Raw genomic sequence first — 115296 nt, 5'->3', positions numbered from 1 at the left:
CTCCTCGATGTTTTGGTAACACTCCCCGTATTGAAAATTTCCATTTTTTTGGGTGTGAAAGAGCCACAAAGGAAAATAAATTACAAATGGAAATGAGGAGAATCGAACCTGAGACCCAATTTTTGTACACAAACCCTCACTCTTAATCACTAGGTCAAGATAGAGCTGCCAAAAGCTGATCCGACCCGAGAAATCGACCTGAACCGACCTGTAATTTTAAGGACCCGCACTCGATCCGAGACCTGAAATGTATTTAAAATAGGAAACCTGTAACCCGACCGTATCCAACCCGTTAAAACCGATGACCGATTTCGACCCGTTAATGCATGACCCGGACCCGAACCTGGCACCCAACCGAAACATAACTGGTAACAGAAATGAGTCAATCGATCCGACCAAAAAATGACCCGAACCCGATTCAACACCCGACCCGATGTCAACCCGGAATCGATTATAATCCAATGAAACATGTTATTGACCCAACTCGTGACAACGAGTTACCTGATTTTACGTGACCTGTTGACAACCCGATTTGTCATTGACGACCTAACTAAATAATAACTTAAATCAAGTTAATATTATTTTTCATAATTACCTAACCTAGAACAAGTAAAAAACGTTAAACCAAATTTATAAAAGTTAATTAAAGGTTAAAAGTTGACTAGACCCGACAGTTATCAGACTCGGTTAACTCGTATCCGATAGGGAACTCGACCTGAATTTTAACCGACCCAATAATTATCCGATCCTAACTTGACAGCTACAAGTCTGACTCAAACCCGACTCGTTAAGACCCGAACCCGAAATTGTACCCGAATAGAAAATGACCCGACCAAACCCGACCCGAGTCTATACCGAAATGAAAAAATAACCCGACATGACTCGACAAATAATCAACCTGACCGAACCCAGCCTGAACCCGACCTGCACCCGGGTGATAAAAGACCTGATACGACCCGACCTGATCATGGCCCGAGACCCGAGATGACCAGACCCGGACACGACTCGAGTAACCGTTTTGACAGCTCTAGGTGAAGACATTGAAAATTCTGAATACTATAACAAGACATACAAAATAATGTTATACTTTGTAGGGTACTTCCTCTGTTTTCTTAGATGACACAATTGGATTTTGGCACTATTCATATAATCAACATTGACTATTAAACTGTGATTCACACTTAAGAAAAAATATAGTCATGTAAAATTTTATTCTAACCGCCTCCTTGTACTGATTTACGATATCAACTTTTTATAATTTTATCCCATTAGTAATTAACGAACATAATTAAAATATTACATTGATAAACGTGACAAAAAATGGTGGCAGTATAAAAAAGAACGGAGGAATATAAAAACAAGGCAAAACAAAGTAATTAATGGGTGCAAAATAGGTTAATTTTGATTAGTGTACATTCGAGTTTCGGATCCTAACAACAGTCACATTGACTCACACACAACTCACAAGAGAAGAAACAAAGAGCCAGCCAGCCATGGAAGCAGTCAAGCAGGTATATTCGAATCTCTAATCTCATCTCGCTATGTTTCATTTACTCTTCCAAATCATTCTCTCTCTTGCCTAATTGATTATTTTTAGGCCAAAATTCTTCAAAATTTTGTTCTTGATTCACCTTTACAACCCATGAGTTCCCCCATAATTGCAGCCATGTTGGTGTAGGAAAAATAACTGTTGATACCAGAAATAATAATAGATAAGGAGAGGATATTACTTGATTGTAGATCTCATAAGAATAGCGTTGCATCGTGGTATGGAGGCCACTGCCTTAGAAGCGAATTTCGCCACCCTACCGGTGCAGGCTTATAGTGACGAACGCCTCCCCAAGGTTAACGCAACACCTCTGAATCCTACACCCTGAACTCAAAGGTTGGAATTGCTCAAGAACTGCTCAGGTCTCTAATGGAGATATTAGGGTTTGTATTTAGGGTTTTTGTCTCTCCACAAATCTGAATATTATAATGTGACATCCCAGGAAAAGAATAATAGGGAGTATTTATATGTTTTACAAGAAAAGGAAACAAACCAAGGTGGGTTCAAGTCCTACCGGTCCACTAGGCCATTTAACCCGACCGGGCCCAAACTTGAAAAACTCCGAATGCATTATTATTTCCTACAATCCCCCACTAATGCATACGGACATGAGACCTAGAAACCTGAGCAGTAAATGAATAGCTTGGTACTTAAATGTTAGTATCCTAAAGGTTTGAACTAACACATAGTGGAGTGGGGTGTTCAACGATCTAGAGAGTGTCCAAAGGATTGAACTCCTAGATAATAGAAGGAACCCGACAACACATACCTTGCTATAGGAGCTTGAGCAATTCCGCGATATACATGATATTTCATTGAAGGCAAATTATACAGTCACTCAATGAAATCCATACACGACATGACAATCGTACACGAAAGACATGGTCTTTCGTACATGGCCCAGAATACCTTGGGATTCTAGTGAGCGCTCTAGTAAGACATATACACAGTCTTTCATAGAAGGAGGTCATCCCTTCACACTCACGTAGGTGTTCCGCACGAACATTAAGAACATTTAAGTTCATCCTTCCATCTATACAACTCACCGGTCATCTCACGACACCACTAACTCGAATGGCCTATGTCTGTGAGGCTAGTTATATAGATCTTCTCATGACACCATTAACTCTAATTAATGGCTTTGATCAATGAGGTTAAGCGAGAACAACCGTATCTACAAGTGCATCTCATGACATCACTTAGGCAAGTGACCTCGGTCTATGAGGCTAGATACAAGAAAACCAACCAGAACATCTCATGATATCACCAACATGATCAAGTGACCTCGGTCTATGAGGCAATCATAGATATCAATGTTCATACAAACCATCTCACGATCAGTCCAGCTGGAAAGCCAACAAGTCTATGAAGCTAACACATTAAACAATGTATCCACCAGAACTTCTCACGACGCCATCCAGCATGTCAAGAGCCTAGGTCTGTGAGGCTAAGCATATGTAGTACCTTAATCTCAACTCGTTATCATCCCCTGAGGATGGATCAACACATGGATTTTAAGACCCACTCTCCTCAGCGCGTAAAGCAAGAACCATGCTTCATTCTTTATATAAGGATCTGGATAAGTATTTTTCTCACATACTCCGATGGTGTATCTCTTTCACAAAAATGCTTCATTAGCTCATGTCTCACACACGAATGTGTCTCATATTTCCACCAAACACATAGATCTTGGTAAAATACACATATAAACTTGTGAATCAAAATGTAGAGAAGTGGAGATCGCATTACCCCCACAATTAACCATCTTCCATTAGATGATGTGTTCAATTATCTTCTTGACATATAAGATCCAATGCAATGAACTCAACTTCATAGTTGATCTATGTAGTGAAACACACTTCTGCTATGCATCTTCACAAAACGTTACACTACCACCTAGTGAAAAATAAATTCACTAGTAGTGTTGTGAGAGTACCAGCAAACACTGCAAAGCAACATCAAGTCAAGAGAAATTATCACCACAATAGACTTAACAACAAATTAGCATATTATTTTGAGATTACTTTCTCAATAATTATCAACAATAATATACTAGAACCATAATAAGTCTATACTCGTTGTCTAACATGATAATTAAGCTTATCAAATATATTACTCTACATAATGAGCATGAGATTTGTGTACCTTTACCCTTAATTGGCCCTATTATAAGAAACACAAATTTCTTAATGCATCTCAAACCTCCATCTTAGCTTAAGATAAGAAAACACTTAGTTTTATCAAAGTTGAGCCACGACTAACCTATTAGTCAGTCTCAAACGTTAATTCACCCCCACATTGCATAATAATTCACCAAGATATTATAATGCATAAAAGAGGGCACATAATAAACATATTATGTAGATTTAAAGTTTGACCATAAATAAAGTGAGAATGAATTTCCCTGACATCAAGCATGGTGGACATACTACCATTAATTCGCGTGCTCGCCAAAGTAGTAGATGATCATCCTCGTTTCTATTACTAGCTTCGCAAATAAGTATTCGCATAAATTGTAAGTACGCCCAACTTTAATGAACCTCCACAACCTTACTAATGACCAACTTTTATCGCATGAACTTATTGGAATGCTAAGGTCGTATATACGAACTTGATCATTCCCAACCAATGGTTTTAACTCATGCTTGTAAAGTGTCTCTTGCTTGTATTGACGTACAAATTCATCATGTGACATCCTACTCCACGGTTTGGGTGTGGCTTATCTTCCTTGTCGCGGCTCAACCGTGAAGTATACTGATCTTGTTCAAAATATAATTTGCTCCACCAACTGATTACCATTAGAACGACAAATGCAGGGAGTCCTTCACAAATATCTAATTGCTTATAGACCAAGAGCGTCCCGTTGTCCCACTAAACTGCTCCCCCTTTCAAATTGTTCAACTTCCAAAATTCAAACCCCCTGAATCTCCATCTGAAACAAATCTCCAGCAAAATCTATTGCTCCTTGTCCAACCCAATCATAATCGTCTAGCATATAATTTGCACGGCCTTTAACCCATTTCAGAATCAAAAAACAGTAAAACAACAAATATAGAACTGACAACAGGGCGATACTCAGCTTACAAATCTTTCCAGAACCCCAACTGAGTCAACTCGGGTAATATACCAAACCACACCTCCGTCATTTATAGGGCAAGGAGAGCTCGAAAGTAGGACCCACTCGCCGGTTTTCGGGTTTGACACGATACACGCATCTTCTTCTGTCTCAGGTATTGAAATAAATCGACAACTTGGGTCTCGGTAGAAAGCAACCAATCCTAATAAAAGTCAAAATACTCCTTTCATTCATTTTTAACAATGCATGCCAATACATATACTCTGTAATTGTTATTAAATATTAAGCATACCGATTCTTGGCATATTCAAATCCCAAATCAACGACTAATTCGATGACAAACAAAATACATTAAGCTTTTGCACCAAATTAATTAGTGTGAATCTTACCCTACCCCAAACAATTGAGTAATACGTCGTTTTCAATTGAAACCCGCAACAAGATCTTCCTCTCAATACAAATTGTATATCGGCACAATTTCACCCATCAACAGTAATAAAATTCGCTTCTAAATTGTAGGAAAAATAACTGTTGATACCAGAAATAATAATAGATAAGGAGAGGATATTACTTGATTGTAGATCTCATAAGAATAGAGTTGCATCGTGGTATGGAGGCCACTGCCTTAGAAGCGAATTTCGTCACCCTACCGGTGCAGGCTTATAGTGACGAACGCCCCCCAAGGTTAACGCAACACCTCTGAATCCTACACCCTGAACTCAAAGGTTGGAATTGCTCAAGAACTGCTCAGGTATCTAATGGAGATATTAGGGTTTGTATTTAGGGTTTTTGTCTCTCCACAAATCTGAATATTATAATGTGACATCCCAGGAAAAGAATAATAGGGAGTATTTATATGTTTTACAAGAAAAGGAAACAAACCAAGGTGGGTTCAAGTCCTACCGGTCCACTAGGCCATTTAACCCGACCGGGCCCAAACTTGAAAAACTCCGAATGCATTATTATTTCCTACAGTTGGTCCCAAAACACCGCAAAAATGATTGGATGTTCGCCACAGAATCTGGGCATCTACAGCTTTTGTTGGGTTCTCCTGGAATATCCAGGTTAATTTTGATTGGTAATGTTCCAAATAATGATATAAATGTTGGAAATTTGTATAAAAGATCCATAGAAATGTGCCCAATTTATAGGGAGAAATTAAAGAGAAGTTTGTACCCTTTGTTGATGGCTTTATTACCCAAGGAAATAGCTCAAATGGGCAATTTTGAAGTACCCTTTTTGAGTTATGAGGATAGTATGATTAGTAATTTAGTAGTGTTGTATTAGAAAGGTGCGTTGGGTCTTTCTGAGAAGGGAATTCTAGTTTTGAATGTAATTCCTTGGAGTAAGTCATTCCGTGGTACAATGATACATGAATTGAAAGAAGTTTTTGTGGATTTTGCATGAGATAGATTGTGGAAATGTAGAGAATTTGTTCTTATAGCATCAAACACATCTACTGCTTTAAATTTTGGTGAAACTGAAAATGCATTTCTGAGAAAGCTGAAGTCTGTTATTTCAGAATCATTTGTGGGTGCGATTAGGAAAATGTGAAGATTATAATAGATTGTTATTTTGTAGGATTCTAACTTCTGATACTGTCTCAAGGAGCTATGACTTGATTGAGAAACTCCAGTAGCTTTTGCCACGCTGCAATTCTTGGTACTTTTTTTGGGTAGTTTTGAAATCAGACTGTTATATGTATTCTATATTCAATTGTTGATATACTGAGTTGGGGTACATTGAGGATACAATATAGCAGACGTAGAGATCATGCAGCAGAATTGGGCTTGTTCCCCTGCCTCGTACTTCTAGAAATCAGGGATCTGCGGGGGATGTCAGTGGGGCGGGTTTCGCGGGAGACCCGCACCACATCCGCCCCAAGTAGGCGGGGATAGAGGTAGGTTTGACGGATGATGGGGCGGGGACGGGTATAAAAATTGTACCCGCCATGGGTGATGGGGCGGGTGTGGATTTTGTGTTGTCCCCGCCCCCGCCCCATCCCTGCCCGCCCCGCCCCATCCCAACTCACCCCGCTTCATATCCGCCATAGGTGATAGGGTGAGTTTGGATTTATTTGCATGTTTAGGTGATAATATGAATTTAGGTGAAATTTTTAAGTTTTGTTTGGATTTTTTTGTTATGACGAGTATTTTTTTCGATTATATAGGTTACTTTAGTCATAAGGAATTTTTTTTCTAAAGTTAACTTTCGTTACTCCGTATATATGAAAAATGTTTGCTAAATAAGAAAAATTAGGCGGGTATTAGCGAGTGTATGGGGCGGGGAAAGACGTGAATGGATACCCAGTTGGGTGGTGGGACGGGGGATGGATTTTAGTTTACACCCGTTGGGGCGGGTATGGGGATGAATTTTGCACCCGCCTTGGGTGATGGGGCGGGTATGGGGATGAATTTTGCACCCCGCCATGGGTGATGGGGCGGGTATGGGGATGAATTTTGCACCCGCCATGGGTGATGGGGCGGGGATGGGATGAAAATTTTAGGTGGGGATGGGGATGGAGGGACCTATATCCGCATCCGCACCGTCCCATTGACATTCCTAGATCTGCCTAAGTTTAAAGGATGGTGGAGTTGGTAGGTGATCAGGTTGTTGATAGCAGCAACAGCTCAAAAGTTAACCATCATTTTCATGTATTTTTTGTTTTGTCCATTGCGAATTGTCATTGTTTCCAATCATGGAACATATTTGTTTAATGTGTTTGAATAGATCGAGCACATCATATAAGAACGGGTGAGGATGATATAGGGTATCCAATTCTACGTCCGTCGTTGTTGTTAGATACTGGAATGAAGTTCACATCCGAAATTGAGGCATGTCACATTAATTAGATGACATGCGATATTTTAATGTGATTCCTATGGAACGTCTTACTAGCATCTGCATCAAATTTGCTAGGGAGCTGGAGAATTAATTCTCTGGAATTAAATCAGATGATGTGCTGAGAATTTCTCCAACACCCTAAAATTATTAGTTGTGAGCATTTGAAGGCCATACCAGAAAGAATAATTAAGTTGCCTATCATCTCTTTAATCCCTAATATGATCCTAAATGGTTGCAGTCTTCTCAACTCACTTCCCAATGCAATAAGGATACTCAACTCTCTCCAACGACTTAAAATAAAGCGTTGTTCAGAGCTTCTACGTACTCTACTCAAAAGATGTCAAAATCCGAAAACAGCATTTTTCGTTCAATCCTTTAACACATAGGCATACCACTGTTTTATCGGTTTTGAATCAAGTCTTATATGTGACCAGCCACACCATCAACTTGATGATGTGGCATGTTCACACTTATAATATGAAATTGAAGAAAATGTAATAAAACAAGAAAAGTAACACCGAATACAATGTATAAGTAACATCAGCATAGAAAGTCAAGTAACACTCGTCAATAACTTTCTCCATATTTGTTGCGCGCGTCACACCATCAAGTTGATGGTGTGGCTGGTCACACATAAGACGCGTTGGACATGTGTCAGTCTAACATAAGACTAGCCTTAGAGAGAGTAATCATTGGTTAATGTACAATGATTACTAAGCCAGATTAGATTAATTTTCCTCACAAGTAGTTATTTCAAAGGATTTGACTCGATAATTGTACGCCAACAAAATTCTATAATACTCCCTACATTATTCCTACAACAGAAAAAAGTAAAAGTCTAACAGAGAAGTTGAATATGTAAAGAATGATGAATCTCCAACACTTAGCTGATTTTTCTATCAAAAAAGAGGTTGCAGGGTGTAACTCTGAATCACCATACTTGATAAACTGGCCTGACCTCATGCTCGTCAGTCTACAAGTGTAGGATCCCATACAAGTTTTGTTTACGTGACTGTGTAACTATAACAAGTCAGTCTGCAAGGGAGTTGTGGGTCTAGCTTAGAAACAATAATCATAGGTAATGTACAAGAATTACTAACGTAGAAAAATAGGGAACTACAGAGCAAAAAATCAAGCAAAAGAATCTCACATTGCATTATTAATCACTTTAATTGACTATGCAAAGCCAGATTACACACAAAGAAAATGACTTAGAATCCCTCAGAACTACTTATTATTCGACTCAGTAAAAATGTCAACAAAATTCTATAATAGTCCCTACATTATTATTCCTAGCTACAACAGAGAGAAGTAATAGTCTAACAGAGAAGCTGAATCTGTAAAGAATGATGAATCTCCAACACTTTGCTGATTTTTCTACCCCAAAAAAGAGGTTGTGGGAATATTGTTACTCTGAATCACCATACTTGATAAACTGGTATGACATCATGCTCGTCACTCAATATCTCAAGTACTTTCCTCTAGCCTGAACCAAGAAGTAATTTCAGTGCCGCTTTTCAGTTTTGTCATTAGCAAATTAACCTGTCCAACTTCTCGAGTTAACAAACCATTTCTCTTGCAATATCCCTGATAACATCAAATGTTGCATCATGTTCATATTGTCGGATAGAGAACGACATCTGTTTAGGTTCACCATCAATCCACAAAGTCATGGCTACCAAATAATCATCCTTCTCCTGCTCAATAATCATCTTTAGACCCAGTTTAACACCTCATGTGTTTCCATTGGTATAGATGCTTCCGCACTTAACATCACGGTGAATAATCGGCGAACTGCGATTGTGAAGATAATGCAGTCCATTCAGAATCTGTCTACACCATTCATTCACTGGTACCACATGTTTCTCGAAGAACAACTCAACCCAATTCCCAGTAGTAAAACGCACATGGTCCAATGACTTCAATACACTAACTTCTGAACGTCAACTCTCAGGATCATTAAGGTTCTTGATTATTTCCCTCGATAATCGATTCATAATCCAAGAAACTTGGAAACAATTAACCCTATCAAACCCCTTGTAGTAAACTGATTTCGCACGTATGATCTTATAGTATCGCCCTGTCACAGATGGTCTCCCACACCATCGCATGCAACAACATGCAAGGCATCAAGCATCGCAAGGCAAGACAACGCAGTGCACTGCCAAGGGTGGCGGAAAGGTCGTTGGGCACCACCGGGCAACGTGGTGTTCCATCGAAAGTCGGGTCGTTGAGGCATCAAGGGTGCATCATGGGACATGGTCGTGGGCGCTGACACTGAGCGCAAGGTAGCATTGTGGGCAGCAGGGGCGTGCCTGGGCGCTGGCAGCAAGAGGAACACCCACCCCCTATAGAGGTTTATTTTGAATAGGGGGTAAATTTCTAGTGAACACCCACATGACAGTAACGTAATAATGGGCCGTTTGGGGACCAAACGATATCCAAATGGGATGAAACTTGGGGGTCCCATGTATTTTAGCCCAATGAATATGATGGTTGGGTCAAATTTTGGGTTTGAGGCTCAGAAGGCCCAGTTTTGCAGCAGGTCATCCGTTTGTGCACCGGAAGGTTTTAGAGTGCTCCAAATGGGTCTTGAGCATTCTAGCTTGGTTGTTTCTTGAAGGTTCTAGATAGGATGAGTGTAGGACCTTTCTGTACAGATACATATAGATATCTCCTTTTATAGAGGGTTCCCTTGAAGGTGGGAACATTCTAGAATCGTGTAGGACTTTCTTTGTAGGAGTAGTAAGGAATGTTCCAGAGTAGAAGGCTCTAGGGACTTGAGTGCCTATAAATAGGCTGCCCCATTCATTTATACATTCAGACAACACAATGTAATCATACTCAAGAAATACAAAACCCTTCCTGCTGGAAGGTTATTCATCGAGTGTTACCCACAAAAATCAACCTGAGAAAAAGAGGGGTAGCAGTTGATGATAAATGTCCACTTTGCGATAATGCAGCAGAATCTGAAGAACACCTCTTTAGACTTTACCCCATAGCTCAAATGGTGTGGAGAGCAAGCAACCTGGGTATCTTCTCAGAGGCCCAACACACAGTACACATGAGTGAGTGGATCATTATCTTCCTCAATTACTTCTACAATCAAGATGGAAAAGACAACACACGAATAGTCCAGTTAATATCAATTATGTGGGCAATATGGCTACATAGAAATGAAATCCTTTTTAGGGGCGTGAGTGTAAACCCGAATAATATTCTGGACCTTGCACAGTCACACGTCCAACGGTGGAATCGGATGAAAGAGGTGAAAGAGGCCCTCATCTCCCAACAATCGCAATCTCAGAAGCCCGACTCAAGAGGTCAAGTCACCATGTGGAGAACAGGTACATGCCACACTCGGGATTTTTTTTCAATTGTGGTTGATGCGGCTTGGAATAGGAAGAAGAAGGTGAAAAACAAACAGTGGGAAGCTTCCATAGGATGGGCGGAGGACGTGAATCAAGTGGCCATATGCTCAGGTGCGAAGCGAATTTTTGCTCAAGATGCTCTACAGGCAGAGTGTTACGCAATCTTGGAAGGTATCAAGATGGCTAGTGAAATCTCACAAAACGTGGTAGTCAAAACTGACTGCAAACAAGCAGTGGAGGCTTTGATCAATGTTCAGAAAGCACCTTCCAATATTATCACCTTAGTAGAAGACATTCAGTTAGAAGCTAGAAAGTTGGATTATCTTGTATGCATGAAAGTAAGTAGAGATGTAGTGGCTAAAGCCCATACTCTTGCTCAACAAGAGAGAAAAGGCTTTAGTGGGTAACTGTTGTTTTGTTTAGCTGCCAAAAAAAAAAAAATACAAAAACCTTTCCAAACACTCTTGCTTACAAGTTTCCTTAGCCAATTTCGTAGCACATTTATCATAGCTAGAACATCGGATAGCCTTGACTAGTGATCCGAGGGACTGTGACGCTAGTGGGCAGCGTGCATAAGGCTTGAAAATAATCAGCACGTGACAGCCCGCTCTCATCTTTGTCGACAACTGTATGAATACCACTCTTCCCTTCCGCTGAACCTGATGTGACAGAAACGCCATGTAGCCGATTATAACTTCCCAGAAGCCTTGATTTCAGATCAATCAAGAAACGTGTCTCTGCCTGCTTCAAGTTTCTTTGCGACACATAAAACCCTAACATGACTAATTCTGATACCGCCAGACCTATTAACTTTCAGGATTTTCCTCTTCCCTCATCCCTTCTCCTTGTCTCCCCCTTACATTTCCCTTTTTCTTCCTTGTTTTGATCACTTTCGTATATGTCGATTAAGTTCGTCCTCGTGTATCACAGTCAATCCTATTCTATATCCACCAACCAAGATAATTGAATACTAAATCCTTTACTCAACTTTTTGTCACCAACAACAAACTTACGAAAATAACCCATTAAGAAACACTTGTCATCATGATAATTGTATCGGTCGCCATAGCCCGTAAATTAAATTGCTTTGTTTGAGTTTGTGGAGTAATACTATATGTATGGAGGAGTGCCTGATGCTATGTGGAGAAAGCATCTTGGAATTTTTTTTGGAACAGGGTGTTGTCTATTACAAGTCGGGTTAGTGAAGACTTCGTTTCCAAGGTAACAATGTATGGTTTAGGGCGCAAGGGATTCAGACATATCTGAAAACACAGTTTGAAAACTAAAGAACCCTATATGAAAAAGAGGAGAGAAGACATATCTGAAAGAGAGAAGAGAATTGAAGACTAATTGAATGATTGTTAGTAAGGCCGGGGAGAGGAGAGAATACTTTTATATAGTAGCTAAACTAGTATAGTACCCGTGCGATGCACGGTTTATAATCTAAATATTAATATTGCATGAAATCAAAACTATAGTTATATACAATTGTCTTCTAAATAGATCTTAAGATATTCTGCTAATTAAAATCCAAATCTACCACATTTGAAGAAAATTTGTGGGATACTCTCCTATTCCACACAAAGATTATTTTGACCCCCGTTCATCACCATGTGTCAAACATAATTAAAGTTATTTTCATCCACCTTTACTTTGATAATCATATCATCTAATACTGGATGCACCACCTACCCATTACCCGATTAATTAACACCTACCCACACCATCTACTTTATTAAGGTAGGGATAACTCCAAAGCGGGGCGCGTGCGGAAGATGTTCCCTCCCCTTCCATACCCGCTTAAAAAGTCATCTTCATCCCCACTACCCACGATAGTACATGGTACTCATTCCCATCCCAATCTCAATCATTGCCTCGCGCAGTACAAAATAAAAGTCATCCCCGCTCCTTCACCACCCAGATATTCACACCCGTCTCAAACTCACCCCTGGATCCAACAAATTTATTTTGTTTCGTAAGAAAGTTTTGAATTTTAAAACACTGTTCTTTTATATGATTTAATCGGTTGTCTGATTCGAGTGGTTGAGTAAATAAACAGAATATATAATATGCAGGTTAGTAGTGAAAAGATGTAGATATATTCATAATTAATTAGATGAAAGATAAGCTAGGCAGAAGTTTCCATACCAAGGCTTTGTTTTGTTCACCTTATTCCATTTATTTTTAAAAATAAGTTCAGATAAGTTCACATAAGGTATGTCAAAAAAAGAGTTCACATAAGGTATGTCAAAAAAAAAGTTCACATAAGTTTAGATAATTTCAAACAATATAAGTTCTGGAAAAATAAGGGTTGACCAATTATAATTTATAACTAAAATAAGTTTGATAAGTTCTAATAACTTTAGGTAAGTTCAAATAATATAATTTCACGAAAAAATAAGTGAAAATCAGGTGAATAGAACGCAGTACCCCTAAAATCCATCATCGCTTGACATATACATTTTTGTCTCCATAATCCACCAAGGCGAGACACACGAACATTTTGTACAAAATTTTATACATAAAGTAATATTGCATTCGTTACATTTATCTATTATTCTATAATTAAAAAAATATTAATAAAAATGACATAAAAAAACTTTAATACTAAGAGTGTTTTTTTCTTTTTCGTAAGCTATGTATAATATTCAATATTACATTATAGTTTTTTCTTGTAATATTAAAATATATATTTTTTTATTACCATTCTCATATTTTTATTTTGAAAATGATTTTTTTTTAAAATATATAAAAAAATATATATTTTTATTTAGAAATATCAAAAGATACTTTTCATAAAGTATTTATACTATATATTATTTGGTATAAAGTATAATCAATAATTTATAGAAATGAGACGATTTTTAGAAATGAGTATATTATTCATATAATCTTAATGCATTATTTAAGTAATGTTATAATATTATAAGATATGGAGTACGAAGTAGTATCCATTTTTGAAAATGTAATTTTTTTCAAAAATTTAACGTACTTTTTGAAAAAAAAATATTAGAGAGCACGATGTGTTAGTTGTGAATGCATCAACTTGCTTGTTTAATACGAAGTACGTAGTTAAATACTTCGTAATATATACGTTACATTATAGTTTTATTTAAGTAATTTTATATCAAATATGACCAGTGATTCATCTTAAACCCCGCCTTATACTAACCCTTATATTTTTGAGTATATATTTATTGATATTAATTCGTTATTTAAAAATAATTCTTAAATTTCTCCCTCCGTCCCAATTCAAAGTGTTCACATATCATGACACATAATTTTAGTATAATTTTTGAAGTGTGGTTGTCAAATATTATTTTATTGAGAAAGTAGGTAGAAAGAAAGATAGTGAATTTTTTTAATTGAGTGTGACCCTCAATTTTAGTAGTGGAAAAAAGAAGTACTCCATAATAATATAATTGTGGGCCATTTTCAAAAATACTAACGTCTCAAACTAAATTGGGCTTCATTACTATAATGCATATATATGACTATATATAAACCTTAGTCCACCAATTGTAGAATTTGGTTTTTGTTCTATTTTTCATAGTCTTTGAAGAAGCACATACCAAATTTATACACTCAATAATATATATTTCGTTTTGTGGATAAATCGATAATGTTATAAGTACAATTTAGTAATAGTCATATTTTAATTTCACCAATATTATTATTTGTGAAATTGCATGTTTAAATATGTTTAAAATGCTATCAATTTTTCTTGTAATATTTTTTTTTTATTACCATACTCATATTTTACTTTTGAAAATGATTTTTATAAAATAATATTTTAATTTCACCAATGTTATTATTTGTGAAACTGCATATAATATGTTCAAAATGCTATCAATTTTTCTTGTAATATTAAAATATATATATTTTTTTATTTTTTATTTAGAAATATCAAAAGATACTTTTCATAAAGTATTTGTACTATATATTATTTAGTATAAAGTATATTCAATAATTTATAGCAATGAGACGATTTTTAGAAATGAGTATATTATTCATATAATCTTAATGCATTATTTAAGTAATGTTATAATATAAGGATATATTATATAGATATATAGATATATAAATAGATAGATATATTAAGTTTATCAATTATTCCGTGCTAAAGTTTAGTTCTTATTCACAATATAATCTTTTTCTTAGTTGAATTCAAGTACTCCGTATTCAATTGCCTATGTATTAAATTGATCTTAATTCGACAACTGCTCGATATCTCTTTTCCTCTCTCCTCGTTGTTTACATAAGCACGGAATAAAATCTAAATATTAATATTGAATATTGACGATCTATATGTCAAAAGAAATATTAACAATTTAATATATACGAAGTACGTAGTAGTATATAGGTAGTTTAACATAAACACTCTTATTACAATACAATTTAATTAGATTATAAGTTTTGTTTACGTACATAACGTTTACATAAGCGCGGGAATATAATATTTACTTAACTATATTTTTACTTTTTCTATTTTTATTTAGTATTTTTAGGATTTTAATAGAATCTTTAAGATTTATATTGGCAAACAATAATATTTTATCTGGTACATATTTTTCCTTAAATAAGACAATTTAGTTTAGATTATTAATTTTAATTATTTTTTAATTTAAAAGAGAGACCAATCAATGAGTATTTTTCAAATAGATTTTTACCAAACTAGCTATTTTACAAATTTTATTTACCAAAATGACTAATTTTCAATAGTATTTCCCAAATTAGCTACTATTTTGACTTAAAAATAAAAACCAATGAATCTGATTGAGTTTTTTTTTTTTTTTTATAAACACCAATGAACCGTTTTTTTTTTTCTATAGTGAACCAGTTTGATTTTTTTTAATAGTGAAATGATTGGCAATTTGCTTATACTTTTAGCCTCTTAGGAACTCGAAAAGCTTTTTATATGGACTTGCTTGCAAATATTACAAATATAAAATAAATTAGCTGAACTGTTGTGTTAAACGAATACGTTATGTAAAATGAATTTGTTAGGAAAACTCGACCAACCAAGAATTTAACATACTCTAAAATCGTGTTTGTGTGAAGTGACATGAAGGAGAAGAGTAGCGCGTGCAATAAAGGCGCCCAACGTGCAAATTTTTGCGTCTTTTATCCCTGCACATATGACCACTATCTTACTATAGCCAATTGTATTTTTTTTAAATTACTGTAATTTTTCATTATTAAGTATGAAACTATGAATTGAATAAAAATTAATTAAAATAATTAATTAATAATTAGCTTATCGTTGGAGCAAGAAATAGCTAGCAATGGTGTAACTTGAGAAGATGATGTGTCATAACAAGCATAATATACAAAATTTCCAACCATTTGAGTTTAGGTTGCCAAAAAATAAACGTAATTAAAATATTAAAATGGGTAAATAAACAAACTTAAATTATTACTATGGTGTATCGTGTATGTATCTAAATTACAACATCATGAGCAACATTTTAAACTATTTTTGGGCAATAAAGGAAAATCAATTCGGAGTATAAAGTATACAAAAATAAAAGATAAATAAAAAACGGTTCACTATATAAAAAAATGAACCAAACCAAACCAGTTTAATTGTTTTTGCCACAAAATGAACATAGTCATTTGATAAACAAATTTTAGCTACTTTGGTAAATAGATTTTAAAAGTAATCATTTTGGTAAATAAAATTGTAAAAGTAGCTAGTTTGATAAAAGATCCGAATTTAGGGCAGTGATGAAGAAAGAGAAAATACCCTTTCTTGATTTGTTTGACTAAGATAATTTCAACTACACTAAGACCAATCTTAAGTAAGGTAATTAGTACTCTTCAATCCAGTTTCATTTCTTCAGAAATTTGGCTATTTTCGGCCCTTTTGGTTTAATTATTCATGTGTTTGTCTTCAGATTCAATAAAACTACATCGTTTGAGTGTAGTAAGTTCCCCTATGGTGGGATTAGTGAGTGTAATAAGTTCCCCTATGGTGAGATTAGTTGAGTATTTGGGTTTTAGTATTAGTATAGTTTTGGTGGAGTATTGTCGTGAATTCGGTTCGTTGATAAAGAATTATACGAGATTGAACCAGTTATCAAAATTTCAAATTGACTTAGATGAATCGGGTGGAAACCGTCGTCGCGGCTATAACAAATCGTAAGACCGTCTCTCCGAAAAGGCTGTATGTTCCAGCGATATGTGCGAGAGATGTCCCACAGTGCAAGATCTTCCCAACGATGGTAGTTTTGATGAAGGAATACCTCTTTTTGATTCAATTTGTTATGTATTTGTTAAATTCGATTTCTGTTGTAGATGTCGTATGACTCTTTATTAATGAATTGATTTTACATTCAAAAAAAAAAAGTCCAGTTTCATTAAAGACAGAGGTTTGACGACAACGTTAATGTTGTAAAGGAAGTAGCCCATGTATTCCATAAGAGTAGAAAAAGGAGGAGAATTATGGCCCTAAAATTGGATCTCACGAAGGCTTACGATAGTTTAGAGCGGGGATTTATTCGGGATACTCTTCTAAGTTTCACTTTCCCTATAAGCTTTATTCGACTAGTTATGTGTTGTATCACGACTCCACGAATTTCATTTTTATGGAACGGAAAATAACTTCGAAATTTAGCCCATCTAGAGGAATTATAGAGTATATTACATGTACCCGTGTACACCGTACATTTTATGTCTAGATAGACTATCCACTTTATTTGAGCAGAGAGTTGGAGAGGGTTTATGGAAGCTTTTAAAATTAAATCCGAATATAAATTAATCTCATGTTTTTTATGCGGATGACATTTTCTTATATGATCATGCTTCTAGTGACAATATGTCAAACATTATGGACATTTAAAAGCTTTCTCCGACATGTCTGGACATAAAATTAATATGATCAAATCCTAAATTATTTCCCCCACTCGTATGAATCATGTTCTTCGTGAATCTATTGCTTCGTCTGATGGTTTACGTACCAGCACGAGTTTTGGAAAATACTTATGTGTGGATATTAGACCGATTAAATTGAAAATTATTAATTTTGTAGGACTTTTAGACAAAACTTTGGAAAGGGTTAGGGGTTGGTAGTCTAAATTGCTTAACATGGTCAAGACTCAGGAGATGTACCTTGATTAAATTCGTCCTTAATACTTATCCACTATATTCTATGCAAACTTAAAACCACCTTATTTCCAGCATCTATTACTGACGCAATAGAGAAGGGATGTAGGAAGTTTTTATGGAATTGAGTAGATAGGTATATATAGCACGGACCTCGTGGCAAAAGGTCATTGTTCCAATGAAAGAGGGCGGGTTAGGCATGACTAAAAAAACACGGGTGATAGTGACGCTTTTCCGGTCAAAAATTGGCGCCAAAAAGCGCCACAATTTCTATTGTGACATTAAGCGTCATTATTTTTAAGCCACTATATAGTAACGCTTTTACTTGTCATAATTTTCTGCCTTTGTGACGTTTTTTATAGCCACTCCTTCAAATATAGGCACTCTTTGTGGTGGGTTTTTGTCAAGATACATTTAGCAAAAAGTCCCGCCAAACCTGTTTTGATGCAACAAAGCGTCACAATTCACCTCTCCATTATTATCACACCAAAATGCTTTTGATGCAAGAAAGCGTCACAATTTATCTCCCCATCATTTTATTTTTGTTTAATGCCTGATTAATAATTAGGTTGAAACCAAGATGAATCAAATATATGAAATTAAATATGTAACTTATCATAATCATACTTGTTGTAATCAATCACAAGTCGATATACATAACTATAAATTAAAGTAACTGCATAGTTTGCAATATATGTCCATATTTGCACTGTCCAATAATCAAACTAGTCAACAAAATACCAAAATAAATAATAGAATCCTATATTATATATCCATACATCAGACTTTTGCATCAGGGTAAATTACAGTAGAAAAAAAAAATTAACTCTTAGGACTATAATCTGCATAATTTAATTGCAACTTAAGTTCAACATCCCAAGTTTCAAAGCAATAAACAAGATGATTACCTAAAGTTTTGAAGACTTAGGAACTGGCTCCTTAGGCATCAAGCAATCAAGCATCTAATGGAGGCAACTACATTTAAAAAGGAAACCCCTCCAGGTTCCACAAGCATATCCACTACATAAGTGTAACAGCTTGAGCAAGACAGTAACTTGGAAATTGGAATGAGAACCCAAAAAGCAGTATCCGAAAGTAAGTGCTATGAAGACATTGAGTAGATGAAAACCTGATATCATTTATTAATGAAGAAATAAAGCCCATTACTGTACCAATTACCAATATACGCTTGCCCACATAGGTATACTAGGAAGTAGGGGTGTAAATTGGATGGACTGGATTGGACTTTGCCAAGTCCAAATCCAATCCAAAAAATTTTGGACTTGGATATTTGAGTCCGAGTCCGATCCAAACTTTTTTCGAGTCCGATCCAGTCCGATCCATAAAAAATTTCTTCAGTCCGAATCCAGTCCAATCCGATCCGAATTTTTATTAGAAAAGAAACTTCATTTTAATTCTTTTTTATAAAAAAAGTTAAAGTCAAATATTTCGATCATAATGCAAATAATATTGTTACCGGCTAACATTTCTGACACATAAAATAAAATATACGAGTACTAAATATTGGTTATGAAATGTTTTAACACCTACAACTACAAGTTACTCTTCCATAAAGCGTAAATAAATAGCCATTAACCAATAGATATAATTATAAATAACAATATGTCTTACAAATCAACACCTTAGCAAAAAGGTTATAGTTCTTAAAAAAAGTATGTATAACAAAGATCAACAATCAACTATCACAGCCGACGGGAGAAAGAGGTTGATATGGGTTTTATATGGAGTGTGATATTTTGTTGTTTTTTTGTTGCACATAGTTATTAAAGGCCCAAATATCACATATTTTACAATAGTTTTTAAATTACATATGCTTCTCTATAAATAAAATCATAAAACTTTGGACTTGATTGGATTTTTGGACTCCAAAAGGTCGAGTCCAAGTCCAAGTCCAGTCCAAAAATAGTTGGACTTGGTAATTTGAGTCTGAGTCCGAGTCCGATCCAAAAATTTTCAAGTCCGACAAGTTTGGACTGGATTGGATTGGACTTTGGACTTTTCTCAATCCACTTACACCCCTACTAGGAAGGGCATATTGCAGAATAAAATGCAGAGAGCTCTATAAACTCTTGCTAGTATGTAGTAATATAAATGTCTAATGTCAAATGCCAAATAGCAGGTAGCCGCATAAACATAACTAATACAGAATTTCAAGTGAGCAGGATAAGATGTACTTGAATTGAGCAGGTGGGTGAAGCCCTTGGTAAATTTTGCAATGTGCTCTCGAGCGTCATCTGATCTGCAACTGAATGCGTTACTGAAGTGACCAGTGACCATAACCTCAATTCCTCCAAAACAAATGCATGTCTCAGCAAAAACTGGATCAAACCTACTTCCCTTTCCGTCCCATAGTAACATTTAATCACAATTCTTTTAAGGTAAGATCTGCAACATGAAGGAACAATTGCTAGAGTTTTTTGGAAAAACTCTTGTTCCGACTCCTCATCAGAACCGATATCATCAAAAGGATGCAGAGTCGATCCCTGCAAACTAACATTTTTACAATATTGTCTAAATTTATTCAATGAATACCAAAGTGTAGTAACCACATAAAAGACTTACGCAGCTTACCGCTTACGCTTGGAAAAACAAGTGTTTCAAGTAGGGGGCAGCTTGAAATTAGCCTTGGCAAAAATCTGGAGAGATACCGAGGCTCGTATGCATGGAGGATAGTATCGACAAAAGTTACAAAAGCAGGAAAACGTTGGATTGCATAGGGATGTTCCAGACAATGGGATATAGGTGAATGGCTGAAGTCTAGGCTTGTAATCTCCGGAAAAGCACGACTAATTCTTCTAGACAACAAGCAAGTAGCAACGGCATCCTTGGTAGGAAGCAAAGAACGTATCTGAATCAGCAATTCAATAGGCAAACTGGATAGCCTATCTAATACTAGGCTACCATCTGGTGAGGAAGTACATGGTTTCAACCTGAAATCCATACAAGCTAGTGGTTCCTGAAATAAAAATAAAAATAAAAATAAAAATATCACTGCTTATCAAAGGATTAATAAAAGAGATCACTGCGATTCTGCACATCCGGTAAGGATCCAAGAGTACATGGTTTGAAAGGCTTAGGCCACCACATGACATTCTACAATCAAAGTACAACAAACAAAACTAACAGGATGTCAATTCAAATATTTCATGTTGGTATGATAGATTATGATGGTTTCAAATTGTTAAACGTATTCTGTTGATTAGTTATTCAAATATTTCATGACCTGTTCAACGGGCCGGGTTAGGGCTGGGCCAGAATTAAACGGGTCGACCGGGCCTATGATTTTCCAGGGCCGGGTATTAAACAGGCTGTAGTGGGCTTGGCTTTCTTGAGTCTGTATGTATTCAAATGAATAACATCCCATAATACAACTACATTTAAGAACAACCCGTATAGGGACTGCAGTTTCACTATTTATGATCACTGGAATCAAAATTAAAGCCAAAATGAGATAATAAATACATATCTGCAACAGAATTTCCAGAATTATATAAGCTAGAGCAGAGCATTGCTAGACTTTCCATTACATAAATAGAGCTTAATGATTCATATACATAAACAAATAACGCATTTAAGATACTCCTACATTATGAAATTGCCAACGAATTGGAATTGCTAACTACCCACAAGGAAATTAAAGCCACAGACAATGGAACCAGCAACTATACTGATAGTGATACTTAAATGCAAACTTCCACACCTACACTTCTCCAATTCCGTAACATTCAAATACATTCCAATCAACCAATACAATTTTCACCTAAAATTCAACTCAAATAACTACAAATGCACGATTTCAGTTAAAAAATTGCTAAAATTACCACATTAAAACACTAACATTGACCTATAATATCAAATTCGAACACAACTCAATTACAATTCAGATTCAAAGAAACAGAATTATATACCAATATAACCGAAGTTTTACTCACATGAATTATTGCATGAGTTCAGTATCAAATTCCTAAAAAGGGGTTTGGAAACCAAAACAATTCCAGAACCCAAATTAATATAGACACTGTTGCCAATTACCGGGAAAACAAGGCCAAAAAAACACAGAAACGAGTAACGAATTGAAAACGAATTATTATAGTTATTTGTACAATGCCGTTCTAAAAATCTAGCAAGTGTGCACCGAGTAAAAAATTGCAGAAAAAGTGGACGGATTTGATGATTTAGGGAAGCTAAGAATAAGGAATTAAAATTTAGTGGTCTTCATTTTGGGGGGAAAATGTCGAGGTGAGGAGAGATTTAGGATTTGAAATTAGGGTTCAATTATGTGAGGAGACTCAAGAGGAAGAAAATAAACGTGTATGATTACCAAGGTGGTTAGTATCGGGATCCCACTTTGAATCGGTGAGGGGAAGATCCTACAAACTTGAGAAATTGAGAATGTGACTAACGTTTTTCCTCTGTGCATACAAACAACTAGCTCAACAATCCAGGGGATGCTATGATTCAATTTGAGAACAGGATAAATCTTCAATTTGAGCTTCCAATTGAGCGTTTAATCGAGCAGAGGAGAAGATGATTCGAGGGCATAAAGAAGGCTGGTAAGGGTGACTGAGAAAAGCACGTGGTTTTGTTTTGTACTGATTTTAGCCCGTGCGATGCATGGATTCTACTAAATTGTTATGTTTAAATAGAACTCATATATACCAAATTTATATATTATATTAGATTAGTTTTTTATTTTGCATTGAACTTTATTTTAGATTTATTTTTATTAATTATGAGAGTGTTTGTTTTGAATGAAATTGTATATGCGTAATATTAATAAATAACTAGATTTAAGCCCGTGCGATGCACGGGTTAATTTTTGTTTGTGTTAAATTATACTTCTATGATTCTTTATTTTTTGTAACATATTAAATAGGCTGGTCTTGTGCGTACCCGCACAACCGCACCCGATCGCTTAAGTATAAGCCCGTACAAATTAATTAAGAATATGTTTATATAAAGGTTTACTCTTATATTTTTGTAATATCATCACGTTAAATGGAGTATTGTTATTTTTATTATCTTCCAATAAATTATGTAGGTACGAATCTAAAGTTTAATAATTTTCTATTTTCAATTTGATTAACTAAAATAATACTCCATAAAATTTAATAGTCTTAATATTTATCTTTAAAAAGTTAAATATTTTTCTTTTAAAAAAAAAGAACGGGCAAGTTTTTTATACTGTTTTGTATTATCCAAAGATTAAACAAAATAAACAAACTATTCATAATATTAATTGCTCTTTACATTAAAAAAAAAAAAAAACTATACCCAGTATGAGAAAGAACAAATAATAAATATATGGGAAAAAAATCTGAATTATCAAGCCACAATATTACAATGAAAATTATTATCATAATCCAATTTTACGTGCATAATATGTTGGATAAATCATGATGAATAAAATGTTATTTGTAACACATAAAATCACTATATGAGAAATCTAATGCATATGATTAATTAATTAAGGAATCAATTGATAAAAAAAATTAAAAAATAAACGCATTGATGTAATCTAAAGGGCTTACAATAGCTAGCCACCAGAAAATCTACATCACCAATCCAATAACCCAAAGTACTCCTAAAAGAGAGTAAAGGTTCTTGGTGTTTAGTAGAAGAGATTAATGGTTTCCTCCACCATCACGGAAGCTTCCCCGAACCAAACATAAGCAAACTTAGGAGTAGAAAGTGGTATGGGATTTGCTATATATATGTGCCAAAGATAAAAAAAGAATACGCAAAACTGAATGTGAACTAATGAATACCAAGTTAAAAAAAGTTTAACATCTATCCAGTTGGAAGCATCAAAGGTTCAGCACTATTTTCCACAGCATTCATCTCAAACTGATCGAGGCTTTACGCTTTACAGAGAACACAAACATCTTGGATTTATACAATATAAATTGTATGGTACTCCTCATTGACGTAGTCCATTGCGATTCTATCTTTTACGTTAGTGATTATCTTTTAAGTTGTTTATAATGGATTGTAATTTTATCATTTCTAAATGTTTTATCATTATTTATCATTTAAAAATAAAATTAATATCTGATTATGTGACTGGACAATCCTATGTGGACGCTCCAGAATCTCTTGAAAAAACTCCCCTTTATATATATATATTAGATTAATAAAAATATCTACGTGACACTCAATTATATATGCGTTGCACGGGCCCTAAACTAGTTTTGGATAATAGGATCGTACGATTCTACGATTAGGATCGTGATTCGAACAACATTAACATGTTAAGAGCCCCAGAAACAGAAGAAAGAAAAATAAATTTGAACCAATTAAATAAGTTGATTAAATGTAATTCTTTAAGGGTTTAGCCCAGCCCTTTAAGATCCAATTATCAGTAACCTTTTAAGAGTTCTACCCACTTAAGGGTTGAGCCTGTTTAAAAAAGGGATGGATTCGAGCTTTTAAAAGGCTCTCATCCCATTGAACAGGTCTCCTCGATACCAATAAAATATACCAAGCTCAATGACACATCTATATTATTAAGGCAGAATGGTGAGGAATGTGAGAGCTCCAAAACCTCAATCCTAAACTCTCATGATTCGTTATTTAAGGAAACTTAGGAAATAAAAAAAAATTAATAAATCAACAAAATCACCCCCACACACAATTAATGAGGAGACTAAATTGGAAATAACAATAATAAAGGGTAATTAATGGGCTGAAGAATAAGGAATTAATTTAGAACAATTATTAACTTTCAAATTTCAAGACAAATCTATGGTACAAAATAAAAACGTTAGATATTTTAGCTTCTATATATAAAAAAAAATCAACATATTTTTGCCATGGAAGATCGAATTCTACATAGTTACATAATACGAAAATAAAAATAAAAATAAAAATAAAAATATTACTTCGTATAACTTTTGCAGAATTATACACTGAAAATCAAATTACACAAAATTACTTCTAAACCTACATGCACAATTGTACATGTTATCAACAGCTCTGCATTTTCCACTTGCCACTACATTTTAATTTCCCTACTATTGTAATATGCATGTCTATATTCTACCAAATCTCATTCCATTCTAATCAAATTAATCGCAAACTCCAACAAAAGGGAAAAAAAATTAACACATAAGAATATGAAGTTGGATTTCTCTCCGCTCATTTGTACGCCCCCACAAGCTATTATGTGCGCACGCACATACCCTCAAATGCGCCTCCATGAGATTTTTGTGCGTGCGCACAACAATCCGGAAGTCACTTATGTTGTAATTAATTTTATATTTTGGAGGAAGCATATACGTAGCTAGGGTTGTTCTCTTTTGAGGGGAACCATTTTTTATTACCATGTACATAATTAGCCTAATATTCTAGGGTTTTAGTTAGTTTTTGAAAGAGAAAGTGGGAGAAACAATGGGTTGGAGATGCATTTTGAAAAATCAAAGATAAGAATTGATGATTTGGAGATACAATGGGTTGGAAATACAATATAAGCATGCTATTTTATAAATGCTTAATATATTTTACATAATCATGAAAAATTCAACTACATTTTACAAAACCTTGAAAAATTCAAATAATTTTTTAACAATTTTCTCCTTTTGGTCATTATTCTTTCAGATTCATCATGGTATCAGAGGCCTAAAAAGATTCTTGACACTCTAAACCACAAATCCATGAAAGAATTGAAGTGCAAGACTACTCCAAACAAGCATCATAAGGAACAACCAAGTGACTCATTAAAAAGAAGAATATTGTTTCTTAATGATATTTTCAATGATATTATTAGCTCCAAAATATTCTCACCATTTGTACAATTGTAAATGTAACCAACCAACATCGGAGAAATACAAGAAATATAAAATCTTTAGGTACATATAGAATAAAAGAATGAATGGCTACAAGTTAAGTTTCTCTATGCCAACAAAAAATTTGAATGGAAAAATGGCCTTAAGCCATTCCCATGACACATGCTCCAATTCTCATCTACCTAAAGATCATTATGTATGTCATGATTTCCTAAAATTCTACCAAAATGCACTGAGTCCTATGACATCAAACAAGAGTTTTAAAGCAATTTAAAGGGATGCGGCGCTGGCATTGCTTTCCTCATCACTAGGTGGTGGTGGCGGTGGAGCTAATGGTTTAGTGACTTGTGACGGAGTAGCAGATGATGTTTTTCGCGCATTGCTTGGTGGTGGCGGTGGTGGTGGTTTATATGTTTGATAAACCCTCTCTCTGTTTACCTTCCACCATTCCTCAGCTTGTGACTCAGAGTACGACCGTTTGCTGCAAAATTTGATTTAAAGAAAGGAGGATAAATGAGATGATGGTAAAAAGAACTAAAATCTCATGTGTAAGGTAAGCTATTCATATTTCAATTATGCATACTAGGTGAATGTAAAAAAGCTAATTGATTCCATTCTATCAATAAGTGAAAATTATAAAAAAAAAATATAGATATTTGAAAATATATAGTGAGACAAATCTAACGAGATCTCACATCACCATATTTTTTCTTAAGAATCACAAAACATAGTTAAGGTAGAGTATGTAAATAATGTCAAAAGTCAAAACGTGTCAACTAAAAAAAGCAGAGGAAGGACATAGTATTTGAAAATATCATCTTTTTCTTTAAATTATCGGTGTTTTCGGGTCAATGCATTCAGAAACCTACATGACTAATTCGAAACTTTTCAAAGAAGTGAATAAAATGTAGAACTTTTGAAGAAGAGTTACCTAAATTTGACGCGCTTGAAGACTTTAATACCGCTATGAAGTTGAATGAAAGTTACGAAAACCCCTCGTTCAAATTGCTCGCTATTTTCCTTCGAACTCTCACCTCTTGACGAGGGTAACCTTGTTATCCCATTTTCCTGCCTATGACAAGGTGTTGGCTCCATATTAGGCGAAGATGATGGAGTAGGCTCTTGAACTCCTCCATTTTCTTCTAAGCTTCCATTACTTGAAGATTCTACTTTATTAGATACAGAAGAATGTTCACTAGATTCGTGTACCCCGTCTTCTGAATCATGCCTAGTAGTTGTATCAGTTGCATCAGACGGCAAATGTGTATGATTAAAATCCTGGACCCCGTCTTTTGAATCATGTATAGGAGTTGCTTCAGTTGTAGCACATGACAAAGGTGTTTGATTAGAATCTTGGACCCCGTCTTTTGAATCATGTAATGGAGTTGCTTCAGTTGTACCACATGACAAAGATGTTTGATTCGGATCAACTTCTGAATCGTGTCTAGCAGGTGTTACGGTTGTATCAGATGACGAAAGTGTTTGATGAAAATCTTGGCCACTGATAGAGAGTCTTGATGGGTCACTCGATGATGGAGGAGTTTGATTAGAATCATGGATTAAACTCACACTTCCACTTTTGTCGTCCACCTGATTGCTTTCGTTCTGTTTATGTTTTAGTTCTACTGGCAAGATAGTTTGAGAAGTGGATGCTTCATCATCTTCTATAAAAGCTAAAATTTGGGTCTGCATCTTTTTTAGATTCTCGCATTGTCTGGCTTCACTAGGCAACTTCATGATAATATCCTTCAACTGAAAGCAAAGTCACTTTAATACTTTGGCAAATGCTAAATATAATTCGCACTTATTAAAGATTTAACACATCGCCTTTACACCCTCCTCGTATGACTTAAAGAAAAAAAATTCCCTGAAAATCTTTGACTATTATGAAAGGTAAAACAATATTTACATCTTACTCAATGGGTTCGACATGTTCAGAAATAAACAAAGCTTGTAAAAACTGATGTTTACTCTTTCAGGGAAAAGTCATGATCATGGAAAAATGAGATAAACAAGTTTTCTTTTCTATTTAGAACTTAGAAGATGAAGTTATATAAGCCAATCTTTTGGGATACAAGTCATTTAAGCATATCTGCAGTAAACACAGTACGATAAGCTGATAATTCGAAGCCATTGTGATTTGAAGATTGTGGAAAACCAGCATTATAATTATTAAATAGAGGACACTAGTGAAAAGTATTTTCCAGTAGAATGAAAGACATTGACAACCTTACTCTTCTAAATTCCACAAGTAATTGCATGTTCTTATGGTAGAATATGTGCACGAAACAAGAACAAATACCTGAACAGAAATGGCTTTAACAGCTTCCTTTGCAAATTTACACTTGGAAGATTGGTCAGCAGCAAATAAAGAAGCTTCTCTAGCGCTCCTCTGTAATTTTGAAATCTCCTCGTCTTGGAAGTCACACTTTTGCTTTAGAGTTTTAAGCTGATAAAAGAAAACAAAGCAAGTTAATTAACGTTATCACAGATAAAAACATAAGTTTAATAATCAGGTCTGAATTTTAACAGAGTAATACATGGTTTTGAAGCTTTGAAACTTCTTGGCTTAGAAGTTCATTAGACTTCTTGAGACTATCAAGTACGCCTCTAGAAAACACAGGAGCAACAGACCGAGGAGGACTAGGTCTCCTTGCATACGGTGAAGATGGCCGTGCAGGTATGCTGCTAGGAATCGGAGGTGCAGGAGGAGGAGAAGGTGAAGCAGGTCTCAACGCACTTTGAATAGCACTTAAAGAACTAGGAAAAGCAACGTCTTTAAGTTGCTGAAATGTCGGCACTTGTGAGGCTCGAACCATAGAGAAAGAATCAAGTTTTCCTCCGTACCTTTGACTACTTTTGACCTCGAGGTATTTAACTGGCTCTGTGGTCGGGGTCAACAAAAGCCTCGAAGAACGTGTTTCAACCCTATCAGTCCTTTCCTTAGTGCTGCTATCAATTGACCGCCGAGGAGTAGAAGTAGGCCTCTTACTGAAAAATGTGGCATTTCCAGTGGCTGCAGTCTTAAGTTTGCTGTAACAAGCATCACAAACACGGTGTGGTTTGCTTGGTGTAGGAGCAAGTGCTGCTCTAATGGCCTTTTTAGAGCTACATGCATGGCAATGAACCAGACCACAGTTATAGCAGTTGTGCCTTTTTCTAGTAAAACCAAACGCCTGTCTACACCCTGAACAAACAGACTGATCAGCACCAGAAACCCACTTATGGATGCAGATTACTGCAGTCATATCTGAACCACATGCTACACTTTTCACAAGCCTCTCTTTTAGTGCTTCCACCATTGTTGGGGACTTACGGTCTTCTAAATCGCCATGTCCAAGTCTTCCGTTTGCACCTTTTCCCCACGTGTATACCTCACTTCTTGAAGTCAGGACTGCAACATGATGTGCACCACAAGAAATTTCTTCCACATACTCACCTACTAATTTGTCTTGAACTAAACAAGGGCTTTTCCCTTCTGCTTGTGGATTTCCAAGTTGACCGTGTAACGAACTTCCCATGGTGAAGACATGACCTGATATAGTTAGAGCAACTGTAAAATCATGTCCACATGCTATCTGGCTAAAGTTGTATTCAATGAGTGCGGATACACACGTTGGAAGCAAATACGGTTCTTTATTTCCATGACCTAAACGATATTTATCACCGTCTCCCCAAGTGAACAATTTTCTAGAAGAAATGCTACTACCAGAAGTAGAAGGGCTCATAACCTCAACAATAGCTGCAGTATGCCAAACTCCACATGACACCTTAATTGTTTTTAACCCGTTTAATTGTTGAACTTCTTTTGGGTAAGAAACACTTTCTCGATCTCCATGTCCTAAAACTCCATAACTTCCATCCCCAAATGTGAATAGCTTCCCATTAGAAGTTGTCAATGCTGAATGCCAAGTGCCGCAAGCAATGGAGAGTACCTGAAGACCTTCTAAAGGACCGGAAACTCTTTTCGGAATCCAATGACAAGCATCAGTGCCATGCCCTAGAAGTCCAACATGATGAACACCGTCACCCCATGTAAATAAATCGCCTGATGTTGACACTGCACACGAGTGGTACTCTCCACACGCGACAAAGTCAACATTAGTGATGGCAAGAAATTCAACGAGTTGTGGTCGAGTGAAATCTCTTTCCATTCCATGACCGAGCCTTCCACCGGATTCTTCACCCCAGGTGAACACCTCACCTTGCCTAGTTACAAGAGCGATGTGACAGACCCCACAAGCAATTTGATGAACATCGAGAACTACATTGGATTCTAAAGGTTTTGGTGTTAAAACATCAATCTTTGTCGAGTTTGGGTTCCCTGATCCATCTAGACCTCCATCAAACCATAGTTTTCCCCATACATAAACATCACCTAATGACTCAATATCATCTGGTCCTGAACCTTGACTTGAACAACTAGGAGTGCTTGAAACACTAAGTCTAAAACCATCTGAACTAAGGCGAAATCCTTCTGCTGTGCTTCCTCTCAGTTGCATATTTGCTTGCTCAGTCCCAACATCTGGGCTTAAAGAAGGCCAATCAAGAGATGTTCTACCACGTACACTTGTAGTAAACTCTAAAGCAGGACGACTATTTTGAGCACATTCACCACCATGCAACTGAAAAACATAGCAAAGTGATCAGATTTCTGTAAACTAATACTCAATGCCATGATTGGAAAAAACAAGGAAGAAAACAATTTGAAGGTGTTCATAGTGCATGAAAACAAAACAAGGTCGCATAACCTTTTACTACATGTCTACGTACTAACTCCGATTCAGAATGATCTTTACAGTTAATATTTACACAAATTTTAAGATAAAAGAGGGAGAGTGTGTAAGAAAGTGTGTGAATATAATAAAATATGGATAAAGTAAGAGAAATGTGCAAAAAAGTGGGTGGGTGTAAGAAAAAAGTAAAAGTAAGAGAAAATGAGTGGAAAGATGTAAATGTTGTGGGGTAATAGGGGTAAGATAATAAATTTTCATGTCTAAAAATAGTATAAAACACAATATAAAGAATACTCCCTCCGTCCCTTAATACTTGCACCGCTTTCCTTTTCGGGCCGTCCCTTAATACTTGCACCGCTTCTATAAATGGAAATCTTTACCAATATTATATTATTTCTCACACTTACCTACTACCCCACCTACACCCCTATTCCCTACAAAAAATCATTTAAAAATCAACACCCCTCACTCACCACTCCCCACCCCTTACACATTTCCCACTAACTATATTAAAAAAATACCACACTATCAACAAACACCCATTAAATTAATAAGTCAATTCAAATGTCTTAAACTCCGCACCGGTCAAACCGGTGCGAGTATTAAGGGACGGAGGGAGTATTATAAAGTGGACTAAAACATAAAGTGTAAATATCATTTTGAAACAGAGATAGTACTATATCATAAGGCCATCTTGTGATAAGTTTTCCCCCCTTGTTTACCAAATATAATCAGTCAAAAACAGGGCTACAACCAATGAGAATTTCTCTAAACAATTTGGTGCACGGAAGGCAACTCACATCAGGTATCTCACTTCTTGTACGTCTATTTCGTCGTTGCCGACCAATTAAAGCCTTAAGACCTGCGAGCCAAACTTCTGCCTCTGCTTTGTCTTTACAAATCTAGCATGGAATAGTAGAGAACAGTATGAGAGTTCCAGGCAACAATATGTCATTTAGGTACAAGTAAAAGAAGGGAAAAGAAAACTACAGAGTACAAATTTAAGTGTAACGAACCAAGTCAAGAGATCTATCACCGTGATTATAAATAAGTGAAAATGACAAGTAATCCTTTTCCGGGCGCAAGAATCTGCGGAACACAGCCTACAACACAAATAACGGAAACCAATTTGAGGAATATATAATTACATACTTCACAAGATCAACTAGGCCTTCATAAAATGGATGAAAAGTTTACAAAATTGAAAGAAGAAATGGACAAGAAGCCCTTTGGTGGTTTATCTCACAGTTCTTTGTCCTGGGATGATTTTTGAGACTATAGATAACTTCAAAGTCCTTTCTTCTCCATGTGATAACCAAATAAGAGTCTTCTCATCCTGCGAATTTTCGCAACAATAATTAGCTTATTAGCTATAGTTTCACTAACAATGAATTAGTCCTTTCTTGTACATATAATTTCTTAAGAATTCTTGCTTTTAATGAACTGAGTATTATGAATTGTAAATTAACAATTTTCTGTTTTGTAGTAACTTGTTAAAAAGAATGTATTGAAATAAATTAGTGACTGAAACTTTTGAGGAAACCGGGAGAAAGAAGAACATGCACCACAGATAGTCTGAACGGGCAAAACTTGGGTTTCCCCTTCCTGCTGTACTTGATCAATTGACTGCCTTTTTTCAAAATAACGAGTGCCTACACATTTTGAAACAACTAGACATAAGCACAAATACAATACGTAGATCATATTTGCAGTAAAGCCGATACAAAATCATAGTTCGGTCTAGTTGTGGGAGCTCCACTTGGCGGCTTTTAGAGCCCGAATTCAAGTTACCCCGTTAACGCCAACACCAAGACTATGGACACGGCAAGCAGGGGCCGGGCGCACGTGTATATACACCAACATACTCCCTCTGTTCTTTTATGTTTTACTCTCACTTTTTTCGTGGTCTCCATGCACATTTATACCATTTATATCTCAAACTATGTAGTTGCAAAAAATATGAAATTTTGATATTTTGATACAGGAAAAATACACGTTTTTTGGTGTGATTGAACCACAAACACAATACAATCTAAACAAATAATCTGTGAACATATAACCTATCATACACAAACCTTAAATTTAACCACTAGAGTAAGACCTCGTTGGTTTGATAATTGATATCCTCATTTTAACCATTAGGCTAAGATCTCGTTGGTTTGATAATGCATATGGTGTGAATCTAACAAACTCCACACCATAATGTTTTTTCTTATATACGAAATAAGTCAAAAAAATACGGTCAAACTTTGTTTATATACTACGATACATGCATCATTTCTCATTTGCGCACTATTCATCAATCAACTTTGACAATATTTCTTCCACCATTTTGTAAGAAAAACATAGTCAAGTGATATTTTGTTAAATTCGTATGAATGCGAGTATTCCAAATCAACTTTTTAACTTTTTCTTATACGCATTTAGAGATATTAATCTCCAAAGAACCATGTTGGAATACGAGCAAAAAGAAATGTTGCATGTATTGTGGGACAGAGGAGTAGAACATAAAAGAACACATGGTTATAGAACGAAGTAATGATTTATTCACTTCTATAATCCGAAAGAATGAGTTAGGTTGGTCTTACGTCATGTGAAACCTAGTTTTTTTTTTAACACATGGAGTATATGTTTGGTTATTAAGTATCATAGTATCATCTATCATTCAATCATTTGCACCCAAAAGAAATACAAGTATGATTCATAATCATATCAATTTCATATGTTCTATTGTCATAATGTCATGTCATACAAATTTGGGCACGAATGCAAATGGAAAATGAAAACTTCGTTACGAAAAAGATAGGGAGTAATAACCTGGTCAATGTCACGGTCCGAATGGCCATAACTAACAAGATCTGCCATTCCATCTGAAATATTTTCTGGAGAAACGGCAACCCAGCTTTTGCTTCTCTAACTGCATCTGACTACCCTGCTCCCTCTTTATCTTCATAGATGATGTAATTTTGTTTCCTTCTTTCCGCCTCTCATCAAAATTATTAACAAAATCTAATAAATTATGTTAGATCAAATTCTGCAGAATTCGAACTCAATGGATGGATTCCAAGTTAATTTTATGGAGGATTTTATGATGATTAATTTGAAGAAAATTCCCAAAGGTGGGAATAAATATCGAATTTGAAGAGGAAGAAATTGAAAGAATTGGAGAAAGAGGAGAGAGAGAATGTGTATATGAGACATGAATTTAGACCCCATTTTTGTAGCTTCAGCGATTTTGGCGCAATTGCATCAGTTGCATGCCTCTTTTTTTATTTGGACTTCCACACAACCTCAACAAACTTCTTTCATAAAATTTGTGAGCAATTTTAAGGTTTGAAATTTTCAAAACAAGGTAGAGCCGTAGGGGACCTAGGGGCAAGGATCCCACGTATTGTACTATTGTACGTGAATTATGTGCTTTATGCTTTTTAGAAGAAAAAAGACATATTATACGAAAAAAATAAAACATTTATGAAATCTTTTTTAGGTTCTCTCTTTACATACTAGAATTAAAATCTACTCTATTCTGTATAGGTAAAACAAGATTATTGATGGCCAAAGTTCTCATAAATCATAAAAGTCCAAATGTTACGATAAAGTCGAAGTAGCACATATGCAACACAACTTTACGGTAATCAAGCTAAATACCTAGTGCAAATGACTCCACCTTTCAACCTCAAAGGAGTGAATTTTGGGGGGAGGGATCACCTTAGCCTTCACTCTACTCCCAAGTTACTTAACCCGCTAACATGTGTTGAGTTGACCCGAGAGGAGTGCTTAGGTCAACCTAGCCTGGTATGGCCCTTTATCTTTACCTACCTAAACAATAAAAAGAATATTACCTATGCACAACAGCTTTATTTTATTTTCATCACAATCCAAAATCACATGCTTACATTTTTCTCCCTGTTCTTACCTACTTGGTACAACAAATTTTGTATCCACAAAGGTAACTTTTGAGAGATAGTTAACCTAAGCATGTTACAAATGAATATAAGGATGTTCAATCAAAATGAGACTCGGTGACTCGGGGGAGGGGGAAAGTATTGCTACACCCGTGTCATGGGTTCGATTACTTCGATATTGACCAGGCTCATGAGGTTCCCCCGCTCTCTTAACGTCTATAATAACACAGCACCATACCTCGGATGAAAATACTTAATCAATAGCTGGGTCCTTGTTCCTCTTGAAAATGTATTCAATATCTTGCATTATTTCTTGAGTCAATGGCCGCTCGGCTGTCAAAAATGCATCAATGTCTTCTCTAAGTTGATCAACTGAAGTTGCACCGATGATTGAACTAGTCACGAAAGGACGATCTCTGACAAAGGCAAGTGCTAGCTGCACTGGAGACAGACCATATTTGTCGGCCAGCTCAACATACTTGGCAGTTACTATCTGAAATGGGAAATGCAACATAAGATCTTATTATTGCTTGGCATATTCAACAAGGACATGTATCCAAATATAAATGCATATAAGCATGAGTGGATTTGTTTCTTTAAAAAAACATACTTACCTTTGCATAGGAGCTAATATATCTTTCCATATAACCAGGGAAAAGATTCAGCCTTCCTTTCTTAGCAGCTTCAGAACTGGGATCCAAATATTTTCCAGTGAGATTTCCACCACCCAGAGGAGAATAGGCAAGCAGACCAATATTGTAATTGTTTGGATGACAAACTTCAACCAGGTCAACTGCAAGAATTTCAAGTGCACTCAGTTAGCTTAAGGATGATCTGAACTACATTATCGTCACTCTTCATTTTGTAGAAAGTATACGAGGCTGACACTCAATACTCTGATTTGAATGTAAAATCTGTATCTGACCAGTGACCACTTCATTCTTTTAAACCACACAATGTTTGAGAAAAAAAGTACGAAGTACATGGTATTAGATGTTGATGCTCAGCGTCTCAGACTTCAAAATTATGTCAAAACAGCAAACAAGAGCAAAGCACCCCACGGATCAATAATGATGTTCTGCTTTCGTATTCTACTGATACAACAACAACAAAGCCTTAGTCAAATGATTTGGGGTCGGCTAACATGAATCGACATAGGAGATCCGAGATCGTCAATGTGACCAATCAAACAAGACAAAAACGGGAAGTTAAAAGAATAAACAAGGAAGGGCAGGAAAGTGAGAGTAAAGTAAGAGGTAAATAAATATATTACAGAGAAAAAAATATTATAAGGGATAGTAAAAATAAGTAAAGTTTAAAATGAGAAAATTAAAAATAAATACAATAAGTATATTTGAAAATAGCATATAAAAGTGAGCAAAAAAAAAAAGTGATAGGACAAAAAAACAAAGTGAAGACTTCAAAATGTGACGGACACATACAAACCACATCACAACGTGCATGGACTGGAACTGGAAGAAAGCAAGAGTGAGCTCATACTTCGTATTTAACATCACTTCTACAACATAATAACTAGAGCATACTTAGATAACGTGCTCTGATGCAAAAGCTAGAGTGCAGGAAAAAAATTCCAGAACATGAAAACAGAATAGGTACACTTGCCTTCAAACCGACAACGAGTGAGTAGATTGTAGCAGTTCTGAATGCTAACAATCTTCGGAAGGCCTCCGAGTTTTGCTGCATGGACAAACTCCATAACCCCATAAGAACTTTCATTTGAGACACCAATGTATCTTACCTACATATGTAGGTGATAGTGTGTTAATACAGCAAAAGAACAAGGGAATTCCACACAACTAATTTTGTGTACAAGTTAATAACAGACCTGCGATATAAATGGGAATATTAAAATAGTAATCCTAGAAGTTACTGAAGGAGTCAAAAGGAAGCAAGTAAGCACAACTAAGACAGGAGAAAGTCCACTTGAGAATATGGATGACCGGTGAGCAGAGTACTATGTGGTTCAAATGATATCAATGATAAACCCAATGGTTGACTACTTGAACTTTCTTTGCTGGTTTTGCGAAAATGTATTCATGGATATACTTTCTAGTTTCCTAGCAGATACCATGTACAAGATTCACACATCATAGTACAAGTGTGGAAACTGTAGAGTACTAGAGTGTAGGCGTGTAGCATATTCACTTGACAGGTTGAGCCCAAGTGATTGGTATGATCTGTTTAGTTGGGTCTTGGTGTACTAGAGAGTCATTCCAGTCCCAATTCAACCATTCTATGCATAATGTTGAGCTGAATAACCTAAATACACACAGCCTTTCGGCCTTTCCTCTAACCAGCGGAGACCGGAAGTCCGGAACAGCGTTTGCTTCTAGAAGGCAAGCAGTGTGATTAGAGCATTAAAGATTGATTTTTATCCTATTTTGATGTTTTACATGTGTTCTTGTTAATAATTACTCCCCCCCATTTGTCCGTTAACAAAAGATGTAAGTGCTACCAATTAGGTCGTGGCTAGTGAGAGATATTAAGGGTCTGTGTATGATAGGTCACAGGTTCAAATCCGACCTGTCATTCGAACCAAAAAAAAAAAGATCTTTCTGTTTGGAGTCTTTTCCCTTTTGGCAAATATAGTTCCCCAATTTACCCATATAAAAATAGTTTAATTTCCCAATGTATCCATATATGTCCCATTCATGGGTGAATGGGTGATAGGACCATTATGATCCTTTCATTAGAACGGGGTCACTTGTTCTAACACTTCTAGGACTCAAAGAGCTCTCTCTCTCTCTCTTTGAGATATCAATAAGAAAAAGTAGCAAATGTTCCTTGCATTGGTTTCTCCTCATATTTGAAACAAAAGCATCTTTCTAAAACGGAAGGAGTATTATTCTTGTAGATGCAACTTCTTCTTAAAATATACCCCATGAGATGAATCATTACTTTAGAAGTTACTCTGTAGAACTCAAGCAATAGCTGCTAGTTTAGTCGAATTACCTGCGACCAATAGCCAATTCTGCAAACTTGTTCCTCAATGTTTGACAAGATACATAATCTCGTCACTACAAAATTTCATGTTTTTAACTTTTAAGCGGTTATCCAACACTCACACTACTCAAAGGAGGTCATACTGTACTATGTAGCCAACAGCCAACATAAAACTTGTTCAAAGTCATATTCTAGAGTCTACTTGTTTGTATCTGACCAAAGAATCCACAATTGGAATTGGTTGGCTGTGAATTGGTTTTATGCAACAGAACAATAACGCAGTTAAAAGTCGAAAACTATTGTCAACTACATACTAATCATGAGAAAAAAGAATACATATGGTGCATGCATTTTAAACCTTTGACAGCATACATACATGCATTTTTTCCAACCAAGCCTTTTGTTTACCCTTTTTTTCTTTTTTATCTCTAGACCCGGTTAGACCCCAATGAAAATTAGCATGTCTTGCATACCTTTCCTTCATCAACAACTTCTTGCAAGGCCTTAAGTTGTTCCTCAAATGGCACACCTTCCCTCCATTTGTTGTAATCGTAAGTAAATTCTCCAAATAACGCAACATAGCGATCTGGCCTGACCAAAAAAAATCCCCTTTTCAATTTCTAAGCAACAAGGCAAAGTCAAGATTCAAAGCAGCAGACACAGAAAAACTGTTGCTACTTGGTGCTTGAGAAAAAAATTGCACAAAGTATTTTCTCACCAATGAATTTGTAGTAAATCAATATAGTCAGTGTTGAGCCGCTTAAGGCTTTTCTCCACGCTTTCCTTTATATTAGAAGCATCAACACGCAATACCTCTGCGTTGTCACGGATATAACCGGAACGCTCCGAATAACCACATACTTTTGTTGCTATAATAACCTGAAGAAGCAGATGAATCAATGAAAAAGAGTCTCGAGTCCAACATAAACAACCCAAATGATTACACCAACCGTAGAAAAGAAAACTTTGCAATAGAAAGGGAACTCAAAAAAAGAATATAGCTAAAGATTATTTTTTGGAGATTAGATTCTCAAGATGCATTTGACAGAACTTGAAATATTTAAGATTGGCTATCTCCAGTCAGCCATGTAACTGTAACTCTCTAAGCATACCTTATCACGGGGCTGAGACTTCAACCAGCTACCTATATAAAGATCTGTTTTTCCTTGTGTTTCCTTCTTCATTGGGATCGGATACTGTAAAACAACAACTAAAAATTCAAACAGCTAAACAGTAACATTATTAACATAGGTGAAACTGCACTTATGCAGAAGACTAGAAGAAGAATGTCACATGTCTATGAGACTGAGACAAAACAATAAACTTAAAAACTTTATCTCATTCTTTCCCACAGTAGAGTCCGATATCCAGAAACAGCGCTAATTCAAAAGTATTACGAGAAAGAAAAATTGATGGCATTCCTCAAAAGAATAGAATTTAGTGAACCGTCTTGCTTGCTGGTGAACCTTCCACCTTGATGTTTATGGTATTTTCTTTTAAAGACGAAACAAAACAAGACAGATAAAAAAAGGACAATAATGCTTACAGCTTCTGCAGTGTCAAAGATGTTGATGCCCTGATCAAATGCATAACTCAGAATATCGTGAGCTTCTTTCTCCGTATTTTGTTCTCCAAATGTCATCTGACAGTTGCAAGAATGAATTTTGGTGTTACAAGAAAAGGCAAATAAGGAAAAGGGACGTTTATGAAAATGATTAGCGTTGATTGCAGCTCATGTACAAGATTGTTCAGCAAGTACGATATTATGGTCTCTACATCCAAATGCTGAATAACAAATCAAGTGTAATAATACTAAGTTATCTTCAACAAAATTGTTCACTTTCTTCTAAAGTCACCTGCACTTCACCCAAGTTGTTTCATAAACAAGAGGAGTAGACAACAGGTTGTAAGAGGAATTATTATCTCCCTTGATTCAATTTAAGTTGAATATAATACACTTAACTCTTTTTAGTCGATAAGGAAGGCACAGATGTCAATAAAAAATAGGAGCTGGACCTAGGTCCTGAGAACAACCTCCCAGGGGCTTTACCAACTAAAGGCATTATTACGGCAATAGCAATGGGAGGTTTGATGAAGAAGAACCCCCATGAATAAAACCTCGATCTCATTTGATAGACCATTAACCTGATAGATGCGCATAAACCTACTTCATAGACTTCATAAAAAGATGGGAACAAATATTTCAAGATGGTTTATTTTAGAGAGAGGGGTTTATAACAGATAGGCTAATGAGCCAATGTGGTGATGATATGGTATGGAGCAGAAAAGTCTTTGAGAGGTATACCATCAGAATGCCCTAACTTTGGCTACCATTAATCACTTAAAATTCAATAGAACTCACTTTGTGCGACGAATATTGACAATGGTAATGTTAAGCACTCTGCATCTACTTTGAAATAATTGCAATTCACAGCTTTGCATGCACAACCTTTACCTCAGAGAAGGCCAATCTAATGCAACCGTTATGCTTAAATTGAACAACCAAATAGATTACAACCAATCATAAATTTTGACTGACAAGGATCAAGCTTCCGATCTTGACTGAGATTCCACTTGGGATTGCTTTTGGCATTAAAAACACAAAAATTAGTCCACCGGTTTCCAAACACCCTTTTACCCCCTCTGCAATACCCCTCACAACACTAGTACACTACCATTCCGACCAGACCACCAAGTTAAACCACTGCCACCCTACACCAACGCCATCGCCATGACCAATAAGACTACACCATAAGCACCCCCTCAATTCTCCTGTAGAGCTTACTGCACCAACCGGAGCACCACCTGAGTGGCACCTGCACCTCCTCACACCCCTAAATACAATTTGCGGGTTTAGCAGAGAAGGCTGAGGATAAAAGTGGGTCCGAGAGCGAGAACGAAAAAGGCATTGATCTAACATAGTTAATCATGGTTTCAATTCATTTTTAATTCCCATATCCCATACCCATATACCAAAAACAAACCAAGGATTTGCCATGTCAAAAACCAATTCCCATTCACCATAAAGTCACTTGTGTTTCCACACTCCCATTAGCACAAATTAATTAACATGCCAAATGAGCTATAATATTCCACAAGTAATCTGATGGAACTTGAGTATGACTCTTCCAATTACCTGACATAGTTTTCTGTTACGGCTTATCTCCGGGCCTACTCTTTAATGTCTTAACCTAGCCTAGTTTTGTACCCGGGACCTTTTAAGATCAATAAACTTCATCTCATTTGCCTCATAGCTACTCCGTATTAGCGAACACATTCTCAGTAAACCACGATAATCTGTGTGTTATTATTTGTTGATTTCCGTGTATCTTTCTTGCATGCCTAAACATAATCAACTAATCATGAGATAAATTCGTCATCACAGATAAGAATTGCACATTTTCGAACAAGAGCGCATAGAAATTCAATTGAATTTTGACTGAACACTTGACATTCAATTTTCGAATTCATAAAAAGTTAGAGAGGGATAGAGAGAGTACAGTGCCGAGGGTGATTTCGCTGATAAGAAGATCCGAGTCGCCGAGCTTTCTGTACTGCAATGGAGTTTTCTGGTTTTGTCCAAGACTAGCTTGAACGGCGTAATTCGCAGCGGTGTTTCTCCGCGGCTGAAAGGAGCGGCGCGTGAAGTTGAAGCGGGTGAAACAGGCATTGTTTCTGAGGAGAGATGGTGTTGTGTGGGAGGAGGAGCTGCTGCCGGTAAGAGTGACAGACGCCATAACTTATCCGAATGAGGACAGAATGACTGAATGTTTCCGAACAAGCTCTATGTGGCAGCTTTTAACCGTTTCATTTTCTTTCAATTTTAAAATATTAAAGGAAAAGGAAAAGGAAAAGGAACGTTTTTTTTGGGGTGGACGGGTCGTTCGTTTCAGGTTCGGGTCTGGTTAGATTTAGGGGTTGTTTATGGGAAATGCTTATATAGTTATATGGATTGTTGTTTTGACTTTTGATGGACCAAAATTAGAGATAACTTCGGAAAATGAAAATTTCTTAGGAGTTGAAAATTAGGAGTCAATAACCCAAATACCCAACCCCCCAAGATGGTTCCCCATTTACTGAGATTAAGTAGGAGACTATTAAAATATACTCCATTATTCGAGGTATCCACATTTTAGGGAATCTCATTGCAACAAGAATGACATGGATAAAGTCTCATCTCACTCTATCATAGGTCTTATTCAGGTCAACTTTTAATATTGCTGCAAAATGTTTCCCCTTCCTTTTCTTCCGAACGTGCGCATTCAGTTCCAAGGCCTTATAACAGTTGTCCACCATCGATCGTCCAGGAACATACACATTATGGTAATCGTCTACCAGGTCCGGCATAACCTTTTTGAGTCTGTTCACCATACACTTTGAGATTATCTTGTACGTAGAGTTGCAAAGACTAATGGTCTGAACTTACTAATCTGCTCAGGTTTGTCTTCCTTATGAATGAGCGTAATGGAGGTTTGGTTCACTTCCTTTAACAGATACCCCGTTGCAAAAAAGAATGGACAGCTTCACAGATATTTGGTCCCACGAGGTGCCAGTACTTTTGGAGGAAAGCTGGTTGAACTCCATCCGGCCCAAGAGATTTTAGGGATTTCAAGCTAAACGTTGCCTTCTTTATTTCTGCATCAGAGAAAGGTGTTAGTAAAAACGATGACTGCTCCTCCGTCACCTGGGCTAACCCGAGCATCCAGTTAAGGTCTATGGGCGGATAAGAACTTTTTCCCTTCAGAATCGTCTCAAAGTGCTCTTTGAAAGCTTTCAATTAATCTAATCCTATTAGAATTAGACATTAATTAAAACTAATAAGTTATTGTTTAATTAAACAACTAACTCTAGTAACTTTAGGTAAATTAATATTTATTCTAATCCTAATTGCTTAAGGATTCGACGCATGCACGAACTCAACGCACACACGCACGCACATCCCACGAGGGGTGCTGGACGCGCGCGCGCACGGGTTCACGAATTTTCGGTGGTGACTTGATCCATTCTCCATCGTTTCCTTTCACTCCCCTTATTTCATTCCTCAGTGCACGGGTTTTAACACTTTTATAGAAGAATTTGGAGGATTGGTCCCCGAAAGTATCCCATTTGCACTTGGAACGTTGTTTCTAGTACATCCACTGGTCTTGAGCAGCGATAGCTACTTCCTTAGTTTTGGAGAGCATGATGCCACCATCTTCAATGCTGGAAACTGCAACTTGTAGCTTTGTGAGATCATTTTCAAACATTCTCCAACTTAATCCTTGTGTCTTTTTGGAGTCAAGACACCATTTTAGAGAATTCATCAAGGTAGGCTTTTAGAGAATTACCTTCCTAAAGTCGAAAATCATGAAGCCTACTTTTGAGTAAGAGCTGGTTTGTGACACTCTTTGTCATGTACAATTGCTCCAATCTCAACCATAGACCTTGTGTCGTCCCCTCCTTTGCAACTTCTCGCAAGACCTCATTTGAGAGGCATAGTTGCATAGCCGAGAAAGCTTTGAGATCAATCTCTTCCCATTTATTTCCCGTCATGGATTCAAGTTTCTTTGCCTTCCCTTCAAGGGCTTTGTGGACTCCACAAACTTCTCTATGTCTAACTTCATAGTTGACATAATCTTCAATCAAGAAACCACCAAAACAAATCCAAACACAACCTTGCTCTTGATACCATTTGTTATGAATTAATGTCGAATTAATTCAATAAAGATCTAACGATTTTGATTTGTGGTTTCTAGCTAGTTGGGCAATAAATGAAGAACATTGAGTGCTAAAATAAAGAACACCAAATTTATAGTGGTTCACTCATAAATGAGCTACATCCACTTTTGGGGAGGGGGATTAATGCTTGTATTAATCACTTCAAACTTTGACGGGGTATTAAAAGTAGAAATGGTGTGAGAATGAGTTTTGATCTACTTTCTATCTCCAACTCTCTTGTGTTTATGTGTTTCTCTCACTATAAACTCACCACCAAAATTAGAAATAGGTTTAGTTGGTATATATAGTACCAAAGAAGAAATAAGATCAATGGAGTAGAAAAGGCCATGTATCCCAAACAAAAGGAAAGAGAAGATCCCGCTCAGTTGTGTGCCCGCACAGAAATTTTGTGCATGCGCACGACCCTGTTGTGTGCACGCACATAAATTTTTTGTGCCGCACAGAAATTTTGTGCACGCGCACAAGCCATTTTTGTGCGTGCACACAAGTTGCCTAAAAACTTGCAGGAGCCACTGTGAAATTCGTGCGTGCGCACAGTACAAAAGAAGCAAATTGCTTCATTTCTTTTCTTCCTTCAATTCTTCTTTGCAAAATTAGCAAACCCAACTATATTAATCCTCCATTAAAGATTTACTTCGTCTATTCACAACAGTTCATTCAACAAATCGAAATTATGGCTTTAAACAAGAATATATTTTTGCTAATTTGTGGCTTTAAACATGAATATATTTGCGCTTTTAAAATAGTTAGTTTGTAATTTTTAGACGAAAGTAGTGGATTCTATTTAATATGTGGTCGATAAACGGTAATGGTAAAAGATCGACGGTCTAAAAAATCATGGATCCGTCATTAAATCCAACAATTAACCTATGTAGTAGTAGTAAAAGGTTAGCATATAAACACATTGCACCAAGAAATGCCTTGACCAATTAAACAAGATTTCACCTTTCAATTCCAATCAAAATGTTGGGGGTTCAATCCCATTAGGGACACTTTAAGAGAGGGTTCCCTTTACCATCCCCTCACTCTCTAAATGTAACCTCACTAGGGGTACTTTAAGAGAGGATTCCCCATAACATTCCCTCAATCTCAAAATATCTAGCCCACTAACCCGAATCGAATTCTCATACAAAATTCTAGCCTCACATAGCACTTCATCTAACCTTTTAAAAAATAAACATACTCCGTAAATTTTCTACATCCAAGTGTAGAAAATAAAACAAGGATGGTTAGAATCCCACTGTCTGTAACCCCAATACATCCCTTTGCCTTTCCCCATTCTCTATTTCATTTAATGTTTTTTTTAACACTTTTCCTTTTACTCTTCATTTTTATTTATTTTTTTTCAAAAAAAAAAAATTATGTTCATTCGATTCAACAAATCAAAATTGTGGCTTAAACAAGAATATATTTGTGCTGATTTTGTTGCTTTAAACATGAATGCGCTATTAAAAAAAACATCTAGTTTGTAATTTAGACAAATGTATTGGATTCTATTTAATGTGTGGTCGATAAATGGTAATGATAACAGATCGGCCATCTAAAAAATCATGGATCCGACAATAAATACAACAATTAACGTATGTAGTAGAGTAAAAGGTTAACATAACTATGGGCACTTTGAGAGAGGTCCTCTTATGAGGTCTTTTTGTCGGATATCAGATATATATTAGCTAAAAGATAAATAGGTAAAAGACAAAAAAGGAAGTACCATTTTATAAAAAAAGTTCGTTCTGAACCCAAACCCAAAATTGAACCCGACCAAACATGAATCGACTCGAACCCGACTTGTACCCGAAATGGAAAAAAAACCCGACATGACCATACCGAAAATCAACCCGGCCGAACCGGACCTGCACCCGAGTGATAAAGTTGTTGGAAATAATGCAAAGAAAGAGTATTACCATATTGTGAAAATGTCCCACATTGGTAGAAATGAAAAGGAGGCTTTTCAAGTGGAGTATTTAAAGAAAATGACTTTGTCCCACATGGAAAGAAAACAAGCTTTTCCCTTTGTTTAAATATAGGGAAGTAATGTTTATACTTTGAAGTACTTCCCCAAGTGTTGTGGGCTAGAAGGGGGAATCCCCACGCGCGTCGCCGCCGCCCGTCCGGCCGGTTCGGTTCGTGGCACGTGCGCGGTGGGGCCTCCTTTTTGGGCCAAGTCGTAGCTGACGGTCCAGTCTTTATGAGGCCGGTCAGTTACGTAGCTCACTCCACAATCGTAACGGTCGTATTTATTACGTCCCTTGATTTTCGCTTCCGTTTTAATTACTCAAATCAATTATGATTTTCAGTTATCAAAAGTTTTATTACATGATCAATTCTGATCAGCGGTTACAGGTGCTTTAATTACCCAATTAAATGTTAATTTTCGGTTACAAAATTTTAGTGGCTTTATAATCAGTTTGGGGATCAGTTTTGAAAACACATCGAAAATAAAACTCTCTCTACTCCTATTCTGAGCATTATTGTGAGTTCCATGTTTCTCCTTAGTTGAGTGCACATTTTGGAGAGACGCTGTGTAAAATCTTGGGGGGCAACGCCTTTTCCGATTGCACCATAGTCGGGGCGAATTTTGCTTCTAAGACAGTGTTTCGTAACACGTCACAACTTTATTTACATCAAATATTCGGCCCACATTTTATTAACATTTTCGGATTTTACAGTCTTATTTCCTACAAAAGTGACCCGACCTGATCATCACCCGAGACCCGAGATGACCCGATCCGATGACCTATTTTAACAGCTCTACTTCAAAGGAGGATTCCCCTTAACATTCCCTCACTTTTTTTAAAGTGTCCAACCCACTAACACTGACCGAATACTCATACGAAATTCCAGCCCGATAGAACACTTATCTTACCTTTTAACACACACACACGGAAAAAAAAAAAAAAAAAACCATTACATCCAAGTGTAGAAAAACACAAGGATTGAGCGTTAGCTTGTCAAGCATGCACAGAAAGCAAATGACCCCTTACATGCTCACCATTAACGTGTCATTTGCATCACACTCCACACTAATCATTATAAGTACCCTTAATAATCCCTCAATTTTCCTTTCATTTTTCTCTAATTCTTAAGCTTTTTCCATGGCTTCAACCACCACTAATGCTCTGCTTTTCTTAGCATGTCTATGCCTTGTTGCTCTCTTTCCTCCCACCTTAGCTCAGACACCATTGCAACAACCGCAGCAGCCACTACGAGTAAGGGGACAGCAATTGCAACATGAGTGCGATATCCAGCAGCTGACCGCGGCCGAGCCCACTCGCCGGGTTAGGGCGGAGGCTGGGGTGATTGAGGTTTGGGAATCGAATACTGAGGAGTTCCGATGCACCGGGGTGGCGGCTGTTCGATATGTCATTGAGCCTAAAGGGCTTCTCTTGCCTTCCTACACCAATGCTCCATATGTGACTTATGTAATGCAAGGTGGACTTGATAACTTTTTACTCCCTCCGTTTTCTTTTAATTTACACACTTTGCTTTTGGCACTATATATTACCTATTCTATTTTGATTAATGTTGTCATTTATTCATAAGGAAAAACACAGTCACGTAAGATCTTGTTAGATTTATTTATCGCAATGTATAGTTTTCAAAAAATCAAATTTTACTCCTTGATAACTAAGGATATTAGTGGTTAAAGATCAGTATTGACAAGCGTGAAAGTCAAATTGTGTGGATTACTTAAAAAAACGGATGTAGTTTTGGATGTTTTATCGTAAATTTGTGTGTAAATGGCCATGTTTAAGATAAATTTTCTTGATGTTCGATCTTGTGAGTAAACTTGTGTTAGACCATGTTATCACATTAACATGAGTTTTGGGTGTATTGTTATTTGTTTTGACATGCTAGTTCCTAGTTTATGTAAATGTGACATTTTTAATATGGTGTTTTGGGACACTTTGAATTGATTTCAGGGAAGGGAATACAAGGAGTGATACTCCCAGGGTGCCCTGAGACGTTCGAGTCACCGGTACGAGGTGGTTCAGAAGGGTCTAAGGGAGTAGAAAGAGACCAATACCAGAGAGTTCTCCGAGTGCACGAAGGTGATGTGATCGGATCACTCGCCGGTGGAGTTCAGTGGACTTACAATGATGGGGATACTCCCATTGTTAGTATAACCTTGCTCGACCTTAGCAATCCTCAAAATCAGCTTGATCTCAATTTCAGGGTATGTCTTAGTCTTGTACATAAATTGCTTCTATTCATCACTAATTTTACCACATTCTAAAATAGTGTATGTGGCTATTAACTCCGATTACAAGAAAGTAGCTAGTACGTTACTCTAATTAAAAAATAAATGGAAGAAGTGCATATGTTGGTTGTACGTACGTGTGCTATGAAATTTCCTTAGTAACGCTCTTTTTTTTTTCCACCTAGTCTATTCTGGTTTGATTTTTCTAATTCCTAGTATGATGTAGTGATGTGGCTGGATTCTTTCTAATCTGGTTTGTATTTTTTTGATTTGTTCTGATGGTCTTGTTTGTATTTAGTTTTCTTGTCTGATCTAATGTGATCTGGATGTTTGTGGTGAGTGATTTTTGCTTTATCTGTTCTAGTATGGATTTTTTAATCTGGTTTGGTCTGGTTTAAACAAAATTAAGTAATACTACCTCCGTTTTAAAATAATTTTTACATTTTTCGTTTTAGTCTGTTTTATAATGTTTTATACACTTTGCTTTATTCCACTTTTGGACATAAAAATTTATTATCTTACCTTTCGTACCCTATTTAAAACTTTTCAATCCATATTTAATTATATTTACCCATCTTTTAACAAACTCTTACTATTTGTGCAAATAGTAACAAAAATAAGGTGAAGAGAACAATGCCTTAGATTTATATAGCTAGTACTAATTTATATCTTCTTTCATGCATACAGAGTTTCTACCTAGCTGGAAATCCCCAAGGCCAAGGAGGTCAAGAACAAGGCCCTAAAGAAGTTGTAGGAAAGAACATCTTCAATGGCTTCGACGATGAGTTGCTAGCTGATGCTTTCAATGTAGACACCGAGACAATAAGGAGCATTAAGGGCGAGAACGACGAGAGGGGCAGCATCATTCGAGTTGAACGTGATCTCGAGCTATTAAGCCCTGAATGGGATGATATGGAAGAGGAACGAATGAGGAGACTCAATGGCCTTGAACAAGTCTTATGCACCATAAGCTTCAAACAAAACATTGATCAACCGTCGCGTGCTGACGTTTATACCGAGCACGGTGGTCGGATCAACACCCTTAATAGCCACAAGCTCCCCCTCTTGCAACATCTACAACTCAGTGTTGAGAGGGGTGTGCTCTACAAGGTAAGATTTCGGCTCTGTTTGTTTTAGGCCGAAAATATTTTCCATGAAGAATCATGTAAAACTTTTTTTTTTTTAAGGAAAACCACAATTTCAAATTACCCCCATTCCTGATTATTTGCGATATGTTGACTGGTACATTTTTTAAAGCTCTAGTTTGACCCTAATTATACGCAATATATTAGTAAAAGTTTTAAAAAATTAATATTTTAAAAAAATATATATATATTAAGATTAATCTAACAACATAATACACAATAATATTTGATTTTTATATATTTAAGAAAAAACTGGTCAAAGTTAATGTATAAATAGTATAAATAGTATAAAAGTCAAAGTATTGCGAGTATTATGTAACGGAGGGAGTAAATTTGACCAAAAATTTCACAAAGAAAAGGAAAATGAGAGTAGATAGGTGGGAACTGGCCAAAACAAACAATGTTAATGGAAAATGAAAAAGTTGTTTTCTTTCTTTCCAAATGAAAAACGTTTTCTCCTTTAGAGAGTTATTGAAAAATATTTTCTTTTTCCTTGCCAAAACAAACAACGTAAAATAAATAAAAAGTGAAAATTATTTTTCATGAAAACGTTTTACACCAACCAAAAACACTTTTAATAGTGACAACCTCTTTTGTGCACTCAATATACGAAGTACATATAACCAGGGGCCTGTCAAAAAAAAAAAAAAAAAACCAGGGCGTTATTTTTTTTTGCTTATTTGCTCTTTTTTTTTAGTTTAAAAATATATGATTGCACATGATTATAGATGTTGCTCGTGTGCTCTGAGAAAAATTATGTTAAAGGAATAATTTAAATGTTTCAAATTGATTGTGTACAGAATGCAATGATGACACCCCACTGGAACATAAACGCCCACAGCATAATCTACATAACACGGGGAACGGGTCGGATCCAAGTAGCCCGAGAAAACGGGTTAGTATTCGATGGTAGAGTCCAAGAAGGGCAGCTCTTGGTAGTCCCACAGAACTTTGTAGTGCTGAAGAAGGCGGAACAAGAAGGGCTAGAATGGGTGTCGTTTAAGACGAATGACAACGCGATGATTAGTCCTTTAGCCGGGAAGCTCTCGGCCATCCGAGGCATGCCGGAGGAGGTGCTGATGAACTCTTATGGCTTGTCTAGGGATGAAGTGAGGAGGCTTAAGTATGGAAGGGAACAGTTAAGTTTGTTTAGTCCTAGGTTAGATTAAATCATTCTAACTAAACTAGGTGATCGAGTTGAATAAAAGAAAGAAACTTAACTAGACCTCTGTTTTTAGCTCTGTTTTGGCTTGTCAAATGAGATTAATAAAAAATTAGTTAGCTCTTTTTTATCGTATTGATGTTTTGTTAAGTCGGTCGTATATAATGTACTGAACTCCTTTTGTTACACTAGCTCCGTTTACTATTTACACAAATCCATTATAGTGACTTTGAAAGAGTAATTGAAATTTTTTATCATTAAAAGTAGATAACTTTTACATATCGGGATAACTTTGAGTTCATGCCTCTAAAAGTCTAAATTGAACTAAATGGAAATGTTAGAGACATAGACATGAATTGATATACTATCACAATAAGATTAGTTAATATTGTCAATATATTGTTGCAAAGTGACCAACACTTTAGCCCTTGTTAGTGTTGAAATCTCGTAAATAACCCTAATAGAAGCTGAAATATTATCCCAAATTGAAGACTGAGATATAAAGCATTTCATAAACTTAAGATGTATTTCTGTTGTCAATTAGTTTTAGTATCATAGTTTGTAACCCCTTGGAGTTGGCCTTATGCATCCAAGCTGAAGATTAAGATTAGGTAAGCCCATTTTCTTTTTATCAATCAAGGTGCGAACGTGACCAAGTGCAATTAAATCATATTAGGAAATCAAACAAATTTATTTACCTATCAAAGAAAGGCTATCCCATACAAAGAATGTATATATACTTTGAATAGAATTCCGCCTAGATCATTTATCTTCTACGAAGTACTACTTTCTTTATGGAAAAAAAAAAGACAATAGAGTATGTGGTGTCGTGTAGACTATCTTCAGCAATCTTGACAAGTGTAAATGTGGCAACAAGTAACAGTAGGTCTTAAGCATACGCAGTATAATGTTATACTTGTACTTCCTCCGTCTTTTAATACTCGCAACGTTTGTTAGTTTCACGCATGCCGATACACAACTTTGATCATTTATATCTTAAATTCTCTTTATGTAAAAATTATAAAAAGTTGGTATTTTGAAAATACACATTGAGACGAATCTAACAAGATCCCACATGACTATGTTTTATCTTATATAAAAAACACTACGAATAGTCAAAGTAGATTATATGAATAGTGGCAAAAGTCCAAACGTTGCGAGTATTAAAAGACGGAGGAAGTATATTTTTATATATAGCATCTAACATGATGTTAATTAATTAATGTCACTATGTCAGTATTATGTGCTTGAGATATGAGGCCTTGATACATCCGCCTAACTCTGTCGTCATGCATTCTACCATTTTGCATTGTCAGTACTCAGTAGTACGTGTTTGCAGTTTGCTACCCTCCGAATTCCACCGCGGCAAATTTTCGCATATACTCCCTATGTCCGTATCATCAGTCCTCATACATTCTTACATTGAACTAGCTTTCACAAGGTGGTCCAGTTCATCTAATGCATGGGATTTTGCTGAGCAGTTATTATACTACTCTCTCCGTCCCTTAATACTCGGCCTGTTTTGATCGGATACACTTGTCAATGCACAACTTTGACCACCAATTTCTTTAACTACATATTATAAAAACTTATAAAAATATTAATATTTTGAAAATATATAGTAAGATGAAGCCAATAATATATTATATACTAACATTTGTTTTCATATACTATAAGTAAAATAGAGTCAAAGTGAATTATGTAAATATTGCAAAAAGTTAAAACAGGTCGAGTATTAAGGGACGGAGAGAGTATATACATATGAGTCACAATTATAATACAAACGCTCAGTTTAAATTGAAAGAGGGAACTTGAATATGTGACTAATTCAGTAATTTTACACAAGCTCTCAATTTCAATTGTTATACCAATACCTCATGATGTTTGTAGATGCTTAATAGTAAAATACTCCAATTAACCTTTTTTATAATATATATTCGAACATAAGTTCTTTTAAGTTTAATATTTTAGAAATTAAACTTATGTCACTGATACTCTAGCCTAATTTATAACACAAATATATTGTCGTGTGCATTTGGTGCACAATATAAAATAGGTAATCGGTCGACTAAACTATTTGACACGAACACATGGAATATATAACGAAGCCAATTGTATAGACTAATCAATACACAAAAACCACAATTACCAATCTTACATAAATCTAAATCTAAGACATAAACCTAAGAAGCTTCGATAAGTACACAAAAACCACCATTACCAATCTTACATGTTTCTTGCATGTGTGTGAGAATGAATTACAAGGACCATTCAAAATTACAAATAGAAAAGTGAATTTAAATCTGTGATCTAATATTTATCATAAATATGTCCTTAGTCTTCTGGCAAATTTGTAAAAAACTACCTTATAAATTTGAATTTTTGCGAAAAACTACCTTATAAAAAAAATATTGTAATTAACTACCTTATAAAAAATTTACGTACGTTGCAGGATACTACCTTAGGTCGGATTATAAGCATCGATTTCACATTTCGGGGTCGACTTTACTAGGTGCATCTCATGTGGCATGTCATGGAAAATGGGTAATTAAATAACTCGTGAGATACATATGATAAAGTCAATCCCCAAATTATGATTCAACGTTCAAAATTCGGAAAAAGGTAGTATCTTAAAACATAATTATTTTATAAGGTAGTTAATTACAACATTTTTTTTATAAGGTAATTTTTCACAAAAAATCAAATTTATAAGATAGTTTTTGACAAATTTGCCTAGTCTTAACTAATAGGCCGGCTAACACATATCACTAGTATAATAAACCCTGCATGTAGTTTGTCCCAAAAAGATTGAATTTGACGCCAAATGTTGGAATTGTTGCATGCACCATGGTCGCCACATAGCCTAAACCACAATTACTACGTGTTCACACAAAACATATAACATCCTTTCTTTCATGCAACACTACTTCAACGTGTCCAACATCTTTCATTCCCATCTCTTCCTTAGCTTGTACTATAAATTTCAAGCACACATTCAGCAATTTTCATTCAGTAAATTCATTAACAAAGCTTTCAATCAAACACTAATAATATATTCGATCACAATAATCATGGCTAAAGTGTTTATTCTTCCTCTTGCTCTAACTCTACTCGTACTCTCTTCTACTTCTTTTGCTCAGAATTGGGGCCTCCAACAAGGCCTTCCCTTCCTCCCTACAGGCCAGTCCTCCGCCCAACCGAGGCGGTTGCAGCGAGGCCAACAGGCTCTCAGTGACTGCCAGATTAACCAGCTTAGCGCCAACGAGCCATCCATCCGAATCCAAGCCGAGGCCGGTCTCATCGAGGTCTGGAACCCTCAAGAGCAGCAGGAATTCCAATGTGCTGGTGTCACTGTGGTTCGTCATGAGATTGAGCCTAAGGGTCTTTTCTTGCCTCATTACAACAATGCTCCTTCTCTCTCCTATATCATTCGAGGTAACTTATTCATACTTCTGTTAGCCTCAGTTCTATTCACCTTATTTTGACTTATTTTAGAAAAAATAAGTTCAGATAATGTTCATGAAAATAAGGGTTATTCAATTACACTTTATAACTAAAATAAATTTTGATGTAGGCCGAGGATTCTTAGGTCTTAGCGGCCTAGGCTGCGCTGACACCTACGAGTCAGGCTCTCCCGATCAGTCTTTCTCGGAGGAGTCTAGGAGGTCCGAGCGTGGGTCTGAGAACATAAGAGACCAGCACCAGAAGGTCAGACGTTTCCACAAGGGTCATGTCGTCGCCGTACCCGCCGGTGTGTCCAAATGGATCTACAACGATGGAGAGGACCGTCTCACTATTGTTACATTGTTTGACACTAACAACTTCCAAAACCAGCTCGATGAGACTTTGAGGGTGAGTTCCTTCACACTTCCTCCCATTTTATGATTTATACGGAAGATAAAACACAGTCACGTGAGATCTTGTTAGATTCATTTTAATGTGTATTTTTAAATATTAACTTTTTTATAATTTTACTTATAGAATTTAAGATAATAATGATCAAAGTTGTGGATTGAATTTAAGATAATAATGATCAAAGTTCTGGATTGACATACAGAAAAGTGACAAATATTTCGAGTAAAATGAACGAATAAAATATAAGTTTGACACTAAATAAAGTTGCTTTTCTCTTTTTTGATAACAAAGAAGTACTATAGACACACTATTGGATTGACTAGTTGTCCTGCATTGAACAAACGATAATTAAATATATTTTTTTTTGTGCGAATGAGTGACATTACAATTACAAACAGGGAGAGAGATTTGATCCTGAAACTTATATTATACACCTTATTAACCATCAGGTCAAAATCTAGGTTATGAAATGTTTAAAATGGAACTATGTTAGTTTCTTAATTAGTATAGTGGTCACACAAATCAAGTTTTACTCTTCTGAGATGCTTTTGAATTTTTGATAAACATTAATAACGTACATTTGATTACCAGAGCTTCTTCCTAGCGGGAAACCCACAAGGAAGAGGAGGCGAGCAAGGCCGCCACCAAGAGACTCGCCGCCAACACGAAACATCTCGCCGCCACCACACAAGAGGAAGCCAGCAGGAGCAGGAACTCGGCCAAAACATCTTCAACGGCTTCGACGACCAGCTCCTAGCAGACGCCTTCCAGGTTGAACCCGAGACAATCAACAAGATCCAAGGCCAGAACGACGAGAGAGGTGCCATCATCCGTGTCGAAGGAGACCTCGACATGTTGATCCCCGAATGGGACCGTGAGGAACAGAGAGGAGAAAGACGCCATGGAGGACAAAGCAGACGCCATGACTGGGAAAGGGAGGAACAGAGAGGAGACAGACGCCATGGAGGACAAGGAAGACGCCCTGACTGGGAAAGGGAGGAACAGAGAGGAGATAGACGCCATGGAGGACAAAGCAGACGCCAACAGAACGGCATTGAACAAACTATTTGCAGCGCTAGGCTTACTGTCAACATTGATAACCCAGAAAGAGCTGATGTGTTTAACCCACAGGGTGGTCGTTTGACCTCTATCAACAGCCAGAAACTCCCCATCCTTAACTTCCTCCGCCTCAGTGCTGAGAAAGTTAACCTTTACGAGGTAATTACTCCCTCCCATATTTGGTACACCCGAATCCATAATGGACACATTTTTTCAATTTTCCTAATAAATTTGTCAAAAACCAACTTATAAAATTGGATTTTGGTGAAAAAAAGTGTCTTATTAAAAATTATATACCTATATCAACTATAGCCCGACCGGCTTGAAAAAGTACGGGTTTGGGGATTTTGGTGAAAAAGTGCCTTATTAAAAATTATAAACGTGATCAACTATAGTCTGACCAGCATGAAAAAGTACGGGTTTGGGTAGTGTTAAATATGCATTTTTAGACCAAAATCCGAGCCAGTATGAAAAAGCCCGTTTTGGCCCGCACCAAAAATATGGGTTTGGGTATGCTAGTGTTAAAGCCCAACCTGGTCCAAATTTTGATCACCTCCATAAAAAAATTATTATAATTAACTTCATAGTACCTTATGAAAAATTATGTTGTACTGTATGTTATTACCTTTTCATGAAGTAAGGACTTTGAATCAAAATTCGGGATTTAGTTTAGAATATGTATCTCACGGATCATTTAATTAGCTCTTTCCCGTGAGATGCCATGTGTGATATATATAGCTTGTAAATTCAACCCCAGCCTTTTAAATCAATGCTAATCCGACCTCAGATAGTATGAATTACTTCATAGCATAAAATTTTTATAAGGTACTTTTTAACGAATGTGTCTTTCTAATTTAAATGGATAAGTTAAATTCTGATTCATTGAGTTGTATACAGAATGCGATAATGACACCTAACTGGAAGATCAACGCACACAGCATTGTGTACTTCACACAAGGAAACGGCCGTGTCCAAATAGCAAACCACCAAGGACAGCTAGTGTTCGACGACATGGTACAAGAAGGCCAACTCCTCGTAGTCCCACAGAACTTTGTAGTGCTAAAGCGGGCAGGACGAGAAGGACTTGAATGGGTTGCATTCTTGACCAACGACAACGCCATGAGCAGCCCATTAGCAGGCCGTATCTCAGCTATCCGAGGCATGCCCATCGAGGTGGTCATGAACTCATACGGGTTGTCGAGGGAAGAGGCACAGAGGCTCAAGTACGGCAGGCAGGAATTGAGCGTGTTTAGCCCTTCAAGGAGGTCTGAGGGGAGGGGTGAACAGTTTGCCATTGTGTAATCTGTAATGATATGAATGAATGAATGATGAGGATCATAATAACCTTGTTTAGAGTACTTTAGGGTTGTTTTTGCGGGAGAATAAAGTAAAGTGGTGGAAAGGCTAGCTAAACTGGGTTTTTTTAGTTGTATCGAAATGAAAGCTTTTGTATGGTTTCTTTAGGTGTAAAGTTTGCTAATAATATGGCCACCTTACTTTCGTATCTTTGGAGTGTTTCTTTTGAATTCAAAACTATTCGCCCGTACAACGGTACGCGTTTGTTTGTGAGAACAGTGCTCGATCATGAACACGCGATTCTCTAATACTACATACTCCTCGATCCGTCCCTAAAAGATTGTCCAATTTGAATTTGAATTTGAATTTGAACGGCTTTTAAGGCACGGCTTAAAACGCAAATAGCTCTAAGTTTACACGCCTAAAAATTATAAAAAGTTGGTATTACAAAAAAATATATATTGAAACGAATCTAACAAGATGTCACATGACTATATTATTTCTTATAGACTAATGAGAATTCATAGTCAAAGTTTTCAAAATTTAACCTCCTAAATAACAATAGGGCAATCTTTTAGGAACGGAGGAGTACATACTAAGTAGTAATTGGATCAAAATCGAACATAAGGCAATGAATATGTAAAACTATTGCATACCAGTATACACCACGCACAGACGCACTTTAAGCTAATCTAATCCATGAAAACACCTACATAATTATGCTAGCAATAGTCATATGATACGTGGTTTACGGAAGAGATAAGATAGAGAAGATAAAGGGACATTTTTTTACCAAAATAACCTAAACATTGGCAAGAGGCCGGGTGAGTTGGGTTATTAAGGTTTGTTTTCTTCGTGTACGTTATTTAATTTTTTCAATAGGTCTGGAAAAGAAGTGGGCGGGGAAGGCATAAAATTTCAAAGCTTACGACCCATAACTCATAAGAGGGCCTTATTACTATGGTGGAGGTCAGATGAGGTGTAAAAGCATTTATATGAAAGTATGATGTTGCCAATCAAGCTAAGAAATTTTGCTCCTCTGGCCACCAAACGTATCGGTTTGACACATGTAATTTGTGGCCAGGGTATAGAAGTATACAAAATGTCATGTTCTGTATTGGGGTGTTAAAATGGGCTCACCATTTTAATCCAAAAGTCAATAAAACTCACTCAAGTCTAATATCACTTACAAGGCCTTAAAGGCCCAACAAGGCACTATATATACCCCTCAAAGGGCGAGGTAAAGAGGTCATTCTCTAACCATAGAGAAGCCGGAACACTACACTCTCTCCCCCTAAACAGCATCGGAGGCTCCGCCTCGGGGACCCCACTACAAAATAATCATTTTATAGAGACGAGGAATTTCGTCTCTATATAGTCCAAATCCGTCTCAAAATGATGCTTAGAGACGGATTTGAGACATAAATAGGGCGTCTCTATAGAGGGCGTCTCAAAAAAATTTGAGACGGAATTTTTGCGAATCCATTACAAACTTGAGACGGAATGTTTGAAACACTATGTACAATTTCATCTCAATTTTAATTTAGAGACCAAGTTTTAGTAACTCGTCTCAAGTTAGAGACGTTTATTGTATCCGTCTCAAAATCCATCTCTAATTGATGCATAATTTTATAGTGTAATTGATGCATAATTTTATAGTGATTGGTATAGTGGTTAAAATTGGAGGAATTTAACAGTAGGTATCTAGTTCGATTAACTCTCCCATTTATAAATTTATATTTTCCTTATAGCTCATTCACACCAAAAAAAAAATGACTTAAGGGTCTGCTCCACGTACCATTATTTGTAATATTAAATATTTCTTATTGTTTTGCAAGAGTCGCAAGGAGATCGGACAATTAACACGATGCAATTTTAATAAGCTATTAAGCTAAGGTATCTGTCATACTAAAACCAATTTGTAATCGAAAATGAGAGTATATGGTTTACCACCATGTTTTCATACGGAGTATATTATAAATTAATCCTACACACATGAAAAATGCTTATTAATTAATAGACTTGTACGTAGTATATCCTTATTTTGGATAATGGGAAGGTGTTGTTATAAGACTATGAGCTCATAATATTCAACTCCGGTCCAATTTTTCCCTTAAAAAATCATAGCTAGGAAATGATAAGGATATGATAAATGAATAGAAAAACAAAAAGTAATAATTAGTCAAGTGGGGTTAAGGGGAAATTTAATTAGTACTGTATGGTGCGTTATAGGTTGGGTCCTCCGGGCCTCCACGTGCAATATATATCAAGTTGTGTTGCCGAAAGTGCCTGCGCCTATTATAATTTGCCCGAATATACTAATGGTGGTTGATGTGGGTGGTTAAGGATCTTTTGCTCATAAATTAAGGTCTTAGGTTCGAGCGTTGGGTAAGAAAAAATCTCAACTGGAACTCTGGAAGGGATACTGCCCAACGAAATACTCATACAAACTCCCATAAGAAATTAGTTCACTCGTCAAAAGTGGTAGAAACTCTTTATAGCGAAACCAAAAAAAATAATTTGCCCGGATGTGGGCGGAGAAGCCAAGTCTTTTCTACTGTATATTTCTCCTTTATAATTTCATTAAAGTGCTTAAGTCACTATCCATTACTCAAGGCCACGCACAAGGAAACTTAACTACGCAGCAATGAAATTGGGATTGCAGTAACAAAAAGTAAACAATGACAACTAATGACTCGGATATATTTATGGCGGATCTTAAACAGTTTAACAAGAAAAATAGAAAAATTAGGCAATATAAAACAAATTTTATACAATAAAATACCAAGGGAACTAAATTTTCAATGCAAAATTTTGGTGTTGGGAGGCCTAGCTCACTTAGGTCAGACCAAATGTCTGCCCCTGAATACATGCTAGCTGCTAGCCTCAGTGATAAGCTGCAATTTTTTCATGAGAATCTACTATTTTCGGCGAGTTTGTTTGGGCTTATAATGGAAAATAATTTTATACCCTAAAAAATAGTGACACGTTATTATCTGTATCAAATCCTTAACATAGTTAACAACGTAAAGTAACACACAAACATGCAAACGTTGTACGTCTGGCTCCGACCTAAAGAAATGTTCTCCTAGCTAGGAAACTAAGGATCCTGAGGGAAAAATGGCCGACTTTTCTAATAAAGAGAATTAAACTTATGGTGTTGTACGGGATGATTCACTTTCTCAGAGCAAGCACAGCAATTTAGATGGTTGTACTTACTCTGAGTGCGCTAGTTGTACGAGATACTCCCGTGGCCCAATTTAAATACAAGCATAACATACTATCCATAAAATGGGCCCAAAGTGTAAATGGGTCAAGGCTCAAGTCTATGACCTAACATTCTACAAACCCCTGTAAATACTCATTTATGGAGGGGAGGTAAGAGAGGCTCCTCCACTCACACTCTCATCTCTACTTTCTCTCTATATTATCTACTGGATACTAATGTTGGGCTTCGAAGGCCCCGATCCGGGGAACCTCCCCCGGGCTCGAGGTTCACTTTGTAGGAACTCACTACACGCTCAAGATCTTAAACCCCGGCTACACCACCCGATTCCAATGCCGGAACATGTGTGGTTTTGGATTGGTCATTACTTTCACTTTACACAACAAAGGTTAATTTTCTCTCAAACAAAAACCGATAACCTATTAAGAGTGGATGGAGTACTAGGTCGGAAACATGCATTTGTTACTCTTTACTAAGGATAGATCTTACCCTAAGCCACGCCATAACCACCCCATATTAAATTTTAGTGTAATTTGGGCATAACACATGACTAATTTGGAAAATTTGTAGAAGTCGTTTAGATGTATTATTCTTCCTAACTCACATGTATCTTGAACTCCATTAAAATAATTCAACCATATTTTAGATAACTCTAATCTTATCCACAACTGAACCACAGATCATGCCAACTCAGCTTTAACTCATATACAACGCCAATAACTAACCTATCTAAACACTATATTGTTAGAGTATTATCTAACAGAACATACTAAAATGGAATTACTTGCTAATTGATTACAGTTTAATGTTTCCTTAAATATAAATAAACTCTAATCCGCTTACAAAAACAAAGTCGTTAGTACATGTTTGTACGTAACAAAAACATATATCATGTACGTCAAAGTCCCCACCTCACTAACCATGTTCCTAACCAAAAAGGCAGCCAGCGCGCTGAGGGAAAAAAACCTTCACTTTTTCCTTTAATCTTCAAACAAAGTACGGGGTAACTAATTAGTGTTTTTCTATACCAATTGCATGTTGATTCAGTAGTGATTGATGCTGAACCTGATGCGAATTACCCGTGATCGATCCTCCGCAACACCAATTGAGAAGGGAATGAAACATATCCACTCAGAAATCGCCCCGAATCCGGATTAGCCATAAGGGTGAACCGGGTGGTACAAAAAAAAAAATAGTGTTTTCCTATAAGATTGTCTGGCACTTATTTATTAACTGCCAGATCATGCTCATAATATGTTAATTGAATACTCTGCCAATTAACTAACTATCAGTTAGTTTTTTTACAAGAACTTAAATAAAAAGAAACCCTTGGTTTGTCCTTTAATCTTCAAGCAAAACAACTAGCTAGTAGATCTCAGCTTCTTCCGACACTTATTTAACTATCATATCATATTCGATCAATAATAATGTCAATTGAATAGGAGGTGGATGACGTATAGCATATGGTCTGACAGTTAATATAATTAACTGTCCATCAGTCTTTTACAAGAATTTAAATAAAAAGAAACTTAATTTTTCCTTTAACCTTCAAACAAAAGAACTAGCTAACTATAATAGATTTCCTATAAGATCGTCTGACACTTATTTAACAGTGACATCATGCTCATTCATATTTCAATTGAATATAGGAGGTGGGTGATACACCATACGGTAGGACCGTTAACTAAATATCCCACATTCTTTTATAAGAAATGTAAATTTTCAAAAAAAAAAAAGTTTAGCAAAAAGCATCTTGTACCAAATCCCAGCCTAGCAGGAACATTGTAACAACCGGAAACTTAGGTATAAAGGCACCCTTTCTTCAACATTTAAAACCCTCTAAAAACTCAGAAAAAAACCAAACACAAACTCAAAATTATTCCATTCTTCAAAACTAAACCTATAATAATTGATGTCTTGCTTCTACCTCCCTAAGAAGCTTAAACAACTACCTTCTTCTTCTAAGAAGGCTTGGAACTCCTTCAAGTCCTCTCTTTCCCCCAAACTCCGCAACTTCCGTGACACCAGTCGCAGCCTCAGCACTCTCCCTAGATCCGTCACGAGAACCGCCTCCCTCCTTTTCGATCTCCGCCCCCAAAAACGTCGCCGTTCTATTCCTACGCCGCAGCCAGCTCGTGCAACTCGCGGTGTGTCACGTGACTTTTATTATTTCAATCAGTACAACTATCAACATCTTGAACCGTACACTTCCGGCCCTAATAGTCCTGCAACGGTCTACGTTGATCGCCTTTTCGGGGAGTCCTTGTCGTCGTCGACCACCACGAAAGAAGCGGGTGTTGGTGTTACAATAATGGAAGCAGCTTCAACAAGTAATAATAATACGATAAGAGAAGAAGGCCGCGGCGGAGGTGGTGGCGGTGGCGCAAAGAAAAGGAAGAAAGTAAAGAATAATAATAATAATTGGAAAGAGGTAGTTTCATCGATGCCGAATATTAGAGGAACAGTTGATGAAAGGGCAGAAGAGTTTATTTCAAGGTTTCGACAAGAGATGCAAATACAGAGAGAACAGTCTCTTATTGAATTCCAGGAGATGTTAGCTCGCAGTGCATGATTAATTATTTTTTATTTATTCATCATAATACAACTAACACAAGTATATGTTGGTTTAAAAAAAAAAATTGTTGATTTTTTTTTTAATATAAATGGGTTTGTTGTGTACAGGGTAATTATATCAGGGAGCATGTTAATTAATTACTCCATGAATAATTATATGAGTGTATGTATTAGGAAATTAAAGGTACGTAGGAGCGATTGTTTGTTTTTTTTTTTTTAACAAAAAAGTCCTAATGTCTTATATTGATAATTTATGCATTTTTATATAGCGCTCCGCAATTTGGATTATACACCCGGGTGCACAGTGTTCATTGTGCATCCTGAAAAACATTTGTTGAGTATCTAAAGAACATGAAAAATGATTTCAATGTACATATACAAATGAATTATTTGAACTATATGTTCATTTAATATATGTTCTATGGATATGAATGATATGTTCTTTACATTTCGTTCTTTTAAAAATAGGGTGCATAGTGAGCATTGTGCACCCAGGTGTATAAATCATATTTTGAGCGTGGAGATTCTTTACAAGAGCCGAGTGATTTTCCATATTTGTTCGACTTTTTTTTTTTTGACATTAAACCATATTTGTAAAACGGAGAAACAATACAGTAGGAGCTAGCTTAGTGTATTTGGACCCGTCCAGTCCCATTAAGGGCCGATGATTGTATTTGTATGAACCGTTAAGGTACGTGTCATGATTGGGTTACTTGTTTAAGGCCTGGCCCATTTGAAAATTAAAAGGCTCTGACCCATTTAAAATTAGGTCGTGTCGGGACTTTTAAATGGAGCTTGAACAACTCTAACATGTACTTCAAGGGCTGTCAAATCTGTAATCGAATTGGTTTCAAGTCGGTTATAAACGGTTAGGGTCACGTTAAAATTGAATTATGTCGGGTCAGTGTTTTATTGGAGTCGATTAAAATCGGTACGGATAACTTTGAGTTTGGATGAAGTCGGATCATATATTATTCTCTACGTGTTAGGGTGAGCAGGAATACTGGGTATCCGGTCCTGGACCGAAAAATGTAAAGAATCTGGCGGGTTCTGATTCGGAGTCAGTACCGGCAGAACCGGTTCCAGTTCTAAATTTTAGGAACCGATACCCGATTCTGGTACTGGTTCCAAAAAATTTAGACCCAGTTTGAGGTTACAGGATTGATTCAAAAAATTGAGACCCGGTTCTGATAGAATCCGGTACCAGTTCCTTAAGTTTTGACCGGATACCCGGTTCCTCTCGCCCCTACTACCACCTATACCATTACTTTGAAAAATACTCTTAATTTTTCAAGTAGTGTCTTGACCTAGTCAAAATATTACCCGCTACCTCAAAAGCTATCGTTGAACACCCCCTAAATAGTTTATGAATACACATACTCTAAGGATGTCATAACCTGCATTATCTTAAATCTAATTTTTTTTTAGGGTGATTATTTTAAACGTAATTCATTTTACTTATCTTGTCTAATATCTCATTAAGCAAAATGTTTGAGATAGTGAGTAGCGTTTTGACTTTTGGCCTAATCAATACGCTACTTGCAAATTTGCAAGTGTTCAGTAAGGTAGCGGTAGCGGTTGGGAAGCTTTTGTCAAACGTTAAAATTAGTTGCGGGTTGTGTTTGATAAATTTATAATAAAGTTTAAGCAATATATATACTATATATTTATAGTAGTTTTTATTGTATTTTACTTTGTGAATCGCTATATATTTTACCGAACACTAGCTCATACTCCACTAATTACCCGCTTCTTTGACAACTAATGTTATTTGCTACTATTCATCTCTACCCGCTATTCAACCGCCAACCACTATCCATCACCGCTAGTTTTTTCGTACATGGCCATTATCATTAAAAGTGTTATTTTTAAACTCTTTTTAATATTAATATAATGATATTAAAATTAATAATTTATAATATTTGTTGTGACAGTGATAAATCAAATGATCTTATTTGCACAAAACTTTAGTAATCTATACATAGTCTATAAAAAGGATAACCATATGTAATACCTCGTATTTTTATAATATTTATAAATATATTTTATTATATTTATAAATAATTTTACGATTTATTAGCATTTAAATAATATTTAAATGTATTTAATGTATTTTAATTAATTAGAATATTTATTATTTTAATTAATTATGAAACGAATTTAATTCTTGAGTCGGGAAATTAAATGAGTTGCAAATGATTTTTAAAAGCTTCGGGTTTTTAAATAAAAAGTCCAGTTTGTTTTATTAATCAAGCTCAATCCAAAGAGTTTAAATTAAATCCTAAGCTAGCCCAATCATTGTTTCCTAAGCCCAACTCAAATCTCCTAAGCCTAGCCCATCAAGGGATTAGGGAGCCTATAAATAGGACTCCCCCATCATTAAATGAGCCCCTAAAATTTATAAACCCTCTTTTGTTTTCTTGCCCCTCACTCCATCTCTCCTCTCCTCTCTTTGCTCGGCACCGCACGCCTCACAGCAGTGCTCGTGCCCTCGCGTGCTCGGCCTCACGCCCGCACGCTGCCTTGTGCCTTCGAGTGTGTCGCGCCCCGCGCTGCACTCCCTCTCGCCCTCGCTCGCTCCCTCTTCGCGCGCGCCCAGCGCCCACACCCCCCTTCCTCTCCTTGTTGCGGTGTTGTTGTGTTGTGTGCTGCCCTCACTCGCCCAGCCTCACACCCACACTCGCTCGCCCTCTCTCTTCGTCCGCGCGCCTAGCGCCCTGCTGCCTTGTCCCGCGCGCACCTAGCGTGCCCTGCTGCCTTGTCCCGCGCGCCAGCCGTGCTCGTCGCCCCTCTCTCCCGCGCGCACACACGGACGTGTGTGTGTGTGTTCGTATTCGATTTCTTTTTCGCCCAATCACATTAATTCGTGGTTTTTCCGTGCTATAGGCCGGATTGGTATAATTCTCTTCTTCCTTACCTATTCTGTTTAAATTCCGTATTTTAAATTACTATATTAATATTGTTTTGAGTAATTAAAATGCTGGGAACCGGTTATGAATACCGTGGTTTGAGGATTTGTGTGTTGTGATTCATTAGGTTTGTTTTAATTATTAAAGAATGAATTTTCAGATTTGTTTATTTAATAAAGCATGGATTTTTATGACATTAAACTAGTGTTATTGGGATTTTCAAGTTAGGGTTTTAACCTAGACCTAATGAGTCAATTGATTAGCATAATTAGGTGATGATTTTAATTATGATAATCAATTATATTTTCAGATTTGAATAAAGGTTTAAAGTGTCGATTTTTATTGATTTTAAAGGCGGAAAAAGTATGTTTTTGTACTAGGGATTGATTTTGCAAATTGAGACGACTTTATTATTGAAAAACGATTGAATTCTAAAGTCTAAAGGAAGTTTTAATTTTTATAAAGTTGCTGGAAATTTAATGAACATGGAAATAATTTAAGTTTCATTATTTTGATGATAGGAGGTGATTTCTAGTTGAGTGCTCGTTATTGCAAAGTGGCTCCTACGCTTAGGTATTCAAGGTACGTACAAGTCTAGGGCGACCACACCTTTTTGTCAATAACAATACATGATTGTTGATGATGTGAATTACATTATGTGAAATCATGTTTATTTTGGTGAACGAGCATTGTTGTGTGATGTTGGATTTATTGAATTAATTGTTGAACAAGCATGTTGGAATTATTATGAGTATGGATGTCATTGTCAATCATGTTGTTCAATATTTATGCATGTATGGTTCAATTCACATGCAAGGGATGGATTAATTATTTGTATGCTATTGTACGGGATGTCTAGCATACTTTGAGCTATTTATTCGTACCTCGTTGTACTATTTATTTTACCACATGTGAAGGGTTAGCTCACGTAAGCCACCGCACATGTAGGGTTCAGTTGGGAATATTATGTGTGAAATGAATTAGGATTTGTCGTGCAAGGGCACAACCCTCATGTTAATATGCATGATGTGGAGTCTCACTTTGGTGAGGAGGAACATGGTAGGTAATATCACAAGTGTCTTGCTTGGTTGATCACAAGTCCTAAGGCATTAAAATAAGATTGTTTTGATTGTCGTTTATTAATTGTATGTGTGCATGTTGTCGAGTCTTGAGTTCGCTTTTATTAAAATATTAATAAACGTAAAGTGCAACCGGAACAAGCTTCAAAACTCTTGGAACGTATATACCTTGAGTATGAACAATGGGGGGAGTCTTGCCAGAAAGCTCGTACTCCTACTAATGATACAAGACATTGTTTCATTTATATTATGCGCAGGAATTTCGTCGGTATGGCCCGACACTCGGTATGGCCCGATTTTATTATTATTATTATATTTGGTGTTTGGTTGGCTCCCATCACCTTTTCCCTTTGTGGATTATTCTTTTGGTCCGTTCGAAGCTTATTCTAATTAAATTGTGAGTCAAGAGTCGAGTTAAGAGTCGAGTCTTGTATCTCATGATTGTTTGATTTGTTATTATATGGCTTTTGCATGTTGATTAGTATTTAGTGAGTGATGCATGCTTTAGTTTCATTACTCTATGCTTGTAAGTACTCAGCTTTTGCTGACTACGTGCTTTGTGTGTTTCCGGTCATGGCCTTTGCCTTAATGACCCTATGATGATCCATCATTTGCACTTGCATTGTTGGGGAGTAGAATAATATAGCAGGTTGGTAGATCAAGTACGATCGAAATCATGTGGCTTGGGATGATTGAGAGAGTTGCATGTTTTCGTTCTTTGAAACTATTTTATTTAACTTTATTTTAATTATGTTTGAAATATTTGAATTATTTATATTTTGGGTTTTGGGCCATTATGGTTCCAAATTGTAGGAGGCCTCGATATTTTATTAATTATGGTTTTTAAAAGTTAGTTGACATTTAATTCCGCTGCGTAATTCTGGTAATAGCCTTAGCCGTTATCACGGTGGCGGTAATACTTTAGTAATTCCTTTATTTTAAGTTGGAAAATGATTTTATAAAAGCAAGGAATTATTAGGGTGTTACACCATATATTATTGGAAGCCATGTGTCATCTCTCATTTCATTCATTAATTCATTATTAGTTTTTTTATTATTATTATTATTATTGTTTCTATGTTTTACAACTTTAACTCCTCTTCCACTTTACCTTCCTTATTCAACATAAATTACCAATAGTCCAATATACGCATTAATCTCTTCCTCTTGACCCCCTTTAACATTCAATATTAACTCAACATATATTTTTTTTATTTTTTCAACCTTCAAATTAGGGGTGACAATTTCATCAAAGTCCGACGGATATTCGAACAACCCGAACCGAATATATGGTTGAAACCCGATAAAACATTGATGTTAAAGGGGTGGCGCGTGGATCGAGTGATGGTCGGGTCGGATTCGGGTGGAGCTTCATCCAACCCGTCACCTGGTCCATCATTTGATCCATCCATCCATCCGTTAAAATTATTATTTTTGTTTACTACAATTACTTAATTATTAATAGAATCATGTATGTATTGCCTAATAATTTTTTATTATTAGTTTTCAGTTATTTTATAATGTAGATGTCAAAATTATAATTTATTGTCCACTATATTAACACATATTACTTTATATTGATTGATATTATAAATAAAGTTGACGATACTTTTAATTACTATCGTTAATCATCCGACCAACCCAATTCATCCGCGGATGCATGATGGATGAGTCGGATGTGGATGGAGGGTAAATGGAGTGACGGATGGGTTGAATCATAGATGAAAAGTTGACGGATGGAGGCGGATGAATCTCCACCCGATCCACCTCCGATCCATTGCCACCCCTACTTCAAATTACACCTTTATTTAATTCATATATTACCAAAAAATCACAAGTCATCACTAATTAAAACTTTAAAAGACAGTTGAACCACCATTATACAACCGCCCGTTCTATGAACGGGCTCAAAAGCTAGTTTAATTAAACTCAAACTCCATTACAGTTTTTGTTCTAATCATGTCATAATATTATTTATTTGGCATTATAAACGCCGTGTCACAAATTTCCACGTGGTGCGCTCTAGCTATTAGAAACAAATCTACTTAAGACTTAGAGCATCTCCAATAGTAAGCTAATTTGACAATTAACTTAATATGTCACATAAGATTTCAAGATATTTCATTGTCTAGCTAATTCGTGCTCCAATGGATAGCAACTAACTTGTTAATTAAATTAGTTTCACTTGTCCTACTTGTCAATTAATTATTTGACAACTTTGGGAGCTAGTTGTCAAACAATTTTGATTGGCCAAGCTAATTTATTATTTGCACTACAATGGTCTAACTATTAGCTTGAAACTTTTATAAATTTCAAGCTAGTCCCTAGCTACAACGACTGGAGATGCTCTTTTGGTTCACATAGGAAGTAAAATTTCACATGAAATGCAAATTCATAGGAAGTTCATGGGAACTTTCTAAAGTTGTTTGGTTAGAGCATCTCTAATGGAAAGCTAATTTGACAATTAGCTTGTTATGCCACATAAGATTTCAAGCTATATATTTTATTGTTTAGTTGATTTGTGTTCAAATGGCTAGCAACTAGCTTATTTTTTACATTGCTCTCACTTGTCAATTAATTATTTGGCAGCTATTGGGAGCTAGTTGTCAAGCAAATTAGCTTGTTTAAGGTTTTTTTTACGGAAGCTTGTTTAAGATAATTTACTTGACCAAATTAATTTATTATTTTCACTCCAATGGTTTAGCTATTGAGGAAGTACAAACGCATATCAGATATGTATGGGCAAATACATATCAGAACAAAAGACAAAATAGAAAAAAGGACAAAAAAGAAATTAAATGGTACTTTTTAACAAAAATGGTACTTTTTTTACAGAATGGTACTTTTTTTTTAACATGAATGGTACTTCATTTTTTATCTTTTAGCTATTTGTCTTTTAGTTGATATGTGTGTTTCCACACATATTTTAGTTGATATGCGAAAAAACAACCTCTTAGCTATTAGCTTGAAACTTTTATATATTTCAAGCTAGGAGGAAGTATAAATCAATATCTGATATGTATTTCAAGATACATATCACCCCACTAAACGACAAAATAGGCTAAAGACAAAGTTACATTTTTTACCCAAAGTTACAATTTTACACCTAAGATGAAGTAAGTAATGTGACTAAAGTGGCTACAGTGGTTGTGGCCCCACTAATCAAATACCACTTTCTTAAATACCGTGAAGAGGGGTATGTTGCAACAATAAAAAATCGGATGAAATATTAATAGTTAAGATAATTTGAATATATTACTCTGTAATAGTTAAGGTGTGTATTGGGAACCGTAAATTACATACCCCATAGTGTAACCAACAAAGAAACGTAAGGAACATGATATGAGTACGGAGTAATAATTTGTTTGATTCACATGATTTTGACTCAAATTAATTCATGTGAACATGATAGAATTACTTTTCTGAACTTATTTAATTTGAAAAACACATAGTTTTGCTGAAAAATCTAATTTACGTATTAAATTATCTTGGAAAAATAAAACTTAATTTTATTGTACTTATATATCTAAGCTTATCTGAATAAAATGATAGATGAGTCGATTTTTTTTTGTTGTACTACCTGATTCACCCTTAGGGCTAATCCGGATTCGGGGTGAGTTTTGAGTGGATAGGTTTCAGCCCCCTCCCAATTATTGTTGTGGGGGATCGAACACGGGGTCCTCCCTACCAAGTTCAGCCTCAATCACCACTGAACCAACAAGCAATTGGTTGTAGATGAGTCGAATATGAATTAAATGTTGGGTTGCTTTACTACGGACACCCCTTGTGACTTGCGAGTTGTATCTTTCAAATAATCACGGATGCTTCATGAGAACCTCATGAAATCAACATCTTCAACCCATGAATTGATTGACATGTTATGGAGTATATGGTTGAGTTATAGGAAGATATAAGCATGAAACATGTTAACAAGACCTGGTTATCAGGAATGAGGCATGGACTTTATTTCGTCATTATGTTGTGCTGCTCTTGCCTGGTGCCAACAATCATACTTAATTGATGGCCATGGCCCGGTATGACAATTGGTAGAGGTTTTAAACGTGCTGACTCTTCTGGACTCGTTTCTTTACTTCAAAATCGTGGATCCAATTGTTGTGACCTGACTTCTTTCTCAGTTACGGAATCTGCTTAAAACTTTGAAGTTAGTGACTAGTTATGTTGCGAGGTTGCACATTCAATAACGTACAAGCCTAGCTCATGAATTGATGGCCCCGTGCTCGTCATCAGGAGATTCTTTCTTATAACTTTTGTTTCATTTTGGGGTTTTTTTTCTATTGTTTGTCATCTCTGTCGAATAAAATCATACGTAATTAAACTTTGTTTTAACTTATCGAATATTGTATGTTACACAATGATACGTGTACATACAAAGTACTACGTATAATACAAATACAATCTAAGGTCGATTTTAGCTTACGCGGGCGTCGAATAGCGATGCACTTTAATTATTGGTAAGATTCTAACCCTATACTACTTATCTCATATGTATATGGGGTTCTGAAAAAGCTGGACCAACAAACAAACTACGATTGAGGGTTAGAGATTTGATCACTAATGTATAAACGAAGCATACAATACGGAGTATCATTAATTATTATCAACCCATTTATATATTATTGACAATAATGAGCCTGCGGCCTGCCTCATGACTTCACCTTGGCGGACACCAGTTTGCCACTTTGTTTAATTTGTTTTGATATGTCAATTAATAATATGGATATTTTTTTATGGTGATGTTGTTAAGTTTGATAAAGTGTAAGTAGTCGTCAACCAAATAACAAAAGTGTAACAATCATATGTCAATTTATCCCAAAATGACCCATATATAAAGATTGAAGAGCCATTTTGCTAACTAGATTTTGTACATTTAAGGGGTCAACACTCTTTGGTTCAAACAATGCCACCTGGCACGCTCAGGTGAATATCTCATTTCCTCAAATATTTGACCTTGTTTTAGTTTCATACACTAGTTTAGGGCCCGTGCAACGCACGGCTACTACTAAAATAATTTATTATTTTAATAGTAACTAAAAGACTTGTGATATTAGAAAAACATGAGAGTAAAAGGATATATGAAAAAGTATAAATTCAAAGTTGTGTAAAAAAATATATTCAAATGAACTAAATTTGCATATTACTATGCAAAGTTAAAAATTATAGTCGTTTACTTGTATGTAGAACGATCTAACAACGTTAACCAAACCCAAATGACTCAAGACTAATTTTCGAAAAGATCCGAGCATAAGCGAGTTAGTCAAATACAACATATTTTGAATTGAGTAAAATCTTGATAAATAAACTTATATGTTAGTCTACTTACCTTGTATTATTATTTTAATTAACATTCTTACTTACAAGTTACCATGTATTATATTATTAATAGTAGATTAACATTAGAAGTTCATTTATCAATATTTTTTATATTTCTTATCAGATTAAAAAGTAATAATAATACATGAATAAAATTATATCATAAAGGAAAAAATAACATTGATTTAGCTTTCCTCCAATAATATATTATGCAGTACACTTCTATGGTAATTAAAATATATTTTTATCTTAGTTTCCTAAACAAACGTAATGTAATTTATTATTTTAAAGCAAAAAAATAAAAAAACATTTTGGCGGGAAAAAATCGCACCAGGAAATGACACGTGTCATTCCTGGTGTCTCTTTTAGTATATAGTATAATAGATAGATAGCTCTTTTGCACAATTAAACTAGTACGTCAAAGAAACCATACTAACATAATAACCGAAAAATCATTATGAAATAAAAATGGAGGTAGTACTACCTCTGTTCCTTAATGTTCTTTACGCTTTGGAATATGTGTCCAAAGTATGAAATGATGATTTTTATTTCATAATGATTTCATAATGTAGTATAACAATTGTACATAGAAATGTGTTTGGGTCGGGAATACCCACGGCGACGGCCACGGGAGAAATCGCGCACCTAGCTTGTCCAATTTGATAATACCTGTGAATTTAAAAAATACAAAATGATCAATCTAGAAAGAAAATGATCGCGAATTTTTTCCAATAATATTAATTTCAAATAATTTTGGTAATTTTGGTAATTTTCTATTATTTTTGTAAATTTTATTGGGTAAATCCGGGATTTTTTTTTAAATTCTGGATTATTTATTTATTTATTTATTTATTTATATTAATGAATTAAAATGATTAAAAATTTTGATTAATGAATTCAAATGATTAGATTATAATTAAGGTTAATTACAATATCATTAATGGACTAATATGCCACAATACGTGCTAGTGTAGCAATTAATAATTGTTAGAAAGGTACTCCCTCTGTCTTTTTTATTCTTTACGTTTCCATTTAAAGTGTTCCAATTTAATATTTACATTTAGAATATTTATTTTTATATTGTACTCCCCCCCCCTCTTTTTGGTCTTTTGCACGTTTATTAACGACTAATTAATGTGCATTGAGATTCCTCTATTTTTTTTTATTTAAACAATGAAAATTACGTTTATTTATAATGTCTTCACTTTTATCAAAATTTTGATATTGGAAAATTGAGAAAATTTTAATGTCTCACTAGAAAAGTGTGAGGGATTAAATGACTCAATGAATTTGATTGGTTAAAATAATCATTGGACACAAATTTTGATAGAATATTAAAGCATTTATGTGATAATATAAAAGGAAATTTAAAGAACATTTTAAAAAAACGGAGGGAGTAACATACAAGTCCTTAATATATTGTCAAAAATGTGCCAATGGTTATTTAAACCAATCAAATTCACTAAGCTATTCAATCTCTCACCCTTTCTAATTGGAACATTAAATATTTCTCACTAACAAAGTTTTGATAAAAGTTTTTTTAAAAAAGGAAAACATAATTTGCGTTGTTTAAATAAAAAAATAGGAATCTTACCTACACTGATTATTTGTTAAATTGTGTGCATGGTACCAATTGTAAGGATTAGAAAGGGACGGATGGAGTAGGAATTAATTGGCAACTTTTAACAACGTACGTAGCTTGTAATTGACAAATTCCCTAACAAACCACATGGTAATTGACAAATTTTCCTTTTCTTTGCCGCATATAATGGAAAGGAATTAAATAATCCAACCTTTCAACGATTTTCCATTAATACTCCAACTTTGCGATTATTACCTAGTAATCTAACCTTTACACCCCATTAACTTTTATTGCACCCAAAAGACCGTGTACCTGATAATAAGTTCACCCTCTTATTTTTATTTTAAAAAAAATAAAAAAGTTTAGGAATTCAGTATAATTGTTTTTATTTTAAAACAAAAAATAAACTCTTCAATTCCCCTCTCTTTTCTCGACCTCTTTCCTTTGTTTTACGCACATGAATTTTCACCACCTTCGTCAATGATCCATGCCATTCACCATGCACCATCCGGTTTTCGAATTGTCGTTGTCGCTTCAAATACTCGAAGTCCATATTCGCACAAGTCAACAAATACCTGATGTCCAGATTCACATAAGCCCCAAGAAAATGAAATTGGGGAAAAAAAATTATGGTTCCTGTTCAAATAATTCGGGCAAATTTTGAATAATTATGTTCGCAATAGGCATGAATTTGAGTATTTGTTGTTTAATTTAGATCAAATTAATAATTTTTTTTTTACAACTTGCTGCTTGGGTTGAAGACACTCTAGCTAAACTCGCTACGTTCAAGGCCTCAAAACTCACAAGCAAATGTCTTTGCCTGTGCGACTTTGTTGATGTGTACATATGCATTAATTGGAGACTGTGATATTGTTGTTGCTTTTGTAGTTAGCTTTCTTCTGGTTTCTGTTGTCAACAATGTAGGTTCATGTATACGTGGGTGAGAAAAGAAGGGAGAGAAAATATACGGAGTAAGTGACTGAAAAGTGCATAAAATCAACTTGTTGTGGTTTATTTTGATTATCAGATGATGTTGACGACGGTGGTGGGAGAGAGTAACGCCGGTGTGGGGATGTGGGGCGGTGGAAGAAGGAGGAGAAAAGACGACAATGGTGGTGGGTTTAGATTAAGAAGACTAAGGACAAAGAGGAGGAAGGAAGAAAGAAGAAAGAAAAAAAATAAGGAAAAAAAATAAAAAAAAATAAAAAGAAATTATTATTTTTGAATAAATAAATAAATTATGCGAAAATATTTGCATAACACGTGTATAGGCTACCTGATGCAGTGGGTTGGTGACCTGTTGGGTGCAATAAAAGTTAATGGGGCGCAAAGGTTGAATTATTAAATAATAATCCAAATGTTGAATTATTAATGAAAAATCGTCAAGAGGTTGGATTATTTAAAGTAATTTTTCCAAATGAAAATAAAAGTTGGTTAAATTGTACTGAAAATACACTCACAAGGTTATGACCGTATTACGGAAATCAACGAGATTTGATACTCCGATAAGGAAATCAATACTTTTTTTTTTACAAAAGAACCTCTTTATCCTATCAATAAGGACTAATAATAGGATAACGCGTGGATCAAATTCTCATGTTAAAAGAAAAGTTTTAAGTTCAATAAGTTCCAATAACATCAAAAATTCAATACATTCAATCGGGTTAAGTCTAGATCAAGTTTTTCACCTTATTCCCGCAAACTGTTTTTGGTACACCCCTTGTGAGTAGAGCACAAAAAACCTAGAGCACAGAAGACCATGTGTCACAGTTGTGTGCCATTACTTTCTTATTCATCTGTAGTAAGATAATACAAGTATAAAATAAAAATGAAATAAAGATAATTAAGTTTAGAAAACATAAGATAATACAAGATAAATTCAAAGTCAATACGATAAAATCAGAAAAGCGCACGTTAAAATATTCATAGAAAAAATTAACCTTTATAACTTCCAATAACGATAAGATTAGATACCAAAAGGTAAAATAATATGAGACAATACTCCGTAATCCACATAAGATAAATATTTCAGGATATGATGAATTCATGACCAATACTTCCTCTGTTTTGTAATAGATGCATCATTTCTTTTTTCACATATCCCAACATGCTTCTTTGAACATTAATATCTCTAATTGCGTGTAAGTAAAAATTATAAAAAATTGATATTTGGAATCCTCACATTGATACGAATTTAACAAGATCTCACTTGATTATGTTTGTTATTACACAATGTCAAAGAATAATTGTCAAAGTTAGTTAATGAATAGTGACCAAAAGAGAAACGATACATCTATTGAGAAACAGAGGAAATACAATAATATAAGACAATTTTTCTTGACCAATCGATCTGAAACATTGTTGAAAACCACGTATTCAACGGATCTAAATAGCCATATAACCCCAAAATAATTCCTAAAATTAGCCCCCAAAACGACATCGTTTTAAGTGAAACAATTAATTAAAGCGGTAATCCCTTGAACTGTCTTTTCCGCTCAATAATAAATACCGTGGTTCACTTTTCTCTCTCCTCCTCACACCATCACTTCTCAAACCTCTCTTCTCCACTCACCTTCTGACTCATCGCTCTCTCTCTCTCTTCTTCGCAAAAAACATGGGCAAAGAACCACTTCGCGTCCTCGTCACCGGTGCCGCCGGTAAATCTTCGCTCTATTCTTTCCTAATTTCTGATTCATCGATTCATTTCATGTTTTTGTTTGATTTGGCCAGATCTAACTTCTAGCTATCCGTATTGTGTTCTAGTGCGATTGATTTAGGGTTCCTATAGTTTGTTTTCGTATTTTTGGATTGTGTTTTGCAAATCTAATATTCGTTTGATGCGATTTGTTAAAGGAAATGCTGCTCTATTGTAAATGTGCAAATTTGCATGTGAGATCTAACTATTTCTGTAGTTTTATTTCGATTTCGATTTTCATTGACTGGTTGATGTTTGCAATAAACATTTTGATTCTGAGGTTTGCATGTTATCGGACTGTTATAATTTTTAGAGAGGGTGCTATTAGAGCAAGTTGATCGCTGTTCGACTGGACCTAATAACCGATCGACTCAAAACTCACCTGCTCAAAATTTCCTAGCTTGACCTGTGCTTGAAAATGTAGGATTGTAGCTTAATAATAGAATTATTTATAACCTTATAATGAATCTAATAGATGATCACCTAATAAATCAATAAAAAAAGGACATCGTAGTGGTAACAGTTAGTTTCTTGGATATTGTAGAATGTCGATATTGTAGAATGTCGAGGCAGTGATGAAAAAAACATTTCTCGATGCTGATTTAGTCTGTGAGACTAATTGCGAGTATACAATCATCTGTATACTTTCTTGATGACTGCATTTGTGCGTGTCTGAGCCTCTAAGTTTCGTATTCGGAACCTTTGTTCCAATAGTAAATCTTTTTTATTCATTATAAGGCGGTTTTGTGTTAGGGGGTGTTTAGCTCAAAACTCGATAGCTCCATCTGTTCTCGGAAATGTTGGTTTATAGCTTAATAATGAAATTCATCACCTTATAATGAATCAATCAGGAGATCACCTAATAAATGAATCGAATAGGAGATCATAGTGGTAACACTTAATTTTTTGGATATTGTTGAGGCAGTGATGAAAAAAAACATTTCTCGATGCTGATTTAGTCCGTGAGACTAATTGCGAGTATACAATCATGTGTATACTTTCTTGATGACTGCATTTGTGCGTGTCTGAGCCTCAAACTTCCATCTTCGGAACATTGGTTCCAATAGTAATGCCTTTGTGATTTGTTTTTTCGGTTGTTTGCGCTAGTAGCGTTTAGATTCAAGATTGTATTGTGTTGTTACACCGGTGGGACAGTAATCTAGTTCTGTATATCCGTTTCTATGGTTAGAGTGTTCTACTGGATATGTATGTATTTGCAAATTTGGAATTCTTATTAGAAGATGAGGTGGGACGATGAGTGCATTGTTGACTTAGCATTGTGGTATTTGACTTTGCTTACGTTTTGTAATATATTTGTGATCCGAAATTGGTATAATCAATGATGTAACATGCTAACATTTCATTATTGTACTTTGATATCTAGGGCAAATTGGATACGCTCTAGTTCCCATGATTGCTAGGGGTGTAATGCTAGGCGTTGACCAGCCTGTGATTCTACACATGCTCGACATTCCTCCTGCCGCTGAGGCTTTAAACGGAGTTAAAATGGAGTTGGTGGATGCTGCTTTCCCACTTCTTAAAGGTAGGCGTTTTTGGTTTTTTAATATGAAGTTTAGATTCTGTTTATATATGATCTTGTGATCTAATGTTGTCTATGTTTTCAGGTATTGTTGCTACAACCGATGTTGCCGAGGCATGCAAAGGTGTGAACGTCGCTGTCATGGTTGGTGGCTTCCCCAGGAAAGAAGGCATGGAGAGGAAGGATGTGATGTCAAAGAATGTCTCAATCTACAAGTCTCAAGCATCTGCTCTTGAGCAACATGCTGCTCCTAACTGCAAGGTTTGTTAGCTGTTTAGCCGAATTGTCTTCAGATAAATTTAATCTGAAATTAGTTTTGCTAAGAAGCATGTATCTTTACTATATTGCATTTTTTAATTTTTTACATGACTCAAGGCTGGCGTAATTTTATATTATGTTTTCTCTGCCCTCCGAGATCTGAAATGATTGAAATGGATCAATGACATGATTTGGATAAGTTTTCAATTCCATGTTTGTTCAGTGTGTAATTTCCTTGATTGCTCTGTTTTTTCTTTATACCCTATCAGTTTCAAACTGGTCACTTAGTTTCCACTTTCCGTGTCTGTTCAGTGTTTGCCCTGTTTGGTATAGGAGAGGGTTCAAAAACGTTATATACTCAATTCTATTTGGTCACATACTGTGTAGTTTTGTAAATGCTAGAAATGGAAGATAAAGTCTTATTTTCATTCTTAATCTATATTTCAGTATTAAGAGTTAAAGGAAGAGAGATAATGCTTAATCTGAACGAGATAACACAGCCAACACCAAATTTGTGTTAGATTATAGTCATTCCTATAATTTGCCTCTTCTCACGCTGTTTGTTTTGTTTCTTTAGGTTTTGGTTGTTGCCAACCCTGCCAACACCAATGCATTGATTCTAAAGGAATTCGCCCCATCAATCCCAGAAAAGAACATTTCATGCCTAACAAGGCTTGACCACAACAGGGCCCTCGGTCAGATTTCAGAAAGACTTAATGTTCAAGTGTCTGATGTGAAGAATGTTATCATCTGGGGAAACCACTCATCATCCCAGTACCCTGATGTGAACCATGCAACCGTAAAGACAGAAAGTGGCGAGAAGCCCGTCCGTGAGCTTGTTTCTGATGATGCATGGTAAGAAGAGAGGTGTAAGATTACTAAATGATACTTATCGACGATTGCAACTTTTTGTTAATTTGGTGACGTTGTTTGCTATTATGCCTGGCAGGTTGAACGGGGAGTTCATCAGTACTGTGCAACAACGTGGTGCTGCCATCATCAAAGCAAGGAAGCTTTCCAGTGCATTGTCTGCTGCTAGTTCAGCTTGTGATCACATCCGTGATTGGGTGCTCGGAACCCCAGAGGTTAGTGTTTATATCATTATATGTATTCCTACTGTTGACAATTTCTGCAGTGAAGCATTCAAAGGAGCTATCTCATGTTAACTTCTATGCTTTGGTTACACTTTACAGGGCACTTGGGTTTCCATGGGTGTGTACTCTGATGGTTCATACAACACTCCAGCTGGAATCATTTACTCCTTCCCAGTGACTTGTAAAGATGGAGAATGGAAAATCGTCCAAGGTAATGATTTGATAACATTTTCCCACCCTCATCTGATATTTAGGCTATGGTTGATAGGTTGTAAAATGTTTTCATGGAAAACGATTTTCTCCTTTTCGATCATTTTACCTTGTTTGGTTTGACAAGGTATAGAACACAATTTACCATAACTCCCTCAAAGGTGGAAGGTGGAAAAATCTTTTCCATTTGAAAGTGAGGGAACCCACTTTTCCACCTTCTATTCATCATCTTCTCCCATTTTCTTTTAAGGAACCAAAGGAACTAGTTTGGAATTGTGTTTTCCCCTAGACAATGTTTTCAAAGGAAACACCAAACCAAACGGAGCTATAGTGTAGCTTTTGAAACGAGTTCTTATCCAATTGTAGTATTTGATTATTGATTCTGAGTACTAAATTGTTACAACTGTTATTTTCAGGGCTTCCCATTGATGAGGTATCAAGGCAGAAAATGGATGCAACTGGAGCAGAGCTTGTTGAAGAGAAGGCTTTGGCCTACTCATGCCTGACTTAAACTCAGTCCCGTTTTCCAACGTGTGTTCCCGTTTGTGAGAGTAGTTATAGATAAAGTTTTGCAATAAGCCCTTTGTGAGACTATTGAGTTGGCTCCGCTTGTGGCAGACCATTACTCTCGAAAACTGATTTCTGCAAGGTTTTACCTAAATTTTTGCATGGAAGAATTTGCATAACAGTGAGATGATAGTCTGTGTAAAGGCACACTCTTATCTGTATTGTTCATTCAACAATTATGCGATTTGATCCTGAAACTGGTTTCCAAATCTTGGCCGCCACTCGCGTCTTACGTTTTTTTGGTATTTCCATTAGCTTGCAAAATTGAAGGCCTGATCAGTTTGGTGCTTTGGTCCGACCATAGTGTTTGCGAAAGCTTTCGTCTTGAGATTGGTTCACTGCTGTTTGCGATAGCATACAAATAGGCTTTCAGTAAGTTCAAGTTGTGCAATTTGGTTATATGGTTCGTTCCTTAAACCGTGGTCCGTTAAACTAGAAACAGGCTTTCAATTAGAGCTGTCAAAACAGGTCATCGGGTCGGGTTTGGGTCGGGTCATCTCGGGTCTCGGGTCATGATCAGGTCGGGTCGTGTCGGGTCAATATTTCATTCGGGTTGAGTTCGGGTTCGGTCGGGTCGATTTCAGGTCGGGTCATATTTGGTTTTTTCCTATCCCGGGTTCAGGTCGGGTTCGGGTCGGGTTATATTTCGGTCAGGTTTGATTTCGGGTTCAGGTCTTATCGGGTCGGGTTTAAGTCGGTTTGTAGCAGATAATTTCGGGTTCGGGTCTTATCGAGTCGGGTTTAAGTCGGTTTGCAACACAGTTATTTTCGGGTTCGTGTCTTAGTTTGGATCGGATAATAATCAGATCAAATAGAATTCAGATCGGGTCACTCTCAAGGACGGGTCAAACTCGGGTGTGATAATTAACCTATACATTTTAATTATTTTATATTCTAAAAAATTTTGTTTAACTTATTTTAGAGTTAAATTTTTCAATATCTAACAATAAATAATTAAAATAGATTTATCAATGTAGTTAATATTTGGTCATGTCATTGATAACTCGGGTAAATCGGGTAGCGGGTTGTCACAAGTCGGGTCAATAGCAGGTTTCATCGAGTTACAATCGGTTTTGGGTTGACATCGGGTCGGGTATCGAATCGGGTTCGGGTCATTTTTGGTCGGGTCAGTTCGGTTATCGGTCATTTTCGGGTCGGGTGTCGGGTTCGGGTTCGGGTTCGGGTGTTACAAAATCGGGTTAAAATCGGTTATCGATTTTTTCGGGTCGGGTACAGGTCGGGTTTCGGGTTACCTATTTTACCGTTATTTCGGGTCATGGTCGGTTACGGGTTCGGTCGGTTCAGGTCGGGTTTTCAGGTCGGATCAGTTTTTGACAGCTCTACTTTCAATAAGTTGTTTGTTCCTTAAACCGTGGTGTTCGTTGCACATTAATTCTGCTTCTTATGTGACTAAGTACGTGCTACGTATTTCCTAACAGGCTAACTTGATAGTTTTTTGACGTAATGGTTTTACTCAGAGTGGTTATGTAACAGTGTCTAATACTCCCGACCTTTATTATAAGCTAGACCGAAAAACACTCTACTTTTTATTGTTTATTAGAACAGATTAGAAAAAACAAAAAGCTCTCATTTCCAAATCAAACCAACCATACCCGGTGAAGGGAAAAAGCCTTATTATCCATCAACAATTGACATCCAATGCATCACCGTATTCCTTATTTAACGATTTAGCATGTGTATCGGACTTAGGGATGGAAATATCCATTGGATGATCTATCAGCAATGACCGTAACTCACTTTCTCGTAAGTTTTATTTCCTAACAAAATTTCGGAATCATCAGTGCCCAATATTTTCCTTCATACATAGTGGGATAGTCAAAAATACAAAACATACAAGGTTTTATTGAAATTAAGCATATATTCATCGTAGATACACAGTAGATTTGAAACAATACATCTATGGTGCATACCCTCTCGTACTTTCTCCTTACATGTGCCTATTATGTGAGGGAAATAAAAGGAGTCACCAATGAACATAAAATTAAAGTACCTTTAGTTATTATGTGCACTCGATTACACCTAATAACTTTCAGAACTGAAAAGTAGAAATAAAGAAAACAAGAGGGCAGTTTTCTTAAATAGAAGACAATAAACTCTGTTGTGCTGTTGCAGAATTGATCCTCCTACAATTCCCCCTAACCTCTCCTCCACTTCCAGGAAGGTTTCCCATTTTAATGATAGCATCTACGAAACGACGACGAAAAAAGCCATTATCAGCTGCAAAGTCAGAGACAATTTTAGAACTCAAAGGATCAAGTGCCAACTCTTGGTCGATTTGCAATATTCCTCTATTCATCTTCATTTGCTTGTAAATCTCATTATCCAACACGAAAGACGTGTTTTGATCAAGGAAAGTGGTAGGATTCGGAACTTGACTACTGAAACCACAAAGTCCCTGAAGCTCATTAAGCAAAGTGGTGTCCATGGTACTGTCTGGAGCTCCGGTTCCTTGAAAGTTGAATAACCTGTCTTGAAAGAAGTTGCAATGGGCTACTCCGATGGAATGACCGCCTCCAACTAAGAGCACCATGTCTCTGACGGTCATCCCACGAGCACGAAATGTTTGTCGAATCTGAGCAACAGTGGAGGCCGGGCCAGGAAGGTTTACTTCACTAGCCCGAGAAATGAGTCCATCGAGTCTACCTGTAGGCACATTGTACACAGGCCCTCCAGCTAATGCGATTGCATCTCGGGTAGCTAGTGTTATGATATCTGCACATGAAACTATTCCACGACATGCTTGTTCTAGAAAGTTCTTGATTTCGTCTATGAGTTCATACTCTCTTACGGATGCATTTGCACCTGCCTCTTTCTCTGATTGGTTATTGTCTGTTGAGTCTATTAATATAGATGCATCGCAACCCTAGATAACGTTTAAACTTGCATTTAGGTGATCCCAAAGTTTAAATGTTGTAAAATTCATGAAATTAAAGGGCTGTTATGAAAAGTATAACACCATCGACCAACAAATAATTTAAATGAATGCAATAGATTAAACTAAGTACTTAAAATACTGAACTATCACCTATTACAAGTTAGTCAGCTCAATTATGCAGGTATACATGCTTGAGTTTTGGAGCTGGTGGGGCTCGACCATGTCAACTTAAAGTCACAAGGTGAGTTCTCCATCAACTTCACCAACTTATATTGTCGTAAAATTTCTCTTAGGGTGAGTTTATTTCTCATACTTAACTTTAATCTCCAGACTCTGCCACATCAGTTTTCACTAACTTTTACTCCGTACATACTTTTTCATTATTCTGATTCACACAAGACTCTCCTTATTTTTACACATTATCCTCATACTCACTTCAAACTCACCTAAACTCCTAAAATAATATTTTATGTATATATTATTTTTCGGTACATTTTCTAATTAATATTGAAGTGATGCTTTCTTATATACAATAAAAAAATTGATAACTCGGAAAGAAATGAAAATAAAGCGTAAATTTTAATTTGAAAATTGACACATATTACGTACAAATTAGACACAATAATACAACACAACAAATTAAAAAGATGTAGAACATGAATTTAAAGGCAAATGAAACCAAATAATACATGAACCATATAATTGAGTTTGCAACTCCTCCAAAATGTGACCAAATATGTTCCATCAAGCCATGTTAAAACTTGATTAATTGAATTTTATTAGGAATTCGGGAGTGCAACACAAATATTATAGCCGTTGAAGTACAACTAAATTAAATAAAAATATAATTAAGTTTTTCTGAGGGGTAAAAGAAGATAATTAAGTTTTTATGATGTGGCATAATTTTATTTGGTGGGAGAAAAAGAGTGAAATATTGGGTGATTGCGGGACTTTCAATCTCACCTCCAGACACGATGTAGTCTTTTATCACTCCCTCCGAACTCCCCCTTCATACTAAGGATAAACTCACCCTTAGATTGTATGTTTCTCATCAATGTATAGGTATGATATCAACGTACATAAAAAGCATAATAAATCCGATCCAATATTATACTTACCCTAATAAAGCAATCATGAAAATGCATGCGAAGCAAGGCCGCAGGTACAGATTTATCAACCTCGACGTGTTGCCGAACAACCTGTTGAACAATGAATTCAGCATCCGGACAAGATGAAGTATAGAAACCAAGTTCGAGTTGGGCTAAGGCCAAAGGAAGAGAAAAGAAAAGGAAAACGAACATGAATATATTCCATTGCTTAAGAAAACTTTCCATTTTTCCAATTAATTTTAGAGATGTGAAAAACTACTCAAGGCATTGAGGTTAATATATACGAAGTACTTCATATAATTAAGGAGGTTCATACGGTGAACTAATTACGAAGAAAGGAACCAAAGCAAAAAGTCAAACTGTACGAGATCCTGACTAATTTATTGTATTCGAGTTAGTACAAATAGTGTTCTAACGGAAGCAAAAAAGATTATAAATAACGTAAATAAAGAATACGACAGAGGAAAGTTTTATTGATTTCGAATGAAGAGTACAAATTACAGGATACAACTAGTTATGAGCTAGAGAGATATATAGTACTCCCTCCGTATTTATTTAAGAGATACACTTGGCCGGACACGGGTATTAAGAAGAAAAATTGAATGAAATAAAATAATAAATTAGATGTATTATTTAATTAGATGGTGGGGTTGATAAGTTACTAAAAATGGCAAGTGTATCTCTTGAATAAATACGGCCGGAAAAAACAAGTGTATCCCTTAAATAAATACAGAGGGAGTACTCTTTAGACAAATACGGAAAAGCGAGATCCCGTGCTAGAACGTTGCAGTAAGGGATTTGACCAATTCAAGACATATTTTAACAGATAAACTCGAATTAAGGGGAACGTACTTCTTCCAACAAACGTTGCTGCGTTCTCAATTTTCCAAGTACTGATACCTTGATCTTAAGTTCTACAACTCTCTTAATTGTATGGAATCATAAGTTGATGAATATACGGAGTAATACATATGGCGTCTTTGGCCGCGTCTTTGGGTGTAGTGATTTTTAAGTTTAACGAACATGGATGATTTCTAACTCATAATTATGGGCCACTAACTATTTATGAATTCTGCAACTGAATACTCTTTCGGTTTCTATTTTTATTTAAATTATTGAAGCAAATTGAAGCAAAGAATATCTGAAACATGAAAGGATTATGAAAATTGAGTTTTATTAGTATGAAAATTGAGTTTTATTAGTATGAAAATAGAGAGAAAGGTAGAGAAACAATAGCGAATAAATAGGCAGTTAATTTATTTAATAGGCAATGTAAAATACTTCGTTTCATAATGTGATATTATTCACAATTAAAGAAAATTTTCTAATTATTTCTAATATATAAGAAAAAATATATTTATGTGGAGTTTTGTCTTAATTTGTCTCAATAGGTACTTTAATAGTATCAAATTTTTATATCTTTTGCTAATATTTAATTAGAGATGTAAATGATACCAAATGTGCCAAAACGTGAAAATGAGAAATAGGAACAGTATAATGGAACGGAGGGAGTATACATCATAAACGATAATGATGTAAGGGCATAATGCACTACAAGAATTTGTATCTTTAACGACAACTTAATTACGACGGGTCAAAAATCCTGTCGCAAAAGCCTTTTGCGACGGGGCTAACAACCAAATAATGACGGGAATAGCCGTCGCAAATGTCTTTTACGACGGGTTTACGACAGATTTACGACGGGATTTTCATTAACGACGGCCCCCTTTTATGACGGGTTCGCGACAGGAAATCCCGTCGTTAATCAACGATTATTGGCCTTTTGCGACGGGATTCCCCGTCGTTAATAGTACAACTTCTTGTAGTGATGGGCATCCACAATATTCCCTCCATCCCTATTTATTTACTCTATTTGAGTTTTCACGATCTCCAAGACGTGACTTAAAACTTAAAAATCTTCAATTCATAAGCGTAAATTTCAAAAACAATTGATAAATATATATATTGAACCGAATATAATAAGATCCCTCATAACAATATTATTTATAGATTAATAGGAATTCATGGTCAAACGTTAAAGGATGGAGGTAGTACAATATATTCATAAGAGTTTTATTTACTCCATATTTACTTTTTTTTCAAGCCCAAAAATTTACGATTGAATTGTTGACTTTTGGGCGAAGGATTATCCGAAGCCCTAGAAGGGGTTGGGCCGTTATGTTGATGCCCCAGACATATGCACCTTTCCTCTGATAATCCTCTTTAATCCTTATGGCTTGCCCGAGTGAATTTGCTTCACTGTTAATAAGTCTATACTTCCTCCGTTCTTTTTTAAATGACACAATTAGTTAGACACGTTTACTAATGCACGATTTAAAATATTAATATCTCTAATTATGTATTGGAAAAAATTATAAAAAGTTGATATTTAAATAATATTTTCTGATACGAATCTAATAAGGCCCCATACGACTATGTTTTTTCTTATGTATAAACCACAAAAGGAAGTCAAAGGTGTTTGTGCGAATAGTATCTAAAACCCCATTGTGTCATGTAATTAAAGTTCATTCTTATTTAATTGCTTGATGTTTATTATGGGATATGGAGACACGGAGATGTCTAATTACTTATATTGATGTATACTTGATGCATTGAGACATGACCTAACTAGATTCTAAAAGTAGAATTAAACTTCTATATTTGATGGATTCCTTAGACATGAGTATGTCTTAATAACCATGAGATAATTAGTTTAACTTTGACGATGTAAAACGTCGTGCCGTAAAAGGAGGTTATAAAGGCTGTGATCGGGTGGGCTAAGAATTGAGTGGGCCGGAGTTATGGTCATACAAGAGTGAATAAGTCCTCCAATTTGATAGGAATGGTGTTCGGGCCTCTTGATGAGCGAGAACTGAAAAATTGCATGGCCATGCGGAATAGGATTAAAATATTAATCTTTATTTGAACAGTTCGAACTCATCAATCAAGAAACAAGAATTTGAGAATAACATCGTGTTATCAAATTTTGGCATTAAGAGACTTAAGGAATTTAGCATTGCGTTCTTGTCTTCGGACAAGTGGGAGATTGAAGCAATTATGTCCTAAGACATTTTCGGCAATTACTAAATATAAATAGGAATTAACTATGAAGATAATAAGTTAATTTTTTTAGTAATCATATTTACTTGCTAGAAAATAAATGTGATTAGTAGGACAATATTGATTGGGCCTACAACTAAAATATATTAATCCTATGAGGTCACACATATAAGCATTAATTGGTATGGGCCCAAAAGGCCCTATGGCAACCGGCCTATTAAGAGAAAGCAGGTTGGGCTTAGTTTTCCTGTTAACCTAAAACTCTCACATTATAAGAGTTATAATGTCAGGGATTTAGAATATACGTTGATTCAGTGTATGACACAGAAAGAGGAAAACACATAAACTCTTAATTAACTAACAAAGCAATAGATTGATCGTGATCGTTCTCACTAGTGGAAAAACAATCATTTGCATCACCACATTTGCCTCGCACATTTAAACATGTGACGCAATTGACAGTTTTAAGCATTAAAATTAGTCATTTGCGTCGCAGAATTACTAATCTGCGACGCAGATGACTCTAAGATGATCTTAGAGTCATTTGCGTCGCAGATTAGTAATAATGCGACGCAAATGAGGTAAAAAAAATTCGGACGTGTCAATGGGTTTCTACCTCTCTCCTCAAACACACTCTCTCCTAATTCTACCTCTCTCCTCAAATACTCTCTCTCTCCTAAACTCCCTGCTTCTTCCTCTCTCCTCAAACCCGATCCAGTTTCTGCCTCTCTCTCCTCAACCTCACCGCTCAAATTTTCCTCCGGCAAGGTTCTTGCAAAAAAATTCGGTTTGTAAATGAGGTAAGTCTTCCATCTCTTTCCTCCTTTCTTCAATTCTTTTAGGTTTTAGAACTTTCACTTTTGTTTAAGTTTTTGATTCTTCAATTCTTTATGATAGGTTTCGACAACGGAAGAGGGAGAATCGGGGTCGTAGAAGAGGTGGAGGAGGGTGTCGGAGGTGGAAGCGTCATTGAAACCGCCGGCGTTGCACCCTTGCTACTGTCGCAATCGAAGCATCTATTTCGAAATCCTTGGAAAGGGAAGCTTGACGGCGGAGGTTTCTGGAGAAACTAAATTGACGGTGGCGAGGTGGAGGAAGGAGGCGGGACTGTTAGTCGGAGGTGAGAATTTTGTAATGCTTCCATCTGTCTCCTTCATTCTTCATTTAGTTAGGGTTTTGAACTTCAGTTTATGTAATTTTGGATTTTCGATTGAATTCTATTGAGTTTGCTCATTTTACTTTTTGATTAATGTTCTTGATTCTGTTTTATTGTGATTGAACTTGACTTTGAGTGGAAATTGAACTGGATTTATGATGAATGGTTGACGATTGTGTCTCCATTTTCGTTCTTAAGACTAAATAGCTTGATTTATGTAAACATGGTGGAAGTTTGATTGGTGTTCCTGTTTCTGTGGAAAAATTGATTTTTCTAGGGGTTATTTTGAGCTGAGGTCCAACCTTATGAGATATGAGATACCAGACATCCAATTTATGTTATTTCTTTAATAATCGTCTGCCATGGCATGTATATCCTGATGATTGTAGTTTCTTAGTTGGAATGATTTGCTTGCTTTATATGGAAATTTCCATACAAGCACTTTGTCTTGCTGAATTGCAGTTTGTCTTGCTGCTTTATACTTCAGCACCCATGTAACTTGATGATCATTAGATTTTGACTTGCGTTTATGTAAAATTCCCAACAACATATATCAGATGATTGATTGTTTTTCCATTTAACTTGTGATTGTATTGATGGAGGTGGCAGTTCTCCTTGTTTGGATCATTGGCTAATGTGGGAGCAATGGTTGGTGCAATTGCTAGTGGTCAGATTTCTAAATACATTGGGCGCAAAGGGGTATGAAATTTTATCCCTTTCCTGCAATTTATTGATGGTTTTTAACATATAGAATTTGTGTCATTGTCACCCATTGTTGTCTCTTAAAAAGGGTCCTACTTGATATGAACATTAACAGATGTTCATAAGTCATAACAATGTCTGTTGTACTGTATTTTTTTTTTAATTATGATTTCCTGTTTTTAATTAATTGCAGTCACTGATGATTGCTTCAATCCCAAATATCATTGGATGGTTGGTCGTATCATTTTCGAGAGTAAGTGAGCTATATAAACGAGCATTGTGCTATTTGTTTATCTTCAATCCCAAATATTATTGATTGGTTGGCTGGTCGTATCATTTCTGTATTGTTGAACCATCTATAGGATACCTCATTTCTGTACATGGGGCGATTGGTTGGTTGGTTTTGGTGGTTTAGTTATGCTGTTCATTGAAATCATCAATAAGTAAGCTCTCTACTTGCTAGAAAAGTTTGTTTTCTGACCGTGTTGGATGTTTGAATTTCCATGATAATTCACAGCATATTTAAGTTTGGAGTTTGCCATCATATTTAGGTATCTCTATTTTTTTGAGAAGGGAAACAACCAAATCACCGTCAATACAATCCAGGATCTAATGGAATTAATTACTACAGAGATGCAAAGTGATAATGCGGCAACAGATTCTGCTGCTGAAGCTTTCTTTGCAAGCACATTGCGGTACATCCAATTCCAGAAACAAAAAGGTGGCGCAGTTAGTGAGAAATATGAACCTAATGTTAGTTTTTTTGTTGATCTGGGTAGGTTTGAATCATTTCTTGAGACTGAAAACAAGCTGTTCAGATAATTAATGAATTTCTAAATTTTTATTGTAGGAGAACTGAAAAGTTAAAACTTGAGAAAGGGAAACAAACTCGGTAACAATTGCTCTTCAATCCGCTAAACTTGTGAGAATTGTCGCCTTTGATCTTGCTCTTGGGACTCTTGAATGGTTCCCTCATTTGTCTTTGAATACGCTGACGCTGACGCTGCGTGCTACGTGTGTCATGGGAAGTTGCTTATCCAAGCATGATCTCAACTCTCAAATTGATTTGGTAATTGAAATTTTGAAGCGTCCAGGAGAAGTCCTCCCTGTTTGTCTTAGTGTCGCACGAACGCTGTAAATTCATAATTTAGTGTGCTTCAATTTTAATTTCTCGGCTTTTTTTTTCTCGGTTCAAATTTTTATTTTTATTTCATATTGTAATTTGTTTGATTTTGGTCTGACAATGGAGTTTTTTTCATCTGCTTGAATGATATCTTGGGCCTCATTCGTTTATGGTTCACTTAAACTTTTATGTTAAAAGTGTAGTTAGGTTATCAACATGTTGGGTGATCTATGGTGAATTTGCCTTTTATTGGGTTGTAACTAAAATATTAAAAAACGAATTTTTTTTTTAAAAAAAAAAGTCATTTGCAACGCACATTTAGCTAATGTGCGTGGCAAATGACTTTTTTTTTTCGCCTAAAAGTCATTTGCGTCGCACATTTAGCTAATGTGCGTTGCAAATGACTTTTTAGGCATGGTGCTGAAAAGTCATTTGCGTCGCACATTTAGCTAATGTGCGTTGCAAATAACTTTTCAGGCATGGTGCTGAAAAGTCATTTGCAACGCACATTTGCTAAATGTGCGACGCAAATAAGGTTCATTTGCGTCGCACAAATGTGCGACGCAAATGACTTTTAGTCATTTGCGTCGAGAGCTTTTGCCACGCACGATGTGCGACGCAAATGTGCTTAAAAGTGCGATGCAAATGACCCTTTTTCCACTAGTGTCTCTTCCGTACTAGCATACATGGGATTCAATTGGTGCTTGTGGACTAAGTAGAGGAGCAACAAGTGGGGCTCTCAGATCTTCGAAGCTTGCATACGAACGAGAGAACACGCTACAAAGGTTATTATTCTTTCATCATAATCTGACCTATATTATTGTTATGCACGTGATCTTGTGATAGATGTTAGGAAATTGTTTCTTGAAATTCTACTTTATGCATCTATATTAACCTACAGTTATTGCCCTGGCCTCTCCTTATTTGCATTTTTGTTATCTTATTAGGACGATGATATAGGTCGCAAGTTGCGACAAAAAAAATATTGTCGCAATCTTACGTGTCGGCGTTTTATTGGTACATATAGGCGCCACGTAAGCTACGCGTCATTAAATTTTTTTTTACTATCAATTCCATATTTTTACTATGAAACTATATAAATAAGGTAGTCGATACAAATAAGTAAACAAATATTTATTATATTTATAGTAGATATATATTTCCTTTTATCTTATAAATTACAAATTAAAAAAATAAAATTTATAATCTAATAATATATATTTTTTGTAATTAAAAAAAATACATCAATTTAATTTAAAAGTGCACTAATTTATAACTTAATACTATATTTTAGGTAAATAAAAATTCATGATTATACATTACTTTAAAATATTATTTTAATTTGGAATTGGGTCATAGACTTGATCAACGCAAGAAATTGAGTAATAGACTTGATAATCGAGCAATTATGTTGGCGATCCAGGGTAGAACAAACCCAATATACCAAATTAAGACGAAATGCCTTTTACTAATCTTCTACTTTCTAATATACTGTATTTTTTATTTTCCAAGTACAAAATAGTAAATGTATTTTTTATTTTAATTTCTTATATCATATAAATAATTAAAATTATTTTTTTTTCTAATTTTCTATACAAATTAGAATTATTTTTCTAGAATAAGAAATTACATTACTCAATTTGTAAAGTAAAATATTAAGATTTTCCTACCTTTTTTGTAACATGTATAATAGGTTATAATAATCTAAATATTTTAGTTTTCAAATATATTTATGACACGTAGGCTTGCCATATCACCTTTGTGGCACGGCTTAAAGATCGCATGTTGCGACCTTTATCATTTCCGTAGATCTTATTGGCTCTGAATTTATCTTATAATTGTATTAATTTATTAGATCTTAAGTAAGTGAAAATAAGGTGAGAAGAACAACGCCTAATCGATAGTGAAACGCTGATCATCTGACCTCCACGTCTATTTCAATTAGTAAGTTGTTATAGCTTGGTTTTGTATTAATGAGTAATGACAAATTAAGCAATGTATGTATATGCCACTAACTGATACGAGGTTTGACTGAAGACTCTCTGATTTGGAGAACAGCCGTCACTTAATTGTAACAATTATAACTTGATATATCTATGCCAGCCAATTTCTTTGGCATTAATTCCAGCCAGAATTCGGAAACAATCATTATCATCGTTATATCCAACTTATGTCTGTCTAATTTTTCTTGTTTTCTCGTCTCCGATAATCAAAATTTGTTCTAGCCCTACATAACAACTACTTTGTAACAATCATTAATTATCATCGTTATTAGTTAAAGATGTTACATTACATATTGTGTTTTTTTTGCTGGTGTGAGGCTGAGTGAGCGCAAAAATGACAAATGATCTAGACGAAATTTGATGCATGTATTATGATTAACCTGACAGGACCTGATCAAACATGATTGAATCTGATCGCAAGAGAGTCACTTTATACGACATAACTGAAATTTATAGGACCTGATCAAACATATTTATCTAAATCGTAAATAGCAGGGAAATGACGGTCAAAAGTGACCGCATGTAACTATATACAGAGTATTATTGATCGATCTATCAGATCAATTTGGTTGACAATATATACTTACTTTCCGAAAATGGGAAAATGACATTCAAATGATACCTTTTACTTGGTAAAAGATTCTAAAAATATCTAATCGATCTGAGAATAAAATGAAATTACGTAGATTGTTAGTATTAAGAACTTGGTCCCAATAATACAACTAACTTTTAGCTTGTTGATCAAATTGTCTATAAGCTCGTGGTCTTTTAATGTTCTTCGTAATGTTATTAATTTGTAGTATTCATTCATTATTAAAGTCTTAGTTTCATCATCCAATCAACGCCGCTTCCATAGACTGCATCGAGGGACAAAACTATTGAATGTATATACAACTTGAACATTGTTTTGATAATACATACAACTTGAAGATTGTGACATGACATCCTACTGGCGGATCTAATTAAGGAGGGGCCTTAGAAAAGACATTAATGCGTATGTGTATGCGTTGCTTCATGACAATATTACGTACGTCATGGTGTAACACTATAACTCTTTTGTAAAATCAAAAAAAAATTGTTTAAAAAATTTAAAGTACGTATTAGTAGTTAACTAGTTTAGATCCCGTGCATGTATGGATTTTAATCATTTTTTTCACAAAATATTTAAATGAGTATCTCTCAAACTACTACATAGTTATATCATTTTTAACACAATCTGTGGACTATGGACTATGGTGCACAGTGAGCATGCATGGGGCACCATGTGCACCAAAAGAACACATGTGCATAAATAAAAGAACATGACACTACGACAAAAGAACATGCGATATAATGTTTCACTTTTTTGTTATAAAAAATAACATATTATTTCACTATTTATTAAAAATATAAAAAATATATGTTAATGTTCTTTTCACGTAACCAGATGTTCTTTTAATTATATACTAATGTTCTTAAGATGCACCATGCTCTATGTGCATCATGATCCACCTTCTAAATTGCGTTTTTAACATACTCGTTTAAATTTGTTAATCTAATATGCATATTTAAAATGCTAATATGGTAATTTGACTAAAATATTGACTGATATATTTTTCATTATTAATATAACGATTTGATTACAATATTACCAATTTAGAATAATTATTATTACGTCGTATCAATTATTGCCATAATTAATAAACTAAATTTTGTTTTCACACATAAATAGTTTATAAAAAAAGGTAGAGAATAAAATAAAACAGATACATTTTTTTGGGAAAGTGATTTTTGACAGGAAAAAATCACACCAGAAATTGACACGTGTCATTCCTGATGTCTCTTTTAGTAAATAGTAATAAATTTGCGTACTTCGTTAACAATGTGTTAGATATATGTCTATAGAAGGTTTATATTTTGATCTTAAGGAAAATGGATTACTGTTTAGACAAGGTTAAAAGGCTTCGGAATTTATATAATGCCCCCAAACCATAAAAGAAAATGACCCAAAAATATGCTCAAACATAAGATCCAAATGTGGGTGTCCTTGTACATACCCACATAAGATCAATCCAAGGCATATTGTTTTACGAGATACTCCCTCCATTTCTTTTTGTTCTTTCCGTTTCTATTTTGGGCGTTCTTATATGTTCTTCCCATTTCCTTTTTTGGACATACCTTTTTACCATAAAATTCTCCACCATCCCTTATTTAATTCATTCACATTTCCCTATTCACCCACCCAACTCCACTTTTATAATTTTTTGTTACTTTATTAAAAATATTTTCTCTCTCCTTCATTTCTTTATTACTTTCCTTTACTACTTTATTACTTTCTCCTACATTCAATCATTTTTTTTTTGGGTGCGAATGAGCCACATGGGCAATATAAATTACAAATGGGGGCAGGGGGATTCGAACCTGAGACCTATCGTACACAGGCCCTCAGTCTTAACCACTGGGCTAAGACATCATTGGTTCCTACATTCAATCATTACTCTTACACTCAATCATTACAAGATTCCATTTTCTTAATTTCCACACCATTTCCCAAATGGGAAGAATATAAAGGAAAAGAGGGAGTAGAAAACAATATGTTATGAAACTTATGATGTGTGTTAGTGTGTGAGCCGTTTTTAAGCATAATAGACGCGTACGTACAGGGGCGGATCTTCCCTTTAGTGGGGATGGGTCTGCCCCCAGCCGAAATATTTCGTATTGTAATTAAAGTTGGTTTTGGCCCCCATAAATTTTGAATATAATTGTACTTCGTATATAATTTGTATTACATTATATTGCTTAAAATTTTTTACGGACCTCCATACAAAAACTGTTCAAGATCCATCACTGCATACGTACAATTGTTTCTTAAGGTATTGCTTTCAAAAACATCATTACATTCCATAAAAAACCTAATTAATGATCAATTAAGTTCAACTTGGCCTATATTTGATGTGGAAATTAACATATTATCTGAAGTGTCTGCGTCCATCAATTTACGGATTGATATACGTTCCGTGTTGTGATTTGCATAACCTTAAGGTTATTGGATCAAATTAACCTATTATGGGCTCTTTGGAGTGAGAATTTCCCTTATAATTTACCCTCATTAAAAAAAAATTAATAATACTAACGTACGAAGTAATCAACTAATATCAGGATAGTTGGTATAGTTTTGAAAACTTACAAAGGAAAGTTTGTGAAACAAGTTCTTAAAAAGAATCATCCATTAATAAATGAAAATTTCTTTATAAGAGGTTCACCATGATGTTTGAGTCCCAAAAGTAACTCACCATACAACAACAAAGCCAATCCGGGAGAATTTTAGAAAGCCCCCGGTGAGGATCGAACTCACGACCTTTCGCTTACGAAGCGAACGCAATACCACTATGCTACGGAGGCGTTTTGGTAAGGAGTCGCCATATGTTAAAAAAAATATACTGAGTATAATTATTAAAGGAATGAACTCCAAATAAAGGCTCACGAATGGTAATATTCTCAAATTGCATGGCGTGGCTTCTTGAAAGAAAGAAAATAGCTACTACGTAGCAGATTACTACGCAGTACGGCAGTAGTAGTGAGAGTGTGAAACTGTGGAAGGGAAAATGCATGCAAACAATACATACAGAGAGTGGATATTCCATTTTACTTAAAGTAGATGAACATGAAGATAAATATTTACATGATTTCCATTATTTTTCTTAAGTTATATTTCTTTTGAATCATTTTTTTGTCTTCGAAATAAGTGAAAATAAGGTGAATAAAATAGAAGTTAGTTAACTCCATTGTTTATAAGGAGTAATATATAGTGAACTCAAGAATTAGTTGCCATTTGCCAAGACATCACACTCCAATTTTTTCTTCCATCAACAATAAATATTTGTAAATGATAAAAAGATCGACACTTAATTACTCATGTTTTTTTTAATACGTTCTACTAAGCCAGGCATTACTTGATATTGTACTCCGGATATACTATGCAGAATCATAGCCCAAATTAAATTTCTAATATTTCAAACTTTTATGCTAGCCAGGACAATCAAATAATTAATGTCAAATGGGGTAAATTGAGTTTTTACATGTTTGTGCATACACGTGTATATATATGTGTACTTGTACAAGTTTGTATATTATACATCATTTTTCTCATTATACAAGTTTGTATATTATACATACAGAGTAAAAAAGTACTACTCCGTATTTTTTTTTGAAAGATATAAAAGTACGTAGTTACGTACAGAGTACTATCTTAATTAATTACAACATAAAACATGTTCCGGTGTTGTAAAGACGGAAACAATGGGCTTCGAATGAAGGCCCTTTTGTATGTGTTGAAGATCTTGCTTGTTTGAATGAGTAGAGTCCGAATTCACCTGCACAAGAGCAAAGTCACTAGCCTCGGGGGTGTTTCCGAGGAAAGCCCCTCCGATGCCTAAGTAAGAACGATGCTCGGATTCTAGAGAGAAGTTCTCTAGAAGAGTAGTCTTAAGGCGATAAATTGGACGTACCTTGAGGTGTGAGCCTTGGCGGCCTATTTATAGTGTTTGCATAATAAATGCCCATAGGTCATTTATTGCTTTTGGGCCTTGGGCCTTTGATGGATGGCTGACTAGCCATTGGTAGGTTTAATGCTGTTTGTTTAGAGCCATTGGGCTTTGGACTTAGTGGCCCAATTGAGAATCAATTGGGAGCCCAAACAACATGCCCCCCAGACCCGGTCCATTTAGAATTAAATGGGTGGGTTTCCAGCTGTCAGAAGTCCGAAAGTTCCCTCTCTTTTTTTGAAAAGAGATGACTTGCATTGATGACAAGTGTGGGGATTTGTATTGTGTCGTGGAGATCATGGGTTGAGGAAGTTGATGCGCCCCCTTTCTTTTCTATAAATACTGGGTGCTTTGCTCCTTTCGAACTTTTTACTCCTTCTTTCAAACTTATTCTCTCTCTAAATTCCGGCGATCGCAGTTTTCAAATTTCTTCAGATCTACGAATTTCGGCCAGCTTTTGACTTCGGGAACTTGGGTTGTTCGTTTTATCGGCGAATTCCGCTTCGGAAAAAGGTAATTTGTTTCTGAATTCTCCTTTCCTCTTCGTTTTTCCTTCTACCCCTCAATCTAAACCCTAGGCCGAGAATTCGCGACCATGGCAAAGAATAGGGGCAAAAGCAAGTTCGTCGTTGGCTCCTCTAGTGAGAGGGAGAACGTGCCTTCGGGAAGGTTACCGAAAACTTCGAGGGGTCGGCCTTCGGAGAGGCCGGTGGAGAGGCGTTCGACTGGTTGGGATGCTTCCAAAGATGATGTTGTTGGCGGGTCTAGCGTGTCTGAACGCGCAACTTCTGGTAAGAAAGCTGGTTCTTCGGGTGTGCGCCGTCCTTACCCTGAGTTTCCAGTTCATTGGACTGAAGCTGATCCGCAGGGCAAGTATGCCCCGATCTTGCATGAGACCGCTAAAATCGATGGTCCGTTGGAGAAATCGGTCAGTGGTGACTGGTTGGTGGAGGCGAAGCTGGGGAACTACCATCGGAGGGCCGAAGAGTTATACGGAATCCAGCACGCCTTGGGGTACTGGTGCGAACTTCCCGATCAGGAGCGTCCTCGGGTGACTCATCCGCCGAGGGGGTTCATCTCTGTGTATACTCATCACTTGGAGAACGGTCTCCGCTTTCCCTTGGATCCCTTCATTTCCGAGCTCCTGGTGTCGTACAACATCGGTTTGGCCCAACTTACCCCCAAATCTATGAGGCACATCATCGGATTTAGATGGGTGTGCGATTTTGTTAACTTTCCCTGCTCTGTCGCCGTGTTTCGGGATCTCCACGATCTGTCTTTCAATCACGCTTCCAAGGGGGATGGGTATGGTTGGTGGACCATCATCAACAAAAAGTCCCGAAGGAAGGGGGAGCCGAACTACATTACGGCCTACCCTTACCTCAGCTCTGACCATAATTGGAAGACGGAGTGGTTGTTCGTTCGTGTGCCGACAGATCCGAAGCATCCAAATTTTTATCGCCCTCCAAAGTGGTTTGTGACTCCTGATCCTGATATGCGAAGCGTGGCTGCTCCAGATCGGAACCATCACCACTACGTGGATCTCCTCCAGTGGTTTTTGGCTCGGGAGGACAACTACAAACTGCCGTCTAACTGGCTCCCGAACCTCAACTATATCTTGCTGGAGGATATTCTTGCTGTTGCCGGTCTCAGCAGGATTTTTGACAGGGGTAGGTGTCTTTCGGCTGGGACCGTGCTTTAGTAAGTTTGTCCTCCTCCTTTTTTGTCTCGTTTTATTGACTTTGTTTTGTGCTTTGTTTCTGCAGAGTACGGCTTTAGCTGCATTGATCCTGTGGTTTTGGGCATCTCTTTGGATCTGAAGACTATTCACGACTCGGCTCCTGATTACAAGTTCGGGAAAGAGAATCCTCGTAATCCTCGCTTGAAGGATTACGTGCTGTCTCCGTCGGGTGTCGCTCGGATATCTGAAGTTCGAGCTGATCCGTGGGATTCTGCCTCTTCTCCCGAAGCTGTTCCAGTGAAGGTCGTGCTTCCTGATTTGAGGACAACCTCAGATCCGGTGAGTGTTTCTATATCCCGAAGTCTTTGTTTGTCTTTCTTTCTGGTTGGCCGTCGGCTAACGTCTTGGTCCTGGACCATCTTTTTAGGGTCCTGGGACTGACGCTGTGCCGCGTGCCGTTCCTTCGGTTTCATCTCCGGCTCGGATAGATATCTCTTTATCTAGGAACCGGGTACTTCACGGTTTTTCTTTATTTCTTCCTTTGTCTTCTTTTACATTTATTGACCCTTGGTTTCCTCTGTTTAGGATCAACGCAAAAGGAAGGGTAGCACTCTTTTGAGGCCTTCCGCGCATCCGAAGAAAGCGAAGGCTTCTCAGTCCTCGGAGAAGGTATTTGCTCTGACTTGGAGTTTTTTGTAGTCCGTTTTTCCCTTCTTCTTCTTTCTCCTTGAAGCTGATCTATGAACGCCTGTTTTGTAGGAAACGGTTTCGGAAGACATGCCTCCTCCCAAGAATCTCCTTCACTTCATGCCCTTGCCAGGGCAGAAGTTGAAGAGTGTGGTGGTTGCGGAACCGCCGCCCGTGGATCAACCGTTGGCTGAGGAAGATACCATCCCCTCTCCGCTGAAGCCATCTACTGCTTTAGGGATCGAGATCCAGGATATCACCAAGGTGATGGAGGCGATTGAAGCCGACCTTGTTCCTGGCTCGGATGCCCCTATTGTGGTCGAGCATAAGGAGGATTCTGCTGACGTTTCTCTCGAAAGAGAGAAAAGTCCAGATAAGGAGATGGTGGACCTCACCGAAACTCACATTGAGGTTCCTGAAGCTGAGAAGGAGGTCCCTTCTGCTGAGGAGGAGCAGCCCGAACAGGGTCTGACGAGGAAGAGGCGCCACTCGACCTTGGGCTCTACTTCGACCTCGGCCCTGGATAGACTGATCCACGCTGACCCTTGCTCGGATGTTCCGCTGAAACGGATCCCCGAGGAGGTAAGGGAGGCGATGGCTCGCTATGCTAGAGCTCCGGTTTTTGGGGGAGAGCCCCATGGCTCATGTGGGATCTTTGGTGGGTCCCGAAGCTTCACGGGAGAATCTTCTTCGGGCCAACCCGCAGTGGAGGGTTCCTGGAGCTGAGGAGAGGAACCCAGCTATGATGGCCCAATACTATCTGAATGAGGTAAGTGTTGGATTTTCTCTTTTGAGTTCCGTTTTTGTTTTACACATTTTTTTTCTACTTTTCCTCATCTTTTCTTCTTTCCCAGGCTGTTTTCTGGTCCTCGTTCGCTTCCGAGTGTAGCTCGGTTGAGGAGAGGCAACTGAGGAGATATCAGGAGGCTTATGCTCGTGATATCCCTATCTTGGACCAGAAGGCTGGGCAGCTCTTCGCCGAGCTGGTGGAGGTCAAGCAACTGTACCTTCAGTACAGTCGTGAGGCTAGGGAATCGGCTGAGCAGATCGGGGCCGAAGTTGGGAAGCTTACTTTCCAAGTCGAGGAGGATGCTGAAAAGATAGCTTCCTTCAACAAGGAGAGGAAAGAAATGGCCGCCAAGTTTGCGAGCGAACTTGAAGAAAAAGACAGTCTTCTCAAGGAGATGACGTCTAAATTTGAGGCGGCCATTAAGCAGAGCCAGGAAGCAGAGGCGAGGCTTGAGCAGTTTGTCAAGCATCGGGAGATTATTCAGAATCAAGCTGACAAGGTGCCCGTTCTCCAGCTGAAGATCCGAGAGAAGGATGCGGCCATTCGGAAGTTGGAGCAAGAGCGAGTTGACCTCTACACTGCTGATCAGTGTAGAGAGCAATACTGGAATGGCATCCTGGGTGCTCAGCGAATGTTTGCGAAGCATATGCCTCATTTCCCTTGGAATGAGAAGGTTCCGCTCTGGATGAGGGCCCAGGATCACTTGGTGAAGGAAATAATGCCCTTGGTCCAAGTATGCATTCTATGTTAAGTCTAATAAATGCGGTTCAGTATTAATTAACAAGTTAATAATTCAGTGAGATCAAGTGAGCTGAATGCCTAGCTAGAGGCCGCTTTAGTTCAAGTGGAATTAATGATATTAATCCACAGCTTACTCTTGACTGAACCCGTAGGGTCACACAAATAGTACGTAAACGGATCAAGTATTTAATAGCATTAAATACTCCATCTATGAATATTCGGAACCGACGGATCTTGGTTTCAGTGGGAGCTAAGATCGTCACAGGCAAGGAATGAATACTCCGGAAACGATGATATTGCCGGAAACGGAAATATGGATCGTATCGGAAATATAAATATTATCCAAGTCGTAGATGTTGCCGGAAACGGAAACATGGTACGTGTCGGAAAATATTATCGGAAATGGAAATATTGCCAGAATCGGAAATATTGCCGGAAACGGAAATATTGTCAGAATCGGAAATATTACCGGAATCGGAAAATAATTCCGGAAACGGAAATATTAAATATTTGTTCGAAACGGAAATTAATTCCGGAATCGGAAATATTAAATATTGTTCGTATCGGAAATGAATTCCGGAATCGGAAAATTTAATCGGAAGCGCATCGTACGAATAAGCATCGGACGAGGCCTACCGGACGAGGCCCAGCACGAAGCCAGGCCATCGCCCAGCAAGCCAAGCGCGCCGCACAAACAGCCACGCCAGGCCCAGCGCAAGGCCAGGCCCAGCAGGCTGCGCGCAGCGCGCAGCGCACAGCGCGCACAGCGCGCACAGCGCGCACAACACGCGCAGCGCGCAGCGCGCGCGGGCGCTGAGTGGGCTGCTGCTCGCGCGCACGCATGGGGCCCATCGTGGCTGCCGTGCGTGTGTGTGCAAGTGTTTGTGTTCGTGCACGTTTCCTAAAACATGCAGAGTTCGGTTAATGATTAAATTCCTAATTCTATTTGATAAATTAATTAAATTAGAGTTCTTGTAGGATTCTAGGTTTAATTAATTTGTATCTGAATAGGATTTCGATTCCCTTTCCATACCGCTATAAATATGAGGCTAGGGCTCACAATTTATAACACAAGTTTCAAAGTATTCAAAGTGAGTTTTTGAGAGAAAAATTCAGTCACACATTTGCCTATAAAGTGCCGAAAATAATAGTACCTTAAGGGCGATTCTAGTTGGTCAATCTTAAGGCGGATCCGGACGTGCTGTGGACTATCTACGGAGGGACGACACTTGGAGTCCTAAAGACTTGTTCTTGTTCGGTTCGGGCGCAGCTAGGGAAGGCACGCAACAAAGAGTATGCATCTAATCTATGCTAAATGATTATGTGTAAATAATATGTTTTCCTGGGTTTATGGTTTTTCCGCATGATTTATGAATTGTCATATGTATCATAACCTAACACTTGGTGGAGTGCCAGGCCGATCGAGACGAAGCTGAAGCTGAACGCCAAGCTGCTCTTGCAGAGGCTCGGGCCCAGAAGGCGTCTTCCGAAGGTGACACTACTGCTGGGGGTTCTTCGAAGGATGCTCCCCTGGGGGCTGCTCCTGAGACTCCCAAGAGTTAGGGATTCGGGCAGTCGTCTTCTTCAGAGTCGGTCGGTTCCAGTTGAGGACTTCCGAACATGTGCTTGCCTTTCCCCCTTTTGCCTCGGCGCTGCGTTGTACTCATTTCTTTTTGTTTTCTTTAGTACTTTGGTAGGCCGGTATTGTCTGTTGATGGCTGCCGATTTTAACTGTTTCATTTTGTTTTCAATTTTTGAGGTTTTCAATGTATTTGTACTTCCCCCAAATATTGAATAAAAAATGAATGTTTGTTACTTGGCTGCTTCTTTTTAATTTTGTACTTTCGCAATTTTAGGTCTTTGAATCCGTAGATTTTTCGAGCTCTTCTTTCTGTAGACTTGCTAAAAACCTTTTGATCTTGCGAGCTCTTTAAATCCGTAGATCTGTTAAGAGACTTTTTAATTTTGCGAGTTCTTCAAATCCGTAGATCTGCTAAGAGACTCTTTAATTTTGCGAGTTCTTCAAATCCGTAGATCTGCTAAGAGACTCTTTAATTTTGCGAGTTCTTCAAATCCGTAGATCTGCTAAGAGACATCGTCTGTATTTTGACACATAATAAAACTGCATATGTTCGAAATTACTTGACGAAGTTTAATATATAAAAAACGATTAAAAAAAAGGTAAACTCATATGAACGTATAGCATTGCAAATCATAATGAAGAAATTAATTAATTGGAAAATTGTTGAACGTAGCATTGCAAATCATGATGAAGGAATTACTTGACCAAGTTTATTTGAAAAAAGAAAGTAAACTCGAACAACAATAATCAAAGTCAAGAATTGGGAAAGAGAAGCTGCATATGTATGAAAAAAATAACATTGTTCTTCATTGAAACTAGTAGGAAACTATAATAATTATTCCTAGGTTAGTCTAACTTGTCAACTCTTAATTTAATCTACTTTAACTGTTGAGATATAGTTTACACTGATTCACTGAAGGCATGAGTACTATAGTTTTAGGTACAAATTCCTTTTCTCTCATTGATTAATTTGTAATTTATACGAAGTTACCTTGGTACTTCATTCGAAATAAAAAAATTATTCTACTTTCACAATTGAACAGAGTTAACCTAAAGGTTGGGGTCCGATCTTTCACTTTACGGCCAAAGTTACCAAAACAAAAAAAAAAAGGTTAGTGTGATGAATAATTGAACAGATCATCACTACACAAATACATACGATCACAATTATACTAGTATTGAAAGGAATTTGATTGTATTTTCAAGAAATAGAAATATTCTTTAACATTAAATTTAAATCCTCCGATTCTTCAAGCCTCACTATCTAACGGTCAAAAAAAGCATACACTTTTGACTATTGTAGCCTTTCATATTAAAATAAACACTATACAATAAAAAGAGAGGAACTTTTAAGGTTATTTCCAAAAAGAAATAAATAACCAATTAAAAAAAAAACTTTGTTTGTTACTGTATGGTGAATAATTAGTGTAGTAAATATTTTCCATGTCCTTTTTCTCCAGCCGCCCTCATTGCATGTGATTATGCAAGAAAAGTTTGGTTCAAAAATCTGGCAATTCAGGGGCCCCACCAGCTTGGACAAAAACATCTAACCAAAAATCCATGTCATCACCATAATTTACTAGGCCCGCCCCCTCATTATTACCATTGTAATTATTATTATTATTATAATTACCCTGATCTTCTTCTCTTAAAAATGACTCAAATTGTACAATTTGATCATTATCCTCCACAATGTAATCAAATTCGGATGTATCCAATGCTACTTCTTGTGATGATGACGACTCCCAAAATGTCTCATCGATTATTGGTAGATATTCCAAACTTGGCGACCCAAATAAACTCGTGTCACTGTTAGGGAATAATTCGACACTTGATGATACCTCAGTTCCCGATGAAAAGTAGTCGTCACTCGTTGTCGTTGTCGTTGTCGTTGAAGATTGTTGTGGTGACCCAGAAGTTGCAATACTACTACTTTCCGGGAAACTATCGTTTCCACCACTAGTGTTCGAGTCAGTTGTGGTGGTGGGGACGGCGGCGTTATTATTGTTTGCACGACTTTTCTTGGACGTTTTTCCACGTGATGATGATTTAGTGGGTTCGTATTCCTTTAGCCTCTTCTTTAAGTGTGTGTGCCACACGTTTTTTATCTCATTGTCTGTTCTTCCTGGAAGCCTTGCTGCAATGGCAGACCACCTAAAATAATAATGGAAAAATAAACAATATAAGATTTCTATAATAACATAAAATAATGGAAATAAACACATGATTAATGTTTATCAAATTAAGAGTGAAGTAAAAGGCTCACCTATTTCCCAACATTTCATGGAGTTGAATAATAGAATCCTCTTCTTCTCTAGAGAAGTTACCCCTTTTAATATCCGGTTTTAGATAGTTTATCCATCTCAATCTACAACTCTTCCCACATCTTAATAAACCTGCACGAAAATAATTATAAAATAATATTAAAATCAATACAATTGCAAAATAAATATCTTACTTATACGGAGTATTATGAATTACTCGTTATTGCTCGAGGGTGGTTACCCTCGAGCTGTATGTAAAACAGGATGTATAATTACCGGCTTGTTTAGGGAGAGCGCGCCAATTGCTATGGCCATGATTGTGAATAAAAGTGACCAAAATTTGATCTTCTTCAGAAGTCCAAGGCCCCTTCTTAAGGCCAACCTTATCGCAACATGGAGCTCTACCCATTTCTTTTAGTAAGTTGTAATTAAATAGTTAAGTTGTAGTTTTGGCTTAATTATTTGCTGGTTTTTGTGTTTATAAATGTGCAAAACAAAGAACAGAGAAAACGTTGGTTGAATTGGTGTAAGACGACGAGGGGAAATGAGCTATATATATAGTGGGATATTGGGTACCAAGATAAAGTAATTTTCTTTAATTTAATTAATTAATTAATATGGTCCAACTTTTCTTTTTTAGTAAAAAGTTGTAACCAATTATTAAATTTCTAATTCGGTTTATTCATTCAAAGGTGATTTTGCAGCTTCTTGGAAATACTCTAGTTGTACGTATAGCTTTATTTGTTGTCATTCAGTGTGAGACCAATGAAAAGTGTATATGTCGACAAATACTCTCATTCCCACAAATAAAACGAGTTATTTAAGTTTAAGATATCATATAATCAATCCACTTTAATCATTTCTAACTAATTTACAATTTAATGTAATGACATATTATTTGTAATATCTTATAATGAACAATAAAGTTTTGCTAATAATAATAACTTTCATGAACTGATAAAGATGGTTACAAATATTACCAAGGAAATTTTTGTATTTAGTACCTAAATAATATACCATTTTTGTATTTACTACCTTATGAAAATTTTATTTTAATTTACTACCTCAAAATATGTTTTTGTTTGGAATCACTACCACTTTACAGTTTTTTCATTTTAATATTTTTTTCGTTTATTAATCGTTTAAAGTGATTCAAAATTCATATTTTCCTTTTTTATAGGGATTACATTGAGAACGACATTTCTAGACAATTTGTTTGATAAATCACAAAAAAATTAAAATTTTACAAATATTATTTAATTCGTTTTCCTTTTACAAAATCTTAAAAACAAGATTTCTATAAAATCCTTACAAATAAATGAGAAGAATGAGTTTTGAATTACTTAAAATGATTAAGAAACGGAAGAGATATCTCAATTTTAAAATAAGAAAACTGTAAAATGGTAGTGATTCCAAAAAAAAACATACTTTAAGGTAGTCAATTAAAATAAAATTTTTATAAGGTAGTAAATACAAAAGTGGTGTATTTTTAAGATAGTAAGTACCAAAAAAAATCATATTATGAATATATTTTTTTCTTATGTACTGGAAATAATTTAGAATATTCTTTTCAATTGTAAAATGAGTCAAAATTGTAAATTGTTATATCATTTTAGAACAAATGGAGTGGTTCTAGGAAATAAATCATGCAAGCATGGAAATAAATACCTTGTAAGTTTTAGCTAGCTACTTAAACTGACGGGTGATGATAAATGTCGCACATCGCGACAATATTTAGTTGTCGCAATCCTACGTGTCTGATTTTAAATGGTATATATAGGCGCCACATAGGTCATGAAAATTATTAGATACACCCGGGTGCACCGTGCACCCAAATGTATATTAATTTATGCCTAATGATCGATGGTCCCCACTACATTTTATCCTTACATATAATATTTTATCCTTACCCGGGTGCATGTAATATGTTATACATAGGTCATGCATCATCAAAATATTTTTACTGTGAATGCAATATTTTTACTATGAAAATACGTAAATAAGGTAGTCGAGACAAAGAAAAAAATAAATATTTATTATATTAGAATAAAATAAGTTAAATATTTTAGTTTCCAATTACGTTCATGACACATAAGCATTTGATGTCATCATTGTGACACGGCTTAAATATCACATGTTGCGACCTTTATATATGCAACTACTCCGTATATACGTAGTAAGAGTAATTAATATCTTTATATCATGCAATAAGCTACATTTTCTATATCAAATGACTTCTTTCACCTCGATTTTATATATATATATATATATATATATATATATATATATATATATATATATATATATATATATATATATATATATATATATATATATATATATATATATATATATATATATATATATATATATATATCCTCGTATCATCTACCCGGTGAGATAGATCATGACGATGTAAACTTTCCATGGTTACCAACCGAGAATCAGTTTACTGTCGTGCAGCTGCTGCTCAAGCAGACATTTTCGAGTCTAAAATCATGTAGGAAAGTAGCCGACGAGATCAAAGGGTTATCCGATGATCAGTTGTTGAGTCGATTCCCATTGGGAAGACTGGACTTTAAGGATGGGGGGGTCTGGTAAGCTAAGGTATCTCCCGAACGCATTCAAGCAAGCTCTTATGCGTCCGGCCCATGATTGGTGCATGGCCGGTTTAAGGCGTATACCCACGGCCTAATAAGTAGATAGAAAGAGGAAATTTAGTTTGTATTATAAATAGAGACGTACACCCACAATATTATATTTTCCCCTTAATATATTTTAACATGGTATCAGAGCAAGCTGAGATCTTGAATTATCAAAAAAAAAGTTTCTCTTACCGGTGGGTTAAAAAATTAGATCCACCGGCAGGATTTATAAGTCCTTATCCACAAGTAAGATTTTTATTTATTTTATTATTAAATTACAATATGTAATTTATATTTTTCCGCTGCGCTTTTTTTTCCTCTTGTTGCTTTTTGAGATTATTACTCGTTTTGACGTTCGTGGTCGGAGTGGTTTGCTTGTTTGTTATGTTCGTCCAATTAAGCCTAACAATTTGTCTAGTGGATGATTTGGGTATTAGTAAAGTTTTTGTCTTCATGTTGGAGTACTATTAAAACTCCACGAAAGTTGTCATGATTTATCAGTTCTCTATGTGTCGTAAGACAAGAACGGTTCTCCATTGTCGTAAGATATGGACGGTTTTTTCATGTGTCGTAAGATATGGACGGTTCTCCTTCTGCCGTGAGAGAGGTTTTTCATATTCGCATTTTTTCCCTTGTACAAAACGACGAGACTACTTGAAACGACATGAATCCCTGACACGACAAGGCAGGCATATGATATTGTTTCCTTGTACGAAACGACATGACTCCTTGAAACGACAGTAACGACAGGACTCCTTGACACGACAAGACAGACATCTTGCACTTTTTTTCCTTGTACGAAACGACATGATTCCTTGAAACGACAGTAACGAAAGGATTCCTTGACACGACAAGGCGGTCATATAACAATTTTTTTTTCTTGTACGAAACGACAGGAATCCTTGAAATGACAGTAACTACGGGAATCCCTGACACGACAAGGCAAGCATATGACATTTTTTTCCTTGTACGAAACGACAAGACTTCTTGAACCGACAGTAACGACGGGACTCCTTGACACGACAGGACAAGCAAGTCAAGCATAGGACATATTTTTTTTATTTCTCCAATCGCAATGTTCGTGAAACTGTCGTTTCGATTGCGGGAGGATATTGAGCATAAAGCAGTTATCCTATATGATAGAATATCGTATGTAGTAGAGTTATGTTATAACTAAGCTATATATATATATATATATATATATATATATATATATATATATATATATATATATATATATATATATATATATATATATATATATATATATATATATATATATATATATATATATATATATATATATATATATATATAAGTCTATATGAATTAAAGAAACCTACGAAAAGTAGGTGATCTAATTTGTATTATAAATAGAGTTGTATGCCCACAAATAATAACAAGACAACATTATATTTCCCCCTCAATATATTTTAGCAAAGATCTTTAACAAATATAGGTTAGAATTGTTAACGGATTCAATATATGCAAAAACATCCTTAGTAAAATACAAAATCTTATACATAATTTCACATTAGTGGTAAAATTGGCGGTAGCGGTTAGCGGTAGAGTAGCGAGTAGCGGGTAGCAATAAATAGTAGCAGATAACAGTTAGTTGTCAAAGTAGCGGCTAACTAATATGAGTTTTGGTAAAAGTAGCGGTTTATATTGTAAAATAAAATAAAAGTTAGAATATTGTTTTAAACTTTACTACAATTAATTTGTCAAACGCTACCCGCTACCTCAAAATCTACTAGTTTTAACGTTTGACAAAAACTACCTAATCGCTACATTTACCTCTAACCGCTACCTAAACAGCTACCAGGGACGGACCTACTTGACCCTGGAGGGGTCCAATTGGACCCCCATTATTTTCCAAAAAAATTTGCTAAATTAATGTTGAGGTAATTAATTGCATTTAAAATAATTAAAATATATCTAATGAACCTACAATAATGACAATGAAATACTTTGGCTTAATTAGTGGCTCCTTGATTTATATTTTACACAGGTAACCTGACATCGAATCCTCAGCAAGGATATTATTTACAATTTCTTTTAATTTTATTTGTCATTCGTTAATCCTCTAAGTTCTTCATTTTTTTTCCTTTGTAAGTCGTTTCTTCTTCTTCACTTTTTATTGTTTTTGTTTCTATAATGATTCATAATTATGAAGGATATTTTTTACAATTTCTTTTAACTTTATTTGTCATTCGTTAATCCTCTAAATTCTTCAATTTTTTTCCTTTGTAAGTCGTTTCTTCTTCTTCTTCTTCTTCTTCTTCTTCTTCTTCTTCTTCTTCTTCTTCTTCTTCTTCTTCTTCTTCACTTTTTATTGTTTATTTTTCTATAATGATTCATAATTTTGCTTTATAAAAACACAAAAAAATAAATAGTAGTGTTATTTTTTCTTCAATTTTTTTTTTCGGAATTTCCATAAGATATATTTCTAATAATGTATGTAATACTTCACTTTTATAAAATTATAGTTGCATGTTACTTTACTTTTTAGAGGTCTAATTAATTACTTCCTATATAGATTTATAATGCCCCACAAGTGTCTTTGTGTGCTATTTGTTCAATGACAATTATTTTAATAAAGTATCTCCTTTTTTTTTGGTGTTAAACACCCGATTCACGCTTAGTGCTAATCCGGATTCGGGGCGAGTTCTAGGTGGTTAGGTTTCAGTGCTCTCCCAATTGTAGTTGCGGGGATCGGACACGGGTTTTCCCTACCAAGTTCAGCCTCAATCACCACTAAACCAACAAGCAGTTGGTAATAAAGTACCTCCTTAAAAGTATGAAAAACTCGTTTTCATTATAATTTGAAATCGCGTCAAGTTTTTGTTGTAATTTGGACTAGGTGTTGAGTTTTATTGTTATGAAAAACTAAAATTAAAGTTATTAAATTCTCTACATATTTTATTAAGGCGTTTATAATATTTCGATTATTTACCTTTCAACTTTAAGCCAAATAAAGGAAATAAAATCATAATTTTTTTGGACCCCCATATATAAATTCCTGGATCCGCACCTGGCCGCTACCTTACCAAACACTCACAAATTTTATAAGTAGTGTTTGGATTAGGTCAAAACACTACCCGCTAACTCAAAAGCTACCACCGAACATGACCTAAGTTGATTTTTTATTATCTTTATAGGGTGTTTTTCCTAAAAAAATAAATAATTTGTAAGGTAAAAGAAATGTACTCCGTATATAAAATTGTACTTGAAATAGTTATCGGTGTTCGTATTGTTTTTTTTACTGTTACATCGGTTGAAACTTACTCCGTACGTTAACCGAAATTAATTGTTAATTTATAAAGGACTATTAAATATTTGTCTCTATAAACATTCATACCAATAATAGTTAATGGGGACTAATACAAAAAAGGTGGTCTTCTTTTATTTCGATTACATGGTTGATCTATATAGACACACGAGTTCATCATCATATTTTCTACTCAAGACTACTTGTTCATATTATAATATTCACATTGGACTATTGAATCCAAAGTAAACAAATGAAGCGTTCTATTGGCTTAATCTCTACGTAGTATTATATAAGTGAAGATGTGAGGTTATTTTAATTAGTAAATTCACTTTTATCGTCCGGTTTGGATTACTAAAATAATCTCCACACTTATAAAATAGAGAATTTAATGACAAGATACCCAATAAGAAAAGTCCAAAGAAACATTTTAATCAATCTAGCCCCTTAAATAAATTTTTACCATTTTAATCAATCTATTTATATATGTATGTCTCTATCTAACTTATATGTTTCTCATATTAGCATACATCACATTTATATTATATTTTTTACATGTTAATTATTTCAGGTTTAAATGTATTAACACAAATCTGTTTCTTATCTTCGCACACATCGCATGAATATAAGACTAGTTATTCATAAAACAAGATTAATTATTGCCAAAGAAGGTAATTATTGCCATTAATTTTTGTTAGTTTTGACAACGAAAACTTTTCACTCTGTTATACAAAAGTTAGTGAAACTAGATATTGATCATGTCGTGTTTGGAACGAGCACTATATATGCTTTGTAATAAGACAAATTTAGTTGGGATACACCTAATTTTTTGTTGAAATTATTTGACTTTTGTTACTCAAAATTAAATTCTTGATAGAAAGAGATAAATTTAATTGACATAAACGTTTCTTGTGATGAAAAAAAATATCCTAGCTTAAACATAAATTTATGGTTCTCCATTTTACTACTCCGTAGTATCTTATGGAAAATGATGAACTTTAAGGAGTACCTATAATCTCGTAAAAAAAGAAGAAGTACATATATTATTTAAAAGGGAGTAATTAAGTTAAAAATTAAAACATTTACACGGATTATTTTAGCATGTATATTCCCAAGTAAAATTCAATTTTAGAAATCATTTAAACACTTACTTACATCCCTACGAATTGCATGTATCATTACCCTTATTTTATCGTGTATTTCATTTTATATGAAAGTTTAATTTATCGATCTCTTTCACATGAAATGATAAATCAAATAATTCATAATTGATTTTCCTATATATGGTTAGAATTGTTAACGGATTCAAAATCTGACTGGGATGTAGATTGAAAATTTGAGAAATTAAATCAACATTTAAAGGTCGGACTAGTCGTTTAAAACATTTTTCTCGAACTTATTATATTGGATGGATACAATATTATGGAATAACAATATGTTTTCTCGGCATATTTAATAAGAAATTTATTCATTTTAGTTGTGTATATACATATTTTCAAATAAAAAGCCAGTCCCAAACAAAAATTATTTTTTATAAGGTTATTGGACCGGAGACCGAAAAACTGTTTTTTCGACCCGAAGACCTCCACCTTTGGTTAACACGAATTTACAGCAACAAGGAAGAAGCATCAAATGACAAATGCTGTATATGCATAGATGATTAGATGATGGATATACACATAATTATATAATAAGGGAGTAAATTAATTAAATAAATAAATAAAAACAGAATTTCCATGAGATATCGAGTCCTATAAAAAGGCATTTCAAAAAGGGCCCTCGGACAAAAGAAGGCATCATCAATCATCATCATACTAAATTGCAGTAATATTATTATTTGAATGTTTAACCAAAAATAAAGAAATTTATAAATTAAAGTTAGCGATTAGTCACACTATTCACATTGGCCCGTCCTAAATACAAGTATAATATTTCCAAAGTGTTCTGAATGTAGAATTAGTGGTATTGTAGAACTACTACCATTGACGAGGACTGTCTATATACTACGGAGTATATTGTCCATATGGATGTACTTCTTTTGTTTTCGCAATATATGTGTCAATTGACTTTCACATTTAAAAATACATGACTTTTGATTGTTATAAGCAGGGCCATTTCCGGTAATATAGATTATGGAGGTCCTGTGCTAAAAACAAATATTAAGCCCATGAAAATAAATAAGGGGCAGGCGAAAAATCAAACTCTGGTCACAGCTACCAATTGGGACAAAGATTAGATAATGCATAATAAAACCGCTGTTAAATATATAATATTTGTTCTTAGGGTTTTAACCAACATAATTTCTTTTTGGGCCTCAAACTTTTGTGGCCCGGTGTTGTAGGTCCAATTGGACCTCCCTTTAGCCGGCCTTGGTTATAATTAAGTTTAATTATACGAAGTATAAACATACATGTGACTTGGACGTTACAAGATAAAGCCTTATTAACTGCAAAAAAAATTGAGAGTGGCTCAAACAAGTACCCGTATAAATGGGTTAACCAACCTGTAATAGGTGATTATTGTTGTGGGGTTTTTCCGGTGAGATACCTGGGAGGTTTCTTGGTAACTTTTACAGATTAAACAAGATTGTATTTTTATAGAGAGAGAAAGTAGAGAGAAGGCAGAGCAGTAATTGCTCTAGAATGTATTGATTGTGACCCTTTTTTCTAGGGAAGTGGGAATATTTATAGTACTAGGTTTTTGGGGGAATGACCTAATATTCCCCTTACATGATTGGCTGGGGAATGGGAGGAGGACACGTGTCCTTTCTCCTTACAATTCTCTGGCCTCTTTTGGCAATAGTGGGCTGTTTGGGCCTATTGTGCTTAGTCATTCACTTGGGATACATACTAATTAAGCCCCTTTCCAGGTATAGGTTTTATACATACATTTATACACACTTAAATACATACACTGTAGATACCTAGATTAATACCCATGCCTCGGAGTAGACTTCGTATGATTTCTGCTTTAGGGGGCGCAATACGTGCCATGTGTCACGTCCTTATTGGTACACGAAGGCACGGTAATTTTGCCCACAACATTTGCCCCTCAAGAAGGGCATTTCTGGAAACACATTCCGGGTATCGCTTCTTGACTCTTGTTTTGCATCTTCATCTTTGGGTCAGGTGTTGAGATGGTGACACGTGTCACCTTTCTCCATTTTGCCCCTCCCTATATATAGAGGTGAGGGGGGGTAAATTTCATTTTTTACATTTCATTTTCACAGAGCTTTCATAGGCGATTTCCGGCGTGTTCCTACCACCATCAGGCGATTTCCGGCCACCAGGAGACTCATCCTTTTCCTCGTCACACTCATCCCGTTCTTCGCGAAACTCATCTCGTTCTTCGCGAAACTCATCCTGTTCTTCACCAAGTACTTCGCAGATCTTTCAAGGTTAGTTTTCGCCTTTCTTGTTTTTGTTATCCTCTCGTCATTTTTCCCTTTATTAGCGGCCGACCTCTTAGTACTAGGTAAGGGTTTAAAGGTTTTATTTAAGATTTTTCCGCCGTTCATCTTTTGTCGGGGCGGACGTCCAATCGCGTCTTTTTCTTCATTGTTGGTCACCCCTAAGCCGTGCTTCGTTCACTATGCAGAAGGCATGGCTAGAACCAAGCAAACGGCAGATCCGACGCGCCTGCGCTTGCGGGAAGAAGCATCGACACCTCCTAGGGAGAGATATTCTTCCACCGCCTCGGCAGTCGACGAAGAATTTGCCGAACTCTTTCAAGAGATCGACGAGTACGTCGAGGCGGGGGAGCAGGCGGCAAGCTCGTCGGAGGGTACAGCGAGCCAGGCAGTGGGGGAGCCAAGCGTCGCTCCATTGTCATCGGCCGCCGAGGAACAAGAAGCTGCTCCCCAACTTATTAGGCCCAGAGGACGGGAGGAGGCCCAATTGCTTCCGTCAGAGATTCACCCAGACGTGGGCTGGATGCGGTGGCTAGACAGGCACGGAGCCAAGATGAAGGATGACCTCTGCGTGGGGGAAGGGTACCAAATGCGCGTGCCGGCCGGTCTGGACTCGACCGTCAGCCTGCTTGCCGAGGGAGAATTCCCTGTGTATGCCGCGTCAATCAAACTCGGCATGAGATTCCCTCCACACCCCTTCGTTGTGGAGGTGTTAGATGGTTTCAATATTGGGGTGGCCCAGCTGACCCCCAACTCATGGGCGGATATCTTTGGCTACATTGCCAAATGTGCATTGAACGACGTGGAGCCGTCCTTCAACGCCTTTCTGCATCTGGTCTCCCTCTCTCGTTCCCCCAGTGCCGCCAAAGGGTGGTTTAATCTGAGCAGCCGTGGTACCTACCAGACAGTGGTCGGCAAGCTCAGCAAGTGGCATATGTGGAGGAAGAGGTGGGTCGTGTTTTATACTGACGACCAGGAGATGTATGAGAGAATGAGCCGTTGGAACTGTGACGCCAACTTCATGGATCGTGACGAGCCCCTTCCCCCCCTTACTGCCGAAGAGTGGGATCAGATAATGGTCCTGTTCAGGGCCAACACTTACCACTTAACAGTGGATAAGAGTTTCCATGTGCCGGCCGAGTGGTTGCCGCACATTAGCCAGTTTCGGAACGAGGCCTTTCTAGCGGCCGTAGGCTTAGGATATTCCATGACTCGAGGTTGTATGCCAATTTATGTGCCGTTCTGCGTTGGTCTATTCATTTTTTCTAACTTTGGATTTCTTTTGTTCACAGAGGAAGGAATGAGCAAGCTATCGGCGGCGGATATTGGGAAGGGCGATATGACCGATTGGATGGCGGACATCTATGAGGCCAAGATGCAGAAAGCCAAGGCCGAGTTGGAGGAGAAGGTGAGTATTCTCTTAGGTTGTCGTTTTTTTTTTTCTTTTTTGCAAGTTAAACTTCTCCCGTCCAGCGTCTATAGTGGACGTCTTTTTAGTGACGAGCCGATATCCTGATATCTGACCCGTGTTTGCTAAGGTAGGCCTCGTCACTTTTTATTGACGGGCCCCTTAGTTAGCGTTTTTTCAAGTGACTCGTGATTGATAGGGTACGCCTCGTCATTTTTGGGACGGGCGTCCTTTTTAATGACGAGCCACTTTTCTGCGATTGACTTGCCCTTGATAAGGTACGCCTCGTCATTTTTAAGACGGGCGTCCTTTTTAATGGCGAGCCACTATTTATTGAGTGACTTGTGATTGATAAGGTACGCCTCGTCATTTTTAAGACGGGCGTCCTTTTTAATGACGAGCCACTATCTTGTGAGTGACTTGTGATTGATAAGGTATGCCTCGTCATTTTTAAGACGGGCGTCCTTTTTAATGACGAGCCACTATTTGTGAGTGACTTGTGATTGATAAGGTACGCCTCGTCATTTTTAAGACGGGCGTCCTTTTTAATGACGAGCCACTATCTTGTGAGTGACTTGTGATTGATAAGGTACGCCTCGTCATTTTTTTTTAAAAACGGGCGTCCTTTTTAATGACGAGCCACTATCTTGTGAGTGACTTGTGATTGATAAGGTACGCCTCGTCATTTTTAAAACGGGCGTCCTTTTTAATGACGAGCCACTATCTTGTGAGTGACTTGTGATTGATAAGGTACGCCTCGTCATTTTTAAAACGGGCGTCCTTTTTAATGACGAGCCACTATCTTGTGAGTGTCTTGCGATTGATAAGGTACGCCTCGTCATTTTTAAGACGGGCGTCCTTTTTAATGACGAGCCACTATCTTGTGAGTGGCTTCTGATCGATGAGGTACGCCTCGTCATTTTGAAGACGGGCGTCCTTTTAAATGACGAGCCACTACATGGTGAGTGACTTGCGATAGATGACGAGGCCTAATATTTGACTGTCCTTTCTTTTTTAGCAAGCTAAGGACGCGGCTAGGGCGTCAGGGAAGAAGAAGGGGACGACTCTGTCCCAGCTGAAGAAGAGAGCTGTGCCGGCTGGCTCGGAGACTCCGAGTACCTTCAAGAAGCCAAAACCTCTACCTCGCCGTCTCGTGAAGAAAGACGAGTCGAAGGTTGCTGAGGGGGGATGCCCTGATGACGAAGAGATGGGCGTGGACAAGCCGTCTCTGGTGGTGGACTTGGTGGAGGACCCTCTTTCGGGAATCCCGGCCGACGTCCGCTCTCAGATACCGGCGGAGGTGGCCCGCCGAGCTAGGTCTTCGGGCGGTAAGTATTATTCGAACGTCGTTCAGACGTATCGAGCCTCCTCTGGCAGTTCTTCTTACTCTC

At 36.2% G+C, this 115296-nt stretch overlaps 12 protein-coding genes and 3 non-coding genes across 23 annotated transcripts in view; 9 read left to right on the top strand and 6 right to left on the bottom strand.

Moving 5' to 3' along the window:
- Positions 1–9883: 9883 nt before the first annotated feature.
- LOC110787351 (uncharacterized) lies at positions 9884–11247 on the top strand. Its single transcript, XM_021991960.2, has 2 exons — positions 9884–10078; positions 10294–11247. The coding sequence occupies exons 1-2, from the start codon at positions 9884–9886 to the stop codon at positions 11245–11247; spliced, it is 1149 nt and encodes a 382-aa protein (XP_021847652.2).
- A 7422-nt stretch (positions 11248–18669) lies between these two features.
- LOC130470660 (uncharacterized) lies at positions 18670–22993 on the bottom strand. Of its 2 annotated transcripts, none has more exons than XM_056841182.1 (3): positions 22287–22993; positions 20537–20921; positions 18670–20455 (listed from the first exon to the last, which is right to left on the bottom strand). In XM_056841182.1, the coding sequence occupies exons 1-3, from the start codon at positions 22383–22385 to the stop codon at positions 20373–20375; spliced, it is 567 nt and encodes a 188-aa protein (XP_056697160.1). In that variant the 5' UTR covers positions 22386–22993; the 3' UTR covers positions 18670–20372. The 2 variants fall into 2 exon arrangements, with proteins under 2 accessions (XP_056697160.1, XP_056697161.1); XM_056841183.1 differs by having other exon boundaries at positions 18671–20448; positions 22287–22992.
- A 2681-nt stretch (positions 22994–25674) lies between these two features.
- Positions 25675–33873, bottom strand: LOC110787383 (PH, RCC1 and FYVE domains-containing protein 1). The gene is made up of 9 exons (XM_021992002.2): positions 33303–33873; positions 32051–32137; positions 31732–31821; positions 31502–31588; positions 31286–31387; positions 28290–30374; positions 28052–28198; positions 26681–27501; positions 25675–26230 (listed from the first exon to the last, which is right to left on the bottom strand). Exons 1-9 carry the CDS (start codon positions 33348–33350, stop codon positions 26020–26022), a joined length of 3678 nt encoding a protein of 1225 aa, XP_021847694.1. The 5' UTR covers positions 33351–33873; the 3' UTR covers positions 25675–26019.
- Positions 33874–34330: 457 nt separating this feature from the next.
- Positions 34331–41155, bottom strand: LOC110787384 (uncharacterized). Its single transcript, XM_021992003.2, has 8 exons — positions 40855–41155; positions 38901–38996; positions 38467–38550; positions 38073–38233; positions 37828–37945; positions 36014–36149; positions 35005–35183; positions 34331–34883 (listed from the first exon to the last, which is right to left on the bottom strand). The coding sequence occupies exons 1-8, from the start codon at positions 41089–41091 to the stop codon at positions 34644–34646; spliced, it is 1251 nt and encodes a 416-aa protein (XP_021847695.1). The 5' UTR covers positions 41092–41155; the 3' UTR covers positions 34331–34643.
- Positions 41156–45794: 4639 nt separating this feature from the next.
- Positions 45795–49715, top strand: LOC110787352 (13S globulin seed storage protein 1). The gene is made up of 4 exons (XM_056841181.1): positions 45795–46504; positions 46996–47249; positions 47961–48383; positions 49219–49715. The coding sequence occupies exons 1-4, from the start codon at positions 46168–46170 to the stop codon at positions 49585–49587; spliced, it is 1383 nt and encodes a 460-aa protein (XP_056697159.1). The 5' UTR covers positions 45795–46167; the 3' UTR covers positions 49588–49715.
- Positions 49716–52392: 2677 nt separating this feature from the next.
- LOC110787343 (11S globulin seed storage protein Jug r 4) lies at positions 52393–56000 on the top strand. The gene is made up of 4 exons (XM_056838662.1): positions 52393–53015; positions 53155–53432; positions 54027–54653; positions 55392–56000. The coding sequence occupies exons 1-4, from the start codon at positions 52496–52498 to the stop codon at positions 55794–55796; spliced, it is 1830 nt and encodes a 609-aa protein (XP_056694640.1). The 5' UTR covers positions 52393–52495; the 3' UTR covers positions 55797–56000.
- A 4928-nt stretch (positions 56001–60928) lies between these two features.
- On the top strand, positions 60929–61588 carry LOC110787353 (uncharacterized). Its single transcript, XM_021991962.2, has one exon. The coding sequence runs from the start codon at positions 60929–60931 to the stop codon at positions 61586–61588; it is 660 nt and encodes a 219-aa protein (XP_021847654.1).
- A 13401-nt stretch (positions 61589–74989) lies between these two features.
- Positions 74990–79064, top strand: LOC110787385 (malate dehydrogenase, cytoplasmic). The gene is made up of 7 exons (XM_021992004.2): positions 74990–75148; positions 76571–76729; positions 76812–76987; positions 77562–77839; positions 77934–78069; positions 78178–78289; positions 78705–79064. The coding sequence occupies exons 1-7, from the start codon at positions 75106–75108 to the stop codon at positions 78797–78799; spliced, it is 999 nt and encodes a 332-aa protein (XP_021847696.1). The 5' UTR covers positions 74990–75105; the 3' UTR covers positions 78800–79064.
- Positions 75754–75867, top strand: LOC130471235 (small nucleolar RNA snoR126). Its single transcript, XR_008931894.1, has one exon. It is a non-coding gene; the product is annotated as a small nucleolar RNA snoR126 (small nucleolar RNA).
- LOC130471234 (small nucleolar RNA snoR126) lies at positions 76106–76220 on the top strand. The gene has a single exon (XR_008931893.1). It is a non-coding gene; the product is annotated as a small nucleolar RNA snoR126 (small nucleolar RNA).
- A 1581-nt stretch (positions 79065–80645) lies between the features above and the next one.
- Positions 80646–83118, bottom strand: LOC110787344 (peroxidase 44-like). The gene is made up of 2 exons (XM_021991952.2): positions 82870–83118; positions 80646–81739 (listed from the first exon to the last, which is right to left on the bottom strand). The coding sequence occupies exons 1-2, from the start codon at positions 83083–83085 to the stop codon at positions 80951–80953; spliced, it is 1005 nt and encodes a 334-aa protein (XP_021847644.2). The 5' UTR covers positions 83086–83118; the 3' UTR covers positions 80646–80950.
- Positions 83119–87002: 3884 nt separating this feature from the next.
- Positions 87003–89051, top strand: LOC110798831 (sugar transporter ERD6-like 6). 7 transcript variants are annotated; one of them, XR_008931379.1, is made up of 6 exons: positions 87003–87040; positions 87686–87775; positions 87972–88031; positions 88141–88221; positions 88410–88531; positions 88629–89051. XR_008931379.1 is itself a non-coding variant. In XM_056841178.1 (5 exons), exons 2-5 carry the CDS (start codon positions 87722–87724, stop codon positions 88672–88674), a joined length of 282 nt encoding a protein of 93 aa, XP_056697156.1. In that variant the 5' UTR covers positions 87003–87040; positions 87686–87721; the 3' UTR covers positions 88675–89051. The 7 variants fall into 7 exon arrangements, 4 of the variants coding, with proteins under 4 accessions (XP_056697156.1, XP_056697157.1, XP_056697155.1 ...); XR_008931378.1 differs by having other exon boundaries at positions 88352–88531; XR_008931377.1 differs by having other exon boundaries at positions 88330–88531.
- A 5162-nt stretch (positions 89052–94213) lies between these two features.
- TRNAT-CGU (transfer RNA threonine (anticodon CGU)) lies at positions 94214–94285 on the bottom strand. The gene has a single exon. It is a non-coding gene; the product is annotated as a tRNA-Thr (tRNA).
- Positions 94286–102154: 7869 nt separating this feature from the next.
- On the bottom strand, positions 102155–103705 carry LOC110787345 (transcription factor MYB30). Its single transcript, XM_056838660.1, has 3 exons — positions 103449–103705; positions 103175–103304; positions 102155–103062 (listed from the first exon to the last, which is right to left on the bottom strand). Exons 1-3 carry the CDS (start codon positions 103579–103581, stop codon positions 102408–102410), a joined length of 918 nt encoding a protein of 305 aa, XP_056694638.1. The 5' UTR covers positions 103582–103705; the 3' UTR covers positions 102155–102407.
- Positions 103706–115094: 11389 nt separating this feature from the next.
- LOC130470659 (uncharacterized) overlaps positions 115095–115296 on the top strand; it is a 781-nt gene continuing 579 nt past the window's right edge. Inside the window, exon 1 of one of the 2 annotated variants that reach the window (XM_056841174.1) lies at positions 115095–115296. This exon is cut by the window's right edge and continues 224 nt beyond it. In XM_056841174.1, coding sequence (XP_056697152.1) covers positions 115113–115296 — 184 coding nt within the window. In that variant the 5' untranslated portion in view covers positions 115095–115112. The other variant, XM_056841175.1, reaches the window with a different exon arrangement.

The sequence above is a fragment of the Spinacia oleracea genome, chromosome 3 (assembly GCF_020520425.1).
Source record: "Spinacia oleracea cultivar Varoflay chromosome 3, BTI_SOV_V1, whole genome shotgun sequence".
Lineage (NCBI taxonomy): Eukaryota > Viridiplantae > Streptophyta > Magnoliopsida > Caryophyllales > Amaranthaceae > Spinacia > Spinacia oleracea.
Note: the sequence above shows the minus strand (reverse complement) of the source record. Positions and strands in the feature narration are given on the sequence as shown.

Coding starts and splice junctions, on each gene's coding strand:
- LOC110787351 (XM_021991960.2), top strand. CDS start 9,884: ATGGGCCGTTTGGGGACCAAACGATATCCAAATGGGATGAAACTTGGG. Junction 10,079..10,293: donor GTCTTGAGCATTCTAGCTTG/GTTGTTTCTTGA, acceptor TTATACATTCAG/ACAACACAATGTAATCATAC.
- LOC130470660 (XM_056841182.1), bottom strand. CDS start 22,385: ATGCACAGAGGAAAAACGTTAGTCACATTCTCAATTTCTCAAGTTTGT. Junction 20,922..22,286: donor TCCCGATACTAACCACCTTG/GTAATCATACAC, acceptor TTTTTATTTCAG/GAACCACTAGCTTGTATGGA. Junction 20,456..20,536: donor TGTTTTTCCAAGCGTAAGCG/GTAAGCTGCGTA, acceptor TAAAAATGTTAG/TTTGCAGGGATCGACTCTGC.
- LOC110787383 (XM_021992002.2), bottom strand. CDS start 33,350: ATGGCAGATCTTGTTAGTTATGGCCATTCGGACCGTGACATTGACCAG. Junction 31,822..32,050: donor GCCCGTTCAGACTATCTGTG/GTGCATGTTCTT, acceptor GAAAATTCGCAG/GATGAGAAGACTCTTATTTG. Junction 27,502..28,051: donor TTAAAGCCATTTCTGTTCAG/GTATTTGTTCTT, acceptor CTTTGCTTTCAG/TTGAAGGATATTATCATGAA.
- LOC110787384 (XM_021992003.2), bottom strand. CDS start 41,091: ATGGCGTCTGTCACTCTTACCGGCAGCAGCTCCTCCTCCCACACAACA. Junction 35,184..36,013: donor CACTCGTTGTCGGTTTGAAG/GCAAGTGTACCT, acceptor AAATTCTTGCAG/TTGACCTGGTTGAAGTTTGT. Junction 34,884..35,004: donor ATATTAGCTCCTATGCAAAG/GTAAGTATGTTT, acceptor TTCCCATTTCAG/ATAGTAACTGCCAAGTATGT.
- LOC110787352 (XM_056841181.1), top strand. CDS start 46,168: ATGGCTTCAACCACCACTAATGCTCTGCTTTTCTTAGCATGTCTATGC. Junction 46,505..46,995: donor TGTGACTTATGTAATGCAAG/GTGGACTTGATA, acceptor AATTGATTTCAG/GGAAGGGAATACAAGGAGTG. Junction 47,250..47,960: donor AGCTTGATCTCAATTTCAGG/GTATGTCTTAGT, acceptor TCATGCATACAG/AGTTTCTACCTAGCTGGAAA.
- LOC110787343 (XM_056838662.1), top strand. CDS start 52,496: ATGCAACACTACTTCAACGTGTCCAACATCTTTCATTCCCATCTCTTC. Junction 53,016..53,154: donor TCTCTCCTATATCATTCGAG/GTAACTTATTCA, acceptor ATTTTGATGTAG/GCCGAGGATTCTTAGGTCTT. Junction 53,433..54,026: donor AGCTCGATGAGACTTTGAGG/GTGAGTTCCTTC, acceptor TTTGATTACCAG/AGCTTCTTCCTAGCGGGAAA.
- LOC110787353 (XM_021991962.2), top strand. CDS start 60,929: ATGTCTTGCTTCTACCTCCCTAAGAAGCTTAAACAACTACCTTCTTCT.
- LOC110787385 (XM_021992004.2), top strand. CDS start 75,106: ATGGGCAAAGAACCACTTCGCGTCCTCGTCACCGGTGCCGCCG. Junction 76,730..76,811: donor TGCTTTCCCACTTCTTAAAG/GTAGGCGTTTTT, acceptor CTATGTTTTCAG/GTATTGTTGCTACAACCGAT. Junction 76,988..77,561: donor ATGCTGCTCCTAACTGCAAG/GTTTGTTAGCTG, acceptor TTGTTTCTTTAG/GTTTTGGTTGTTGCCAACCC.
- LOC110787344 (XM_021991952.2), bottom strand. CDS start 83,085: ATGGAAAGTTTTCTTAAGCAATGGAATATATTCATGTTCGTTTTCCTT. Junction 81,740..82,869: donor TTCATGATTGCTTTATTAGG/GTAAGTATAATA, acceptor AACGTTATCTAG/GGTTGCGATGCATCTATATT.
- LOC110798831 (XM_056841176.1), top strand. CDS start 87,722: ATGGTTGGTGCAATTGCTAGTGGTCAGATTTCTAAATACATTGGGCGC. Junction 87,776..87,971: donor AATACATTGGGCGCAAAGGG/GTATGAAATTTT, acceptor AATTAATTGCAG/TCACTGATGATTGCTTCAAT. Junction 88,032..88,351: donor TGGTCGTATCATTTTCGAGA/GTAAGTGAGCTA, acceptor TTTTTTGAGAAG/GGAAACAACCAAATCACCGT.
- LOC110787345 (XM_056838660.1), bottom strand. CDS start 103,581: ATGGGTAGAGCTCCATGTTGCGATAAGGTTGGCCTTAAGAAGGGGCCT. Junction 103,305..103,448: donor CGCTCTCCCTAAACAAGCCG/GTAATTATACAT, acceptor ATTTTCGTGCAG/GTTTATTAAGATGTGGGAAG. Junction 103,063..103,174: donor CATGAAATGTTGGGAAATAG/GTGAGCCTTTTA, acceptor TTATTATTTTAG/GTGGTCTGCCATTGCAGCAA.